We start from the raw sequence: 105,476 nt of genomic DNA on the forward strand, positions 1-105,476 counted from the left end.
AATGTATCCTTATTTGTAAAAGTGTGGTTTTATATTTCGGTTAATTCGGTTTTTTGGATCCGAACAAGGTCAATCCGATCCGATCCGAAAATCCGAATTTTCAAAAAATTTCAATCCGATCCAATCCGATTTAAAGTTTGGATCCGATCCGAATTAATAATTCGGTTTGGATTGGATTGGATTTCGGTTTTTATCCGAATAATGGACACCCCTATAATGAGTGTTGAACACTTGAACTTGCACAATCGAGTCGAGTTTTAGTTTCTTTGATACTCGTAGTAATTGTATTCAGTTGTTTTTTATTTTAAATAACTTATTAATTGTTGAACACTTGAACTTGCACAATCGAGTCGAGTTTTAGTTCTTTGATACTCATATTAATTGTATTCACTTGATTTTTTTTATTTTGAATAACTTATTACAAATATAAATTTTTAGTAATACCCCTAAATATGAAGTTTTTGGCGTTGATTGCCAAATCATTTTTGTTAAAATAGGGATCAGGGTCTAGCAAAATAATAAGTGTGATCTGCTTCAAAAAAAAAAAAAAGTGACCAATAGAAGAACTGTATAGGATCTTATTAGATTTGTCTCATTATGCAACTTAAAAATACTACTTGCTTGTATTATATTATGCAAAGAATTAAAAACATTTTCTCAAAAAAAAAAAAAAAAAAAAAAGTTAAAAACATTATCAATAAAAGATGTGCACATAATGCTATGAAAAGAAAAAAAATAGATTAAACATTATGTCGCAAATCAAGGGAGTAGGACTGTAGGAGTGTGCAAAACTAAATTTTATGCTCTCAATTTATGATTTAAGTCATATTAGGTATCAAAACATCCAAACCTTTTGAAGTATTAGTTGTAGCCTTGTAGGGTGTTGATTTAAATTATACTTTATATGTGATTTGCGTATAGGTTATTTGGTTCGATATAGGAATTGTTTCAAATTTTGGACTGATGCACAACCCTAATTTGATACTTGTAGAATATTAGAGATTTCACTTTAGTCCTTTGCCGGTTAAGTTCCAATTTAAGTTATATTTAGTTCATTTTATTTTTACTTACCTTATTTGATACATTATATATTAACTTTATTTTTTTTCTTATTGATCTGATTTGACCAAATTTGACCTATATACAGTGGTGGATGCAAATGTAACAAAGAACATGAAAAAAAATCTTATATAATTAATTTTTTTCCTTATAAAAATTGCTTATTTTTTTTAATCAAATGACCCCATTAAAATTTAGTAAATGTATTTTTGACCCCGTTGAATATTTTTCTGGATTCGCCACTGCCTATATATAATATGTATATTAATCTATAAGGAAAAAAAATATATCAAGTAGGATCATATTAGATTTGTATTAATGTGTGATCATCATAAAGGATGACACATGTACTTAATAAAAGGTATCAGTGAAGTTGAGTTTAATTTGTCTATGGAGAAATTAAATTTGTCTTCGATAAGCAAACTTGGTCTCCTACGCAGTTTTTCTCAATAAATCATTGTCAATTATACATATACAAGTAGATGATATGTGTGCTTTTGACCATTAGCCAAGTTATACACTTATACTTGTAATACTTATCCTGTCTAGACAATTAATTTTATTTATTTTTTTCATTTTTATACTTGAAAAATTAAAATTAAGTCTTTAATCAAATCTTCAAATTTCAAAGGTGTTGTGACTTGTGAATTTGTGATCGTGTGAGGTAAACATACACATGCACCATTATTCATTTTAAAGAGTGAGACGTAAGCATGCTTTGAAATTCATTGCTTCCAGATGGAATCATGAATCCTAGCTGTTTTGCAAATCATTTACCAAAAAAAAAAAAAAAATAATAATAATAAAAAAAAAAATAGTGGCTACATAATATGTTGTATGGGCAAAATTACGTGGAAATTAAGCTAGGGTGGTATACTATTATTCAATTATGCGTTCTAGGTTTACATATATGACCTACAAATCGATTTATAATATTGACAAATTGATATTGAAAGAGACTTAGATATATAATTAGTAAAGCCCTACTTTTATGAAAAATACTAGTAAGACCACCTCATACCTACGTTAGGCTATATTATTAATTTGACTTGACAATTGACGGTACAGACATTCACATAAAATATTAAATCAATCTTTCATTAAAAAATTTAAAAATCACAAAATGACATAACAACATTTTAAAGCATACAAATAGATAAGAGTCATTAGATAAAGGATAAAAAATAGAGCGAGGACGGTGTCCAATAGTCCAATACATTCTAGATGCAAATAATTTTACACTTGAAATGGACAACTTCAATTATTTTGAATAACCTTTAATAAGTACCATAATGATTCATGTTGGTAAAGGTAACAATGGTGATGATAGATTGATGATACATGCAAGAATATATATAAAAATGATTAATAGTGGGGCATAAATTAATGACTACTATGAATGCATGCATGTAACTTGCCCCTACCTTATATGCTCTCGGACAAAAATAAAGGCGTAGCCGCAGAGGCGATGCTACTCACTCTGTTTCAATATAGTAAAGTTCAATATAGTTATACTTTACGAGTATTTTTTAGATATAATGTTTAATTTATGACTAAATTTTGTTATTCATATAAATATTAAAATTTGATTAAATATTAATATTTGATTAAATATAATATTATTTGATATTTTTGACGAGTTGTTGTTTTTTTTTTTTTTTTTTTGAAACAGAGCGAGTTTTTTTTTCTTCAGAATATTAGTTAAGTATAAATGTATGATCCAATACATAATTAAGAATATTAATGATCAAAAGTGTGTATTAGATATTGTGATCAGAAAACAAATATAAGTGGGTAACGAATTTAGCTAGTGAGATGAAGGGAGTATGTAGTTGTAACTAACTCTAATAAAGTAATAAGCATATGTGATACGGCTGATTCCGTGGAATTAGAATCATACAAATTGATATGGTTTGCACACTAGTTATTATTAATTATTAAATGTAGCAAGTTAACAACCTTCACCAACTTGCTATTGTTCAATGGAAAAGTAAATGGATCAAACCTACAAATTGGTCATCTTATTGCTTGTTTTATAAGAGGTTCGGTTTCAATTAATAGTAACTCACTGTTTCTTATCCTAATTAATTAGTCACATTTCATGTGTTATGATAAGGAGACTTATTTTAAGAAGATGAAAAATACATTTCATGTATTATGATAAGGAGACTCATTCTAAGAAGATGAAAAATTCCATGTCGCATAAATATATGATAATGTAAGGATGGATATTATCAATATAAATTTTTTAAAACTCCTTACGCAATAATGATATATATATTTCTCAATGTTTATTAAACAATTATAATGACTTAAAGTTTCTATAAACTAACAGTTATCGTTGACGAGTATTATTGAGGTTTTATATATGTCGAGAAAGTAATTGAGATTTGAGACATACTTATCTTCACGTAGTACGTACATACATTTGTCATTAACCAATAGTATTACTTAGGGTCTGTTTTCTTCAGATTATTTTCACTTCAGTTCAGTTCTTAATTTCCTTCTCTCATAAAATATTCAATTCAGTTCAGTTCAGTTCAGTTCAGCTCAGTTCAGTCAATCATAACATGCCTTTAATGCCTTTATAGCTTGATTATATAATTTACTCAAACATAAAATCAGTAAATGCTTTACAAAACATTAACTTGTTATTAAAAACTTTAACGCATGGAATCAATTAAATTGAATATCATCATATCAAGATATGTTATCTTCATGAGAAGATATAGAAGACAAGTGTTGTAATAAGTGTCACCCCCTTATAAACCTTTATCATATACGTTATCGGTTATCGGCTATCGGCTAGAATGTCTCAATTATCGGATTGCAAATTTCATCCCAATGAGAAATTGGTCCCAACAAAGATGAGGACTCAAACCTAACCTTCACCAAAATCAAAGCAGTAGTATTCCTAATTCAGCTACACAGCTACACTTACCAGATTATGATGCCCATTGATTTTTTACTACATGAATCCAATCCAAAAAAATTGTTCCTTTATTCGTTTTGTTTTTAATTGGTACAAATCGTACAATGACAAAAATTGTGACCCTTAAAGTCTTAAACCCAAAATACAAATTTGAAACATTTAGTACATAAATTTTGATAAACCCCCGCTCTAGAAACATCACCTGTATATTAATTAATATTTTATATTTCATAAATACAAAGTAGATAGATTTAAATATCTGTGAGAATAATTCTTGCTTAATTATCCAATGAGCAAAATATAATTAAATACATACCCTCGAACCTTTGATTACATTAATCACTCAAGGCGTACTCGGAAACTTTATACTATCTCCGGTTCATATTATATGCAATTTTGGAATTTTTTATATTTCACAAATAATAGACCAAAGTTATATATAATACGAACTGGAGGTAGTAATTTAAATAAAATGTTGGTCCAATATACAGTAGTTAATCTCGCACAACTACTAGTAATTAGAAAAAGACTTTCTAAGAAGGGCACACAAAAAGAAAGTGACCTTCCACTACAACTCTCATCAACATCATCATCTAATCGCCAATCAACCACGTTTGTAGTTGTATATAATTATTATTCCCCAATTCATTTAATTTTTCTCTACTTGGAATCTTTCAATACCCAGTATTAATCAAAGAAAAACCAGATAAGATTGGTGGGTTGTCTCAATTATTATTATTAACCCATATTTTATCCCCTTTTCTCTTCATTATTGTTCCTACTATAATTCCTATATACAGGTATTCAAAGTTTCTCATCTTTCTTGTTTAATTTTTTAGTCATTTGTGAAATTCAAGTTTTTTTTCAGGTTTGATTTCTGGGTTTTTGATCTTTTTGTTAAATTAATTCGTTTGTTAATCCTAGGTTCATTCTGTTTTTGGCTTCAATTATTTAATTTTTGTGGGGTTTTAGGAATATCAATTGGTATGATTAGTGGGTATTTATCCGAATTGCGGATCAAAGATTCAAACTTTGACATAATTTTAGTGGTAAATTATTAAGATTTTTTGTTTAATTAAATTCCGTTACACTTAATTAGTTGTTTATCAGATAATCAGCTGTTTTTACGGCATGATTATCGTGCTTATGAGAGTGATAAGTGGCTTGTTTTAACTTCTAAGGTCACGTTTCTTTCACTTCAAAATTCTGAAGTTTCTCAGGCACTTTATATTGGGTTTAGTTTGAAGCTTTTATTTGAAGCTTAAATTTGATGAGACAAAAAAATTATTAGTTGTGTTTTAGAGTATCTCTTAGGTTTCTACCTTTTAAGTAAGTCAATTTCTTGCAATTTCTAGGTTTTATAGTTCAGGCTGCTTGAGTCATTTTTCCTGAGTTTACTTTGTATAGCTTTTCATGATGATATGACTATGTTCACACTTCGTGTATGTAGAATATTTCCGTTGAATTTTAACTAGATTGGCTTCGTTGTAATTTATTTTAAATTTTAACATCTCTCTTGAGGATGGGAGATGGTGAATCCATCCTCAGACTTTGCACTGCTTATAATTTTTAGAGTGTACAAACATGTTCTTAAGATTTTAATTTAATGTTGTTTTGAAACAGTATTCTTATTCCATATAGTTTGCTAGTTGTTCTCAAGTTGGTCTATTACTGTCTTCTGATGCAGGCTATTGATAATTTAAGTTCATATATTGGTGGCACATAGTATCTGGATTGTTAAATCATGGGTTCAGAAGGTCCTGCACCATCACCAGTAACAGTTCATGTGACTGGTTTTAAGAAGTTCCATGGAGTTGCCGAAAATCCAACTGAAACGATTGTGCGTAATCTGAAAGAGTACATGGAGAAGAAGGGATTGCCAAAAGGGTTGGCTCTAGGAAGCTGCAATATTCTTGAGACTGCAGGACATGGGGCAGTTGTTCCTCTTCATCAGACGCTGCAATCTGCAATTAACGAGAATGATTCAGAATTGCCTAATTCAGGGAAAGTTATTTGGGTCAGTTCCTCTTTACTTACTTCTACATGTTTTTTTTCAAATAACCTTTGATGCAGAATAGTTGTTTCAAGTCCTGTTGTTTCCCTTTCTGAGGTCTGTTGTAATTAAAGCTGAATCATGGCTTTTCTAAAAGCCGTTGAAGGCGTTGATTCTGTCAACGTGGAGTGCTTGACTTGTGCACTTTTGTTCTGCCTATATGATACGTTGACCATCATACTTTGAGTAACCTATTAGCCTTCACTTATTGAAGAAGTTTTATGGTATGATCATGGATTGCTTAGATAGTGATACAGACCCATTAGAATCCAAGAAATGGTGAAAATTTGTCAGTTTTAGGTTCCTATTATGTTTTTAGCAGCAGCAATAAAATGCTATATAAAAAAAGGTTTCTGTACTTGGGATAAGAGGATTAATGTTGTGCTTCTTATGAGAATAATATTACCTGGCTCTGCTCAATTTCTGATTCTGTAATGTGATTTGTGCGTTAGAATGTTAGATTGTCACAAACAGTTATGTTTGGCCTTTGTGGGCAGGAGTGAAAGGAAGTAGCTTTATGTTTGGTTATATAATCTGTTGTTTAAAGTAGATTTTCTGGTTATGAATTGAATCTGAATGTCACTTTTCAATCGTTTATACAAGTGATCTATTCTCTCTAGTATTGGTAAATACTCTCTCCTCATTATAAAACTTGGAAGCTGGATTAATGTTGGAGGTTAGTCTGGTTAGACCATACAATGAGACATTATACAGCCTACAAGAATGAGAACCAAACCATCCTAGGATCAGTGTACAACCCCCTAGCACCCCTCCCCGTTCCCCCCTAAAGAGAAAGGGTCCTTCTAAAAAGTATTTTGTGGTGCGTTATAATGTTTTGATGTATTTTTATTTGTTTACTGCAGTTACATTTAGGAGTTAACAGTGGTGCTACACGATTTGCCATTGAGAATCAGGCTGTCAACGAAGCCACTTTTCGCTGTCCTGATGAAATGGGATGGAAACCTCAGGTTATATGGATTCCCTCTTCTTATCCTCCTCTGTTTAAGCTTTTCACTTTTTACTCCGGTGTCTAATTCTTTCTCTATTCACTTGCAGAAAGTCCAGATTATACCTGCAGATGGAGAGATCACTAGAACAAGAAAGGTAATTTGGCACTTTTCTTATCCTTTCATTACTATGTGCTCAAACACACTCATCTTTTTGTTTAGTGCTAAAAACCACCTTAAGAGGAATACTGGATAATATTAAACCACTTATATTACAGTTTTTTTGAGTGTCAAAGCGATCTTTGTGATGATATGATGAATGTTGTTTAGTTGTTTACCTAGTATCTGAATGATTGGATTTTGTTTCAGGAAGTCTGGATATTTTGTTATGTTGTTTATGTTTTCATGAGTGCAAGCAATTGCTTTTTTCTTTCTTTTTTTTTTGTTTTTTGGGGGGGGGGGGGTTGCATCTATCGCAATTAATAATTACATTATTTAGCATATCATTTTACTGATAATATTATCTAATTGCATTTTCTCCTTTTCATCACCTTGCTGGATGCCCAAAATGCAACCTGGTAGATCAGCATCCTAAAACAGTTTTCATTATTTAACATACTCTGTAGTAAGTATAAATTATACTAGTAATATTAAAATTGCTCATGCAAATATTAGGTGAAAGACTGATAAATATTCAAGGAATTAAAGAACCTGAAGGCATGTTCTGATGCCGAAAACAAAAAAATATCTTCAACGAGAATGAAAAGTGGACATCCGTGTTCAAGTCTCCCAAACAGGTTTTCTTGTTTGGAGAACAGCTCTCCAGCTTGTGTTAATTATCTCTTGAAAAACTATATTCTCTCTGATTTACAAGCTCTCTTTCACAATAGATTATTCACTATATTGAACACTAATTTCTGTAAAAAGTGAGGTTGGAGATGGAGTACTGGAAACTTTTGTCTTTTGGAAGTGCCCAGGGTTTACGTGTACTTAAGAGTACCTGCCCATCATAATATAGGTTTTTTTTTTTTTTTTTTTTTTTTTTTTTTTTTTTTTTTTTGAGGAACATCATAATATAGGTATCAATAACCCAATAAGTAAATTCACTTGGTCCAGCAAAATATTTGCCAAGGACATCATCAATAAATTGCTAAATAATTGTGCTAGACCATTAACCTTCAATGCACCTTGTCAGTGAGTAATGGATTTTCGTTTACTTTTAAGCTTTAACTTGCCGGCAAGGTGTGTAAGTGTGCTCTCTTTTTGCAGTTTGAGAGGCAACAGCTATTTTCTCCTATAATTCTTTCTCTGAGTTCTACTCTAATAGACTAGTAAGGTAACTTGTGAATCAAGTACACTTAATTCACAAGTTTCCCTACCATTCTATTAGAAATTTAGAATAGAACTCAGAGAAAGAATTAGTATGTTGATGTTTCCTTTTAAGTTGTTGTCCGTCTGGGATCACATGTTGCCAGTATTATCGATTACTCCTTCAATTTCGTTTAAGTCATGTATGTAGGGTTGTAGTTGTATCTTTTTCTTTTTCCTTTTTTGTAAAAATATAATGGAATGATTGTAGAAGTCGTTATCATTTCATTGGTATTTCAACTAACTAGTGAATTGCTGTTTATGACGAACATATAATTGTCCAGTGATACAAGAAAAGTTATAGTTAAGTACTAATTTAATGAATAATATAATATGAAGCTCTAAAATCTTGAAACTAAGTCGTTATGCATTTTTTTTCCTTCACGTATTATTGATAGCACTTCAATTTTCCATTGTCTAAAAGTCATTTTTTTTTTATCCAGACTTCACTCCCTGTTGAAGAGATTACATCGGTTTTGACGAAGAAAGGTTACGAGGTGATGACATCCGATGATGCAGGCCGCTTCGTGTGTAACTATGTCTACTACCATTCACTCTGGTTCGCAGAGCAAAACGGGACAAAGTCCCTATTTGTACATGTGCCCCTATTCTCTACTATAAACGAAGAAACCCAGATGCAGTTTGTAGCTTCCCTATTGGAGGTACTTGCATCCTTGCCGTAGCACTCTAGCTAGCAACTCGCGTCTTGTCCAGTGCTTGTGTGAGTTGGTATTGTTGGCTTTGTATTCAGAGTGCAAGAGAATGGAGGCATGTTTGTTACATGCCGGAGGAAACCGTCTTAAGTTACTAATTACATCTTGGGCTCTCTCTTTTCTATCAATCTTATGGCTAGTATTCCAAAATTTTCATTAGTATATATGCAATTTGCTTTGAATTTGACCAAAGATAATCAGGAAAGTCTTAAAATTTCTACTTGATTCCAGGAGTTGAAGACAGCTTTTTTACAAAAACTTTTCAATGGTATTAATGATAAGTATTAAGTTTAACAGTCCCTCACTCAACTTGTTCATCATTGACTTATGGAAAGCAACTTAATAATAATAAACTCAAACTACGGATGTTTTGAGCATTATTATACTAGTTGATATTATTATGAGGCGATAACCGGACTTGACTAAGCTAATTAATTAATTAGCAACAAATATCAAAATCAAGATTATATCTTTGATTATAGGATTAATTGATTAAATGATCTGTTTCATGAAATAGTGTCAATAAGACAATAATGACTACTTATATTCGTACTTGTTGCTAATTAATTAGATTAGCCAACAAGCTAATTAAGTGTCATCTTCCGACTAATAATTCTTATCACAATTTCCATCAATTCTTAACGTTCAATAACATGAACTTGAAAATAATGATAGTAATTACTCCGTTGCTATTAACTATTATCAACCCTTAAACTATTCTACGTGTTATTTTTACATTAAAATTTTTTTCCCTCCAATTCTATGTGCGATGTTATCAATTATTAATGATTTTTTATTTTTATATTTACTTGATATATTTAATTTCAATGCATAAGTGTTTATATAAAATTCAATTAACCAAGTTTCTCTCCTAAATTTTTGCTTCATACCTAATTTGTTTGATGATTGATCGTGTTTTTTTTTTTTTTCACTTTCCATGAATGTAAATTACTTTATATCTAATTTAAAATTTTTAATCTTCAAATACAGTGTAATGCAATAGAACATAAAGTACAAGAAAGATAAATTCTAACCGTACATCACATGGGAATAACCTAGTTATTAATAATAATAATCAACGTTATATGTAATTAATATTACGAATATGAACAAAATGCCAAATAAAAGTCACAAGTATTTTGAAATTGGATACATTAAAGGCGTGTTTAGACAAAATCAGTTCAATTAAATTCAACCGAGGTATCGCACTCGGTATTAGCTATGCTTAGATACAATCAGTTAACACTAGAAGCAGCTGGAGCAAGCCCTCCACAGCCGACCACAGTCCACAACAATGCGTCAAATGAAGAAGCGAGAAAGTAGTTGAAAAAAATTAGGAATGAAGTTTACATGTAATCCTACTCCATTAATCTTTTTGTTTGAAATCCCTTTATTTTCCAGAAATTATTCCCAATCTTCCTCTTCAATTAACGACCGTACTGTATTTCTCAATTCAGTTCAAAAACAATGCAAATTAGGGTTTTCAAATCTCAATTTCCCCCTTTCCCTTTTTCACCAAATGACCTCTGTTCGTCCTCTTCCTTCAATCATACGATTCAATCAGCTTTTCGCCGCCATTATTAAACTGAAGCATCTTCAACCTCATTCCATCATTATCTCCCTCTTCGCCCACCTCCATTGTTGTGGTATTCGACCCGATAGGCATTCATTGGGTATTCTTGCCAATTCTTACTGCCATTTGGGTCGTATCGATTTCGGGTTTTCTCTCCTTGGTAAACAGATTAAACTCGGGTATCCGCCCGATTGTGTTACCTTTACCACCTTAATCAATGGCTATATCAATAATGATAAGCTCCCACTAGCTGCTCAATTGTTGGATAATATTATCCGCTTAGGTTTCGAACCCGATATCGTTACTTATGGTGCTATGTTCAAAGGGCTTTGTAGGATCGGCGACAATGCCGGTGCTCTTGATTTGCTTGAGAAAATGCAGTCACAAGGGCATTGTATGCCTAATCTTGTTATATATAGTACTGTAATTGATAGTCTTTGTAAAGATATGATGTTACAAGAGGCTCTGAACTTGTTTTCTGCTATGAAATGCGAGGGCATTCAACCTGATGTTATCGTTTATAACTCGTTGATTCGAGGTTTGTACCATTGTGGATACCGGGATGAGGGTAAGCTTATGTTGAATGAGATGTTGGAAGACAACATTGCACCGACTGTTGAGACTTATAATATGTTGGTTGATGTGTTTTGTAAATACGGGAGTGTTGATGAAGCACATGCTGTTCTTCGGCTCATGATTGATAGTGGTGAGGCTCCGAATATCATTACTTACAATGCTTTTCTTAATGGTTATTGTTTGCGTGGTCAGATGAATGATGCAAAAAAGCTTTTCATGGCTAAGAATAGTTGTGAGCCTAATGTTGTCAGTTTTAATACTGTGATTAATGGATATATCAAACTTAATTTCATTGACAAGGCTCTAAACATATTCCAGGAAATGTATCGGAAAGGGATGACACCGAATGTTGTTACCTATAATACTCTTATTGATGGAATGTGCAAAGCCGATAAACTCCCACTTGCACTCCAGTTGCTATTGGAAATGCAAGCTCGTAGAGTTGTTCCAGATGTTTTCACGTATGCTTCATTGCTTGGTGGCCTATGCAGAAGTGGCCGGCTTGATGAGGCAGTAGCATTGCTCGAAAATAGGGAGGTTAATGGTGTCAAGCCTAATACTGTTGTGTACAATATCTTAATTGACAGCTTCTGTGAATCTGGACGCGTTAAAGATGCTGAAAATATCTTCTGTCATCTTCTGTCAAAGGGTCTACAGCCTGATTGTATAACATACAATGTAATGATTAAAGGCTTCTGCAAGAAGGGATTAATGAAGGAAGCTGATGATTTATTGAGGAAAATGGAGGAAGACCGTTGTTTCCCTGATGATATTACCTATAATACAATCATCAGAGGCTATATTCTCAATCATGGCTTGTCAAAGGCATTATACTATCGTGATCTTATGGTTAGCAAAGGCTTCCAAGCTGATGCACACACTTCCTCATTATTTGATGATCTCCTGTGTTATGGTAACTCGAGTTATTAGTCCGATTGCCTGCTTCAGGTATTGCAAGTTTGCAACTAGAGGAGATTTTGGAGCTGGGATAATCAAAATTGGTGAAAACATCTTCCATTGGCTTCAGAAGTTTTAACATCTTATTGGCTTTTGTTGGAGATTGGTTTTCAGCTAATTGATTTTTTCAATTTAGGATAGGATTGTATATACACACAATACTTGTATATTTGTATACCTTACATTCATCAATTATACCATACTTTTTTGACTCAGGAAAACTCTGTCTAGCACAGAATAAGAGCTTGACCTTCAGTAAGTTTACAACGCACCAGGACAGTACCTTTCGAGCCTACAGACTAACAGATTTCAATTAGAAGTTTAAGAACACATCATGTGAACAGATATGTTTGTTCTTTGACAGTTTTCTGCTGTGTGACGCCTTCCTCCTAGCGAAATGGGTTATCTTGATCCCAGCAATTATAGTACCAATTTTGTTCTCAGTATTAACTCCTAATCTGAATGTGGCAATTAGAATCACACGGAGTAACATTGACCAAGAGTATACATAGGCCTACAAGTCTTAGAGTTTGGACTGCCGGCTCACCTCTTGAAGTCTTGCCTCATGATCTTTGGTTAAAACAAAAAAATGAAACATCCTTGACTCCTGCCTGAGTCCTGACCATCTCAGATAAATCATAAAATTCTAAGGTCCCTCGCGCCTCTCTCCCAGTGTGCTTATTTACCTCTCGGGCCAAACCGTTCCGTTCTATAAAGATTGCTCATACTGTAATTTATTTTTTACTCCGTATATAACATGTGAGGATATTAAGGAGTTAAATTGAGCATGTTACATTCAAAGAGATGGTGATTCACACTTGCCAAACACTATCTCAGAAAGAAGAAGGAAACAGTCCACACTCCACTGTGCATCATTGAAGAAATTAGGGATGAGGATTACATCTCATATGTGTGCTTCAGCAATGGCGGCATCGTCTTCCTCTGTCTTTTTTCATGGTACTACTCTTCTTTCTCTCTCTCCTACCTTTTCCTCTTTCTTAACTTCCCCTAATTTCCATTTGTTTCCCCCCTTTCTAGTTAATTTTAATTATTTTAGACATTACTCCCGTAATCCCAATCGATTTCATGACGATCGTCACTTATTTATCAATTCTGTTAAAGAACAATGCAAATTAGGGTTTTCGGATCTCAAACTTCCGATGTCTCTCTTCCATGAATTGACTTGTTTGCGTCCTCTTCCTTCTGTCATCGTTTTCAATCAGCTCTTGACTGCCATTTCCAAATTCAAACGCCTTCATCCTCACTCCACCATTATCTCTCTTTCCAGGCACCTTCAATTACTGGGTATTCGACCTGATAGGCATTCTATTGGCATTCTTGCTAATTCTTACTGCCATTTGGGCTGTATCGATTTCGGGTTTTCTCTTATCGACAAAAGGCTTAAGCTTGGTTATCCCCCTGATTGTGTTATCCTTAACACCTTAATTAACGGCTATGTCCACTGTGGTAAGCTCCCCCTAGCTACTCAGCTGTTGAATAAGATTGTCAACTTAGGTTTCCAACCCAATATTGTTACTTATGGTGCTATTTTCAAAGGCCTTTGTAGTATCGGCGACAATGCCAGTGCTCTCACTTTGCTTACCAAAATGCAGTCTGCTTCTCATTGTAAGCTTGACCTTGTCATATATAGTACTATCATCCATAGTCTCTGTAAGGACAAGTTATTAAAACAAGCTATGGACCTGTTCTCTGCTATGAAAACCGATGGCATTCAACCTAATGTTGTCACTTATACCTCCTTAATTCGAGGCCTCTACAATTCTGGATGCAAGGAAGAGGCTAAAGATGTGTTGGCTGAGATGTTAAAGACCAACATAGCACCTGATGTTAAGACCTACAGCATGCTGGTTGACATGTCTTGTAAAGATGGTAATGTTGAGGAAGCACAAGCCGTACTGCAACACATGACTGATAAAGGTGTAGCTCCTAACATTATTACATACAGTGCTTTACTCGATGGTTATTGTTTGCGTGGTCAGATGGAAGATGCAGAAAAACTTCTTGATATCATGGCCCAAAGTGGTTGTGAGCCTGATCTAGTAAGCTTTAGTACTATGATCAATGGATATGTCAAACTCAAAAACATTGACAAGGCTCTTACTATATTACAAACTATGTTTCAGAAAGGGATAGCACCGAATTCTGTAACCTATAACACTCTTATTGATGGCTTGTGTAAAACCAATAGACTTACACTTGCACGCCAGTTCTTCAAAGATATGCAAGCTCGCGGAGTTACTCCTAATGTTGTCACGTATAATTCATTGCTTGATGGCCTATGTAAAAGTAAACAGCTTGATGAGGCAGTGGCATTACTTGAAGATATGGAGGTTAAAAGTACCAGGCCTGATATTGTCACTTACAATATCCTAATGGACAGCTTGTGTGTGGCTGGGCAACTTGAAGATGCAGCAAAATTCTTCTCTGATCTTGTGTTAAAGGGTCTGCAGCCTAATCTTAAGACATACACTATATTGGTTAAAGGCTTTTGCAAGAAGGGGTTAATGAATAAGGCTGATGATGTGTTGAGGAAAATGGAGAAAGATGGTTGTTTACCAGATGATATCACCTATAATATGGTCATCAGAGGATATATTTTTAGTAATAACTTCACAAAAGCTTTATACTATCGTGATCATATGGTAAGCAAGGGGTTTAAAACTGATGCAGACACTTTCACATTATTTGTTGACCTCTTATCTTCTGATAAGTTAAGTGTTTCGTCTAAGGGTCTGCTTCAGAAGTTCCTAGAATGACTTCTTGTTGAAAATAAGATGATTGCGAATAATGAGAGATTTTGGATTTATGATAATTTATATATCTGCTTGATTTAATTATGAATTTGTAATGTTCATAGCAGAGTAATTGTTCCTCCATCCATTGTCTTCAATCACAAGATGGCCCGAGGATTTGGGTAGGGCCTTAGACAACCAGTATGTACTCTGGCTTAACGTTTTTATGTTCTAGTTTTCTTATGTGATTTTATTTTAACTTGCCCTTGATAAGCTAATGTTGGCCTGCTGGCATCTTGCTTTGTAACGTTTCCTGCTGATCCTTGGGATTATTCTCTTTAGGACTTTAGGTCCTATTTTAGTTGGAAAATTCGCTTTTGAAAAATGGCTATAGGATTCTTCTTTGATAATAATCTTTTTAATTTGCTGGGCTTTGAGTTGATTCAGTTTCTAGTTCTGTCACGCAAACAATGCAGGATGTTGGATTTTGGTGAACATTATTCCATTTTTTTTCCCTGTCATATAGGAAATGAGATATGCATCTTGATTAAGGATGCTCTGCAGTTGCAAGTATAAAAAATTATAAGAGATTTTACTCTAAATAGTACATTATAAAGCTTGTGCAATTGTATACTATCGTGATCTTATGGATAGCAAAGGATTTGAAGCTGATTCACATACTTTCTGTTGATCTCTTGTCTACTGACAACTTAAATATTTTGTCAAAGGCTTCAAAAGTTATGTGAATTACAATGTTGTTAAATATGAGATGATTGCAAATCATGGGAAGATTTTAGATTTATGATTACTTGATACTTGCGGTATTTCTCCTAATGGATATTTCACCATGTATGATCTATTCAATAATCATAGTTTTGATGCAGGAATTCATTGTTTGATTCAAATTGTTTTCTATTTATTTAATTTATATGAAGTATTTCTTTTGTAGATGTCATATTCTTTATTAACCGTGTAAAAACATTAAACGTGACCTTTTAGAAACAAAGGGGGTATTATTCGAAGTATTAGATTTCTTTGCAACCATGCCTAACAATCAAGAGTATTTCAAAATGGCTTAGGAATTGTCTAGAAGGCTACTCCATTCGATAAGCTTTGGTGGTTTTGGCATTCTTTTAAATGATTGCCTTGGTTATTGCGTTCATTCTACTGTTCAACCGAACTTAAGTGGAACAACGGTCCTTGTAGAACTTTTTTTTTTTTGAAGGAAAGGGTCCTTGTAGAACTTTAGAGGCGGCTGTTGAATACTTTTTAATGTTGTTTGCTCTTCGTTACATTAAAGTAAATATTACCTCCGATTTTTTTTAGTTACAACTTTGGAATATTTATATCTCTCAACTAATACCCTAAAATTGTAACTAAAAAAAATCGGAGGTAGTATATGAACATAGTTAAGCTTTCATCTTCTTTATCCCTACCCACATTCTTCCTCCTCCCTTTCACTAACACTACCATTTTCACTATTTGACACCATCTTCTTCTTCACCTTCCACTAACATCATGTTCTTCGTCTCCATTGACGATTTGACGACAATCAAATAGAAAACCCTATAAAAAAAGGTGAGATTAAGGACATATTCAACCATAAAGGGTAAGGGTGACCATGTCTTTATTAAAGTTGTCACTGAAATTAATTTCCCACATTAAAGCTATCATTTGAAAGTACACCATTAATAATAGACGAGAACTATAGAAGTTACTCCCTCCGTCCCCAAAACTTCGACCCTTTTGGGTTAATTTCGCGGTTATTAAGAAACTTAAATAAAAATAAATAAAAACATATTGGAAAGATAAATTTACATGGGGTTTGTAAAAAAAGTAGAGAGATAAAGTATTAAAAATAAAAGAAAAAACAAAATTTTATATTGGGAAGTTAATGTTGCACAATTATTGTTGTAAATTGGTGGGTATTTTAATGCAAATGTGTCAATCATTTTGGGACTAAAATTAGGCCAAAAGGGTCGAAGTTTTGGGGACGGAGGGAGTATTTAATTACTTTTACGTTTGTCCGATTGACTTTCAACAACAAATACATGTGAATTTCTACGCCAAACTAAACCTAGGAAAAGACAACCACAACCCTTAATAAACAAAACTTGTTCATCGGCTTTTGAATGCTTGATGAACTTGTATTTCTTTATCATCTAATACGAAGTACACTTGTATGTGAAGTACTTCCATCGTTTCTTATTGTTTGCACCATTTAACTAAAGAAGTTCTTACAAAAAAGTAAGCTCCTGCGTCTTGCGGTCATCCCATGATGCAAACAAAAAAAGACCGAGAAAATATTACTCCCTCCGTCCCTTTTTACATTCCTGATTTCCTTTTTGGGTATTCCAAAATTACATTCCTCATTTTCATTTTTTTAAGTATTCTTTTTCCAAATATCCCAAATTATCCTTTTTTTTTTTTTTCCTGTTTTGTAATTAATGCTCACTCTTAGTTTCCTATTCTCACTCCTAAATTTAGATGAATATGATTGGTTCTTAATTTTCAAATAGGAGCATGTTATTGGTCCTTTATTTTTTGCAAAGGATTGTTGACATGACATCATTAAATATTAATCTATTTTTGCTTTACTCAAAGACATCATTTAATGTTTTGTACTTCCCATTGTGTTTTTTTATTGTTATTTGTTTTATTCTTTCCTCCTTAATTCTCGTGTAATTTTACAAACAGGAATGTAAAAAGGCAAAAGCTAATGAGCGCCCCCGGGGCGTTAGATAAGATAATTAAGGGTTCGTTTGGCATCGCTGTGGTTTTCTGTTTTTTGGTTTTTTGTTTTTTAAAAGTGTATTATATATGTCACATAATGAATAAAAAAATATAGAATTATTAAAATTATGATAATTTTGAAAACTGACAACAGAAAAGTGGAAACACCTTTTTCTTGTTTCCTGTTTTTGGTTTTTGGTTTTCAAAAAAACAGAAAACTAAAAACCAAAAATGATGCCAAACAAGCCCTAAAGTGCAAATATTAGAGTAAAATTAACATTAATTACACCGAACGACGCGTGATTTTGTCATGAATTCCTAATTAAATACCATTTCAACTAATATAACGATCCTTATCTAATGCCCCGAGACGCTCGTTAACAAGATTCATGTAAAAAAGGGATGGAGGGAGTATTTAAAATTAAAACAAAAGTCAGAAAATCAAGAGAAATAGAAGAGCAGGAATAACGATGACGATTAATTGCAAAGCTGCTGCTGCTAAAACACCATATTTACCTTCCTGTCTCCATTAATGGTGTTTTTCTGTTACAAGGCAAATCACTTGGAACTTACAATACTCAACAAATGAAGATTACTCCTAATTTCAGATATTCTGCTTCCATTGGTAAATCTTCAACTCTTCTTCTTCCTTGTATTAATTCCCCTTTCAATTTCATCTCTCAATTTTATTTTTCACGACATTTTTCCAGTAAAACAATTATTGCAATTGAAGACCGTAAACTATTTCTCAATTTTGTTAGAGAACAATGCAAATTAGGGTTTTCCGATCTCAAACTTCCACAATCTCTCTTTAATCAATTGATCTCTTTGCGTCATCTTCCTTCTATTGTCGTTTTCAGTCAGCTATTCACTGCCATTTCCAAATTGAAACACCTTCATCCTCATTCCACCATTGTATCTTTCTTCAGGCAGCTTGAATTACTGGGTATTCGATCTGATAGGCATTCGTTGGGTATGCTTGCTAATTCTTACTCCCATTTGGGTCGCGTTGATTTGGGGTTCTCTCTTCTGGGTAAAAGCCTTAAGCTTGGTTATCCTCCTGATCATATTTTCTTTCACACATTAATCAATGGCTTTATCATTAGTGATAAGCTCCCTCAAGCTGTTCAATTGTTGGATAAGACTGTCAAGTTAGGTTTCCAACCTGACATTGTAACCTGTGGTGTTATGGTGAAAGGGCTTTGTAGGATCGGCGACAATGCTGGTGCTCTCAGTTTGCTTAACAAACTGCAATCTTCTACTCATTGTAAGCCTAACCTTGTCATATACAGTACAATTATTGATAGTCTTTGTAAAGATAGGCTGTTGCGAGAGGCTCTGAACCTGTTTTCTACTATGAAAATGGAGGGCATTAAACCAAATGTTATCACTTATAACTCCTTGATTCGAGGCCTCTACAATTCTGGATGTGGAAAAGAGGCTAAGCATGTGTTGACTGAGATGTTAAAGAGCAACATAGTACCAACTGTTGACACCTACAGCATTCTGGTTGACATGTTTTGTAAAGATGGTAATGTTGAGGAAGCACAAGCCACATTGCAGTGCATGACTGACAAAGGTGTGGCTCCAAACATCATAACTTACAATGCTTTACTCGATGGTAATTGTTTGCGTGGTCAGATGGAAGATGCAGAAAAGCTACTTGACCTTATGAAACAAAACGGCTGTGAGCCTAATCTTATCAGTTTCAGTACTATAATCAATGGTTATGTCAAACTCAAAGACATTGACAAGGCTCTTACTATATTAGAAAATATGTTTGAGAAAGGGATAACACCAGATGTTGTTACCTATTCAACTCTTATTGATGGCTTGTGTAAATCCAATAGACTTAAACCTGCATGCCAGTTGTTCGCAGATATGCAAGCTTACGGAGTTACTCCTAATGTTGTCACGTATAATTCATTGCTTGATGGCTTGTGCAAAAGTGCACAACTTGATGAGGCAGTTGCAATACTTGAAGATATGGACGATAAAGGTATTAAGCCTACTACTGTTACTTACAATATCTTAATGGACAACTTATGTGAGGTTGGGCAACTTGAAGACGCAGTAGTTTTCTTCAGTGATCTTCAATCTAAGGGTCTACAGCCTGATTCTAAGACATACAATATCATGACTAAAGGATTCTGCAAGGAGGGATTAATGAAAGAAGCTGATAAAGTACTGAGAAAAATGGAGGAAGATGGTTGTTTACCCAATGATATCACCTACAATACTCTCATAAGAGGATATATTCTCAATAATGACTTTTCCAAGGCCTTATACTATCGTGATCTTATGGTTAGCAAAGGGTTTCAAGCTGATGCACACACTATCTCATTATTTGTTGATCTCTTGTCTTCTGATAAGCTAAGTTTTTCGTCTAAGGGCCTGCTTCAGAAGTTCCTAGAATGACTTGAAGTTGAAAATAATTAAGATGATTGCGAATCATGAGAGATTTTGGATTTTTGCTGATCAAAGTTTCTGGTAATGTTCTATAACTGAGGTGACCTTCCATTCTTAACTGCAATCACAAGATCACCTGAGGATGGTTGGGTAGAGCCTTAGACAAATGGTAAATACTCTGGCTTACCATTTTCGTGTTTAAGCTTTTCTATAATTACTTGGTTTAATGGTTTTTATATGTGATTCTGTTTTAAGTTTTTAACTTGCCCTTGTTAGGCTAATGTTGGCTTGCTGGCATCTCACTTTGTTACATATCCTGCTGGTCCTTGGATCATTGTTTTTATTCTTCTATTTTAGTCAGTAAAAAATTGGCTTTTGAAAAATGGCTAAATGATTCTGCTTTGACTATTACTTGCTGGGCCTTTAGTTGATCCAGTTTTTGGTTCTATCACACAAAACATGGTGGCTGTTGGATTTGGGGAACATATTTTTTATTCTCTGTCATGTAGGAAATGAGAACTGCATCTTGATTAAGGATGCTCTGCAGTTGTGATTCTTGTAAGTATAAAAATACATATCAGAAGAAGTATATTGCTGGCTAGTGGCTAAGGCTATTAATATAAAACTTACCCAATTGCTCCTTTAGTTCTGAGGCATAATTGTACTCTACATAGAAGCCACGTGTATGTTCATCCTTCCATATTCTTTACATTAAAATTTGTGACAAATTTGATTGGTCTATAGATAATTGTTTGTAATTTGTAATTTGTCTATGACTCCAGGCTTCACTTCCTTGTAATCTAGACTTTGTTGATTGTAAATTTCTGATGATACTTAGGTAATTATAGAATGACCTAGCTACCATTAAGGGTCTTTTACACTATATTTGGATAGCATTAATGAAGGGAAAGGGAAGGGAGGAAAGTAAAGAAGGGGAAGGAATGGAAGGGGAGGGATAGACTATAGAGTGAGCTTCCATTAATTTTCCAATTCTTTCCGTTATTTGGGATTTCCCTTGTATTGGAGTTGGAGAAAACCTTCTTTGAATTACTGATCATTTGATGTGTCTCAATCTTCTTGGCCATCTCAAGTCTATTTCTTACCCCAATTATTCCAATATATATTGACTGTTAACAGATATTAATTTCTAAACAAATTAGCCAGGACTTTATAGGTTGCTTCTACTTTCTACCATTGAAAACAAATTTTCTAGGTGTGTGATGGTATCTCGATCAGGTGATGTGTGCATGACTGTCCTTGTTTGTTGCTTCTGCTTGCATAGAATTCTCAATGAATTAACTCCATGGATGCTATAAGATATTCATATGTGTATCCTACGTTCCTACTTGCCTACATGACTTATTAATGAACATTATTATACCATGAACACAAGTGTAATTACTCGTGTGATTGAGTGGGCTGTGGATAGGGTTGTTAATGAGCCAAATCGACACTGAGTGGTTTGAGCGCGGAGGAAGTATATAGAGATAGTTGCCCTCCAAAAAAAGAAAAAAAGAAAATTCTGTAGAATATATGGATGTGGAAATAGACTTGAGATGGGCAAGAAGTCTTGGTATTGTGCTTAATTTTCTACCCCATTTGGTAGAATATTGAGTGGCGTTGACCCCTTGTGCTTTTTTTTGACAAATGACTCCTTGTGCTTATGTTCTCATAGAATGTTGATTAGTATAAGAAGTCTAGTTCCATAGCATTCACTGCTCACTCAAACAATCTACTTTTTTTTTTGAGTTCACACCATGGCTTCTTGGTGGTCTGCAATATGCTTTTTGATTTTCTTAGTTTCATCATTACTTTCTCTTGATTCTAGTAATATCGCTCTTGCTAACAATTCTGTTCCTGCTTCGTTGCAGTATCCGAAGCAGTTATGCCATCATCAAGAGAGCTTAGCCTTGCTTCAGTTCAAGCAAAGCTTTCTCGTTACTTGTTCTGCATCTAAATCGGCCTTTGCACATCCAAAGGTCAGAACATGGCTGAATGAATCATTTGATGATCAAGTGAAAAACGGAACTAGCTTTCGTACTGGTGATTGTTGTAGGTGGGACGGTGTCAAATGTAACAAGGAGACAGGTCATGTGATTAGTCTCAACCTCAGTAGCAGCTGCCTTTACGGCACATTTCCTCAAAATAGCACTCTCTTTAGCCTTGATCATCTCCAAGTGCTTGATCTGTCTGATAATGACTTCAACTTTTCTCAAATCCCGTCTGCCATTGAGCGCCTTTCCAAACTAACAAAGCTCAATCTTTCTTCATCCGATTTCAGTGGCCATATTCCATTGGGGATTTTGAAATTATCCAGCCTCTCGATTCTTGATATTTCCCTATCGGCTGTAAGTGGCTCCAAATTGGAATTTCAGCATGATTTGAGTTTTCAGAAGTTGGTTAGTAATTTAACTCATTTAACACGACTCTATCTTAATGTTGTTGATATATCATATCCTGTGCCTGTTAGTTTAACCAACCTGACCTCTCTAAAATCTCTCTCCCTTGCTACGTGCAATCTATATGGTAGATTTCCACCAGGTATATTACTGTTGCCAGAGCTTGAACTAGTCGATTTGAGTGGCAACGTCAACCTAGAAGGATTTCTTCCAGAGTTTTCGTCTAATAGCTCTCTTCAAATTTTAGATTTTAGCAGCACATCATTTTCTGGGGAATTACCCCATTCCGTTGGTAATCTTGGCAGCTTGACTGAGTTAACCATCTTGAACACCGGTTTCACCGGACAAGTCCCATCCTCATTAGTTAACTTGACAAAGCTCACAAGCTTGACTCTCTCGGATCTTAGTTTTAAGATTTATCCTCAAATATTTAACTCCTGGTTGATTAAGCTCAGTAAACTGGAGCACCTAGCACTTCTCAATACGGGTTTATGGGGTGAAATCCCACCTGCTCTAGCAAACCTTACTCAACTCAATTGGTTGGATCTTAATTCAAACTCACTAACAGGTCCATTTCCAGTTTGGCTAGCAAATCTAACAAAATTAAACTTCTTAGATCTACTTGGTAATCAGTTTCAAGGTCCGGTGATACCACCGTCGTTTTCTCAGCTGATTAATCTTAAAGCACTCTTCTTGTCTTCCAATGGCTCAGTTGCCATGTTTGACACCTTGCTGAAACTTCCATATCTAGATATTTTATATTTGTCTGATATTAACCTTAGATTCTTACCTAATGCAAGCACCAATTCATCCCTTCCCAAGTTTTCTGTCCTGGAACTTCAATCATGCAACTTAACAGAATTTCCACAGTTCCTGCATCATCAAGATAATCTAATGTTCCTATCCTTCGAACAAAACAACATTGTGGGCACCATACCGCAATGGTTTGTGAACAGAACCTTAGACAGTCTATCAGAACTCGACCTTAGTGACAACTTTTTAACGGGCTTTGAACAGCCACCTCAAGTCTTCCTTCCATGGAATAATTTGGGGGCATTGTATATTCAGGGGAATATGTTCCAAGGCCAACTTCTAATTCCTTCAAAGTCCTTGCTAGCTTACCATGCCTCTGGAAATCAGTTGTCTGGAAACATCCCGAAGCAAATCTGCAATGCTAGTTCTCTTGCATACTTAGATTTGTCCATGAATAACTTCAGCGGTGGGATCCATACCTGTATTGGTCCTCGGCTAGGTAATTCTCTGCAAGTTTTGAATTTGCGTGGCAATCTTCTTCAAGGCACCATTCCTCAAACATTCACAAGGGCTTGTAAGTTGAAGATGATTAACTTAAGCGAAAATCAATTGAAAGGACCGTTACCAAAGTCGTTGTCCAATTGTGGAATGCTTGAAGTACTTGATGTTGGGAAAAATCATCTTAATGACACTTTCCCATCATGGTTAGGAAGTCTTTCCAAGTTGAGTATTCTTGTCTTGAGGCATAACAATTTTCATGGCAGGATACCAACTCCGGAACCTGGTCATCATTTTAGGAGCTTAAGAATAATTGACCTATCTAATAATTTTCATTCTGGTAATTTACCTTACACATACCTTCGAAACTGGCTTTCGATGGAAGTTACAAGCCAAGCTCAGTTAAATTCATCTAGCTCTGAAATTGAGATACACATTAGGAGTGGTTCAAATATATTTGTGACATTGCATCAACTTTACTCCTATATAATCACCATCAGCAATAAAGGCAGTGAAACAGTATACTCGAAGATATTGACAGTGTTTCGGGTGATTGATTTCTCAAGCAATAGCTTCACGGGAGGAATTCCGGTTCTTCTTGTAAACCTAAGAGGGCTTCAGGCACTTAACTTATCCAACAATCAACTTCATGGAGGTGTCCCATCATCTTTTGCAAATATTATAGACCTTGAAGCATTAGATCTTTCTCAAAACATGCTCTCAGGAGAGATCCCACAACAATTAACTGAGTTAACATTTCTTGCGGTCTTCAATGTATCTCACAATCGTCTTGAGGGACGGATACCTCAAGGAGAACAATTCAACACTTTTGATAATAGCTCTTTTGATGGTAACTTAGCACTCTGTGGATTTCCATTGTCGGAGAAGTGTGAAAACACAGACTCTCCTCAACAACCACCGCCAGCAGTGAAAGAAGAAGACTCGGAGTTGATTGACTGGATAATTCGATCTTTGGGATGTGCAAGCGGGTTTATTGTAGGTTTTATCATTGGGAAAATCTACATAACTGATAGGCATCATGACTGGTTTATGGAAACTTTTGGAAGGAAACGACCGAAGCCAAGAGCGAGGAGATCAACACAAAGCCGCAGGAGAAATTGATGAATTTGCAGAGATAATAGGGTCTGAAGTAGGCATCACTATTTACTCCTTGACCTTAAACTATGCACTTTTTAAATTTCCATTACTAGTTTCTGTATGAGTTGTGTTGTGTTTGAACATGTTCCTGCTCTATGTTCCCGCTTTTGTATTTCCAATTATGGACTCTATATGTAATACTTCATGGTTGTTTGGTTGCACTTTGAGAAGTTACACTTTTCTTGTATTTGCAATTTCTAGGTAATATTGTTAGATCATAAAAATTTGTTTTCAAATTTCATGGGAAGTTTAACTTATTTTGTGGGAAGTAGAACTTTGCTAGGAAATTTCTTATGCTCATGTCGACAATCAATCTCTCCAATTCTCACTTCCTAGGAAATTAGACTTCCGATGAATTAGAATGTCAAACCAACAACCAATTCCTTGGCTTTCATTTAATTGCATCATTTTTATTTTCACGTGTTAATGTATGATTTCAATCATTAATACAAGTATGTTTAATTATGAATAGATAAAAGTTGATACTCGTATTTTAAAAATATACTACATACATTAATAAGATTATAACAGAATATCACATTACTATAATTTTTTTTATTCAAAATATAAAAATTCATAATTATACAGAAAGATGAGCTATAGTTTAATCAAGAAGCAAGATTGTCTAACAAGACATAGGGAGTGATTTCATGGGGACAAGTGATTGCAACATTAACAATACATAAACTAAACTGAAAGCGCCAGAGGCCTAACCTACAAAATCTTTACAGACTCATTAAAAAACGGCTGAGCTGGTTCTCCTTAGCTGATACCTTGGTTCATTAGACACTTCAACAGACAAACGGCTCTCCAGTTCCTGCAAAGGAAGTCAAAAGTCAAAACTATCAGAACTCTGAAACGGAAAGAGCACAACCAAAGAGAAGAGGGAAGGAGGAGCATAAAATAGGAAAGATGAAAGTGAATGTCTGAAAGATAAAGAAATGTAAGTCCTAAATACATAAAAAGAAAGCAAAATCAAACCTGTTTCATCAAATAGCCTCATGACGTAACTGAAGACAAAGGCAGACAACATAGTCTCTAAAAATTAAATTCTCTAATCTCTATACACGAAGATTACCAGAATAGAAAAGGTAACATGTTAGCTCCAAAATCAAGTAACCAATACTAGGACATTAACAAAGTTGACGAAAAAAAATCCTATAAAGTCCCATTTTGTTCCTACATACTCACACCCAAACAAATCAATCTGAACAATTGGACTACACTTCGATTATGATTTCATGAATTTAAGGGAAGAATATTATTGCAATTGCTTAAGATTTTAGAAATTATTGCAAGATAGCATCAAAGCGCTCATGCTCAAATCAGAATTCTTATTTAAGCTTCCACTTAAGAAATATTAGCATCCTTAGCCATGGGGAGTCTTTCTGATAAGAGGATTACCCATACACTTAATCATGAAGAGTTCCAAAGCAGGAACAAAATCATCAAAAGATACTATACCAAGGTTTTTAAAGTTCTGTAGATTTGTCACACAAGTTTTTGTTTTGTTTGTTTTTTTTCCCCATTGCACAAACTCATTACTTTTCGTCTTTCAGAAGAAAAAATAGAAAGAATTATCTTTTTTGGGGAGAGAGGGGGGGGGGGGGGTTCTAGTGAAGCATTTTCAAATATACCATCCACTAAGACCATTGGGCTGGACAGAATGTGATAAACTGTCACTTCCTAATAGATTGATACTTGATACAGAGTATCATGCAAAGCAATAATTTAGCGTTCCATGTGAGTATTAAACAATTATCAAAACCAATCCTAGAAAAGCCAACCCTTAACCCCTTTTTTTTCGTTTTTTTATCAACAGCTAAACACAAACTACAAAGAAAAAGAGCTACAAGAATGCCAACACGAACTAGCAATGTCATGTTGTGACTGATGCACACCATCACGGTCCCACCTGTAGGAGCGTACAAGCTAAGCAGATTGACTACCAAAAAAAAAAAAGGAAAAACATAACAATAATATTACATATTATCTATAGTCATCTCAAAATAGCTTTAACTATTGTTAAACTAAAAATAATTTTAAGTTCTCAAGATTAAATTTAGAACCAGATAATAACATTCTCTCCCCTTCTCTCAGTTCCTACTTTGCTACAGCCACATTCACCAACAAATCCACCATCCTCAATTCTCAGTCTTCCCCTTTCCTACCCCTGCCACAACCACATTCCCATATACACCATCAGTCCATGAACTAAACTCATTACGCTTTTGATCAACACACCAAATCCAACTAAAGATGCAATAGCCACAAGCCCACAAGTCTTTAAAAGTGAATTCCCATTTTCTAGAAGACAAGCAATTGCTTAAAGTATCATCCTCAATGCCCACATGTTCCTCGGGATTTAGAACAAAAACAATCTCCAGCAATTGCACTATTCACTCACTAAGCCTTCATTCACTTGCTATTCACTAAGAAAGTCCATCTCCATGCTTCACACTCCTCAAAGATGTCTCACAACTTAATCCACTTCATAATTCTAGTATGTAAGATGAAACAAAGGAGAAGCAAGAGAATAGAAGTATTTTCCTCACAGACATTTCCTTCCAGCAACCCAATTGCCAAACAAGAAAACTCACCTCTACACATCTACACTTGTAGCCTTTACCTAGAAACACAACCTTGATATTTGGCAACAATACACTTCCAACAATGGGATATGACTCAAGATAAAACACTCCCTTGAGTCCTTGACAAGTTCAAAAGCATTCATCACACCCGTGGTCTCTAAGCAGCAGTTAGCCTGACAAGTGAAAACCAACTCCAAATGTAACGTGTTGTTGCTTAGGAAACCCTACTAAAGACCACCCTCATAATAGGTAGTCAACTCCAAAATATCAAAATTTATATTTCACTTCTTTTCTTCAAGCAAATCATCATCACATATCGTGGATTATTCTTTTTCATCTGATAAGTCTAAACCCACATTTTCCCAAAGAGGTTTTTTTCTTGCTTATCAACCTTCATATAACCAAAGAGACACACCACCAAAAAAAACCACTAATTTAGCTAAATATTGCTACCTAAAGGCTGATAAACATTCTTAACACTTATTGAGACTTAAGGTTGTCGAGTGTTGTCACTTGCCAGCAATGACAGAATTTTCTACTGAATCTGACCGGAACAGAACCCCCATGTATAGACTGAACATCTCAACATCTTAATAAATCACTAAAAAAACCCATCAATTATACAGACTGAATCTCTAAGACATGAGTTATCCTAGCTTCTATTAGACTGGGCAATCATCACAATCAAAACACCCATAAAAGGAACGATAATCAGTTTCCTCAGTACAATAGGAACCACAATCATCCATACACTTATCTTAAATGATCTTGCCTGAATCCAATGCAACCTTCACCCCCAAAAAGGAACCACAAGAGATTCATTCAAAGAACAGGATTAGGTATGTCACCATTCACCATCATTCAATGAAGTTGGGTATATTAGCCTTCTATGTCACTATGTGCTTGTGATACATGACCTGGACCAAAATTGCAAGGTTTCTATCATCTAGATCAGAAGAGTTGGGTTTATAGTTAACAAAACTGCCAATTTAGGACAAATTGCTCAAGATGGGGATTCAGCCGAAGTCAAGTATTTGTATGTTGTGCAAAAAACAAGTGATGGACTACAATCATCTTTTTAACTTCAATGAGGGGTCTGTGACCTCTGGATGGTCATACGTGTGATTGTGTATGCCACAAGATCCCTTGTGTAAATTTCTGTAGAGAACACATTATTGACTACTTACACAATCATATAAAGGGAAAGAAGCCTATGGTTCTGACAGTGAAAACAAGCTTCAATGCAGCTGTTTCAGGTGATGCTAAATGAGATGAGCAATCTAGTGTTCTAGAATCCTAGTAACTAGTAAGAGATAGGTAGAGTGGTCATTCTGGATATCTTTTGAAAAGCAAAGAATGAGGTATAGAAACATTGTCAGAGCTAGAGAGGAATTTTGATTTATTCCCAGCTTATGTAAGGGCATGTGTGAGTTGGAACCTGGTAATCTGGCTTTAGTTGCACATAACTCTATTTTGGGAATGAATATTTTTTATTCCAAAAAGAGAAAGCCAGGGCAAAGAATAACAACCACTTGCTGCATGAAGTAAACACCAACAAGAGTGGAGATAGTAATTCAACTAAGACTACATACAATAGGGTATATAATATGAATATAAGAGCTTAGGCTATTACTAAAATAATCATAATAAATCTAAATGGATAGGTTTGTATTAAGCAATGCTAATATGCTATCAGTATCATACTATAAGTTTGGGCGTGAATCCTGTACAACAAAAGCTACTACCTTGACAAACACAAATTGCGGCAATCAAACATTACAAGTTAAAATAACTTATGCAAAAAAGATAAAGAAAGCATGCAAACCACCCATAACCGGACATAAGACAAAGAGGCCAATGGCAATACAAAACTAGAAGAGTTAAAAGTACAAGAACTATAATCACCTTCTCTTTCTTAAGCCTCATGTTTTTCTCCTCAAGCAGTGAAACCTTGCTGACCAACTCATTATGGTAAGCCTGAAGGTACATAAAGATACAAGAAAGTGAAGATTATTTATTTATTTATTTTTTTGAGGAAAAGTGAAGATTAATTAAGATTGGCAGAATAGAATCAAAATACTTTTAAACAGAAAACAATAATTAGATTAACCTGTTTTCTGGCACGAGAACGAGCAGCAGATTCCCTGTTTTTAATTTTCCTCTTCAGCCTCTTTTCAATGCCCCTCTCCATTGGATTTGAGGAAATCCTTCCCGGCCCTTCAATTGGTGTATCAGATATTGTGTCAATTGAAGGAGCCGGGGATAAACCCATTTGTTGTGAGAAACATTGTGTAGTATCATCCATATCTAAAGGCATAGGCATCACAGGACTTAAAGCAGTTACATCCATGGCTTCCGCTTTAGCCAAGAAGGCTTCTAAAGTCATTTCACCCATTGAAGGCTCTCTCTTTACTCCCTGACTACCGCCTTTAATCCTATCCTCTTGTTGTATCTCTCTCCACACCTCATCAACAATCTTCTCACTAACAGTCCTCGACAAACGTAGGCTTCCCTGACCTTGTAACGACCTAATCGATGAACCATTATTTCTTCCCTCTACACCAGCAGCCTGATGGATTTCAGGGTTCCAATCATTTTTAATAAACTCCTCAATATTCATGCTTCCTATTTTCTTACCTAAAACACCCAAATCAGTCTCAACTTCATTAAAATCCCGAATACACCGAGAATTTGTTTGTACATCAGGCAATTGTGTAACCTATCCAACACCTATGTCCAATTCTTCCATCCACTTATCCCCTCACAAACCTATCATCATATATGGTCACAAAATCCCCAAAATCATGAAAATAATTACATAAACAGGACAATAATTGACTGTCAAATATCTGATTGTAGCTCTCCACAACTCTCCAGTTCATCTGCAACATACAATTCACTGTAAAATAAAATTCCCCAAAATTAAAAATAAAAAATTATCACTTTATCACTTTATTGTATGAACTGTATAAGTATAATTTGATTAGAAGTTCAAAACTTTTCAATAAATATTACAGATAGAGAGATAAGATATTAGTAGTAAACAATCAAAGTTTCAAATTCAATAAAAAGAAAACCCAAAATTCTTCAGAAATCAAAAACTTGAAAACCCCAGAATTTATCATCGCAAATTAACACAATCATAGCTACTAAAAACTTGATTTATATTCTGGGTTTTATTCAGGAGGATCAAAATATTAAACCCAGATGAACATGAATACAAAATGATGGAAAACTTCACTAAAACATGAAAACCCAGAAATTAGAACAGAAAATTAACACTCAATCAACTAATTAAACCCAGATGAAAATGAATACAAAATGATTGGGAAAAATAAGGGAAAGAGACAAAAATTGATTACCTAAGGAAAAAAAAAAACGGGAATCAAATCAGTGCAATAAAAATGTTGGGTTATTTTCCAACAGACGAGTTCCACGTAGTAGGAAACAAGACTTGAATGACAATCGTGGCCAATTTCGGTGGAGAGTCGAGAGGAGATGAGAGGAGAGAGACTGGTGATGGTGAGTTGCGAATTGTGTGTAAACTTCTTCTTTCTTTTGTTTCAACCTCTTTTTTTATTTTTATTTATTTATTATTATTATCAAAAACAAAAGTCATACAACCTACAATAAATTAGTGGGAAGCCGAGATACAATCTGGGCCCCCACTCCTCTAGCTATAGCAAATCCTACCCTAGTGAAGATATGAGCTGCAGCACGAGCCCCAATGTCTTGCGTCGTCGAGAACCTCTGAATCCGCTTCAGTAACGCAACAGCCTCCTTCTCTAATTCCCCAAGCGAAGAAAAGGAGAAGGGAATGAAACCATATCCAATCGCCTGACATCGAGCTTCATACTTAACCCGCTTCCGATGAGCAGCATCAGCCACAACTCGCCCAGGAATAAAGTCAGATAGCCCTGACTGTGTCAAAGGAGAAGACCCTGTCAAATCAATACAGACATCGCGACCACGATCCCATGAATAAAGTAACACATCCGCAGGTCTGAGGGCCTCGTCGTTCCCTCCAGCCAACCCAATGTCAACCTTTTTTCTCGCTGAAATCCCAGAACGATAACAAACATCAACAAGGGTATCCCGAACAACATTATGCCGATGTTTAATACCCACAATACCAGCACAAGACACCGCGTGATCACCGAAAATATCTCCAGCAAAAACCCTCGAACAAGCAGAGCACGACGTCGAGATAGAGAACAATGGAACACCCAACCGATAGGACAACACACAGCGATAAGTCTTGGCGTTCATCGTCTGACCCAACCCCGAAATAGGAACCGCCCGGAGCCAAGCAGAGGTGTGATCACCCTGCTGTGATTTCCACAATGCTGATTGTCGAGGAGTTAAAGAATAAGCAGATTCTGCAGAAGCGGTAATCTTTGTGAAATACATATCTGCCAATTTCTTCATGAGTTTAGGGGCAGCGACCTCACTCGGATTACTCAAAATGTCAGACTCCACTGTTCCATTAAACAGACACAACGCATCCTCAAAGGCACGTCCAAGACCAACAATGCCAGTATGCCGAAGAAGTTGTGTCTGCAACCTAGCAGACTGCAACCGAGAAGCAAGAAAAGCATAGTGACGAACATCACCTGCAGAATAAACACCAAGCCCTCCAAACGCAAATGGTAAGGTGGCAAGCCGCCACTGCCAATCACCAAACCCAGGCCCCGAAGCGGTAACAATACGCTCCAAGGAAGATCGAAGAGCTCCATCAAAAGTGCGCTGAGCTACCTCAAAAGTACTAGGAGGACAAGTACGTAATGCAAAGTAGAGTTTTGAAACTCCAGTACATGCCCTAAGTAACAACAGTTCACACTGAGGATCATCTAGCATAGCGACCTTATCCATAAGGGCAATGGTCTTGGTCACCCTTTGCATCACAAGCTCACCACAGAAACCAGAATCGGAACTAGCGGGACCTCCAAGCAACCTAACACCACGCAAAGGTCGAGCAATATTAGGCGGAAAGACACCCACCAGCCTGCTTCGAGGGTCTTCCGTAGGCCAGAAAACTTCAGTTTTTTCCACGTTAAGACATAACCCAGAACGAGGTCCTTCCTCCATAATCAACTGCAGAACTTGCCCCACCACCAAAGTGTCTCCAATAATTGTGCCGTCATCTAAATACCAAGCCTGAAGACATACATCAAAAGTCTCTCTAATTTTACACACCAGAGGTTGTAAAACCAAAGAAAAAAGCAAAGGACCAAGGGGATCACCCTGCTGCACCCCTTGAGATGACCATAAGGTTTGGTCCCCATAGTACAACCTGGCTGGATTAGAATAGCAGAATTCAACCCATCGCGAAATGCCTGGACAACGGCGACGTACCTCACTTAACATGACCGAACGATCAACCAGATTGAAGGCATTTTGAAAATCCACCAACAACATAGATAGACCCACATCAGAACCACGATCCTCAATTAACCGATTCACCGCATGAAGAATTGCCTCACCACCTGAAGAAACCCCAACACCAAATTGAAGGCCATCAAAGTAACTCCCTAAAGACTGACCAACCATAACAGCACCCACCTTCGAAACGAGACGCCGCCAAACCGTACCCACAGCAATAGGACGGATTCCACCACCGGGCTTGACAAGTGGCGTAAGAGGAGCACTAGCAATGTACTCTCCTAATTCCATAGGACATCTTCCAGCTAGAAAGAGATTAACCACCCCGGTAATAGAGTCAACCAACTCATCTGAGACTGCCACAGCTGCACCACTTAAGCAATCCATAAGATGTTGAGCACGCAAACCATCCCTACCACATGATGTGCCACGGGGGAAGCTCTTAATCCGATCCAAAACAACAGCAGAAGTCGTTACGAGATGAAGGTGATCAATAGGTATATCAGGCAAGGATGGAGCTGGAGATGAAGGGTGCTTGGACTGTAAATCCGCAAGAGTGGCGTCATTATAAGGAGCAACGCCTGAAGAAGAAAGAACCCGAACTGCAGCAGTGTAATGGCCATCGCAAATCTTCCTACGACACTGCTTTATATTACGCTCCTCCAAATCAATGTCCTCATCATCAACCACCGACAAAGTAGGAGATTCCTCCGCCAAAATTTCCCTCACAAGCTGCAAATTACCACCCGCTACATTCCAAGAACAAATAGCACGGGAAATACTCTCTTCCTGATGCCGACGTCTTACCGCAGACCGAGGGAGACTCACGACTACTCCGAGGGCGAAAGATTTTAAGGATGCAAAGAGGTAACACCAACAAAGAGACCCAATTAGAAATGTCATCAGGCTTAGAGATCACCTTATCAAGAGCACCTTTCAGAACCCGAGAAAACCCCAAACGACACTTGGGAGGGATAGACTTAACAGTGCGAAACCCCTTAGAGAAAAAACAATCAAGGAGAGCCACATCAAAACCACCGTTATGATCTCGCCCCTCACCATCCACATGACCAATACCATCTCGAGCAGGAGAAGAAGGAGCTTGCGGCTTGGTGAAATTATGAAGCACAAAACGAACAATACCATCTCCTTCATCAGGGGGCGAAACATCCTCATCCCTATCATGACGACACTTAGAACGAAACGTGTGCGTTTTATAGCAAACTCCACATAACCAAATCCCCATACGCCTAAAAGTAACTTCTGCCTCAAAAACAAAAGTCATACAACCTACAATAAATTAGTGGGAAACCGAGATGCAATTTGGGCCCCTACTCCTCTAGCTATAGCAAAGCCTACCCTAGTGAAGATGTGAGCTGCAGCACGAACCCCAATATCTTGCGTCGTCGAGAACCTCTGAATCCGCTTCAGCAACGCAACAGCTTCCTTCTCTAATTCTCCAAGCGAAGAAAAGGAGAAGGGAATGAAACCATAGCCAATCGCCTGACAACGAGCTTCATACTTAACCTGCTTCCGATGAGCCGCATCAGCCACAACCCGTCCAGGAAAAAAGTCAGATAGCCCTATCTGTGTCAAAGGAGAAGACCCAGTGAAATCGATACATACATCACGACCACGATCCCATGAATAAAGTAACACATCGGCAGGTCTGAGGGCCCCGTCATTCCCTCCAGACAATCCTATGTCAACCTCCTTTCATGCTGGAATCCCAGATCTGTAGCAAATATCAACAAGTGTGTCTCGAACAACATTATGCCGAGCATGACGTATCAATAACATAATATCAGTAACATAACTTATTATAATAATTATTATTATTTTTTTTGCGTTAATAATATTTTTAATTATCAGTAAATATCGAGCATGACGTATCAATAACATAATATCAATAACACAACATTAAACAGACACCAGCAATAACATGTGTCACTTTCTACTATTATTTTTTCCCTCCAAAACTCCCTTTTCCTTTTTAGCAAAAAAATTTTATTTTAGGAATATTTATATAATACAACTATAATAATATTCTAATCTTATATATTATCTTTATAATGATTGTATTTCTTAATATTTCGTGTTCTAATTACTTAAAATAGTTACACAAAATTTTGAGACCTTTAATATATATATATATATATATATATATATATATATATATATATATATATATATATATATATATATATATATATATATATATATATATATATATATATATATAATTGAGATAATGTGAGAACCAAGGTGAATAATAGGAACTAGGAACCAATCTCAGCCTTTAATCACGCTACATCCGACGGCTCACATCTCACCAACATTCATTAATGGCATTTTCGTAATTTTGCGAATTTTAAAACTTTTTTTTTTCCAGTTTTTTTAACTTTTAAGGCAATTTTATTTACTTTATGACTGATTTCATTTACTTTTACTAACTTTTCATATATACAGTTGCACAGCGAGGTTCAATGAAAAAAAAAAATTTATATCGGTGTTGATTTGAAATCTTATGAACCAATATAATTGAGTTAATTTTCTTTTAAATATTTCTATTAAAAATAAAGCTATTAATTTTTACTAAAATAGGTCATGCTTACATCGATCGTTTTGGGCATATGTCAAACTATCATTAAAAAATTTCCCACTAATAAAGTATTTGATGTCAGGTTTAAGTTTTTGTAAAAAAAAGATTTATTCTACTCAGCTTATTTTTGGAAGTATATTGTATAGGTTTTTTTTTTTTTTTTTTCTAACGAAATTAATTTATTAATAAAAAGACATACAACATTTACATTGTATAGTTTCATTGTTAATAACATGCATTACTAATGTAACATAATGTATACTATTTTTAAATATATTAATTAAAAAAAAAACTAATCAACAATAATATTTTTTTGGAAAAATGAAAACTATAATCCTACCGTTAGTGTGTCTTTCATAAACAATCTCAACTTTTGAAATTCCAGAAACAATCCCATCTTTGACATGGATATTCCATCATTAATCCCTTTGACCTACAATCTGTTAAAAATCTTTGCCTTACTCTTTAATTTCTCTTATATGCATTGCATTTGTTAATTTCACATGAGTTGCCTCATTTTTATATTATATCACAAATTAATTATATGAAAAAAGATTATCAATACCGTGCATCGCAAGGGCACAAATCTAGTTGAAAGTTATATTTGAGTTCTATACATTGAGATTGAGCATGCTTTCTCATTCTTGGATCTCTAATTTTCTTTTAAATCCGAGCCTAAAGTAAAATTTAATATGAGGTAAAATTGGTAGCAAGGATGGGTGTATCAAAGCTACAAGTTAGAATGAACAATCAAGTTGTGGTGATTGAATAAGAAGGCTCAAAAACATATGGAGGTGAATGTGTACATAATATTACAAGTTGCAAGAAATTAATTGCAAATTCAACTTGGCAAGTAGAGATTAAGCACGAGTTAATTAAAATAACAACTCGAGTTGATTTAAACCCCTCCTTTAAGTCATATTCTACATAATTATGTTGTAAGGGAGGATGTGCCAAATTTTATCTCTTTGGTGTAATCTTTTGTGTCTAATAATTTTCTGAGGCCTAGCCTCTCATTTGCACCAAAAATTAAGACGGTATAACAAGAGTTTACATAATTACTTCATATGTTTTTTTCTTATGTATAAAACACTTGTTCGAAGTGGAATTTATTAAAAGTGTAAACAGGACATTTAATAAAATGAGGGAATAGTATATTATGGTAATTAAGTACTCGTATAAGATTTGTTCAATTAACCTTATAAAAAATAAGTTTAGATAAGTCCATAAATTGAAAAGTAAATGATTATAATTTAAAAATCAGTCGAAAAGAATGTTATGTGCTTAGTAACAAAAGTCACTTTTATTTTACTAGTACTATAATTTCTTCTATAGTTGTATCAATGAACAGAAACGGTGGCTTATCAAACAGAGAAATACAGTTGGTGCGTGCACATCAAAAGAAGCATATATTTTCCCTTCATTTTGCTGATCATATGAACGTTATTGGTACTTAGTGGGGGTATGGAGGGGCAAAAAAATTTACTAATACAGGATTATGGAGTATGTAATCATAACATTTATCATATTTTCATGTATGCATTGGAAATTTGGAATAAAACATAATTATCGATTTACCATTCACGTTGAAAATTGATACATACTTCGTGATAAGGTTATAATATCACCTTAGCAACCGATTAAAAAGCAATACATAGTGAAATTTATATGAAATCTAACAACTGTTAATAATTCCCTCTCCGCCTTATTATTTCCGGCTAGAAAAGAGATATACATACTCAATACATCCTTACTTGTTAAGACGACTTTACTTTCATGTACAATATACGGTATAACCCTCAAGCCTAACATTGTCCAACATCACTACCCACGTCTAAATATGGCAAACCCTCCAACAAGCAATAAATAGGGGGAGTAGTCAAATCTCCTACATTACTCCCATAAGCATTCCAACAAAAGGGTTCCATCTTACGCTTGTGACCCGTTGTCATAGTCGTGGTGGCTGTGGCCGCGGGTAAGAGTTCTAAACCCGACACCGTGATGTTGGTGCAAGGAACCGCATCGCTACAAGCCAAGTGGACCGGAGGGGTCCGTGGGTCATAAGTGCCCTTGATATTGGAATAGGAGATGTCACTTATTGAAATAGCTGCAGTTTGGTTAGAGCAATTGGTTGAGAGGCAATAGTATTGGTCTATTATAATTGGGTTACGGACCGTGTCCATATGGATCGCTTCGAAGGTCACTCCGGTTACTGATCCGAACCCGCCTTGCCATGTCTTGATCCGGACCCCGTTGTCGGAGTGCTTGATCATACAATTGCTAACCGTAATGTTGGATACACACGCCTTGGAATTATGGACTCCTAGGCTACCAATGCTACGTGATAAAACAAAATTGAGACTTATTAGGTCATATTCTCGGATTAAAACTTATTTTGATTGAACATAACATTTTTTTTTTCAAACGAATTATATTGTCAAACTAAAAAAATATATATGTTATAGTACCTTATTCCATGACTAGGACCACACGTAACATTTCTGATATCTAAATTATGAGTGTTAGCTCCAATAGATATACAATCATCACCTGAATTAGCCGAAAAAACCAACATGAATCATAATTAATGAAATGTTAAAGAAATAGATTATCACACAAAAAATAAATACTTGGTGTAAAAAAAATTACCATTAGAGATGACTGAATTGTGAATGGTGACGTCATTTGTATTCTCAACATGGATTCCATCAGTGTTAGGGCTATTGCCTGGAGATTTAATGACAAGAGAATCCACACTCACATTTTGACATGAATCTACACGAATATGGAATTGTGGACTGTTCATGATTCTTAGCCCTCTCAACGTTAGATTTGTGCTCCCAAAGAATCTTATGGCCTGTAAACCAGTTATTTTTATAAGTAATAATTTATCATGCATGGACATTTGACACCCTTAGCTTGTTAGAGATCGGATATATACTCTCTATGTTCGAAATTAATTATAACTTACCACTGGACTATCACAAGGACCAGGCAATGTAGTCCCATTGATACCCTGCATCAATTGAAGTTAAAATATTAATACAATTTGTTAAGCTTAGGATTGGTGTATGTATACAATCAATTTAAGTACTATTACTTAATCAAATAACTAATTAATGAAATGAAAAAGAAAATTCAATAAGATTGTTAGTTAAAGTTAAGCACCTTATGAGGTTTACAAGGGAGATTCCACCACTTATCTCCTCTTCCATCAATAAGACCACCACCTTGAAGTGTTAATCCATGTATTCTATAAAAGATTAGCCATTGTCTTTTGCTGCTATTTTTAGGCCATGATTCTGGTCCATCTGGTGGCATTATTGTTCCTTCGAGCTACACAATAACATAAATAAATTAATAAATACGAATTTACGAGTATATTTAAGTTTTTCTAAAGCAAAAATATTTTTCTTAACCCTCTTTGTTGGTTAATAACTTAGAGGAACCACGTAATCTTAGAGGATAATTTTTTTATATGTAAAGTTAGGACTTAAATTAGGACCTTAACTAGAAGTTTGTCTTATAGTTGTAGCTTTTCTTCCCTTTTTTAGCTTTTTAGAAAGGTTTACTTATAGAAACATTCTATTGGTCGTTTTGCTTTTTTGCCATAATATATGTTGAAGCAATATACTTGTATATATTATATACTTGTAAATTGGGGCACCAAATTAAAACAAAGAACATGTCGAGATAGGGTGTATGACAACATTTTGTCTTTCTGTAACTTTTATCGAGAGGTTGTACTTTGCAAGTTACAACATAGATCATTCTGTAGCCCATGCGCTCATACAAGGTAAGTACAAGCACATGAGCAAAGAAATCATATGCACATGATAGTCAAACAAACTACATACACATCAAAATGACATTAAGTTTCAAATGTTAGTAGTATATGAACAAAATATACATGTTGGTTACTAGACGTTACGTTGGTGTAGATTTAGAAATAGTTAATAAATACCTGAAACACAACAGCGCTTTTGCAAGGTCCGGTGAAAACCAAAGGTTGAAGCATGAAGGAAAATCCTCGAGGTGCAACAACCTTTGCATTGTCGACTTGGCAAGCAGCATCCCAAGCTGATTTGAAGGCTAATGTATCGTCTGTTAAGCCATCACCAATAGCCCCATACGAACGAACATCAAATACATTCGCTTGAACTATAGTACTATTACTACTACTACCACGGTTAACATAACTAGGTGAAGGAGCAGGACTAGCATCTATGTAGCTAGGAGGCTTAGGGCTATTAACATTTGGAGCTTGAGAAGGTGGCATTGAAATTTGGGAGTTTTTATAAGGTTCATTCAAAGGCATCGACGTTAAAATTCTTCCTTGGATTAAGCTAAATATAGAACACAAGGAGAACATAGTTAAAAACATAGACACTTTAATAATATAAGCCATATCAAAACTGTAACGTTAACTTGTGTTTTTTTTTTGGGGATTTAGAAACCGGCTTAGGTTATGATGAATATGTTGTAAATTATTATTGATCTATCGGACTTATTTATAGAAGAAGCAAAGGAGGTTAAAAAAGATGGGTAGTAACTAGTAACCCTTAGACTATAGGGCAAAGTAACAAGTTTGAAGTAGGGTATCCCCCCACAATATGGGAAGTAAAAAGAAAGTTGAAAGTTTGAGAGGGTTTTTTGTGTATGTATGATTTAAACAAGTAGGAGCACGAGTTTGCAATGCAAGTTGGTAGAAATCATGAAATAGATAGAGGATATATATATTGTCAAAAAGTGTTTTATTTTTTTTATTTTTTTTTAGTGGGATTTAATTAGAGTTATAGTGGAACACCAATGTGTTATAGATAGGGCGGTTTAAAGTCTTTATACTAGTATAGTTTATATTAATTATATTGTATAGTTTGTATAAAAAAGAATGAGAAATGAGGATGATTCATGAACCGACCATGACAACTAAAGTTTGCAGGGGTGAGTGTGTTTGGAGAAGGATGATGATCGTATTTCCAAGTTTAAAGTCGTATTTTTTGTATTACTATTCATGTATAGTAGTTCTATCTTAAACGTGCTAGGATAGAAAGGTGTTTCACTGAAAACCAACTGGCTTGGGTTAGTTCTTAGTGATTACTCCATATAAAGATAAGAAAATGAGACTATCCTCACGATATAAGGTGAATTTCTAATGCACTAAAAACAAGAATAGAAATCTATAATATTATTAAAACTCATGGGGACAACATGCTAACGACATGTGTCACTCATATGTCACATATGCACTACATGTCATCCTATGTGTCATCCCTCTTCTCTCATCATATTGAATTGTATTAATGTTTAGTCTTTTTAACAAAAACTCTTCATTGGTCTAAGTTTAATGCTATATAATACAATAGTGTTTAATTTAATTGAAAAACTTTTCATATTGACCTCTTATTACATTTTCATTTAGTTATTAATATTGTTCAACATTAACTCTTCTAAATTAATTTAATCAAACTTATAATTTATGATGATCCGGGGCATCGCTCGGGTCAATAACTAGTTGTTGTTAAAAGGTACTATGCCCATACTATTGAAATAGCCATCCAACATTAGCTATCTAGTCAATTGCCCAATTTGCCTCACCATAGATGTGTTAGCTAATACTTTATCAGTGTCCAATTATGTTGACAAGAAAACAATTTCTGCAAAAATATGTATGATCAATCTGTCACAACGCCACATACATGTAAAGTTGTAAACCTTCAACTGATCGAGTTGATAACCATGAAGTTGTCGCCTTTCATATAGATTAATAGATATAAAAAAATTTAATGTCTTGTTTAATAATTGCTTGGTTAGCTCTTAGTTGGTGTAGTGTATTGTTAGAAAGTAGATCATTTTCTCCCAATGATCTACATTGTGTTGTCATTATATATATATATATATATATTGACAAATTTCTCTCAAAGTCTTAAATAACAAAAAATTGTGTTACGTACATTGAAAATGCCTTTAATTGTCATGCCGGTTTTTTTTTTTAAAATAGAGTTTAACGAATAATTAAATATAGTAGACACTTCGTATATAGATTTTATTTTGAAAAAATATTATACATAGTGTAGATTATTAATTTATTCAAAAGAATAAATACATGTAACTTGTGATTTTTCAATAAATGACTATGGTTATAATATGTAAATTATTCTCCTTGAAAAATAATGTACATTAAGCATTTAAGCATAATCTTTTTGTACATAATGCAAAGTATATAAATTTCACACAATTGAAAAGAACTTGAAATATACTTCAAAAGAAGATCATTTGTGTATGTAGTTTGTAGTAGATGCCTAAACAAACAAAATTAGGTTATTTTGAAAGATTATTACAAATAATGATATCACAGCAGTATATTCTTCCTTTTTAAAACCCTATTGGTTCTATGCATCGAGTTCAAAGCTAGTTATAGAGTATATCCCAAATAAAGTCAGGATTGATTAAGTTCAAACTACAATAATTGAAAGGCAATGACATTGTACTCATAAGCTTTAAAATACACTAACAAAGGAATGATTGACTTCAAACTTTGTCGTGTAGTGTATCTTTTGATTTTTTTGATACTAAGTTCATTGCAAGTAGGGGGAGGGGGGGAGAGGTTTTTCATACTAGACATGTTTATCAAACTTTGTTTAGTTTAGGGTTCTTCTTAATTAGGGATTAAGGAGTACTTAAACTAATCAATTTGTACCTCTCTAGCTAATCAAGAAATATGTTAGAGATTAAAACCAGGGGGTTAGAGATTAAAAGTTTAAAACCTTATGGTAAATTTTAAATTACACGAATGATAGCTCAATCAATCAAAAGAATCATTGATCTACCTAAAAAAGAGTCGCATGCTATTAACAACATATTTGACAACTGCGTTAGAAAAATCGAGTGAGACTGAATTTAGATGTGTAAAATGGCTCCAATAATTAAGGGGGAAAAAAAACAAAGTGTATACTGCCTGAAATTTCAAAGTTGTGTAATGAGCGTTTTGTAAAAATTAGTAGAGCATTAGTAATTTCGGATGTGTAAGATCGAGTTTTGAATAACTACCTAAGCTTATGGTTGTATTTGTGAGCTCTTTAGACTAATTTATGGTTAAGCTAATGTCAAAATATAAAAATACATTAGAAATCCATATTTGAAATAGATGCAAATGTGGTCCACCATATAGTTGGAAGTTGGAACTTGAGTAGCTAGAAGAAATGTTAGTTAAGTAGCTAGAATATACTTCTTGATCCTCTAACCAATAGTATAAGTGATTAATGGGTAAGATAACACAAAATATGAGGTCAATATTCAATACACTTTGGTCAAGGGGCTCTTAACTAGTTCGAAAGTCTTTTTGTCTTAAATCAAACATTAATTAAATGATATTTAAAGACTTTTAACTTAAAAGTGGACACTAAAAGTGGGGAGAAAATAAAATAAGTTAATCTAATAAAAAGAATAATGGATAATTTGCAATTTTGAAGCAAGGTAAGCAAGTATTAACCACAAATTTTGGAAGACAAAAGAAGTGGGATAGAAGTGGGTTGTGGGCGGGGGTGGTGGCATTAGGCATGGCAGACCCAACTTACTTTCACTCTGGCAGTGGCGCCGACTCCAAGGATGATTTGCACTATTCTATCTTTTACCCTTTTTTTTTTTTTTTGGTTTGCTAGAAATGTAGAATAAGCACTTTTCACCTTAAGACTTATGGCAGGAAGATTTAGCTATAATAAAATCTTTGATCGAAAGCATAATGCACATCATAATCGCGAAGAATTTGGAGTTCAAGGTGGGCTTAAGTATATGAGTTGGGTATTTGAATCAATATAGTTATCGAATCAAGCCTCCTATAAGCAATACGAAGTACAACTTAAAATGATACTCGATAATAAAACTGATGGTCACAAAATCCCTTCACTATTTGAGTTATTAAGTAGTAAAGTGATTTGAGAAAATATGGTCAAACCTAATATATATATAGTGAAAAGGGATGGAGGTAGTAGTCAATTACAACGTAACAAAATTACTTCTACGTTTGGCAATCCACAACATACACCTTCAAAAAATTTCATTATTCATTTAATGGAAAAAATAAATTTAATATTCAAAAATATGCAATAAAAATTATCAAACAATATTTTAATAACAATAATTTTATACCTTTCCTCGAAAAAATAAAAATAAAAATCATAATAATAATTTTTATCCTTAAGTAACAATTTGTACTCAAAATATTACCATTATTTTTAAAAAAATACAAAGAAAATTTTGGACAAGCAATAAATATTTAATAATAAATTATGCTTCCTTGTTATTTAATTTTTTTAAATGGTAACGAAATTAACCTTGATTAGAGTCTGTTCTATTCACCTTATTTTCACTTATTTCAGGTGTAATAAGTTCTAATAAGTTCAGATAAGTTTTAATAAGGGTTATCCAAGTACAAATTACAACTAAAATAAATTTTAATAAGGTCTAATAAGTTCAGATAAGTGAAAATCAGGTGAATTGAACACATAGATCTACCTTCACAATATTAAATTCAAACCCAATGGTTATCCAGGTGAATTGAACACAGAGATAAAAGAAAGAAGAAAAAAAAGTGTCAAAGGATATATAGAATAAAGAAAATAGAACTGATAGAAAAATGTATACTGAACTGAATAAAAAAATGTATATACTAGTAAATGAGATCATACATTCATACCCACTACTTATGCTAGAAAATTGAGATCATACCCACTTATGCTAAAACAACTGTACCCACTAATATAAATAAAATGTTGGTTTAATCTTTTGCACATAAACAAAAGTCACACAAGAAAACAAGATTGAACCTTATTCTTCACTTAATAATTATGTTGAATAGTAGGTGATGATAATATTAGCGACTTGAATGAGTTTAAAAGCAAAATTATGTGGTCAAAAAATTTGGCAATTTTCTAGATACAATTGGTTGTATGACATATATCTTGCGCATGGTACAATCAATATTATATCTTTGCCAATGCGCTTGTATACAAATTGGCCAAAAAAAGGGTTGAATGGTGTATCTTGTTACAACTAGCTAGTTGTATTACAGTATGAATTACGATGATTATTCAAATAATTCACAGCAAAACATATATTGACGCTACTAGATAAACAGTAAAATTCAAAAATAGCATGTCATACTTCCTCCCTTCTTTTGCCCCATTCATGCTTTTTAGTTTTTACCCTATTCACTCATTCTTTGACCATATTTTATGATTTTTATATATATTGTCAAATTAACATACTTCGTATTTTGTAAAAAAAAATTCTGAAGTATGATTAGCTTATAATAGAATAAATAAATGTAAAAGTGTACATTTTAAAAGGAAGTGAATGAGAAACCCTGAACGGTAGCATATAACAAGGAACATAATTCTGCCACCAATATACATTATTTCAAGCACTAGATTTTAAAAATAATAGTTCAGCATGAAAACCCACATGGCATACATGAAATTGTTAGATAACAAACACGTATAGGCCATGGTCTACATAACTTATAATACATAACACGAAACCACATCGATATGGCAAAGGGTGTGCAGGGCTGCAGGGGCATGGGATGTACACAAGATATAACCTATTGTACAAGAAGAGATGATAGTATGGGCATGTAAACCACTGATAGAAGGAATGGCAAAAAAAGATGAGCTAGTCTATAGGATAGTCCCCCTAACCTCTTTTCTTCCAAGTCCCTATCTCTGTGGGTTCATTCAGTTGCCATCAATGGAAACAGCTTCTTTCACTAGCATGCTCCACACGGGTTATGCCTCTCCATTTCAACCTCTTCTGAGCAAATGGTTCTTCCCATATTGGATTTGTGCTGAATGTCAAATTAATATAAAGCATATAGTTTCAGCACTCTGGGAATATACTCAATAAGTGGTGTCAAGCAAAAACACTTCACTCAAGCAATAAAAAAGCAAGCTATATGCAATATAAATATCAGAGTAAGCGACCATCAAGCATTTCAACCATAAATCACAGTTACTTGATCTCTAATTGATGATTACCAGTATATTAAGTTCAGAACATATCCATCCAATGAATAGTCATTGGATTGAATACACATGACATTGCTGATGAGATCAAAACATCCATTCCTATGTTATCTTAAGTATGAAGATAAAAACCCAAGACTAGGCTGCCTCTAGCGTTATGGGTCTCATGACTACACAATAACACAGCTCAACCAAGTCTGATAAAGAGAATTATTGATTTTATGGTGCTGACATGTATAAACACCAACAATTTTATATAATTCATGGGATTTTATGTTAAGCGTGAGAAATTATTTCACCAATCAACACCACCAATATAAGGATAATAACATAATCAAATAAAGTTATACAAAGTATATTACTTTGTAACATACACCCAGAAAAATTGAACCATACGGTCCATACCCAATTACCTTACCTGAAACCCAAACGCTACCTAAAATCAAAATTTTGACCAACCGACCAAAACTGACCTGACAATTAATATTGAATATTTAATATAAAAATAGACATTAAAACAATAGAACCGAAAATGAGCCGAATTGACCCAAAATCAACCTGAACGAGTCTTACCCAAAAATGACCTGAATTGACCCAATAAGAACCCTAACCAAACAACCCGACTACACCATCTAAGTGTACTATACTACCTTCATTTCATATTATTTGCAACGATTTGACATAAAGCGTGAGTAGAAAATGTTTAATCATTGCAAATAATACGAAACGGGGGTAGTAATAAACATGAGGGGATTTCCAATGAAAAAAATGCAACAGAACATAGATGTGTCACATACTTCGTATGTTAAAGGTAATGTTCATAATTGAATAGAATTTCCAGTGCAAACTGAGTAAGATACTGAAATCCTTACAATTTGCTGCAGGATAAATGGATTTTAAAGGCATCAGGTTTGATTGTAAACAAGGCTTAAGATGCCACCATTTAAGTATACAGTAGCTTTAAGTACCCAAGGACTAAAGGAGGCTAGTTTCATTTGGAGGATGCTTCGGAGTCTAGATTTAAGATACCTCTTGCTTTGTCAAGAATCCCACTGGTCATATACAGTTCCTAATATCTTTAGCAACATGGACAGGCTGCTTGGGAGTCTATCACTGTAGCTTCATTACATTCAAGATATCCCACAGGAGAATTCCTAAGATTGTGTTTATGTTATTTCCATGGTTAACTAATTTCAGTATTAAGTCATCTATGCCACCAGAGTAGGGTAATTTAATGAGGTTTCCATCCAAGTCTTTGATTCACCCATCATCCACTACAAGAAATATACAACAGACCTGAATTTAAGCTTTCAAAAATACCTACCAAAGGTAAGTATAGTCCTCTGTCATACATATAGAATATCAATTCTGATGTGAATCGAGTCCCCTTTCTTATAACTATCTTTATTGCTTTATTTAGATACTCTCTTGTTTTTACCTTACTCTTAAAGTGGGGGTTTTACAAGTGAGTTTTTAATAATGTTTTTATTATTTTCTTAGTAATAGTTATGGGGCCTCGGGCTTCCAAAGTTGTGTTAATTGGTTAGTGGGCTATTTTGGTTCATTAATTAATTGTTAGGGATTTATTTAGTTTGCTTGCGGAGCAAGTAGGATAGATTTATTTTTCCTATATATATTAGTCCTATGTCAATTATTTTGGGAGGATGTTTTATAATAAAAAGTTGAGTTTATTGAGCTATTGCTTGAAGAGAACTTTGTTAAGGTTCAAACTAGTTGTTAACTAGGGTTTTGGGATCGTTGCTCCTAAGATCAAACTTAGAAGTCGTTGCCTTCTAAGACTATCTTTCGATTTTCCACCATTAAAATCACTCAAATCCTTCCATCAAATTAAAACTGTCAAAAATACGCATCAAATTCAAATCAACCCCAGAAGGTAGCTTAAGAGCCAAAAAAAAAAACCCTTCAGTCCAGATTTTTCCCAAGGCTCCCCACAGGTCCACAATTGTCTCAGTAATCTCCTGGAAAAAAAAAAGGAGGGGGGGGGGGGGGGGGGGGTGGGTGTCTTCATTAGAGTCAGCTTAGGTTGAATAATGCCATCTATGTTCCCAAAAAGCCATTGAAAGATCTAGAAAGACATCCATCCTAATCTATTAAGATCACCAAGAGCCACCAAAAGAGTCTAACAGACACGGGTTATATGTTTCAAAATGGATTCTCTAACTTGAAGGCGATTTTGAGTCTAGATATTCTACCAGCCATTCAAAAAGCTCTCAAAGATGACACAAAGTGCAGCCTCCTTGAAGCGACCAAATTGTAACACTTTCCCTTGCCTAGTCCATGGTACTAATGGCATATCCACTAATCCACGGGACAGCTACCTGGGCTAGCCTTTGGCCTAGTTATGTCCATTTGATTATTCATTAGAAACACACACAATACATTAACTAGGCTGAGAATAGGGCATTTCAATACCAAACTTAAAGGACTACATTTCTTACATTTGTCTTTAAAAATATAGTTATTACAGCCATCTGATTTGACGCTAGGACTTCAAAAAGCTCAATATGTTTATCAGATATCAGCAGACCCCAATTCTTCTCAGAGCTAGGTGGATCGAAGTTCTTACAATTATTGCTCTCCCTCTTTCTCTCCTTTATTCCCTCCAAAACCCTAACATCCATCGTAGCTAACTGTAAGACGGCCATTGTCTTTTGCCTGTGGGTAAGCCCCAATTACCTTGTTTTTAATTAGACCTATCAAATTTGTTTTATTCTGACAACTGTATCAACATCTATGACAGCTCTTCCCCCTCATCTCTTGTTGAGTTTAATGGTGGTAGGATAGATTTGTTGGTTGATATTCTCATTACATAGGTATCAGTTCTTCCACTACTATAACTACTATGCCAAATCTCTATCTAAATAGGATTATGGGAAGTTAATAGACCCCTTCATCAAGAATTAATATAGGGCGTGCAGAAGTGCTAAGAGTTACTGTACTATTCTAAAAGGTAGGATTAGTTTTGTCTTGTTAGAAGTTAGAGATGTAATTGGTTGAATTTAATTCTCTTTCGGAGAGAATTATCACACGTAGCATTCCACACCTATGATTCTCTATTATCATCATAACAACCTCCATGATGCAGAACAGGCTGCACAACATTTAGCAAAAAAAAAAAAAACGGACAATGTAAGAAAAATACCTTACAAAACACTCATGGCTCATCCCCAATCAACAAAAGGTAGCGGTGGATATCCTCCTTCAGGAGGAGGCCTCAATGATGGAGGTAAGTTCCCCAATGACATCCCAAAGCTTTGGCTAGCAACATGACCTGCATGTAACAAAATATAAGCAATGCTAACATATAGTTCATGAGTTCACGAGTATAACTAGAAAGCTTAAAGAGATTGGCTTAGCCACAAGAAGCTAATTGCTGTGCTTTTTATGCTAGACAGATAGTGGTGGACAGTATGCAAAAATATTTTCACACAGTATAGCTTCACTGTACCTTGTAATCCTCCGACATGCGGTTGCAAATTTTCAGCAAAACCTGACACCAATTTGTTGTACAGAGTATTAGGGAGGGAGAGTATTCATACTTGCCGCAAAATAAAGAAAGCAACCATCACCAACTATTTCACAAGAATTTAGCCCCTAGGATTAAAGCTCTATTAATCCGAGTCTCCAATTTATAACGCCATACAAATGCTGTTAATACATCTGCCTTCTCGAATGGTATATATATAGATCTGACCAGAAACAAGTCAGAAAAGCTTCAAGAATCCAATTTAAATACTTCTAGATAGCTCCAATACTTGTAAGAAGTTGCGATAACGATAAAGTTTTTGTAGGACAGCCAAACACAGTACAAGGAAATACAAAAAAAAAGAACCAGAAGAAGGCTGTGGCAAAAGGAACTTACTAGGCGTTCCCTGGCCCTGAGTTATTGGACCTTGCAAGTTATGCTTGGGATGATGGTATTTGCAAGAATCCCCATATGGGCAAAAACCCTTAAAATTTTAAAACAAGAGTTAGAACAATCCAATCAATCTCAAATTGGATACATTTTATTGCAGGAAACATGTTCCAAAATAATAATTTTCGTATCCAATCAAAGCTCAGAAAATTTATGTGGGAAATACCCCCCTAACAAAGAAAGTCCAGGAGTACAGGCTTACAGAACACTGACTCCCCAAGTGAAGCATTGGAATAATTCTTCAAAACTTAGGTATAAATCAACTTGTCAATTTTTACTACTCTAAACAGAATTACAGGCTTCACCAAACAATTACGAAAACATCATCATAACATCAAATGCAGTACATAGAATTCTTCATTCTTTCGAGAACAGAAAACGACATTGCTCGACTAGAAACACATTACAAATTAAAAATACTACACTCGTAAATGCAACAGCATACACTGAGTCTCTCCAACACTAATTAATCAATTAATTAGTCCTGCTGAATTCCCAGGATAAACCAGAATCACAACACTCAAATATTTGACCCAATCAATAACACAACTCAATACAATATCACAATTTTATCAATAATTGCAAAAACTGGATAATTAAGCTAATAAAACATACCTCTAACAATGCAAAAATAATACTAGATGATTTAAAAAGACAATCTATGAAAGAGGGCGTACCGTTCTGAGGAAGCGGTTGCAGACTCCATTACCAAAACTCTGTTGTGTGAAACTAGGGTCTGTAATTCCGAGAAATTAAAACAAAAATGGCGAAAAATTAGACGAAGAAGAAGAATGAGATTGTTTTAGAGAGAGAGGATTAGAGTGAAAAGATTATACCTTGGGGAAGAGAGAGAGAATCGTACCAAAGTTTGCGATTGCGGTGATGCGCAATACCTTGAAGATGACGCCTTCTTGCCGACGCTGTATCTTTGAATTCCTTGTCGCAGTAATCGCAGTAGTATTTCCCTACCGTCATTTTCTCTCTCCTCTCCTCTGCAATGTCCTCAAGGAGTGGCAATATTGGTAATTTCTATAAACTTCTTTTATTTTTATTTTTATTTTTATTTTATAAAAAAAAAAATAACAGTTTTTTTACGTAGTACTTCCTCTTTTTTAGTTGACAACTTTCTATTATCTTGCCAACGTATGTTTTTAATGATTAATATCTTTAATTATTAACATTATAAAATTATAAAAAATGGATATTAATAAAATATACATTAAAACGATTCAAAGAAATCTCACGTGAATATGTTTTACTGTATATATAAACCACAAAAGCGAGTCAAAATATGTTCTACGAATAGTGTATAAGTCAAACGGTGTCAACAAAAAAAAATGAGGAAGTATTTAATAGTGAAATAGGACTTGTAGGATTAAGGCTAGAACACCTTCACTCTACTTCATTGCTGAGACAAACAAAGGGGTGAGATGAAGATTAAAGCTCTGCATTTTAATGGCGGTACTTCTCCTTTTTCCCTATTTTCTTCCTCCTTTCCTTAATATTTTCGTTATTGTTTTTCCAGTAAAACAATTGATGACCGTAAACTATTTCTCAATTCTGTTAGAGAACAATGCAAATTAGGGTTTTCCGATCTTAAACATCCACAATCTCTCTTCAATCAATTGACTTGTTTGGGCACTCTTCCTTCTATCATAGTTTTCAGTCAGTTATTCACTGCCATTTCTAAATTGAAACACCTTCATCCTCATAGCTCCAAATGTTAACACCTATAGCATGCTGGTTGACATGTTTTGTAAAGATGGTAATGTTGAGGAAGCACAATCCACACTGCAGCTCATGACTCACATAGGTGTAGCTCCTCACATCATTACTTACAATGCTTTACTTGATGGTTATTGTTTGCCCGTGGTCAGATGGAAGATGCACAAAAGCTACTTGATATCATGCCCCAAAATGGCTGTGAGCCTGATCTTATAAGTTACAATACTATGATTAATGGATATGTCAAGCTCAAAAATATTGACAAGGCTTTTGCTGTGTTAGAAAATATGTTTCAGAAAGGGATAACATCAGATGTTGTAGCTTATAACACTCTTATTGATGGCTTGTGTATAGCCAACAGACTTACACTTGCACGCCAGTTGTTGACAGATATGCAAGCTCACGGAGTTACTCCTGATGTTGTCACATATAATGCATTGCTTGATGGCTTGTGCAAAAGTGCACATCTTGATGAGGCAGTGGCTGTACTTATAGATATGGAGGACAAAGGTATCAAGCCTACTACTATCACTTACAATATTCTAATGGACAGCTTGTGTGAGGCTGGGCAACCTGAAGATGCAGCAAAATTCTTCTCTGATCTTGTGTCAAAGGGTCTGCAGCCTAGTCTTAAACCATACAATATATTAGTTAAAGGCTTTTGCAAGAAGGGGTTAATGAATGAAGCTGATGGTGTGTTGAGGAAGATGGTTGTTTACCCAATGCTATCACCTACAATACACTCATCAGAGGATATATTCTCAATAATGACTTTTCCTAGGCATTATACTATCGTGATCCTATGGTTAGCAAAGGCTTTGACGCTGATGCACACACTTTCATTCTTTGTTGACCTCTTGTCTACCGGTAACTTAAGTCTCTTATCCAAGGGCTTTCTTCAGAAGTTTATTAAATGAATACTAGTTAAGGTTTTCAAAATTTGAGATTTGCTGCAGATAAATGGTATGTATTTCCCATTTCAAGCTCCAATTTTCAATATCTACTTTGTTGCTTGTCTATGATCCTAGGTTAGTTTGTCCTCAAGCTGATGTTGGCCAGTGGTCAACTTCTTTTGTTACCACTCTTACCAGATATGCTGGTCTTTGGACTATTGCTCTGATCCTTGTATAAAATTCAGCAGACTAGCTTTCGAAAAATGGTTAAATGATTCTGGAATCTTGTTCTGCTTAATTAAATTTTGCTGCACATTGAGCTGATCTAGTTTATGTTTCTATCACACTAAGCATAGGATGTTGTATTTGGAACTCTTTTTTTCCTGTCACCCTAGAACAGATAAAAGCATCTTGATTTCTGATGCTCTACATATGGAATAAAACATGAAGAGATTGGAACTGATTAGCTCTCTGTTTAATACAGATCAGAAAAGTATTGCTGATGCTGGCTATGCTGATATGATTCTAGTATACTAATGGTGAATGTGATGAGCAACAAATTATACAGTAAATCTGATTCTTTTGAGCTAAGTCTAACATTTTCATGAACTTCACAATTTGTTTCTCATTTTTTTTATTTTTGTGGATTAATTGAAGAATGATTATATATATTTCTTCCTCTTCTTCTTATTAGGCCTTTCCCCTTGTTATTGATATATTGAATGTCTTTCATGTTCCTCAGTTTGAGATGACTTCCTATTTGTTAATTTGTTATGTGAAAAATGTTATACTGAGCTATTATGGGCCTTGAGACCATTTGGTTTCAACAATGTCGGTATCAAGGTTTCATTTCAAGTAAAAAGAGGATTATATTAAATCTACACAAGTAGTGTAGATATTCGTCCATCTCCCTATGGTGGAGTGTATTCCTACGGTGGAGTCGTTAGTTTTTGTTAGTTTAGTTGTTTGTTTATGTTTAGGGTTTGTTTGTGTGTTAGGGTTCATCAAAAAAGTAATCATCTTTTGTCTTATTGTTAGTTCTTTGATAAAGGTTTGTTCGGGATCGCAACGATTGTCAAATTTTCAAATGCATTCAGGCGAAACAGATGAGAAATCATCCTTACGGCTACAACAAATCGTTAGACCATCTCTTCGAAAAAGTTGTTTATTTCAGAGATGTCTGCGAGAGATGTACCACAGTGTAAGATCTTTTTAACGATTGTAGCTTTGATGAAGGAAACCCTAATTTGATTTAATTTTATGTATTTGTTAATTTAGATTTCATTTGTAAATTTTGGATGGCCTTTTATTAATGAATTGATTTATTTAAAAAAAAAAAAAATTAATCTTATAGTCATCCATATCCAATAACAATTTGCTACGACTGAAAAAAAAAAGTTTTACAGTAAGTAAAATCAAACTACTTGTATACATGTCCTTTAAAAAAAATAAATAAATAAATAAAAATACTAGTTGTATATGCAATGACTAGCAAAAATGCGAGCCAATGTGACAAGCTCAAATAAGAAAAACAATTAAAATACAAGAAGCACCACCTGTATACTCACTCTTAGAGATGAAGACGACATTTCCAGCTTCCATTTTAAGCTCTTCTCCTTTCTTTCATGGCGTTCAAGGTATTTCCCTTCTTTCTTTCTCCCTTTTTCATTCCAGACATTTCTCCTCCATTCCTATTATTCATCATCGTCTTCAATTTCTTAATTTTGTTAAACAACAATGCAATTTAGGGTTTTCCGATCTTAAACTTCCACAATCTCTCTTCCATCAATTGACTTGTTTGCGTCCTCTTCCTTCTGTTATTGTTTTCAATCAGCTCTTCACTGCCATTTCCAAATTAAAATGGCTTCATCCTCAACCCACCATTATCTCTCTTTCCAGCCACCTTGAATTACTGGGTGTTCGACCTGATATGCATTCTATTGGTATTCTTGCTAATTCTTACTGCCATTTGGGCTGTATCGATTTTGGGTTTTCTCTTCTTGCTAAAAGGCTTAAGCTTGGTTATCCCCTCGATTGTGTTATCTTTACTACCTTAATTAATGGCTATGTCCACTGTCATAAGCTTCCTCAAGCTGCTCAGCTGTTGAATAAGATTATCAACTTAGGTTTCCAACCCAATATTGTTACTTATGGTGCTATTTTCAAAGGCCTTTGTAGTATCGGTGACAATGCCAGTGCTCTCTCTTTGCTTACCAAAATGCAGTCTGCCGCTTATTGTAAGCCTAACCTTGTCATATACAACACTATTATTGATAGTCTCTGTAAGGATAGCTTATTACAACAAGCTATGGTCCTGTTCTCCGCTTTGAAACCCGAGGGCATTCAACCCGATGTTGTCACTTATACCTCCTTGATTCGAGGCTTCTACAATTCTGGATGCAGGGAAGACGCTAAGAGTGTGTTGACTGAGATGTTGAAGAGCAACATAGCACCTAATGTTGCGACCTACAACATGCTGATTGACATGTTTTGTAAAGATGGTAATGTTGAGGAAGCACAAGCCATACTACAGCATATGACTCACAAAGGTGTAGCTCTAAACATCATCACATACAATGCTTTACTTGATGGTTACTGTTTGCGTGGTCAAATGGAAGATGCAGAAAAGCTACTTGATATCATGTAAGTGGTTGTGAGCCGAATCTAGTAAGCTTTAGTACTATGATCAATGGATATGTCAAACTCAAAAACATTGACAAAGCTTTTACTATATTACAAAATATGTTTCGGAAAGGAATAGCACCGGATGTTGTAACCTATAACACTCTTATTGATGGCTTGTGTAAAGCCAATAGACTTGCACTTGCATGCCAGTTGTTCACAGATATGCAAGCTCACGGAGATACTCCTGATGTTTTCTCGTATAATTCATTGCTTGATGGGCTATGTAAAAGTAAAAAGCTTGATGAGGCAGTGGCATTACTTGAAGATATGGAGGATAAAGGTATCAAGCCTACTATTGTCACTTACAATATCCTAATGGACAGCTTGTGTGAGGCTGGGCAACTTGAAGATGCAGCAAAATTCTTCTCTGATCTTGTGTCAAAGGGTCTGCAGCCTAGTTTTAGAACATACAACATATTAGTTAAGGGCTTTTGCAAGAAGGGGTTGATGAATGAAGCTGTTGATGTTTTGAGTAAAATGGAGAAAGATGGTTGTTTACCCGATGCTATTACCTACAACACACTCATCAGAGGATATATTCTCAATAATGACTTTTCCAAGGCATTATACTATCGTGATCTTATGGTTAGCAAAGCCTTTGAAGCTGATGCACACACTTTCATTATTTGTTGACCTCTGTTCTTCCAATAACTCGAGTAATACTTCCTAGGGCTTGCTTCAAAAGTTTATCAAATGAATTGTAATGCAAGCTTTTTAGTATTGTTGATCTTGGACCTTGGATGTCAAACTAATTGCTGATACTATGATATTACAATGCTTTTTCTGTAGTGTGATGTTCATTCAATTATAGTCTTAATCATCTGACTTGGGTATACTTTGATTTCCCGTTTAGCATTCTAATTTTCAATATCTACTTCATTGCATGTCTTGTAAATCTAGGTTAGCTTATCCTTAAGCTGATGTCTACCTGTAGGCAACTTCATAAGTTACTACTCTTAAAAGAAATGCTGGTATTTCCTTATTATAGATATATACGAAGTATTAGATAAATGACAACCTTTGTGGCAATTGATGCAGAAAGGAGCCATAACTAGACATCAAAACCAACTTTGGTAGTTTAGACGAAGCTCACGTGCAGCTCCCCACAAATAAACATATTGATAAGCGATGATCATTCTCAATGATCCAGTAAGGTGTGATTGTCTTGGTATATATAGAGGCTATCAATATTACACAAGTATGTCATTTCTACACAGCTACAACCTGTTCATGAAAGTGGGCTCTCAATTCATCATTTCACCAAAAATGAGTACCACATCTTTCCTTACCAAGTAACCAGGATCATTAACAACTATTAAAAGGGCAGCAAATGTAGATTACAAAAGAGAAAATCTATAAATATTTCCAGGTGAAACTGTTCTCTGCACTTTGCTGCTTGGTGTTAGGTTTGCCAGAAGGAGAAGTTCATCGATTTGTTGGTACTGCCTGGCTCAATTTCATCAGTCTCCTGCCCCCATCATTTCTCCAAACCCCTCTAACTGAAGCAAGAATTGAGTCTTGATCAGGTCTAACCACCATCAGATCAGAGGCCAAGTCAGAACAGTTGCTATCTGGAACTGCTGATGCTGAACTTTCACCTAGGCGAGCCTTGAGGAACTTAGACTTTTTCTTCATCTTCTTTTTGCCTCCAGCTGTAGCTTCTCCTGGAGAATTGTTTGAGCCACCTCCACTCACATGACCCACATCTTCAATAATTGAAGTCTTGGAATTTTTTTCGAATGAACGTTCCACAACCTTTAATGAGGGAAAACCCTCTTCACGAGGCTTAGCATTCAACTTTAGATCCTTCAAATTATTTGCAATGCTATCCAACAAGGACTCCCCTTTAATGCCACCACCAGAATCTCCGCATTTTTCCTTTCCTTTATTGGAAAGTTTACTAGCAGTTGTTTTACAGCTCTCTTTCCTCGGCCTGTTTTCAATACTGTTTCCCAAACTGGTCATATGAATTTTCATGAGTTCCTTTTGCTTCTGTGGATCAGGACAAAGTCCAGCCAAGTCGACAATAAGATGAGCAAGGCCAAACTGATGAACATATGCAAAGTATTCTCCAGCACCAATCTCACCCTCACGATATTCTTTTGAAATTATTTTGAAGGCGGCATATTTGTCCTTGTCATATTCTAAGGAAGCACATATTTTCTCAACCAAGGACTTGTTCGCAGCCTTAATGTCATCTCCAATTAGTGTACCCTCATTAGATGCTTTATTAATGACATTTGGAGCTGATGAAGATGGGCCCACATCTTCAACATTACTAGTTAATGAATTTGCAGAACTAGCAGATGCAATGTCACTTGACATCGAAGTAAGCAGACTATAAGAGCTGATCGAGTTAGAGGATGGGGAGTGACCAACTGCCAAAGCTCCAATCTGACGTGAGATAATTGGGCTAGATTGTAATAAATGTTCTGCATCTGACACCCTAAGTTGCGATGAACTGATTGCTGGTGAGTGATTGATACCAATTTCCTCCGACTTCTTTCTAGATTTGCGCCGTCGTCTTTTTGATGATCTAGGCAGTGAAGGAAATTCCGGACCATTTAGAAGTACACTTCTGAAGTCCAGTGCTGCTCCCTGTCGGTGTCCTGAAGATGGCACAGTAGTTGCAGCAGAGCCAATATCACTAGTCTCCCTGTGAATAGGAATCGCTTGCACAGCTGATGTAGCATCATACAGTAAATTGGTGTTGGTTCTTTCACCATTAGCTGAATTAGCAGAAGGGGGTCGAACATTAGATGTCCCAGGAAGTGAACCATGTGCTCTTACATGGAGATCTTCGTCCCTTTCCCCATGATGAAAGCATGCACGTAGCTGTGTTATTATAATGTTTATTAAGTTAATCACAAGAATGGGATTTTCTACTGAGCATATGCAGCTTCTTAAAATAGAAACAGAGAAAACATAATTTAACAGACCACTAGCTAGTAGAAGTCCAGCCCATCTGGAGTTGATATATAGAGAATCAAAGCCCATCAGCTAGAATTCATAATGGCATATGTATTAATGAATTTGCAGATCAGTAGAGGGACCACAAATACCTGCAAAGCATTTTGGCGTTTTGAACGAGACATCGATCCACCATGTTCCAAAGCACTATGATGCTGAAAATAAGCAAAAGAATCCCATGAACCAACTGCATGAGCCAATTATTTTTAGCATACAAAGCTCAAGAAAATTTAGCCCCACATTCAGTGAGATTTTCATGTCATGAAAGAGTAACATTAGCATTAAGAAACTTAATTTGCAACCTAGGTGCCTAGGTGGTAAACAATCTTTAAAATCCAGGGCTTTCAGCTTTCCTCCATTAGACCAAGTGATCAGCTATGCCACCTAACTTACGCTTTCATCACAAACAAAAGTGAAGGAAGAAAAAAGGAGAAAAAGAGACCTTCATATCAGCTCTTGTCGAGAAAACAACAAACTTCTTCTCAAGGCATGTGTCATCCTCACAAAGAAAATGAGCTTCACGGAAGTGGTTCTGGGAAAGATGCAATATTTTTTACTGTTAATTAAAAAAAAAACAGAAAAAAAAAAAGAAGTGGAATGATATTGACAAGTGATACAAACAGCTAACCTCCAAGTCATTATAATCCTTGTAGTATTCAAATGGAGTAGACTCAGTAGAGTGCAGCCTGCAATGGATGGATTTTGGATGCAAGTAGTTTCACTTAAACTGAGAGAAAAACAAGTAAGCTTCTTACAAATAGAAAGCTCATTCTACCTCACGCATATGTGGCAAGTATAATGTTCAGTAGACATGTGGAAGTAAAGTTCATTATCACCATAAAATGGTCTCTGACAGAACTCGCATAATGGATGTCCAGAAAACCCACATCTTTCGTTTTCACTACCGTCAACATCAGAATCACCATAGCTTATATGCTGTCTTAACTGCACTCGACTATATAACTTCTGCTCAGATATGAAAACCTGCTTCAAAGTAATAATATAAATCTATCACATTAAAAGAAACATATGCATATAGATAAAGTGTAATAAACAGTAATGTCTGCCCACTGGAAGGCAAGAAGTAAAAATCAAAATATCTAATATAAAAAACCATGACGTAGGACCAATTACAAGGGACGAAACCAAACCAAGTTATGCTACCAAGCAACAATGAAACACTTCAATTTCAGCCACAAAGCATAAAAAATCAATAACAATTCTGCTCTCCATATGCTGCCAAAGGATGGAATTAAAAAAAAAAAAAAAGAGCAAAAAGGAACCACAATAAAATCTTAAGACTTGCTTTGCGTTCAATGATGGGATAAATGATCATGTGTTGTATTCAAATCAACATTTCTCACCTTCTTGTATTCTAAACAGAGACTGCAAAACAAAAGTTCATGTTGATGGGATAAATGATCTTTGAGTTGCTCAACACTCTTAATTTTCCCTCTTCTTCTGGAATTTCTTTTCCCTTCCACCCCCAACTTGTCACAAACACTGCATGAGAGCTTACACATAGCTTTGATGATCTTGTACTCATCCAAATCATCAAAGTATGCTTGTGTGTCCTCATGATACCAATATGATCCCACCTTACCATCTTTAGCATCAGCTGGAAGAATTGAAAAGTCATTTATTACCCTCGTGAGAGATCCTAATGCCTGCAGCAAGGAAGATTAATAATTAGATGATGAAACATAAATGGAACTGCTTCACAAAGTCAATAAAGTTGCAATTTTAGTGTCATTGCTCAATCAAGACGCTAAAATAGTAAGGTTCCATTCCGGACGCTAAAATACTCAAAATTACTGACCAGACTCCTAAACCAGTAAATTCACTTCAAATCCCAATCCGGACCTTGAATGATCCACAATTCAGATCGATACATACATTCCATAGTATAATTTATTAGCTGCCCACCAGATTCCAGTAACCTACAAATAAATCCACATATCGTACTTTCACCAATGGGCTAATCTATCCCATTTAAATTGCCTCAGTTCAAGATCTATAACCTCTCAAATTAGGATAAAGGTCCCCTAAGCACCAAATAGACATCTTTTCTCCTCCAATTTTAACAATAACCCTTCTCTCTGCGTCCTCTGGCCTCTGCATATTTACTTAACCTAGGAACCAAGTCCAATAGTAGGGTAATAGCACTCTTTCAAAACCTCTAAATGTCAACTCAAATACTTAGACCGTCATAATTCACATAATCCTGATAAAAATCTCCTTTGCTCGACCACTTTACATATTTTTGAAAACTAAAGCAAAACCAAATAAATTAAGATTCTAGGCCTCAATTCTCAAACAGTATAATTCGCCAATTTAAGTTTACTGTATAGTCCAAATCACATAAATTGAGATTCATTTCAAATTTATGTAGCTATTATTCATGCATCTCACGTTTCACTTCCATATTCAACTACAAAGGTACTTTTCTTATCACAAGTGTATTATTAAAAATATGCTTACTGTTCTGTATCCTTTTCACAATTTCATTGCTTTCTTAAGCATCCAAAATTCCAAACTTTCACTTCAATTCAACTTTTCGTTCCCAACATTTACCCATGACCGTGTTCATTTCCTAGCCCCCAACCTAGCAACAGTCCACATCTTTCATGTTTACTCTATCTCCATGAAAATCAATACACTAATTCTCCAATTGAAGCAATTCATAATCAACTGCCTATCTCAATGTAGCTAATGATTATGATGTCCCAATTACAAAGTACATAATTTTGTTCACTAAATACTCCTGCTATAAAACCTGATACCTAGCACAGTCATGACCGAGAAAGCAACATAACCACAACATAAACATAACAGTCAATTCATTGATATGGGATACTAAGGATTATACAAAGTTGGTTACAGAAACACCGCCTTCTGAAGCATATGCATTTCCAATGGGAGAAACTAGTACTACTATCTAAAGTCAATCAGACAACTTTTACTGTATCCAACAACACAATCATTCAACTCGGAAACCAGTAAACCACACACCCAAAAACAAAAACAGAAAGACAGATTTATACATGACAAAATCCAAAATTGCACCATTTTCCAATAATGTAGATAGCTTAAAATGTTCATTTTTTTTAAACCTTGAAAAATCCAAAAAAAAATTAAAACTTGGTACCCTAAACAAACCCAGAAATAACAATGAACAAGGAGAAAGCATAGATCAAAAGTAAAAATTATCCAAAAGGGGCAAAATTCACAAACCCTGAAAAATTGTCTCACATGGTCCCCCCAATCCCAGCACAAATATAATCAAATAAAAATAAATAAAAACTAATAAATGGGTATTTTAACAAAATTGATATAATTAAATTTTAATAAATCAAAATCGGGGACTTTATTAATTTTTTTTAAGTGGGTAATTAAGAGAAAAAAAAAAGAAGGAAAGAGACCCGGGTGATGAAGACGGAAGGAGAGAGAGACTGGCAAATGCAGCAACGGCGATCATCGCAGACGAATCGGAGACGAGCGATGCAGAGTGCGCAGACATCGCGGTGGCCGCACGGGCCGTACGCAACCCATTCGAGTGTTTCAGCACACACAGCACAGCTTCCGTCGTCCATTGTTGTTGGTGTTTCTCTCTCTTGGATTGATGAATCCCTGGATTTTCTCTCTCTAGGATGGAAAAAGGACAAAGGGAAATGGGAGTTTTAAGAGAGAGAAAGTAGGAGAATGTTGGGGGAACAAGGGAGTCAATTCGTAAGTTATACGACAGGTGGGACTGTGAGTGGGGATTGTGGGTGTGGTAAATATTGTTTTTTTTTACAGTAGATTAAATCCCTACCTTATAAATCCCTATCCCTATCTTATAAAAAGTAGAAACATACTTTTATGAATAGTGTAATGCCAATTATACCCTTCAAAATGTGTATTTACATATATACCCTCATTAATATGTAGATGTTATTTTAATGAATAGTGTTTAGACAACTATACCCTCTAAAATATTTATGTACTTTTATGCTTTCATAAATGTTAGTTGTCTTGAACATTTATACCACCTAAATATAGTTGATTACATATTTTCTCTTATTGTTTTTTTTAGGAAAAATTTCTCTTATTGTTGTGATTTAAAAGTCAAACCAAAAAAACTTTCAAGATATGACTAGTTATGATGCGCGCATCGCGCGCGTTAGCTGCCCTAGTTGAAAATAAGGGTAGAAAGTGGAGAGCTTGTTATATACATTCGGAAGTATAACCCAAAAAAATTAAATACAGTAAATAACTTCCATAAACAATGTTCATTAAGTTCCGTCTTTAAATATAAAGAATTGTCTAAAAAAAGTTATAACCTACTCCCTCCGTACCTAAATTTTTGCCCTATTTGACTTTTTGTGGTTTTCAAGACGCATTTTATTACGGTTTTATTTCCATTTTCATACGTGTAAAAATTATAAAAACTAGATATATAGTATTAATTAAATATATAATAAGATGAATCCAACAAGATCTCACATGACTATGGGTCTGGTCTCTTCAGCTTCAGTTCAGTTTAGCTCGGTTCAATTCAGTTCGATTCCTAATTGTTTTAATACGGAGTATAACCCAAAAAATAAAAAACTTCCATGAACATTTTTCATTAAGTTTCGTTTTAAATAAAAAGGAGCCGATCCCCATTCATATCAGATATCAACAAGGAATGTTAATATTATGGCATACTTGTAAATAACTTTAACTTGAAGTTTTTCTGAAAAGTGTTTGTAAAGTAGTGAAATGGTGACTTGGACTCCGTTGGTGGAATATTTAATTGGAAAAGTGTAACGGATCAAAAATTGACGGAATGTTTGATGCCGTCTACTTCATTTTGTCAAATCTGGGTAAATGTGGATATGAGGAGAGAGAGTCAGAAACTAGGAGAGAGAAACCAAAAGCTTAAGTAGGAGGAAAGGAACATGGTCGACGGTGGGTAATCCGGTACCACCGTCGCCGTCAGACAAACAATCAAGTTCGAGCGTCGTCGTGAATTTAGGAGGAAAGAGATATTGAAAGTTTGCGATTATGAAGTACTCCGTACTTAGTTAGATCATCCTTTAATTGTTAATCCAGATGGAAAGTATAATCACAAATAAATACTTTTCTCCCAGTTATAATCCTCTTCTTCACAACTAATTACAAGAAACCATTAATCATTTTTTTCCAAAATCAATCCACAATCAATTTATTTAATTTTCATTAACAGGCTAAAAAATACACAACATCGACACTAATATGAATCAAAAATCCTCTAACTGATAAACCATTAAAATTGAAGAACAATTCACCATTAAAATTACCTTATTTTTGGGATGAACTCCCATTCAGCAAATAACCTCCTGCGATTGCACGGTCATCAACTGTCAAATTAATCACAAAGTCTTAATTCCTCTCATTCATCGGTCAATCAATATTTATACATCACACATAGAAACCTAACTAACATAGGATCCTAATATATCTAACTTAGGAAAAGATAATACAAAAAAATATTCCCTAAAGATACTTTCTTATCTTAATATCCCCCTCAAGTTGAAGCATGAAAATCCCGAATACCCAACTTGGCAAGTAGTGTCTCGAACTGAGCCTCCCCAAGGCTTTGGTAAAAATGTCCGCGAGCTGCTCCGTCGTAGGAACATACAAAGGTGAAATCAAACCCTCTTTAATTGCATCTCTCACAAAATGCAAATCAATTTCAATGTGTTTCGTTCTCTCATAGAATACCGGATTTTTAGCAATGTACAAAGCTGACTGATTATCACAAAATAAATTCATACCCTGCGAATGTTGTACACCCAAAGCTCTTAGTAGTTGTTTCAACCACTTTAATTCACATGTCACGGCCGCCATTGCCCGATATTCCGCTTCTGCAGACGATGTAGAAAATGTGGGTTGTTTCTTGGTCCTCCAAGACACCGGTGAAAAACCGAGCAACACAAACCAACCTGTCAAAGATCTTCTAGTCAAAGGACAACTAGCCCAATCAAAGTCACACCAACCTTCAAGTCGCAATTTACTATCCGAGCGAAGAAGTATCCCTTGTCCTGGATTCTTCTTCAAGTAACGCACCACTCGAAGCGTGGCCTCCCAATGTCCTTCTTTCGATTCCTGCATAAACTGAGATAAAATATGAACGGGATATGCTAGATCCGGCCTAGTTACAGACAAGTAAATTAGACGCCCAACAAGTCGTCTATATTTTTCCACATCCTCCAATACTCTGCCTTCTGCAAGAGCTAATTTATGATTTTGTTGCATCGGGAAATCTGCAGGATTAGCCCAACAAACCAGTTTCAGAAATAATATCTAATGAATATTTCCGTTGACAAATATAAATTCCCCGCTTACTTCTCGCAACCTCAAGTCCTAGGAAGTACTTTAATACTCCCAGGTCCTTCATCTTGAAACAATATCCCAAGTATGCCTTAAATTTCGATAAGGCTACTTTAAGAAACCCTATTTTTTCTGAAACCCTCATTAGCTCGAGCTTGACATTAGGATTTCAGAAGGAGTGAAGAAGGTAGACAACAAAGTGACATAGCAAACGTTAACGTCGCCCCCATTTCAAAACGGGAAAAAAAGGAAAAACTTACAAAACGGCTTTAAATTTTTTCTTTACCTTTTTGCCCCTTACTAAACCATGTGAAATGACAGCTGTACCCTGATATTAACAACCTTCGTTGATATCAGATATGAACATGGATTTTCTCAATAAAAAGTATTGTCTAAAAAAATTATAACTTAATACGAGTACATTTTCTTACTTTGGCTTCTCATGTAAGGGCTATCAGATTTGTTTAGTTTTTGCCTATTGATATCCAAGATTTTTTTTAATTTTTATTTTTACAGTTCGGGTCTTCTCACCCTATCACGGGAATGGGGGGATGAGGATTGAACCCCCAACCACTTGAGGGGAACCATCCCTCCATCTCCTATATACTCATCAAACATATTTTTATTTTTATTTTTTTTTTGAGATACTTATCGAATATATTGATATTGACATAAACATATATGCCTAAATAATTGTATCAATAAATATGAAACAATTATATATGAAACAAAGGAAACATTTTGTTTTATTCAATTTTGTGCAAGCAAACACCCTCCATTACATCTTACAACAAAACTTGTGTAATGGACCTAATGGTACTAAGTTTGGAGATATATATACAGTAATTGGAGCAGCTGAGTTAATGATAAAGTTTTAGTGTACCTTGCAAATATTCAATACACTTCTACACCTAGCATGATCTCAATCCCTGTCTTTGCAGTACACACTACCAATAATCTCTACAAGAACAAGTTCCTTCCTTGAACCTATGAAATCGAGCTCGATCCCTGACTATGATTTCACGATTATAAACCTTTGACACTAGCTTAATCACAGCATGACAATCCACACATATTCGGAGGTTCTTGATAACTTGAATTGGGGTTTCATGGCTTGTTGTTAGCAACCCAAACGCCACAGCTAACTTCTCACTATGATAACACAACACATACTCTTTATCCTCTTCCCCGATGTCATGCAACACAAATCTCGTCCCTGGAACGTATCCATGCTCCTTAATCCTGTACATGATTTCATCCAGTTTTGCATAGATCGCTCTCCAACTTGGGTGGCTTTGATCGCCATTAATGAATTTGTGCAATACACCACCAACTTCAGTGTAGCTAAATCCAGGAACCTTTTTCGAATCCTTAATGTTCATCACCTCCCTAACTCGTCCTACATCATTCCACCTCTTATATGAAGCATATACATTTGACAGCAGCACAAAATCTCCACAGCTTTCTGATCCCATTTCAACAAGTTTTTGTGATGCAATTTCTGCCAATTCCACATTTCCATAAGTATTGCAAGCACCTAGCAAAGTTTGCCAAAGAACAATATCAGGCAAAATTGGCATCGATTTTATGATTTCATAAGCTTCACTAAGCCTCCCTGCTCTTCCCAACAGATCAACCACAGTGCCAAAATGCTTCACATTACGTACAATCCCTCTCTCCTCCATCGAGTTAAACAATCGATGCCCATCATCAACCAAACCAGCGTGGTTGCAAGCGCACAACACCCCAAGATAGGTTATAGGATCAGGGCAGACTCCAACATACTCCATCTCATCGAGAAGCTCGATTGCTTCAACCCCAAGTCCATGCATTGCAAACCCCATTACCATTGTGTTCCATGTAATAATATTCTTCTCACAACTCATGCTCCTAAACACATCATAAGCTTTATCCACAAATCCGCATTTACAATACATATCAATCACTGCATTACACACTATAACCTTCAAATTCAACCTCTCCTTCTTAACATAACACCACACCTTATCCCCTTCTTTCAGAGCCCCCATTTGAGAGCAAGCCGAAAGAGCACCGAGCACAGTAACATCATTCGCCTTCATCCCCATCCTACACACCCTATGAAACAACTCCAAAGCTTCATTAGGAAAACCCCCTTGAGCCAACCCACAAATCAAAGCATTCCAAGAAGCAACATCTCTCTCAGGCATTTCATCAAACACCTTCCGTGCATCCCCAAATTCCCCAACTTTACAATACAAATCCATTAATGTCGTCTGCAAAAGCAAATCCAACATAAACCCAGATCGAATAACGAGCGAATGCATCATATAACCCTCAAACTTTGCCAGAGCGCGCGCGCAAGCCTTGAGGGCGAAAGAGCAAGTGACAGCATCGGGCTTCTGCGGCGCGCGCAACATAGAGATGAAGAGGGTGAGCGCAATTTGGGGAGTTGAGCTCTGAGCATAGCCCCGAATGACGGGATTCCAGTCATATGTTAATGGGTTGTTGATGTAATTGAAGATGAGGGTTGCGTAAGAGAGACTGCCATAGGAGGAGATTGCGGTGAGCTCGATAAGTTTGAAGCGAGAGGAGAGAGAAAATTGGAAGAAACCAGAGGAAATGAGGTGGGATTGGATTTGTTTGATGTGAGAGAGAGAATTGCATTTTTGGATTGCGGTGTTGATGACGGTGGTGGTGGATTTGGCGATCATGCGGTGGAGCTTGCGGCGGAGCTTTTGAGAGTGTGTGTTGATGTGGTAAGGCGGGTAAGAGGGAAATTTTGAAAGCTTATTCAAATCGTAGGTACCCGCATAGGCACCCAATGATTTCGTTTTTTTCAAGTGTTACAGTTCGTTAACTCAAAGCTTTAGAAAGTTCGAAAGCATAAAATGTTGTTGTTTATACAAAGTAAATGATTTAATTCTACAAGCAAATACAAATACTACTCGTAATACTTTAATATACGAGTATACAATAAAAAGAATTCATTCATTTTCTTAATGTGTATACAACGTAATATAATCCCTTTATAAGGGCAAGTGGGCAACTAAGATACAAAGTAATACAAGTAAGACGGAAGTCTATTGCGGAGTGTTGTATGATCATGAATTAGAGATCAAAATTGTTGATTCATATAGAACTTGATCCAATGGTGGCAATTACACCTCCTTGGGTGCTAAAAAACATCTTCAGAGGAAAATATAGAAATCTTAGTAATTTGAAATGGTATTTAATGAGTATGAAGTATTTTAAGTAGTGTTTATATTTTTGATTTGATTTATTTTGTGTTATTATTGTTCTCTAGCTAGTGACAATTACAACAACAAACAAAATTACTGTCAAGGGAAGTGACTTGCATTGTTGAGAACCTTTTTAGCATAACAATAAATTTCTTTGGAGTACAAAATTATAGAATACCAAATTATGAGTAACATCTATTTTGTTTAACCTTGTTAGTTTAAGTAGTAAAAAAAAGTCACGTAACCAACTATGAAAATCTAAAATTTATTTATTATCATGTTAGGAATTGAAAATAAAAAATTATTCTATGCTCTTTCTCCAATCTAATAGGGGGGACAAAGGAAAGAATATACTTTGTAGAAACACAGAGAAACATACTACTAAAACTATTATAATTAATTAAATAACAGCATCACAATACATAAACAAATAACATCATCACATTACATTTAACACAAACACACTGAATAACTAGGATAGTAACAAACCACACATACAGACGATACATGACATATAATTAAAGCTAACTACCTCAACTAGGATACTAACAACCAAATCTGATCTTAATTAAGACTCAAACAGAACCAAACTTACAACATACTACTTCATCTTACTCTCTAATTAAGGACTTAAAACTAGCTAGCTAATCTAGGCCCCCTCCTTTCAAGGGAAGGGTAAAGGGGTGTTGCTCCCAATTCCACCTCCACTACTACCACCAGTAGAACCCGGGTTCGTGGGTTGGACACGAACACAACCAAGACTCGGGACAGAGCAAAAGTCCACAGACGAGCCTCGACCCAGCCCGGTCCCTGACCCAAACCCAGCTCCTCCAGGGCTTGGAAATATGCCACCAAACCCTCCAAAGAAGTTCTCAGGATGCACCGCCTTTTCACCTTTCTTCGGCTCCTCTTTCAGATCCCTAGCACCCTCAACAGACCATGACATTGCAAGTAGTCCTACAACAACTACAAGGATAGTAAAACCCCACACTATCTTAGAACTCACAACTCTCCCCATCCTCTCAGCTCTCTTTCTTTTACTACTAGGGCAAGTAAAGGGTATGTACATGTCCTAGAAGTGTAAGGAAGGTCCCTTTATATTGGACTTGGAGCTTTAAAGAAAAAACCCTACTTATTTGGTACGTACATTATTATAGTATGGTATGATAATATGACTAGTAAGTAGTAATGAATTTATTGCACAAAGAGTGACCCCAACAACCAAAGTACAAGAATATTAATGCAGTAATTTAATTTCTTTTGTGAAGTAGTATAAGCAGCAGTATAAGTATGCAATATTAGATTTCTCAGGAGAAACGTACTCTCTATTCTAACACATTAACCTACTCGATCGGTCAAATGGTGTGATGATGTGAATGATCGACTAGCTAGAAGCCCAGAACTTTCAACGTACATATACCGTATAATATAATACTCATTAAATTGTACAGCTTTCGACATTTTTTAAGTTCTAAACGTACGTGTATATAGACCTTAAATTAGCTCTTATAGAAGGAAGGTAGATAAACATTAGAGGCTTATTTGATAAGGAGTAATAAATGTCATGGAGATGTTAATAAATTGAATTTGCAAGGTTATAAATTCTATTCCAAAGTTCATATTGATGATGACACTATTCATCTCCAAACATCTGTATTTTTCATGAATCCATTTCTTATAGCTAGGCACTTGGACATGCACGTGGTTAAGTGCTACAGTACTTATTAAGTAATGAAAATTAATAATGAAAAGGTAGATATATAAAGATGAACAATTTTATCATGAATACCGGAGTAAAAATTTTCTCACAATGTTATGGTATTCGTAATTTCACTTTTAACTTCTTGTAATATATCCTAATGTCCATTACTTACTTTGCACCCCCAAATAAAAAACAAAAAAATAAAACATCCATTTCTTAGCTTGGTACATACTTACAAGTTACAAGTCTTACAACTCTTATAAGTACATAATTTATTAACCTTTGTATCTTCAAGAGTCAAGACTTTACCTTAAAAAGTTAAAAGTAGTTCTTTTTTATTTTTTATTTTTGTTAAAAAAAAGGGTTAAAAGTACATATATTCAATAAATATTTATTTCCACAACTAGCTTTGTATCTTATTGCTTAATGTTTATGTAAAATAAATGAAACATTAATTGAAATGTATGTTTACAAACATTGAAACAATAATAACTTCAGTTTTAATAAGACACAACGCTTTAAATTTAATGTTTATAACCTTGTGTTAAATATAGGTAAATGCAGGTGCAGGGTGCACCTTGCAGGAGCTGTAGTTATGAATTTTGGACCCGTTTACCGTATTTGATATCCGTTTATACATTTTGTTTTCTTTCATTACCCGTTATTGTTCAATTAAGGTAATCAATATTCAATACTTTCAATTGAATTTTTAAAAATAAATTCAATATTCAATTCTTCTAACTACCACTTCAAATGTTAAGAAAAGGATTTCGGGGTGGAATGCAATTTGCCTATCACAGTCACAAAAGATAGTTCTTATCAACTCAGTCCTCATGGCAATAGCATCCCATATCCTAAATTGTTTTGAGATGCCGGTTTATATTGCTAATAAAATTGACTCGCTGTTAGCGACCTTTCTATGGGCAAACAAGGAGAACAAAGGAATGCACTGGGTTAGTAAGGATAAAGTGAGTCTCCCAAAGGGTATGGGGGGGGGTTGGGGATTCGAAGTTTGGGGTGTTTCAATAAAGCGTTACTGATGAAGCAAGCATGGAGATTATCTCAGAACCCACAGCTTTTGCTTTCAAAGGTGTGTGCAGCTCATTTTCAGAACCAGATCACTAAGGGAGTGCCGGCCAGGGTCCAGAATAGAAACTACTCTTGGGGAATGCGAGGTTTGGTAAACGCAAGGAATACTCTTATCAAGGGTTGTAGTTGGAAGATAGGAAATGCGAGTTCGGTGCTAGCTGGCAAGGATAGGTGGATGGCATGAAAGGTTCTTGAATTTCACCCTGGAGTCACTTTAGAGCAGGCCAATAACTCGAAGGTGAGTCATTTCATCTCCCCAACTGATAACAGTTGGAATCTTTCTAGACTACATACTGCTTTCGTGCAGGAAGATGCTTCGTTGATTGCTAGTTTGGAATTACCGAACCTAGATGTTGATGACTTTCTGTACTCGGGTTACCACAAGTCTAGCTGTTATACAGTCAAAACGGGGTATGCGTTCCTTAAACAGTCTACTGCACCATAGACACACGACAATATTCTAGATATATATAAAACACTGTGGTCGCTTGATATTCTGCCAAAATGGAAACTGTTTATGTGGAAACTCCTTAGGAATGGAATTGCAACACAGTGTAATCTGGGTAGAAGAGGATTGGGGATTAATATTCAGTGTGACCTCTGTGGGTCTTAGGAGGAGGATTTACAACACTTGTTCAGATTTTGCACTTCTGGTCAAGATGCTTGGAGGGGTGGAATTTTACAAATCCACTCACAAATCTAATGCAGACCAATCCTTTGAAGATTGGATCCTGTACTATATCCGGCTTTTCATATGCCAGGATGGTTACCATGGTCATAGAACCACGTTTTTTATTGCAACTCTGTGGGGGTTGTGGATTTCGAGGAATAATAGGGTCTTTAACGTCCCGGGTACAGTCGGTATTTCTATACCATCCATTATTTGCGAGGGTCTTCGCCAGCAGGGCATTTTTTCTACAGGGACAGATAATATGCTTAGATCCTTACACCCACCGGAACAGATCGCTGACCACCCTCCCGGGTTTCTACGAGCTATTTTACAAGACTCGGGTGAAGGGTTGAGGCCCACGGTCATTCTGGTCTATGGGTCTTGGAATAGGCACACTCATAGATCAGGAATAAGGTGGTGCCTAGAGTTTGGGGAGTACGAGGAACAGGGGTCATTGGGTGGAGCTTCCCATGGGTTGGCACAATCAGCATTACATGTGGAAATGAATGCTTGCTTGGAGGGGCTTCAGTGGGCTATCAAACGAATGCTACATGCTGTTACTATTTATACCGATTCATGTTCTTTGGTTTACTCACTCAGGAATTTAAAGGGTCAGGATATTACTCTTAGATGGATGGTGGATCATATCCGTCAGCTCAGTCGAGAATTTAATTGGTGCAGCGTTCACAAAGTGCAGCGGGACGTGGTCCAAAAGGCCCACAACCTTGCTACGACTGCAAACTCTAGTCTTACTTCTTTTAATTATTTTATGTAGTGTGTCGTTTAAGCTTATGTCAAAAAAAAAAAAAATACCACTTCAAAAATCCTGACTTTGCCAATATTTTATGCACTGGAATTAGTATGCCACAACACAACCTATAAAGGCTATAATTTAAGTAAGATGTAAAAATTTAGACTACACTTCAATAGCTAGATTAATTGTTTGTCCATTATACTTCTTCCGTTTTTTAATAGTTGCAATACACCCTTTTTCACGGTATTTAATAAAATTGGGGTTCACATGTTTTAATATACTTAAAAATGCAGTGAGAGGTTGTTAAAAGTATAATTTACTGGGCTAAACTTTAAATAAGGGAATAGTGCAACTTTTCCTCAAAAGAACTTTCCAATTATAGTGTGTTGCAAGTATTATGCCATTTCGATTTTAGAAAAGTGTTGCAAGTATTAAGAAACGGAAGAAGTATATCTTTTTGCTGAGTTATTATGTACATAAACTATAAAGGGTATTTAGACATTTGATAAATGATTTTCTTGGTGAATTTTTGAGTGATTTTTAGCTTTTTTTATATATATAAAAAAGATAATGAGTAAGGGATGTTCAACCGTCTAAGCCTGGACCAAACCAGAATTTCAAAATTCAAGAATAGGAGATGGGACCGGTTTTGCTCTAATCATACTACTCGAACCGGATTGGTTTGTACCGCTTTTTTGTATTTTCTATATTTTTGAAAATGTTTTTATTATATTATGAGAAAAAAAAAATCTATAAGGAAAATTATTTTGATGCCTATTTTGAACATCTAAAATGAAATAAATCATAATATAAAAATATTTAATTCATAGCATATTGATCATAAAAATTAAACATATTAAAGGTTTTATTTGTAATTATAAACAAAAAAACCGGTCTGGTCCAAGACCGGATTTTAAGGGGTTTTGGACCAATCTGGATCGAAGACTGTTTTTTAAATTTCTAAACCCGGAGACCGAATGGGTTTCTTCGGTTCGAGGCCAGTCCGATCCAAACCTGTTTTTGAACACCCCTAAATATGACTCCATCCTATGTTTTTAATAATTAAAATTCTTATTTTACTATCATATAATTCATATGTATATATATCTTCACACTATTTACACAATCTGCTCTCTTGCTTAATCCACTTTTTTTGGTGTTCATTGTTTTTATTTCTAATGTTCTCTACTTCTTTTGAATTAGCCTTTTATGTCCTTCTAGGGAGATGTTATGCATGCATTTCTTGTTTTAGGGTATGTCATTTTGATATAAGTGCATAGCTAGTAAAGGGTGTTCAAACTAGTCAAGATTAGAAAAATGGATTGGATCAAACCGGATAGACCCTAATCAATTTATACTAAAGAGAGTTGTTCCAGTCTTTAAGTTACGAAAATTAAAATTCCGACCTTCGGTCCATCATGAATATAACCTCTATACTTTGTAATGTTTAATTTTTTTCTTCCAATTTGCTAGATATATATATTTATATTATAAGTGATTATTGTATAAGTTAGATGTTCAAAATAAACATTGAACATTATTTTTCCAAATATATATATATATATTATAATAGTGCTAGAAATTCTAATTTTACTAGTGTTGTTTTGTTAGAAAAACTTTACAAGTGATTAAAAGCATATACGTAATATAAAAAAAATTTAACTGTTTCGGTCCGGTCCGGTCCGAGCCATGTCCTAGCAAAACTATTCCAAGGTTAACATCTATGTGCGCGTGCTTGGGTGCAACGTCTAGCAAAAGTAGCAATTGTAAACTCTCATTCGACCTCCCAAAAGCTCCCGAGTCACACCCTATTTTCGCTGAGAACTGATTACGAAAATTTAAGAATTGAGAAGATGATGATGATGATGATGATGATGATGATGATGGAGACGATGAAGAGTACAGCACTGCGTTTTAATGGCGGTACTGATCTCTCTTTCCTCCTTTTAACCTAATTTCTTCCCCCTTTCATTTTCATTATCAATATTTTTCCCATTTTTCCAATCAAAATAAAGTTCTAATTGATGATCGTCACTTATTTATCAATTCTGTAAAGAACAATGCAAATTAGGGTTTTCGGATCTCAAACTTCCGATGTCTCTCTTCCATGAATTGACTTGTTTGCGTCCTCTTCCTTTTGTCATCGTTTTCAATCAGCTCTTGACTGCCATTTCCAAATTCAAACGCCTTCATCCTCACTCCACCATTATCTCTCTTTCCAGGCACCTTCAATTACTGGGTATTCGACCTGATAGGAGACCAGCACCTTCTAAATTCATGATTGAAAATGGAGACCTAGTTATGGAAATACTGATCTGATTCAGGTATCTTCTACTTGTAATTATTTTGCTCACTCTTGTTTTATCTTGTATTTTATTCAAAAAAGTATGATTAAATGCACAAATTACTTATTAGTTTACTATATACTATTGTGTATTTGTGTTAAATCAATATCTTGAGCGAGGTTGAAAAGTGGACAATAGTGAAGTGTTTATTTATAGACAATTAAGCATGGTCGTGAGTGTGTTAAGTAATAGATTTAATGTGTATATCATTCAGTATAGTATTGGAGATTCAGAGTTAAGAACGCGTAAAATGTACTTAAAGTAGATGATTCTTATATAGATTGTCTTAATTGATTAATGTCTTGGATAGTTCCAATTTTGTTATGCTAAGGAGTTGAGAAGTGGTCACTGCTTTAATTCTTGGTCTCTGAAACTAACTCTGATAATCCTAATATCAAGTCAACAATACTGCTTATTTAAATATGAATCACGTATAAATCCTTAATCAGTTGCAATTTTGTCTTCAAATATGCTGACATGTATGTATTATTGATTGTTTCAATATTACTGTCATTAATACATGCATCTGCTAATTAAGTACTCTGTGTTAAATATTTCAAGCTTGTATGATTCCTTCTCCAAAATAAAATTGTCAATACAGACTATGTATGTACGGAGTATTTACCAATAAACTTGAGGCACTTCAATTTCATAGCAATGTCCACTAGGCCATTATATAACATAAATCCCAAAAAAAAAAAAAAAAAAAAATAGAACTCATTTTGGGGTAGAAAAGGGGGTGGGAATTATGTTGAATCTTTTGGTTTGATTGAACACTGATGTTCTTGGGTTTCTTATGGTTATGATCACTTTAAAAAGCAATGTTGTACCCCGTGTATCGGTGTATGTGAATGATGAAGTACCTGCTTGGTACCAAGCGGATAAAATTTCGTTTAAAATTAGTAAATAACTGAAACTTTACTTTTTGAGCCCTATAAACGTAATTTGACAACTTGATCTTTGTAAAGACTTGGGAGGTCAATGATTCTTATTAATCTCATTTGTCAATATTTGTTCCCAAATGACAGGCAGTTCTTATCTTTTTTCTTTTTCCAATGGTTTTCGAGAATATTTGTTAGTGTAGGGTGCTAAGAATATGTAATTTCTTTTGTATGCTAGTAACATAATTATGTGAATATGATTTAACATACAGCATTGTACTGCTTTTTTTTTTTTTTTCTTTTTTTTTTTTGGTTTTGTCACCCAGTTATGTGTCTCACTCTTTTTAAATAATCTGCAGGTTGTATGCGAAGAGATTTCTCCACCTCGTGAAGAAGTATTGCCTGGAGATTTCTCAACCTGGTCTTGAGCCTAATAATGGTTTGAGTGTTTGAAATGGGAGATGAGTCAGATGACTAAAGAAGTTCGCAAGTATGCCTTCTATTCTGAATTATGTAGTCAATATATGTCATCCTTTTCCTCTCATTGTGACTTAATTCTCTTTGTGTGGACCAGTGATACTATGGAGAAAATGAGGAGAAATTTTTTTAATTAGGTCCTATTTGATAGTTTTTGAAAACTTGTACTTGATAGTAGCATTAAAGGTATGGTTAGTGTTTTAATCAAGTCAAAACACCGCTTGAAAAAAGTAAGAGTATTTGGCAAGTTAGTGTTGGACTGTTGGTATAGGTAGCATTTAGATAGCTTTTCTCAAACGTTTATAATAATACTTCGTTTTAAAATAGCGGGTAGCGTTTAAGATATTTTGGTTACTTTTTAAAACAATTTTTATAGATATTTTAGTTTAATTTTTTTGTTGCAATCCCTACCTCACATTTATACTATCAAATGTAGTTTTAACACCTAACCATCACCCGATACTAATTGATAGCTACTCGTAATACCTGAAAGTTATTTGACCGCTGAAAGTTACCCGATACTGGTACTTTTAACCAAACAGGACCTTGAAGACACAGAAGCAACGCTGGCCAGCAACACCTTGTCACCCTTCAATCTTCGTCTTGAGGAAAATTTACAAGAAAACTGAAAGATGAAGATTCAAGCTCTGCGTTTTCATGCCGGTACTTCTCTTTTTCTTCCTTTTTCCCTTTTTTCTTCCTTCTCCCCTTTTTATTTTCGAAAACTCTCCCATTTTTGCAGTAAAAGAATTGTTGCTATTGATGACCATAATTTAATTCCCAATTCTATTAGAGAACAATGCAAATTAGGGTTTTCCGATCTTAAACTTCCACAATCTCTCTTCAATCAATTGACCTCTTTGCGCCCTCTTCCTTCTATCGTTGTTTTCTGCCAACTCTTTACTGCCATTTCCAAGCTGAAACACCTTCATCCTCATTCCACCATTATTTCTCTCTCCAGACGCCTTGAATTACTCGGCCTTCCTCCTAACCATTATTCGCTCAACATTCTCGCCAATTCTTACTGCCATTTAGGCTGTATTGATTTCGGGTTTTCTCTTCTCGGCAAAAGTCTTAAGCTTGGTTATCCCCCTGATTGTGTTACCTTTACTACCTTAATTAATGGCTATGTCCACTGTGGTAAGCTTCCCCTTGCTACTCAGCTGTTGAATAAGATTATCAACTTAGGTTTCCAACCTAATATTGTTACTTATGGTGCTATTTTCAAAGGCCTTTGTAGAATTGGCGACAATGCTAGTGCTCTAACTTTGCTTACCAAAATGCATTCTGCTACTCATTGTAAGCCTGGTCTTGTCATATACAACACTATTATTGATAGTCTCTGTAAGGACAGGCTATTACAACAAGCTATGGACCTTTTCTCCACTATGAAACACGAGGGCATTCAACCCGATGTTGTCACCTATAATACTTTGATTCGAGGCTTCTACAATTCTGGATGCAGGGTAGAGGCTAAACATGTGTTGACTGAGATGTTAGGAAGCAACGTAGCTCCAAATGTTAACACCTATAGCATGCTGGTTGACATGTTTTGTAAAGATGGTAATGTTGAGGAAGCACAATCCACACTGCAGCTCATGACTCACAAAGGTGTAGCTCCAAACATCATTACTTACAATGCTTTACTTGATGGTTATTGTTTGCGTGGTCAAATGCAAGATGCAGAAAAGCTACTTGATATCATGGCCGAAAGTGGTTGTGAGCCTAATATAGTAAGTTTTAGTACTATGATCAATGGATATGTCAAACTCAAAAACATTGACAAGGCTCATACTATATTAAAAAATATGTTTCAGAAAGGTATAACACCAGATGTTGTAATCTATACCACTCTTATTCATGGCTTGTGTAAAGCCAATAGACTTACACTTGCACGCCAGTTGTTCACAGATATGCAAGCTCATGGAGTTACACCTGATGTTGTCACATATAATTCATTGATTGATGGCCTGTGCAAAAGTGCACATCTTGACGAGGCAGTGGCAGTACTTGAAGATATGGAGGATAAAGGTGTTATGGCTGATATTTTCACTTACAGCATCCTTATGGATAATTTGTGTGAGGCTGGACAATTAGAAGATGCAGCAACTTTCTTTTCTCATCTTGTATCCAAGGGTCTGCAACCTAATTGTAAGACATACAATATACTGGTTAAAGGCTACTGCAAGAAAGGGCTCATGACTGAAGCTGCTCGGTTATTGGGGATAATGGAGGACAACGATTGTTTCCCTGATGGTATCACCTATAATACAATCATCAGAGGATATATTCTCATTAATGACTTCGCAAAAGCATTATACTATCGTGATCTTATGGTCAGCAACGGGTTTGAAGCTGATGCAGCCACTTTCGCATTATTTGTTGACCTCTTGTCTTCTGATAGTACAAGTAACTCAACCAAGGGCCTGCTTCAGAAGTTTATTAAATGAATTGTAGTGCAAGTTTGCTAAGATCGGTTGAACCTCAGATATCAATCAAATTGTTTTTCTCAAGGTATTATAGTTATCTTTCTATTACAGTAATTAACTGCTAATGCTAGGGTCTCTAATCTTTTCCATGACTTTCCAATTGTAAAGTGTCAAGAAGTGAAACTTGTATTATGCTGTGTGCTGTAGTAAAGTTCATTGCTCTGTTTTTTCCCTTCTTCTTCTATACTGTTCAGTGCATTTTCTGAAACACTAGAAATCTCAGTCTGTTTATGTGATAAGGCTTTAAGGTCTGATATTGCAATTACTGTATCTACTATTTTCTGAGCCCGGATCCATAGCTTGTCTCAACCAGAGGACTAGAAGTGGGAAATAACAAGACGCCAGATAACCAAGCTCATGTTAGGAGACCAGCACCTTCTGATTTTCTGAATTTATGATTGGAAATGGAAAATTAGCTATGGAAATACTGATTTGATGCAGGTATCTTTTAATTATTTTGCTCGCTCTTGTTTTATCTTGTGTATTATTCAAAAAAGTACGAATAAATGTACAAATTACTTAAGCTTATTATACTATTGTGTTAAATGACTTAAATCAATATTTTGAGGTTGAAAAGTGGACAATAGCTCGGTGTTATGTATAGACAAGTAAGCATGGTCGTGAGTGTGTGAAGTAATAGATTTAATGTGTATCATTTAGTATAGTATTGGAGATTCAGAGTTAAGAACGCGTAAAATTTACTTAAAAAAGATGATTCTTATATAGAGTATTAGCGTGTCTTAATTAATCTCTATCTTGGATAGTTCCCAATTTACTATGCTTAGGTGAGTTACATTCTGCAGAATTGCAAATGGTCAGTAGCAGCTTAATAGTTTCATCTGTATGTAGTTTTCTTAAGAATTAACATACTGTAATCATATTCTCTTGGAACTTTCTTTGGCAGGTTGGTTTGAATTCGAAGCCTATTGACAGGCAGGGAGCCCCAACGGCAATCCACCAATCCTAGTACGGAGTAATATTTTTAATAAGTAGTCTAAATACCAACTACCAAGTGGTCACTCTAATTCTTTATCTCTGAAACTCTGATGATCCTAATATCAAGTCACATTACTTGTTTTTTTAATATGAATCACACATATCAAGTCTTAATCAAATGTAACTGTCTATGTATATGCTGTCATATATGTATAAGTGATGGGTTCAATATTACTGTCATTAATACATGCATCTGCTAATTAATTACTTCATATTTCTTATTTCAAACTTGTACGATTCATTTTTACCAATAAACTTGAGGCACTTCAATTTCATAGCAATGCCCATTATATAAAAAATTAAAAAAAAAAAAAAAAAAAAAAAAAAAAAAAAAAAAAAAAATCTCATTCATATAAATTGTAATTTATAAACATATGTACACTTGCGTTACAAAATAAAAGAATGAATAAATAATCTTCCACAATTACACTCTAATTCAAAAAATAATCAAGATGAAAACTATCAAATCATCAACTATTATTAATTATCCTACAATTCTTTCTAATTTCACCTTGAATGCCAGTGAGAACCTCAATAGAACCCATATGAACCATTGCTTTACCAAACTTGTTAGCCCAAACACCGCCATGCTGATTGTAGAACCTAACCAAACTTGCAGTCCTAGGACTACTCATAAGACATTGATCTGAGGTTAACAATTCTCTTTTGTTCAGTACATTTTGATAATACTTGTTGTCCAACCTATTTGGTGTGATAAAATCTTGATAAACGGTAGGATCAACATTGCTACTAGCATTACTAGGACACCGGGATTTCAACATACTAGCAAGCCTAGGATCCATTGAAGGGTCTTGTGGGTTTGTAGCGTTAAAGTTGTAAAGTCTTTTAATGAAAGAAGAACAATGTGAAACTCCAATTGAATGTGCCCCTGAAAGGGTGACCATTTCCTCTATAGAAAGGCCTTTTCGTTCAAAGCTTTTTTGTAGCTGTTGTAAGTTGAAAAAGAATGGAGGTAGGTTATGGTTCGGGTCATCCTTAAGTGAGACCCTCCCATCACGTCGACCTGATTGTACAGCGTAATAGATCCCTCCTAACTTGGAGGCACTGTCTCGTGCTGCAAAGGCTATGATATCTGCACAAGAGACGGTTTGTGGGCATCGAGCTTCAAGCTGCTTCTTTGCCTCATCTATCACTTCATAACCTCGCATGCTTGGGTTGTTTGCTATATTGTCTTTCTCAGCTGGGCTGTCAGGGGTTGAATCAAGTAGAATTGAAGCATCACAACCCTGAAATTACATGTAACATAACATTAATGTAAGCTAAGATAAATTAGCCAGATATGTTGCTAAACTATAATACATACATATATAAATTGTTTCTTACCCTGACAAAACAATCATGATAATGCATTCTAATAAGGCCAGCACCTAAACCAGGATTCCTAGTGAGCGCAGTGCTGACTACATTCCTCACAATAGCCTCCGCCGAGGGACAAGTCCGTTGATAGTATCCCACCTTCAAAGAAGACGATGACGGCAATGCCATGGCAAGAAAGAAAATCATACAAAGCACTGAAAGCGACATTTAGACTTAGTAGAAAAAAATCAAGCTGCTAATTCACTCAGTTTGTATATTAATACTGTGTTATAGTGTGTAGTATTAGAGTTGAAAATGAAGGAATAAGAAGTAAGTTGAGAGTAATATGGTGGAGTTTATATAGTTAGGACTTAGGAGTGCGTTGTTTAAATTTGATTGAAGAAAACGTGTAGCCTCCTTAACAAGCATTGAATTGAATAGTTCCATACAATTTTACTATTACCAAAATTGGCAACTGGCAAATATGGGTATTCCTATATGGTAGCCACCACCCAGCAGTTTCCTGTCTTAATTATTCATCTAAATGACTACTGAGATAATTTAATCTAGTTGCTCGTTACTCTTTTTATCCCGCTAAGATAACTTGATAACTTGGATACAATTTTAAAATGATATTTTTGAAAAAGGGACGAATCAACTCTAGCTTAAAATAGACATGACGCAATTTCAATGGGACATAGAGATAATAAAAAGTACTCCGTACATATATATATAGACTATTAGAAACACATGCGTGAAAAAATAATAATTATTTTGAATATCTTCTATTTTTTGTTCTTTTATGATAAAGAGTAAAATGCTACTTGTAGAGCCATAGTAGTATGGTGGCTTAGTGGCTTGTCATCAAATTACCAAGCTAAGTTTGATCTAATGGTAAAGATTGTACCTTCCAACCTTGAGGTTGAAAATTCAATGACACTTTGAGGGTGGGGATCCCTTACCCTTCCCCTTCACTCTCAAAGTGATTAATCCGTAAATACCGGTTCAAAAAATCGTGAGGGTTGAGGTACGGTTAGATTCCATCTCCTTACCTTTAAAAAAAAAAAATAATAAAAAAAAGTCAAATTTTTAAGTATAATACTACGTAAATTGAAGTATCATTTATAGTTTGATAGTTTCTATTAACAATACAAGTTGACATGCATGTAGGATTATAAGGCTTTATTGTTTCACATGAGTTTATATTAACAGTACGTAACTTCGTATTAAATCTTCTGTCCTTTCTTATTATAAAAATGGTAATACTTTTTCTCTTTACAGTCTTTAATGTACTTAAATTAATTAACTAAATTTAGTATGGAGTATTCAGTCTGTATTAGGTAATCACTAAACAATCATCCAGACATATAAACGAACAAAATCATACGGAGTATATGATAATTAATACGGAGTATTATATAATACTACCTATTTGTATGTGTAATGATAAATTTCAGCCAAAAAAATTTGAAAGTTTACAAATTTATTTGCTCAAACCACACGTGCATGTTAATATAATTTGGATTCAGTTTAAATAACTGAAAGTCAAAGTTCAGATAAAGAAGGCTCGACCCAATAGCCAACCTCCACTACAAAGAATCTACGGTAAAATGTTTTAACATACAAGTTCTTCAAACGTAGTAGTTGAAGAAAAACATTGGGAGATAAAGTTTTAGGGTATAACAAGTATATATTATATCTATATTACATTATTGTTGTTATTAACTTATTATTCAATGGCAAATCGCATAGATTTATTGATTAGTTCAAATGTCTCTTTTTCTTGCGTAAAAAAGTTCAAAGGAAGGCGTACAAATAAAAAACAGGTCCATTTCTTCACATTCCTTACATACGTAAACGTAATTAATAAACTTTATACGTAATAATTAATGAAGTATTTTAATGAAGTGTTCTTAAGAATTGTTGTAATCATTGGGAATTTTTATACTTCGGGTATCAACTATATCAAGATTATAATTTATGGGATTTTAAGAGAAGTAAACTAATTACTGTGACATATAATTAGATGTGATCTGCCGAAGTGTAATAGAGGGAGTAATTCATTGGTAGTGAAGATCACAAATCCACATAAATATGGTAGCTACGGTTTGTTACTAGCTTTTTGGAGATTTGCTAACCCTAACCCTAATTATTTTAGAATACGAAGGTAAAAATTTCATATTGTGACAAATACTTTGTTGCTATTGTTACGTGGGGTAAGATTTAATGTTTTTCACGCAAAAAATCTCTTAAAGAGGTCAAGTTATTATATAAAATTAACAATTTATGCTTACCAATTTTCAGAATTCTCGTCCGATCCATCTATGTACTAAGGAACAAAAGCTGAGGATCTAGGAGTTGGAGATATGATTAGTCCCTCCATCTCCCCCTCCAAGTGACAGGGGTTCGATTCCTCATCCCCCCTTTTTGTGATTGAATAGGGTCCTTTCCTGTTTTTTACCGTTTTAAAAAAAAAGGCAACAAAAGCTAATATAAAAAAGGCTTTGAAGGAAAAGGTCAAAGGAGTGAAATAATTTATTTTAACTTGATAAACTTTCAAATTGATCTATTCAAATACAGAGCAAATTTAATTAAGTAGTTGAAGAAAAAGATGAGTGTATAAATAATACATATTACTTAGTAATTGCCAATTGCATGAAATAGTTGATCTATTCAAAGAAAAAAAAGCCCAATATACGGCCCATTTCTCTATATTTCTTTACACATGATGGAGGTTGATCTTGTCAAACGTTTTTGTCCAAATATACTTTGAATAAATCATTTCCCATTTGTCACCAATCATATATATATACACACATCTTAAATTATCTAAATATCATTCATTTCTTTAATTTACTACAAAAACATAAATTTTCCTGTCTTAGCATTTTTTCCTTCCAAAATACTTTGTTTTATTCATTAGCTAACATATTTTAACAAGCAAACATGCAAAAATACATTGGTTTTAGCTTTGTTTTACTTCTTGCTATGTCAACGGCTTGTTTGGGATCCAATCTTCAAGTTGGTTTTTATCAGCAAACTTGTCCTTCAGCTGAATCTACAGTCAGGAATGTTGTAAACAAAGTTGTTTCGCAAAATCCGAGATTAGGAGCAGCCCTTATTCGAATGCATTTCCATGATTGCTTTGTTAGGGTACGTATAATTATTGTATATGTTACATTCATAGTGTACAAAAATTGTTATTATTGAGTAAAACTCATGGTACTTGTTTGATTTTCAGGGATGTGATGCATCGATCCTACTTGACTCAACACCGGGGAACCAAGCAGAGAAGGAGCATCCAGCAAACAACCCAAGTCTACAAGGGTATGAAGTCATCGATGAGGCTAAGGCAGAGCTCGAAGCCAAATGCCCTAACACGGTCTCTTGTGCAGATATCATAGCCTTTGCAGCTCGAGACAGTGCTTTAAAATTAGGAAGAATAAACTACGCTGTACAAGCAGGCCGAAGAGATGGATTAGTCTCAAACATAAATGATCCAACAGGAAACATTCCTCGACCAACTTTCAACCTAGAACAACTACAAGAAAATTTTGTTAGGAAAAGCCTTTCATTAGAAGAAATGGTCACCCTTTCCGGGGCTCACTCTATTGGAGTCTCACACTGTTCCGCGTTTAATGAAACTCACCCACAATACCCATCTTTGGACCCTAGAATAGCCAATGTTTTAAGGGAAAGGTGCCCAAATTCACCTGCTACTACTGATCCAACAGTTCCTCTTGATTTTATTACACCAAATAGGTTAGATAACATTTACTACAAAAACTTGCAGACTAAAAGGGCTTTGTTGACCTCGGACCAAGCTCTTATGACTTCACCAACCACAGTTCAAATGGTGCGCAATTTCGGCTGGCAGGGTGAAGTTTGGGCTAACAAGTTTGCTGATGCCATGGTTCATATGGGTTCAATTGAGGTGCTCACTGGTGCTGAGGGACAAATCAGAAGAAATTGCAGGGTTGTTAATTATTAGAAGTACATGCAGAGTTACATAATAAGTTATTGTTACAGGAATATTTGTTTATTTTTTTTCATTTACATTACAAATTTGATTTGCTATTCATTGTATTTCAATTGTAAAAAAAGGCTAATGTTAATTCAAAGGAAAAGTTGAGTGAATAATAACTTTTGCTGTACTGTACTTAATACAATGCACAGAGATTATATATCCCATGCCAAGTTAGTTTATACGAAGTATTAAATTGCCTTACTTTTTAAATTTAATCTTATCATGTTGAATTATTTGGCTTTTTCTTAGTACCGTCACTAAAGGCTACTTTAAAATATTATAGTACTATGTACTTCATTGCTCTAAAAGTTGAAAGTCATTGTCGAACAGAGTCTACATATTTTATTAATAGACGAAGACTGCATATATTGACGGAATACTTCATTAATGTATTAATACCACTATGACAAAGTCACAAAAGGGCTGCTAGCTAGTATATGTTTCGTGTAGCATAGAAGTAGCCATAATTCTCTTTCCGTTTGAAAGGTTCAACATTCATCATATAAATAAGTTACCATAAAGTTCATTTTTTTCAATGTTTGGTAAATCAGTACAATAGTATCACCAATACTTTGTAACTTGGTTTCTTGTAAAAATGAAGAACAAACGAACCAAACATAACCAACCATTGATATATTATACAAGGAAACTATAATTCTGTCACACTCTAATATAAATATCCATTGTTCTCCGCTTGCTTTCTTCACACTAATTACATGCTTTCATTAGTCCACAATATGACAGGATCAATCTTCTCATTGTTGTTTTTCTCTTTGTTCATTATCAGCACTGCAACACTCGAGGCCGGGTTTTATCAATCAACATGCCCATCAGCCGAGGCTATTGTAAGAAGATCAGTAAACAGGGCTATAACACAAGATCCTGGTTTAGGAGCAGGTCTTATTAGAATGCATTTTCATGACTGCTTTGTCAGGGTAATCAATCCTTTTAGACCGCGTTTTCAACTTAGTAAAGTTCAGTTTTAATCGATAATAAACCATATAACACAAGTACACAACAAATGAATGATAAGTTCTTAAAAAAAATTTCTATGGTAGGGTTGTGATGCATCTATACTACTTGATTCGACATTGAGTAATCCCTCAGAAAAGGAGAACCAAGCAAATGGTCCAAGCCTAAGAGGTTACGAGGTGATTGATGAAGCGAAAGCAGAACTCGAGTTTAACTGCCCTGGGACTGTCTCATGTGCAGACATCCTAGCATTTGCAGCCCGAGATTCTGTGCTAGAGCTCGGGGGGATCAGCTACCAAGTTCCAGCAGGCAGAAAAGACGGCAGAGTATCCATCAAAGACGAACCAACACAAAATCTCCCATCACCAAACTCGACTGTTGAACAACTACAAAAAATGTTTGCTACAAAAGGCCTTACCTTACAAGAAATGGTTGCACTTTCTGGTGCACATTCAATTGGTCGTGTAACGCGATGTTCAGTATTTTCTCACAGACTTCACACCTTCAATGCTACTCATGTACAAGATCCTGCAATGGACTTAAATTTTGCTAGTGAAATGAAAAACAATTGTCCTTCAATTACTAGTGCAGGAGGTGTTAGTGACAATGTTAAAGTCCCACTAGATGGTTTTACGCCGAGTAGGCTGGATAACAGGTACTTCAGGAACCTGGAGACAGGACGAGGTTTGTTGGCTTCTGATCAAGCTCTAATGCATAATCCTCGGACTGCATCGATGGTTAGAATGTTTGCTAAGTATGGGAGGGTTTGGATGACGGAGTTTGTTAATGCTATGACTCGTATGGGTTCGATTGAGGTCTTGACTGGTACACAAGGTGAAATCAGAAGTAACTGTAAATTTGTGAATCTGTTATAATTGTAATACTGAATTAATTGTCAAAATTATGATACTTGATGCTAGGGATAAAGATGAAACTATCAAATGTAAGTCTTCTGTTCTAAGCAATTTATTATAAGTTGCATGATTATTGCAATTGTAAAATACTTCTTCCGTTTTTTTTAATTGCACCATCTAATAATACATGTATCATAGAATGAAACAAGTCTAAGAATATGGCCTAAGAATTGTTCATTGGGCAGCATAAGATAATTATTTCCCACAAGTTTATAGTAAGATTGCTCAAGTGTTGTATAAGAAATATTTTGTTCATAATTTACCAGTCTAATTAAAGATCTTCTTTGACTGGGACTAACTAGGAAGGTCATTCGAATTCAAAGATTTTCTTGCGTCTTCCCTTATTTTTGTGGGCCAATACATAATTGGGCCTAAACGTTGAAAACTCTAAAAATCGGATTTTTTAAGACTAAAATGGGTTAAGTTTTTTGATTCAGACTTAAACGACTTTATATTTTCTTGTACAATTTGATTCAACTTACTAAAACACAATGAATAGCTAAAAATGTTTTTACTACTTATGCAATGAATCACACAACTCCAATACTCCATGCTATTTGATTGTACACAATTTTTTTTTGAAGCAAAAGCTAAAAAAACAAATTAAATAAATTTTAATTAGCTCTTTACCATTTGAGTGATAAACTTTTTTTTTTTTTTTGACAAGAAGTACAAAGATTTCATTAATGAAAGATAGACAAACGGCACTTCCAAACAAATCCTAAGAAATCTAAAATTTCAATACAAGTACAAATCACCTTAGATTTAGTTACATCGTAGATTCGATCAACAATCGCCTTAATAAAAATCTTCATCCGAAGCAATACAATCTGTGAGTTAGCTCTAATTCGGCTTGAGATCCACGGATGAATAGTTGTTTGGGTGAAAAAACTCATATAGCCTTTCTAGATACTCCTGAAAATTGTGAAACCCTAAATCTTCAATTTTTGACAAACGAATAAACGAAGAAATTAAATCTAATAGGATAAACACCATCATTTTAAGATAATAATGGTCATTTAAATAATTTATTATAACCAACAAATTAGAATATATATTTTTCTGTATATATATCAACATAGATAATATTTTCAACGTCACATTCACTTGAATATTCAGAGTACAAAAAGTTAAAGAAATATGCATGGAGTAATAGAAAAACCAAGTGTCAAACATCACAATAAAGTGTGTTATGAACTAGATTAAATTATTACAGAGTATCTAATTACTTTGTTCTTTTCTATTACAGAAATTTCAAGTTTACACATGCATATTTTACTATAAATTTTTTTATCTTTAAGTATATTTATAAATATATATTTTTATATATTACGAATCTAGTAAAACTTTATATAATTAATTTTTTTTTCCTAATATTTTAATTATAAAAGACGATGAAACGAGTGACACTTTATGTGTGAATAATTGAATGAGGAAGTAATTCCTTCCCTATCAATTCAATTTCGTATCTTATACATAATTTAAGAGTCGTTTTGATGAGAGTGCTCCAAAATTCAAATACTTGCCTCACATTCACTCCCTCCAAAAATACATACTACTTTCTAATTTAAAATTTTAAAAACAGTTACACTTTCAACAAAAAAAAAAAAAAAAAAAAAAAATAAAATAAAATAAAATAAAATAAAATTAATTACATAATACAAGTAACTGCCCACTACAAACTACCCATTAGCCATTGTCTACAATAAGCACACTTTGCATGGTTATAATATAAACTACCCACAAAACTCATACTTCTTTATCAATTTTTATTTTTTTTTTTGAGAAAAAACATACTTCATTTTAATCTCTACTACAATAGCACATTTTTTTTTTCCTCTTCTTAAATTTCCATACTCCATAATAACTAGCACAAAATTAATTGATTATGTACTGTTGCTTTTTTTTTTTCAAAACTTATCATAACTTTCTCCACCCTCCATTATCATTATGAAAATAAGGAGTATTTGTTTACAGTTAATTTTTGTTTTTAGTGAGAAATATGGTGGGATATATTTTTTTTTTTTCATTGAGAAATTGGATTATGAGAGACACATGTATTACAGTATTACTTAGAGCTAAGTATGTGTTGGCCTGGTTATCAATATTTCAATACAATATGAATATGAATAATATGTTGTAACATATGGAAGTGCCACCATTAATACGAAATATATAAATTCATGAGAACATTGAATTATTTTGACTTTCAATTTTATTCTTCATTTTAATTTTTAAGCATCTTATGGATTATTCTTATGGTATTCTCATATTCGTGCAAGTACTATTTTTATGTTACGCAGCATAATATTGATTCATATGCTAGACCGAAAATGGAGTTAAATGCATAGGGGTACAACTGCAAGGGATACGAATATTTTATTTGAGATGGTCAAATCAACTTTACCTTTTTTTTTGTCAATTTTTTTTTTTTTTTTATTTCGCTTAGTTTAATATTGTTATAATTTAATTACTTATTTATGTTAACCATTTTTTGTTCAATTTAAGACTATGTACATATAACTTTTTTTAATCCCGTTGTTACTTATGCCCGGTTACATACTAGTTAGGAAATTTCTCAAATTCATCAAATAACAGCTAATTCCCGCCAATAACTTTCACTCCTCCCGCCTTTTACCGCATCCATTTTCATTAAAAAATAAAAATAAAAACAATTAAACAATAACGACGTCGTTTTTCCACCGCCACATTACCCTATTACACAATTGTCTAGAATACCCAAAATAGCCTTCATACACCAGATGTCATTCACTTAGTTAAGGGGTAATTCAGTAAATTCTATTCTCCAAAACGGTGGCAAATCCCGTAATTTTCCTCAATTTTAAACCCTATTTGAGAAACCAATATCTCCATCTATAAATACCCTTTTTTCACCACATTTCTTGTGAAACAAAAAAAGCAAAAACATTTTCATTTCGCATTTTCTCTCTCTTCTTCCTAGTTCCACTCACTCCCTTCAATCTTTTCATCCCTAATTTCTCATCAATTCATCAAATTTGATGAATTTGATCTCTCCCTCATCGTATGAAACCCTAATTTTCCATCAATTACTTCATTTTCTTCGATTATTCTGATGAGCGAAGAAGAAATCAGTTGAATTTTGTTTAATTGAGCATCTCAATCGCCCAAAACTCGAAAGAAAACCCTAACCCTAACCCTAGCAGCATCAATTTTAAGCGATGTCGACGAATCCATACCAAATCAATTTGGAGAACTTCTCGAAGAGATTGAAGGCTCTCTACTCAAACTGGAAAAGTAATCCAGATTTATGGGGAGAAGCTAAGGCGTTAGCAATCGCAACGCCGCCAGCGTCGGAAGATTTGCGATACTTGAAATCTTCGGCGCTTAACATTTGGCTTTTAGGTTATGAGTTTCCTGATACGATTATGGTGTTCACTAGGAAGCAGATTCATTTCCTTTGTAGCCAGAAGAAGGCGTTGTTGCTTGAAGTCGTGAAGAAGGCGGCGAAGGATGCCGAACAAGTTGAAGTGTTGACGTATATAAAGAGGAAAGGCGAAGACGGCTCGTCGCATATGGATACCATTTTGAAGAGTCTGCGTGCATTAGAGGAGAAGCCCGTGGTTGGGTACTTGTCGAAGGAAGCTCCGGAAGGGGGATTATTGGAAATGTGGGTTGATAAGCTGAAGAATTCGGGTATGGAGCTGAGTGATGTTACGAACGGATTGTCGGATTTGTTTGCTGTCAAGGATGCTGGAGAATTGGTGAATGTGAAGAAGGCGGCGTTCTTGACGGCTTCTGTGATGAAGAGCCATGTTGTTCCGAATTTGGAGAAGGTTATTGATGAGGAGAAGAAGCTGGCGCATTCGGCTATGATGGATGAAGCTGAGAAGGTGATTTTGGATCCTAGCAAAATTAAGGTCAAGTTGAAGGCGGAAAATGTGGATATTTGTTATCCTCCGATCATTCAGAGTGGTGGGAAGTTTGATTTGAGGCCGAGTGCCTCGAGTAATGATGAGAATTTGTATTATGAGCCTGCTAGTGTGATTATTTGTGCTGTTGGGTCTAGGTATAATAGCTATTGCTCGAATATAGCAAGGACGATCTTGATTGATGCTAATTCAGATCAGAGTAAAGCATATGAGATTTTGCTTAAGGCGCAAGAAGCAGCCATTGGTGCTTTGAAGCCTGGGAATAAAGCTAATGATGTTTATCTTGCTGCTCTTGCTGTAGTCGAGAAAGAGGACCCGGGATTGGTGGCGAATTTGACTAAATCAGCGGGTACTGGTATTGGCCTTGAATTCAGGGAGTCGGGTTTGAACTTGAACGCTAAAAATGAGAAGGAGTTGAAGCCAGGCATGGTATTTAATGTTGTCTTAGGATTTCAGAACATGAAGACTCAGGCAAGTAACCCAAAAAGCCAGAACTTTGCCTTGCTTCTAGCTGATACTGTCATTGTTGGGGAGAAGGGCCCGGAAATTACGACTGCATTGAGCTCTAAGGCATTGAAGGATGTTGCTTACTCATTCAATGAGGAAGAGGAAGAGGTTGAGCCACCAAAGGTAATGGTTTTTAACAGAATTTTACTGTACGTTTACTTTTAATAGTGTGCTGTTATTCTGGTTTGTGGTTAATTCAGTTACACTTTTACTTTCATATCTTCAAACAATAGCTCCATGCTATTTGTGTTATTGATGATTAACATCTGGTTTTATAGTTAATCTAAGAACATGGTTTAAAGATTTATGTTGTAAAAAGTTGATAATTTAGAAAGTGAAATGTTTATGTATTGGAGTAAGTTGCTTATGGAAATATAACATGTACTGAAAAAGAATAATTTCCATTAGTTTAAAAGAAATTGTTAATGATTTTATGTCTATTTATGTTGAATTTCTCTGTGTGAGGAGATCTGTACGTGATCTTCAAGAGTTCCGATTTTGACTGAGAATGTTATCATATATTTAGAGTTTGAAAATGTGATTGATTGCTCCTCCCCAAGGTGTACCTCAGTGACGTTTATAAGAGATTTTTTTGGCTTCGTTAAATTGTCTAATTAGGTAATGCCTGAACCTTGCTCTGGTTTCTTGTTGACGTGTGCAAAAAACTTGACATGTATAAAAAAAACTCTATTATTATATACATTTGGAATTTGATCTATAGTTAAATTACTTTTTAATCAAATTTTACTTTTCCATTTCACCAACAAACAAACATGATTTCACATTCAACTTATAACCATAAATAGGTTGCAGAATGAAAAACCTGTAGTCTTTCTTTCCATTAATCTATGACCTGCTCATAAGAGGAATTACAATTGCTAGGAAATTGGAGGAGAAAAACTAAAGTGGGAAGATTATCCTCACTAAATCAAAGAGATGGAATAGCCAAGACAAAGAATAGAAGAAACAGTGGGGAAGGGAATAAGAGTCATCAGATAACTTTTTTCTATTATCAGAAAGATGTAGAGTTATAGTGGACATTGGACAGCCAGTCAACCTTTATTTTCATGGGAAATGTGGAAAGGAGCTTTGCAGTTGCCAAATTTTTGTTTTTTAGGTTGGAAACCAAAGCATTAATTAAAGCTGTAAAATGGGAAAAGAAAAAAGTTTATGTGAGTTGGGTCTGGAAATTGGATTAATGTTGGGAGGGAAGCCTGAAACAATGGAGTCCAATACATTTGATATTTGAACTTGCTTTCTATCACACTATATAAGTTTCTGTGTAGTCAGTCATTGCTGCCTTTTATAGTGACTTCATTTAGATGCACTTTCCTTTTTTTTGTTCACTAAATACAGCACTTTTCTGGGAACATAATTTTTTGATGTTGGTCATTGTTTTTGGAAATGATGAGCCATTACAGAGTATAACTTATAGTGATTGTGATAATGGCTAGGCTTTTTTTGGAAAGGTTTCTTGGATGCTGCTCATCATGTTATATGTTTCTATTGCATGTCTTACACACTCAGTTCTGCCATTTGTTGCTCTACTAAAATTTAAATTAAGGTGCGATATACATGACCAATAAGCTGAATATGTGACTACTTTGTACGAACAGTTTATATGTGATCCCTTTATCTGTGATTTCTTCTAACTTTATTGCCTTGTCGATTTTTTGTCTTCCACAGGCGAAGCGCAAGGTCAATGAGGCTGAAGCTGTTCCCACAAAAACTACTCTAAGGTCGGATCATGGGGAGATTAACAGAGAAGAGCTTAGAAGGCAGCATCAAGCTGAACTTGCTCGTCAAAAGAATGAAGAAACTGCTCGGCGACTTGCTGGTGGTGGTGCAGGGGCAGGCGATAATCGTTCTTCGTCAAGATCTTCAACAGAGCTGGTAGCTTACAAGAATGTAAATGATCTCCCACATGCAAGGGGTGAAATGATGATTCAGGTTGACCAGAAGAATGAGGCTATTTTACTGCCCATCTATGGAAGCATGGTCCCTTTCCACATTGCCACTGTGAAGACCATCACCAGTCAGTCAGACACCAATCGCAATTGTTATGTCAGGATAATTTTCAATGTTCCAGGCACACCTTTTAGTCCACACGATGCTAATTCTTTGAAGAATCAGGGGGCAATATTTGTGAAGGAAGTTTCATTCCGCTCAAAAGATCCCAGGCATGTGAATGAGGTGGTTGCGCAGATAAAGACACTTAGGCGGCAGGTTGCTGCTAGGGAGTCTGAGAGGGCTGAGAGGGCAACCTTGGTTACTCAGGAAAAACTTATAATTGCTCAAAACAGATCCAAGCCAATGAGACTGTCTGATCTATGGGTCCGTCCTGCTTTTAGTGGGCGGGGAAGAAAGCTGCCTGGTACTCTAGAAGCGCATGTGAATGGATTTCGGTTTTCTACCTCCAGGTCAGATGAGCGTGTTGATATCATGTTTGCTAATATCAAGCATGCTTTCTTCCAGCCTGCAGAAAATGAGATGATTACTCTTCTTCATTTCCACCTTCACAATCATATAATGGTGGGTAACAAAAAGACCAAGGATGTGCAGTTTTATGTTGAAGTGATGGAAGTGGTCCAGACCCTGGGTGGTGGGAGACGATCTGCCTATGATCCTGATGAGATTGAAGAAGAGCAGCGAGAAAGAGACAGGAAGAACAAAATCAACATGGATTTTCAAAATTTTGTCACCAGGGTAAATGAACTTTGGGGAATGCCACAGTTTAAAGATCTTGACCTGGAGTTTGATATGCCTTTGAGGGAGCTTGGATTCCATGGTGTACCATACAAGGCTTCTGCTTTCATTGTCCCCACTTCCAGCTGTCTTGTTGAGCTGATTGAAACACCCTTCCTTGTGATCACCCTGAGTGAGATTGAGATTGTGAATCTGGAGAGAGTAGGCTTTGGGCAGAAGAATTTCGACATGACAATCATATTCAAGGATTTTAAGAAAGATGTGTTCCGAATTGATTCTATCCCCACCAGTTCTTTGGAAAGTATCAAAGAATGGCTAGATACCACTGATATTAAATATTACGAGAGCAGATTGAATCTGCATTGGCGTGCCATTCTTAAGACTATCACTGATGACCCAAAGAAATTTATAGAAGATGGAGGGTGGGAATTCTTGAACATGGATGCAAGTGATTCTGAAACCGACGAGTCAGAGTCAGATAAAGGCTATGAGCCATCTGATGTGGAGGCTGAGTCAGAGTCAGAAGATGAAGCCTCTGACAGTGAATCTTTGGTGGAGTCTGATGAGGACGAAGAGGAAGAGGATGAAGAAGAAGAGGAGGAAGAGGAAGGCTTGACTTGGGAAGAGCTAGAGAGAGAAGCTAGCAATGCAGACCGTGAGAGAGGAGATGAATCTGACAGTGAGGAAGAGAGACGTAAAAGGAAGATGAAGGCAACTTTTGGGAAATCCCGTCCTGGCCCTAGCAGCAGCAGCTTGCCTAAGCGTCCCAAGGGTAGGAGGTAGATGGGTTTGGCAGACTGATCCATTATCTTGGTAAGTTCAGTTTTGTGGTCAGCTGATATGGGTTCTAGATAGGTTCTTTTGGTTTGTGTTCTTCTAGATATGGGTACTTTTTCATTGTTTTTGTTCTTGTTATGTTTTTTTGCAGTGGGCATTGTATAACGTTCATCCTAGAAATGAAAGAATTTTCACATGTAAAATGGTGATTTTATTTGTTGGAGTCAAGTACCTTTCTTTTCTAGTATAATTCTCTCAATTTGTTGGTATTGTCCCTCTTTTTTGCAAGTTGATATCTGTCATGTATTTTCCTATTGCATCCTGTAGGCTGTATCACCTGTATTACAGGTATCAAAAGCAAATTGGTAAAAATTCTTTCAAAAGTTTATGTGCATATTGCATTGTTTTGTAAACACTTGTTGCAATGAATGTAACAACTGCTGAGATTCTCATATCTTAGTAGTGTGAAACGGAGCTAGTTTGATGATGCCATGCTGATGAAGGAAGAGGCCCGATGAAGGTTTAGAACAAGTTCCTCCTAATTCAGGAGGTCCAAACAATTTTCTCCTCAAGGTTTTTAAGACATGGGTGGTATTGTGCAAAGGGATTTGTGTTGTGATCCATCCGAAGAAGTGAAAATTGGCAAATTTGTAGATTTGAAAATGAGACTGGTTGTGTTTCTTAATTTGATCTACTCCGTAGAATATATAATTGAATGCTGAATTGGCATGTATACCAAAACAAATCGACCATGAATAGAACTAGAGAGAAGCTTGTATAAACAGGTTGAAACTTGAAAGTAATACCTTCTCCTTTAAGATTTAGGTTCAGTGTTTTGACTTAAATATTATTCATATACTAATTTGACAACTTTTGTTTATTACACTTTAGGAAGAAAAACAATGCTAGTGATCATAAATTTGTTTTAAATTTATACTTAGAATAACTATGATAATTTTATTCAAAGTACATACTCTACATAGTATATAATATATCTTATAAATAATAATCTATGTTAATGGTTAAACTTCTGCAATAACAAAAATTAAATTAGAAACAGAAAAATGACAAATGGACAACTCACGAAAAAATATGAGACAATCAATAAAATTGACAAGATTTTCCAATGAATAAAAGCAACTTTTTCAAAAAAAAGATAATGAAAAATTCTAGATAAAAAATTGTCCCTTGATAATTTTTTGTCAAATCCATTAACTAGGACACCCTCTTCAACTCACATTATTTGTTCTATTGTTATTTCTTATGTCAAGCTAATAAGATGTATTTCCATTATTTGTGATGAGGTCACTAAGGGCAAAGGCACAAAAATATAGGTGCCACCAAATCCAAATCCATTTATATCATTATCTATTTATCTTTATGAGAAGTCTATTAGACAAGAAAGGAAAGGGGGCAAAGGGCCACTTACCCATTTCAAACATTTTGGTGCCCTTTGCTAATTGCCCAATTTTGAAGATACTCCTATATGTATTCTAAGATAATTGGTGACAAACTACATGAACAATTGCCCTTTAACTACATCCACTAACACCACTTCCAAAATTATCACAAGCATTGTCTATCCCTTTCCCATTCTAGTTTCCGCAACCCATTTCTCACCCTTTAACACCTCTTTGTCAAGGGATGCATAAATGGAAAAGCTAATATTTAACCATGAGATACATACATGTAAATATGAAATTTGGTTTTGGTCTTGTACTCTTCATTAAAAAAATAAAAAATAAAAAAATAAAAAAAAATATGAAGATTGTAAAGAGGAAAGAAAAGAAGACATGTCAAAAAAAAAACTTTCACTCATTGATACCGTGTATGTGTGTGTATAGTACTCCGTATTATTGATGGCCATTATTGTAAATTTGTAAGCAAATACATTGACAATTACTAAAACTGAATCACAACTTTTTGAAAAGCCGTTGAATTGAAACCAAGTATTGAAAATGGGCTTATATTGATTTTGGTTTATTATTGCATCACATGTAAGTATAGTGTAGGATGGTTGACATGTTCATAACGATTTTAAGTATTGTTTATAATCCAAATTATTTAACTCTAAGCTGAACACACAAGTAAAATTCTTAACCCTCATAACATTTCAATCAATAGAGAAATTCTCTACAAAAATTATCATTTGGTAAAAAAAAAGTGTTTACACCACATATATATAAAATGTTCTCAGAAGATATAAATTATTATAACAGGGGAAATTCCAATTCAAGTTAATCAGCAAGATTTACAAAATTCGTTCTTCTGGTGGCAATTTGGTAAATAACAGGTAAATTTGGTAAATAACAGGTAAATTTGCCAATTGCAGCCATTTAAAGTTTTCATTTAAAAAAAATTGCAAATTGCAGCCCGTTTTAACTAGTGTATCGATTTACGTGTCGAAAAATATTCGGTTAAGGTTTTAGGGGTCATTTTAGGCTTTTAGGAACCGAATTGAGCTCGAAATTAGCAAAAATATAACGTAAGTATCTCACAAATTGTTTCCAAAATTGCTAATAATACGGAGTAATTATAAAACGGAGATAATATACCATCTGCTTTTAGGGCCTGTTCTCACACGTTGAATTTCAGTTCAGTTCAGTTTATTTTCAGTTCAGTTTATGTCTAATGATATTGCTAATGATATAAAGCCAAATTTCATTCTTTTAGGCTCTTATTACAACGACAATAATAATAATAATAAATTAGTCTTTAATAATAATAATAAAAATAATAATAAAAATAATAATCTTTAATAATAATAATAATAATAATAATAATAATAATAATAATAATAATAATAATAATAATAATAATAATAATAACAATAATCAATAAATAATAATAATATTGATACAATTCATTGTTCAAATGGTTATAATTTTTTATACACATTTTTACAGTTACACTCATTGACAAAATGAGAGTACTACACAACTTAACTAATTTTCATAATCGGTTAGTTCTTCGTCTTCTTCTTGTCCACCAAGCTGCTCCATTACCTCGGTATTCCTCTAAACTGACTCCCATATCTGATCAGTTATTTGTTGTCGTACGATATCCATAGCTGCTTTTCTGTTAGGATCGTACATAGTATGATCTTCTCTTCGCTCCATGACTTCAACTTGGTGCGTGAATGGAATCCCTAGTTTATTGTGTTAATTTTTTACAAAGTGTTTTGTGTTCTTTTGTCATAATAATATTTTATTTTTTAATTAAATAGTATATGTTTTTAAAATGTTTTGGGTTTTATGTTTTTAATATATTTTCCATAAATATTATAATTATATAGTATATTTTTCTTAAATATTTTAATATGTATATTTGTATATACACATATGTAAAATAATAAATAATCAAAGATCACTAATTCGTAGTTAAAAATCACTGTTTATTTTCAGTTCAGTTCAGTTCAATTTATTTTCAGTTCAATTCACTTCATTTCAGCTGAATTCAGCATATGAGAACAGACCCTTAGTCCAATAATATCGGAGATAGATTTATCATTGCTGGGGTCGTTCTCCCTTAAAAAGTCACGTTCCAAAAGTCTCCCTATCTTCTTCCTAATCTCTCTCCTCTCTTCTGGGCAAACTCCCTCTTCGAAGTTCAAAGCGGCAGTCTTAACAAACTGACGAAAATTGGTACTCAACCCCTATCTCTATGTGCGATTCCATACCACCGACCCCAGATTTCGCGCTCTTTCTCTCTCCTCTGCACATGAGTTCTTGTTAAGAATCAATCAATCATCCAATTTTACCGGAGATTGAATGAATCATTGCTGATTATTGAAGAACAAGAACAAGATTAAGCAAACAATTTCTCTCTTATTTGCCACTTTAATTCGGTATGAAATCATTCTAATTGCTTAAAACATCATTCATTCATACTTTGTTTTGCTTAATTTATTGTACTCAATTGGGATTTTTTTGAATTTCAGTGATTCAACGCTTGCTTGAACCCTAATTTAGTTGTTTTTGAGGGGTTTTTGGGGTTGATTTGTTTTCTTGTAAATTAAGGTGGGAAAACCCTAGCTGAAACCCTAGAAATTTAAATGGAAAAGGATAGGATAATTACTGTATCAGAAGCAGTGCATAAGCTGCAGCTTGCACTTCTTGATGGTGTTGAAGATGATAGTCAGCTTTTTGCTGCTGGGTCTCTGATGTCTAGGAGTGATTATGGTGATGTAGTGACTGAGCGTACGATTGCTAATCTATGTGGTTACCCTTTGTGCCCAAATTCTTTGCCTGCCGAGCACCCGAAAAAGGGGCAATACCGCATTTCGATTAAGGAGCACCGGGTGTATGATCTTCATGAGACCTATTTGTATTGCTGTTCTAGTTGTTTGATCAATAGTAAGGCGTTTGCTGGGAGTTTGAATGAGGAGAGATGCTCGGTTTTGAACCCGGCTAAGGTTAATGAGATATTGAGTTTGTTTAAGAATGGGGGTTTGGAAAATGAGGAAGAGGAGGGCAAGGGGGAGAATGGGGATTTGGGGTTGTCGAAATTGATGATTAAGGAGAATGTTGAGACAAAAGGAGGGGAAGTTTCGATGGAGGAGTGGGTTGGTCCGTCGAATGCAATTGAAGGGTATGTTCCACACAGAGATCGTCTCTCCAACTCATCAGGGTCAGAAGCTTTTGCAAAAGGTGAGAAGATATCGTCTTAGCTTTTGCACATTGATTATGTTCTTATTTTTGAGGAAATTGGATCATGGTTGTGCATTTCAATTGTTCATTTTGTTGAATGGTTGCACATTTCAGGATCTGAACCAGGTGATGCAAAGTTGAATAAGCGCAGTGATGCCATTTCAAATGGGTCTGACTTCGAGGTTACTGTTATTAAATCCATTGATGGCACAACTGGTTCTACAGAAATTCTGAAAAATGACAAGAATTTTCAGCTCAATCAATCAGAAACAATGGAACCTTTGCTAGGTGATGTAAACTTCACCAGTATGATGATAACCAATGATGAGTTTACTGCTCCTAAGACGTTAGAAGGTGGCTCCAAGTCAGTGCAGTCGGAAGCCAAAAAAGGTATTATTGGCATGTGTGGCTTTAAAATTGAATGCTTTATTCATCAATACCATGGATAATCTATTTAAATTTTTTTTAACTCATCTGTGTAAATTAGTTCCATTTAGTCTGAACCGAGCTTGAGTTTACTACAGGCTCAGTAGCAAAGAAGTCTCTCTCGACAAAGGGCAAAGATTCATTTTTTGGCAGTGTAGACTTTACGAGCACCATCATTACCCAAGATGAATACAGTGTCTCCAAATTGCCTTCCAGTCAAGTCAAATCTGATCTGAATCAAATGTCCCGAGAATTCTCCGAAAAACTGGATCTTGATAATCTAAGTAAGGAGTCCACTTCTCCTGGGGACAATGATCTACGGAGATCTGTGGATTCAGCTTTAATTGGGGCTGGAAATAATTTAGATCAGAATGCAAGCGTAGCCGAAATATATGTTCACCAAGATCAGAATGGTTCCGCCTCATGTAGCACTCATGTAAAAGATGAATTTCATTCTGAGAAAGTTGTTCACTCTAGTTTATCAAAAGGAAAATCTGCTCTTAGAACTTCTGGGGTAAAGAAACTTGCACGCTCTGTAACTTGGGCTGACGAGAAACCCAATGGTCTTTCCATTGGAAATCTCTGTGAGTTTAGGGAATTTAATAACGCAAAAGAAGGTCCAAGTACTTCAAGAAGCGAAGAGGCAGGGGAAGAGGATGATTCCCAGCGATTTGCCTCTGCTGAAGCTTGTGCAATGGCATTGATCCAGGCAGCAGAAGCTGTTGCATCTGGGCAATCTGATGCTGATGATGCTGGTATAATCTGCTTTCTGTGTGGCTGTTAATTTGAGAACATTGTTTGTGTGCAAAAGCCTAGTTGCACTAATTTTCTTATATGTTGGTTGTTTCACTTCAGTTTCTGAGGCTGGAATCGTAGTGTTGCCACAGCCAAAAACAGCAGATGAAGGGCAACATTCTGTAAGAGATGATGCATTAGAGAACTTAGCTACTGAAAAGTTGCCTAAGACACCAGACAACTTGAATCGTGTCTTTGACTCTGATAACTCATGGTTTGATACTTCTCCAGAAGGATTCAGCTTGACAGTAAGTTTTAATAATGTTACAGCTTGTTTGGTAAGTGGTTATTAACGGTGGTAAATGGTAATGAGATTGAACTTGTATATTAGTAATCCAAATGTTCATTGTCATGGTAATGCTACTTCACCCCGATTATATAAATTTCTTCCCAAATTTTCATTACCATCCACTCATTTGGGGTGATATTGGGTGGAATTGAACAATAATGAAGAAAAACGCATGTTTGGGGATAAGCTTGCATATCTATGTACATACTACCTCCGTTTCATATTATTTGCAACGATTTGACATAAAGTGTGAGTAGAAATTGTCTAATTATTGCAAATAATGTGAAACGGAGGTAGTATATTGCTTTGTCAAATTACACTCTATTTCATTTCCACTGCCGCTATTTTTAACTGGCTACCAAAAGTGCTGTTAATACTTACTCCAGTGCACATGTTCACTTTTATGTGCTCCTCTAAGCATTGTTTGGATCTTCAGTTGTCACCGTTTGCCTTGATGTGGGATGCTCTATTTTCTTGGCTGACATCATCCTCACTGGCTTATATATATGGAAGAGATGAGAGTGTTCATGAAGAATATATGTTTACAAATGGAAGAGAATATCCCAGCAAAATAGTGCTTCCTGATGGCCGTTCTCCAGAAATCAAGCAAACATTATCTGGTTGTCTTGCACGTGCTTTACCTGGATTGATTGCTGATCTAAAATTGCCAACACCAGTATCTACTCTGGAACGTGAAGTGGTACTGAGCTCTAATTATCTGTTTTTTTTTTTTTTTTTTGTTGTTGTTGTTGTTGTTGTTGTAGCTTCTTGTAGCCATGCTTTGGTTATAGAAAGAAAATGATATATGCCAATTGCATGACTGTTTACTTTGTTTGGGCATGTCTATTGCTGGATATGGTATTTTGATATTGAACTCTTGGTTGCTTGGGCTACCTCTCTTTCCCTACCAATCAGTGATTAGTTGTGTTAATGCATTGACTCAGATCATGCTATTTTTAAATTCTAATAATAGCTGCATGATTTTTGCTCAGAACTTTTTTTGCTCTCATTTCTTGTATCTACTTTTGTAATTGTGGATTTTACCAGTTCTAGTTTTTTGTTGATTGATTTATCCTGTTCTTTGTACTGTTTTTTCCCCCCTTTTTGGTCATTATCTAATTGTATAAAGTGGCTCTGGCTGTTTTTTAATATGCTCCTTTATCTCATTTTCTTCTTCCTCTTCTCTTTTTGGCAAGATGTTGCTATTTATTCGGTCCTTTGTGCTGTTTGCCTGTTTCCAAATCTTTGAGGCCGGTGTTCACTTGTAAGCTTGTTTGTATGCAGACCTCCTTGCTGGAAACGATGTCTTTTATGGATGCACTTCCTCCGCTTAGAATGAAGCAATGGCAAGTAATTGCTCTTCTATTCATTGATGCTCTTTCTGTCTGTAGGATTCCTGGATTATCTGCATACTTGACTAGCAGGAGGATTCTAATTCCCAAGGTAAGTTTTTTGCTTATTAGTTTCTGATTCTTAGTCCATGTCCTTTTGTTTGCACCCTTTGTTCTTTGTTGAAGCTTAGTTGGTGATATTAAATGATGAAATGTCTCATAAATTGTCATAATGCCCTCTACTTGTGATTATTTGTTTCCCTTTTTTTTACTTTGATAATTTCGTTCCTTTATATATATATATATATATGATTGCTTGATCTAATTATGCGTTCTTTTGCTATGCTTCTTTCTGCATAACTCCCATTTTAGTCTGTTAAATATCTTTCCTTAAATTGTGACTTTTGTGTAAAGTCAAGTTGAACCAAGGACCAAGGCTATAAATTCTAGAATAGAAGGTTGTTGTAGATTATTTGATTGATTTTCAGTAAGGGATCTAACATAATAGCTGCGTTGCCGTCCCAGGGCAAAATGATTTACATTTGACCTACATTAACCTGCTCTAAGGAGGAGGTTGGGAGCTTTGTTATTAGATATTTATATTCTCCAGTGGAGATGACGTGCACTCCATTGGAGATATTTAAGTGCTGTGATTTCATGAATTCTTTTTAGTAGACTCAAAGTCGTCCCAAAACTAAGCTGGTTACTTCTGGTTTTAAACATGCAGTTGCCAATAACTTGCCAAACCCAAACAACTTGCTAAGTGATGTGTTGAATTTGACCTTCTAATGGGTTGAGGCATCCAAAATTGACGTATATTAATCTAGAAATTACTTATCCAATTGTAATAATTTTTTGTCGCGTATTGGTTAGGAAGCAGGATTGGACTTGGTTTGATGGATATAGTTTTAAGAAATGTGTAGAGTAGATTGAAAAATTCTTGAGAGGGCTTGATGGAGGACTGCGTTTTAACATGTGTTCTACGTATTTTGTTTTCTAGCTCTTAAATTTGTAGTTGACTGTAAAAGATAGAATTTGTATGAAAACATTCCAAGTCCAAGATTCCGCCGTGCCAATGTCGACATCAGTGTATGTGGTTTTAGACTTCCAGGTACAAAATACAGTTGGGCTCTCTGTTTGAACCTGGTAAGGGCTGCACATACAAATCACAAGTGCATGGGCTTTTACGAAGGAGAAAAAAAATTAGAAATTACATTGATCTTAGTCTTAGAGGTAGTTTCATTGGCTTTTGATGGCTTGATGGTTGCCAGAAGAGGACATGGGAATTATAGTGTGTAGATATCGTCCTTTGAAGTTGAAGAAGAATCTGAGTAGATAAGGATGGAGAGAGAGAGGACCATGCAAAGCAGTAGGTGGTCTAAAAGGGAAGTGGGTAACATTAACAGTGTGCAGATGAATAATTTTTTCATCTCATTTGTATGGTGGCTATGGTTTGAGAACAATAGACTTCAAGCCTTAAGACTTTAAGAGTATTGTATCCAATAATCCATTCTTATGTATCGAACTAATGTTGGCACTGAACCGTTGTTTAGCCGATAGGTTCTTGCTTTGACTTGTAACCAGTAGCTGATGTTACATCGGGGTTCTCTTAAGTAACTGTTTTGGTATTTTGGTTAGGTGCCACTGATTTGAAGTACATACTGTCGGTTAGATGTGCATTTGGTTGACAAGAACAGTGTTTGAGTTCTTCTATAGTTCTATGAGAGTATGAGCATGACTTTGCTAGTTGGTTGACAATCTAGAACAAGTAATTTGGGGTAATAATGCTAATATTATTGACAGATGAACAAAGCTATTATATACGATATGGAGATCAATTGTATCAGGGACAGGTATGGGTACAGATGCACAGTATACCATCAGTGAAGTGTGCTTGTTGGCCTTTTGAATAGTTTATAGCTAAGGTGTTGCTAAGGAATCGGGACTAGATGTTTAGACTTTTGTGTGGAGTGACAGTAAGAAACCAAGGGTTGGACAAGGAGATACGGTTGATGGATGTACTAGTTATCATGGTCCTTCAATATGTATATGGCTTATGTTGCTAGAAGTACAATTGCATTAAATTACTTGACTATAAAGGAAAGAAATTTGTATGGAAACATCCACTTACCTGAGTGATTTAGTGGAAGTACAGTAGGGAAAAAAAAAGGGTACACAGCGAAAACCTGTGCACGTACTACAGAGTGTTTATGCAAGGTCATTTGAGCGATCCCTAGCATTTGATACTCAATGATTTAGAGAGGGAGAGAGGATTGGGGGGTGGGGGGTTTATGTGTCATCCACAGAGATGGAAGAATGTCTCCTCCCTGGTGCAGCTGCTAACATCTTGTTGCAGGGGGGTTTCCATGTGTCAAACCCACATGCATTGGAGAGTGTCAGGTAGACATGGTGGCATACGAGGTTTAAGTGTAGAATCTGTAGGTTCTTATACTTGCATACAGTTGAGGTAGTTTTGTTGTGTAATAAGCATTGCTATCAGTTTAGGATGTTAGTGCATTGTTCTTCCATGGTGTAGATTTTACTGATTTCAATATAAATTACTTTTTTACTTTGCCATATAATCCATATTATCTGTTTGAAAAACTGAGTCTTCTGCCCAATATGCTTTCTTTACTTTTCTAAGATTGTAACTCCCTGTATGTCATCTGTTCATCTTAAAGAGTTTAATGAAGTGAATGTAGACTCTGAAAGTTGTTAATTTTTTTTTTTCGTCTATTTTGTATGTTGGGATTTCATGGTCTCTGGCCATGTTTGGCCATTGTGGAATATTCGAGTTTGATTGGCCATTATTAATATGGTTACGTCCATATCATTTGCCTTTGAGAAGAATAGCTAACATTCAAAATTTTCTAAAATTTATTTGGAACTTAGTCTCCTAGGACATATGAACATGTATAAAGTTGGCTATGTTTGGATGTTGCCTCTGTAGGTCTTAAGTAGTGCCCAGATAAGTGCTGAAGAGTACGAGATCATGAAAGATTTTGTGATTCCGCTGGGTCGTGTACCTCAATTCTCAATGCAGAGTGGTGGTTGATAAACTTTACTTACACCAGCTTCGACATGTATGTTGCGGCCTCCTACCTGCTCACTAGTGCTGATCGAGTAAATCGTTCCATTTGATTTCTTTTCGTTGCAGCAAATTCTTTATGCCTACAAAATCCTAAAAGGGGGATTCTTTCTTTCTTTTTTCTTTTCTTTTTTTCCAGGATGGTATCAATACTACCTTTTTTTTTTTTTTTTTTTTTTTTTGCTCCTTGGAGCAACCATATCCCTTAGTCATGTTAATTCCATCCCAGAGATGTGCAAAATCATCCATTCTTATGGCTTTTCCACTGAATATTTAAGGAAAAAAAAAACAAACATTTATGTATGTCAAGATTTTAAAGATGTCCAAGATTGGAGTTTTTTTTTTTTTTTGCCCAACTCTGAGATGGAGATGGATTTATCATCCCTTACATTGCCCTGGGACAGTTTTGGCCAAAGCTATAAGATGTATGATGTAAAAGCTACAGAGTGCTCAGTAATTTTTGTCTTATACAATGCCAAAATTATTTGTATCAGTAAATGTCTGTACAGAACAGTTTGTTAAATTTGAACAGGAGCTTTGTTCTTGAAATTGTGATTTGTGATCAATCAGTTGAAGAGTGGAACTTTGTTACTCCTTTTGTCCCACTAAGATTGATGGATATAGGTTAAGCCGGACAATCATAGTAGGACAAATGGAGTAATCATGTACAGATTTGAAGTGTTGATTTTGAATGATAGAATAAGGAAATATAGCAAGTGGGGTCCATCTGAGTGTAAATTAATAGTGTTATTAGTAAGGCAATTATAGATGAATATTTGACTATTCAGTAGCAGAACACAGAAGACATGACAGCACAGCTCTTTCTATTTGTTGCTTTCCTATTTTTAATCTATTAATTAATTTAAAAATAATTTTAGTATGTCATTTTCCTTGATTTCATGATTTTCTCTGGTTTTTTGTTTTCGTCTTATCTACCATTTTTCATCCTCTGAAAAATTTCATCTTCCTTTTTTTCAGATTTTTTTTTTTATGTGGTCTGTATGAAAGATGCATTCTTTTCTTTCGGTAAGAGCAACGTCATGATTGTTACGGAGTAAAGTAAATTTAGAAAATTCCTGTTGAAAAAAAAAAGGTAGAAATTTATTGTATCAGGATTGA

The 105,476-nt window shown here is 35.1% G+C and overlaps 16 protein-coding genes and 1 pseudogene across 21 annotated transcripts; 11 read left to right on the forward strand and 6 right to left on the reverse strand.

The window, feature by feature from the left end:
• Positions 1-4,635: 4,635 nt before the first annotated feature.
• LOC145576047 (uncharacterized) lies at positions 4,636-9,297 on the forward strand. Its single transcript, XM_081633834.1, has 5 exons — positions 4,636-4,791; positions 5,679-6,008; positions 6,908-7,012; positions 7,101-7,148; positions 8,803-9,297. Exons 2-5 carry the CDS (start codon positions 5,736-5,738, stop codon positions 9,040-9,042), a joined length of 666 nt encoding a protein of 221 aa, XP_081489960.1. The 5' UTR covers positions 4,636-4,791; positions 5,679-5,735; the 3' UTR covers positions 9,043-9,297.
• Positions 9,298-12,994: 3,697 nt separating this feature from the next.
• Positions 12,995-15,352, forward strand: LOC145576048 (uncharacterized). Its single transcript, XM_081633835.1, has one exon. The coding sequence runs from the start codon at positions 13,069-13,071 to the stop codon at positions 14,953-14,955; it is 1,887 nt and encodes a 628-aa protein (XP_081489961.1). The 5' UTR covers positions 12,995-13,068; the 3' UTR covers positions 14,956-15,352.
• Positions 15,353-18,115: 2,763 nt separating this feature from the next.
• Positions 18,116-22,804, forward strand: LOC145576049 (uncharacterized). The gene is made up of 2 exons (XM_081633836.1): positions 18,116-20,242; positions 21,945-22,804. Exon 1 carries the CDS (start codon positions 18,250-18,252, stop codon positions 20,080-20,082), a length of 1,833 nt encoding a protein of 610 aa, XP_081489962.1. The 5' UTR covers positions 18,116-18,249; the 3' UTR covers positions 20,083-20,242; positions 21,945-22,804.
• Positions 21,831-24,845, forward strand: LOC145575071 (receptor-like protein 7). The gene has a single exon (XM_081632998.1). The coding sequence runs from the start codon at positions 21,831-21,833 to the stop codon at positions 24,843-24,845; it is 3,015 nt and encodes a 1,004-aa protein (XP_081489124.1).
• Positions 24,846-25,403: 558 nt separating this feature from the next.
• Positions 25,404-31,018, reverse strand: LOC145574335 (ABSCISIC ACID-INSENSITIVE 5-like protein 2). The gene is made up of 4 exons (XM_081632095.1): positions 30,835-31,018; positions 29,583-30,354; positions 29,378-29,449; positions 25,404-25,698 (listed from the first exon to the last, which is right to left on the reverse strand). Exons 2-4 carry the CDS (start codon positions 30,090-30,092, stop codon positions 25,618-25,620), a joined length of 663 nt encoding a protein of 220 aa, XP_081488221.1. The 5' UTR covers positions 30,093-30,354; positions 30,835-31,018; the 3' UTR covers positions 25,404-25,617.
• A 6,243-nt stretch (positions 31,019-37,261) lies between these two features.
• On the reverse strand, positions 37,262-39,864 carry LOC145575072 (polygalacturonase At1g48100-like). The gene is made up of 6 exons (XM_081632999.1): positions 39,421-39,864; positions 38,625-38,792; positions 38,428-38,472; positions 38,106-38,313; positions 37,925-38,006; positions 37,262-37,793 (listed from the first exon to the last, which is right to left on the reverse strand). The coding sequence occupies exons 1-6, from the start codon at positions 39,862-39,864 to the stop codon at positions 37,262-37,264; spliced, it is 1,479 nt and encodes a 492-aa protein (XP_081489125.1).
• A 5,100-nt stretch (positions 39,865-44,964) lies between these two features.
• Positions 44,965-50,412, reverse strand: LOC145576050 (zinc finger CCCH domain-containing protein 3-like). The gene is made up of 6 exons (XM_081633837.1): positions 50,252-50,412; positions 50,093-50,151; positions 49,362-49,449; positions 48,948-48,989; positions 48,642-48,770; positions 44,965-45,300 (listed from the first exon to the last, which is right to left on the reverse strand). Exons 1-5 carry the CDS (start codon positions 50,388-50,390, stop codon positions 48,661-48,663), a joined length of 438 nt encoding a protein of 145 aa, XP_081489963.1. The 5' UTR covers positions 50,391-50,412; the 3' UTR covers positions 44,965-45,300; positions 48,642-48,660.
• A 394-nt stretch (positions 50,413-50,806) lies between these two features.
• LOC145576052 (uncharacterized) lies at positions 50,807-53,474 on the forward strand. Its single transcript, XM_081633838.1, has one exon. It carries the CDS (start codon positions 51,293-51,295, stop codon positions 52,055-52,057), a length of 765 nt encoding a protein of 254 aa, XP_081489964.1. The 5' UTR covers positions 50,807-51,292; the 3' UTR covers positions 52,058-53,474.
• Positions 53,475-54,714: 1,240 nt separating this feature from the next.
• Positions 54,715-55,485, forward strand: LOC145576053 (uncharacterized). Its single transcript, XM_081633839.1, has one exon. The coding sequence runs from the start codon at positions 54,716-54,718 to the stop codon at positions 55,349-55,351; it is 636 nt and encodes a 211-aa protein (XP_081489965.1). The 5' UTR covers position 54,715; the 3' UTR covers positions 55,352-55,485.
• Positions 55,486-55,860: 375 nt separating this feature from the next.
• Positions 55,861-61,371, reverse strand: LOC145576054 (uncharacterized). Its single transcript, XM_081633840.1, has 7 exons — positions 61,111-61,371; positions 59,053-59,355; positions 58,464-58,672; positions 58,317-58,374; positions 58,131-58,220; positions 57,781-57,843; positions 55,861-57,553 (listed from the first exon to the last, which is right to left on the reverse strand). Exons 1-7 carry the CDS (start codon positions 61,279-61,281, stop codon positions 56,144-56,146), a joined length of 2,304 nt encoding a protein of 767 aa, XP_081489966.1. The 5' UTR covers positions 61,282-61,371; the 3' UTR covers positions 55,861-56,143.
• A 3,439-nt stretch (positions 61,372-64,810) lies between these two features.
• Positions 64,811-66,807, reverse strand: LOC145576055 (pentatricopeptide repeat-containing protein At1g34160-like). The gene has a single exon (XM_081633842.1). It carries the CDS (start codon positions 66,715-66,717, stop codon positions 64,972-64,974), a length of 1,746 nt encoding a protein of 581 aa, XP_081489968.1. The 5' UTR covers positions 66,718-66,807; the 3' UTR covers positions 64,811-64,971.
• A 6,424-nt stretch (positions 66,808-73,231) lies between these two features.
• LOC145574337 (uncharacterized) lies at positions 73,232-78,905 on the forward strand. 5 transcript variants are annotated; one of them, XM_081632099.1, is made up of 6 exons: positions 73,232-73,383; positions 73,683-73,784; positions 75,046-75,176; positions 75,706-77,677; positions 77,952-78,093; positions 78,557-78,905. In XM_081632099.1, the coding sequence occupies exon 4, from the start codon at positions 75,796-75,798 to the stop codon at positions 77,611-77,613; it is 1,818 nt and encodes a 605-aa protein (XP_081488225.1). In that variant the 5' UTR covers positions 73,232-73,383; positions 73,683-73,784; positions 75,046-75,176; positions 75,706-75,795; the 3' UTR covers positions 77,614-77,677; positions 77,952-78,093; positions 78,557-78,905. The 5 variants fall into 5 exon arrangements, with proteins under 5 accessions (XP_081488225.1, XP_081488227.1, XP_081488223.1 ...); XM_081632101.1 differs by having other exon boundaries at positions 77,966-78,093; XM_081632097.1 differs by having other exon boundaries at positions 75,706-78,093.
• Positions 78,906-78,917: 12 nt separating this feature from the next.
• LOC145574338 (peroxidase 5-like) lies at positions 78,918-80,172 on the reverse strand. Its single transcript, XM_081632102.1, has 2 exons — positions 79,993-80,172; positions 78,918-79,895 (listed from the first exon to the last, which is right to left on the reverse strand). Exons 1-2 carry the CDS (start codon positions 80,170-80,172, stop codon positions 79,119-79,121), a joined length of 957 nt encoding a protein of 318 aa, XP_081488228.1. The 3' UTR covers positions 78,918-79,118.
• A 2,645-nt stretch (positions 80,173-82,817) lies between these two features.
• LOC145574340 (peroxidase 5-like) lies at positions 82,818-83,957 on the forward strand. Its single transcript, XM_081632103.1, has 2 exons — positions 82,818-83,118; positions 83,207-83,957. The coding sequence occupies exons 1-2, from the start codon at positions 82,912-82,914 to the stop codon at positions 83,954-83,956; spliced, it is 957 nt and encodes a 318-aa protein (XP_081488229.1). The 5' UTR covers positions 82,818-82,911; the 3' UTR covers position 83,957.
• A 772-nt stretch (positions 83,958-84,729) lies between these two features.
• On the forward strand, positions 84,730-85,839 carry LOC145575073 (peroxidase 5 pseudogene; annotated as a pseudogene).
• A 2,957-nt stretch (positions 85,840-88,796) lies between these two features.
• Positions 88,797-94,048, forward strand: LOC145574336 (FACT complex subunit SPT16-like). The gene is made up of 2 exons (XM_081632096.1): positions 88,797-90,419; positions 91,983-94,048. The coding sequence occupies exons 1-2, from the start codon at positions 89,079-89,081 to the stop codon at positions 93,783-93,785; spliced, it is 3,144 nt and encodes a 1,047-aa protein (XP_081488222.1). The 5' UTR covers positions 88,797-89,078; the 3' UTR covers positions 93,786-94,048.
• A 3,282-nt stretch (positions 94,049-97,330) lies between these two features.
• Positions 97,331-105,237, forward strand: LOC145574341 (putative RNA polymerase II subunit B1 CTD phosphatase RPAP2 homolog). Of its 2 annotated transcripts, XM_081632104.1 has the most exons (8): positions 97,331-97,626; positions 97,720-98,428; positions 98,543-98,818; positions 98,953-99,609; positions 99,710-99,897; positions 100,375-100,638; positions 101,223-101,381; positions 104,220-105,237. In XM_081632104.1, the coding sequence occupies exons 2-8, from the start codon at positions 97,834-97,836 to the stop codon at positions 104,322-104,324; spliced, it is 2,244 nt and encodes a 747-aa protein (XP_081488230.1). In that variant the 5' UTR covers positions 97,331-97,626; positions 97,720-97,833; the 3' UTR covers positions 104,325-105,237. The 2 variants fall into 2 exon arrangements, with proteins under 2 accessions (XP_081488230.1, XP_081488231.1); XM_081632105.1 differs by having other exon boundaries at positions 97,331-98,428.
• The last annotated feature ends 239 nt before the right edge of the window (positions 105,238-105,476 follow it).

This window comes from Chenopodium album, chromosome 13, assembly GCF_948465745.1.
Source record: "Chenopodium album chromosome 13, dcCheAlbu1.1, whole genome shotgun sequence".
NCBI lineage: Eukaryota > Viridiplantae > Streptophyta > Magnoliopsida > Caryophyllales > Amaranthaceae > Chenopodium > Chenopodium album.

Excerpts from the sequence above, each read along its gene's own strand:
- LOC145576047 (XM_081633834.1), top strand. The coding sequence starts at position 5,736 with ATGGGTTCAGAAGGTCCTGCACCATCACCAGTAACAGTTCATGTGACT. Across the intron at positions 7,013-7,100 it reads AAATGGGATGGAAACCTCAG|AAAGTCCAGATTATACCTGC; the intron begins GTTATATGGATT and ends ATTCACTTGCAG. Across the intron at positions 7,149-8,802 it reads AGATCACTAGAACAAGAAAG|ACTTCACTCCCTGTTGAAGA; the intron begins GTAATTTGGCAC and ends TTTTTTATCCAG.
- LOC145576048 (XM_081633835.1), top strand. The coding sequence starts at position 13,069 with ATGAGGATTACATCTCATATGTGTGCTTCAGCAATGGCGGCATCGTCT.
- LOC145576049 (XM_081633836.1), top strand. The coding sequence starts at position 18,250 with ATGAAGATTACTCCTAATTTCAGATATTCTGCTTCCATTGGTAAATCT.
- LOC145575071 (XM_081632998.1), top strand. The coding sequence starts at position 21,831 with ATGGCTTCTTGGTGGTCTGCAATATGCTTTTTGATTTTCTTAGTTTCA.
- LOC145574335 (XM_081632095.1), bottom strand. The coding sequence starts at position 30,092 with ATGAATATTGAGGAGTTTATTAAAAATGATTGGAACCCTGAAATCCAT. Across the intron at positions 29,450-29,582 it reads GTTCTCGTGCCAGAAAACAG|GCTTACCATAATGAGTTGGT; the intron begins GTTAATCTAATT and ends ATGTACCTTCAG. Across the intron at positions 25,699-29,377 it reads TGAGGCTTAAGAAAGAGAAG|GAACTGGAGAGCCGTTTGTC; the intron begins GTGATTATAGTT and ends CTTCCTTTGCAG.
- LOC145575072 (XM_081632999.1), bottom strand. The coding sequence starts at position 39,864 with ATGGCTTATATTATTAAAGTGTCTATGTTTTTAACTATGTTCTCCTTG. Across the intron at positions 38,314-38,427 it reads GTCCTTGTGATAGTCCAGTG|GCCATAAGATTCTTTGGGAG; the intron begins GTAAGTTATAAT and ends ACTGGTTTACAG. Across the intron at positions 38,007-38,105 it reads CAATTCAGTCATCTCTAATG|GTGATGATTGTATATCTATT; the intron begins GTAATTTTTTTT and ends CGGCTAATTCAG.
- LOC145576050 (XM_081633837.1), bottom strand. The coding sequence starts at position 50,390 with ATGACGGTAGGGAAATACTACTGCGATTACTGCGACAAGGAATTCAAA. Across the intron at positions 50,152-50,251 it reads TTCTCTCTCTCTTCCCCAAG|ACCCTAGTTTCACACAACAG; the intron begins GTATAATCTTTT and ends TCGGAATTACAG. Across the intron at positions 48,990-49,361 it reads TCAGGGCCAGGGAACGCCTA|GTTTTGCTGAAAATTTGCAA; the intron begins GTAAGTTCCTTT and ends AATTGGTGTCAG.
- LOC145576052 (XM_081633838.1), top strand. The coding sequence starts at position 51,293 with ATGGAAGATGCACAAAAGCTACTTGATATCATGCCCCAAAATGGCTGT.
- LOC145576053 (XM_081633839.1), top strand. The coding sequence starts at position 54,716 with ATGATCAATGGATATGTCAAACTCAAAAACATTGACAAAGCTTTTACT.
- LOC145576054 (XM_081633840.1), bottom strand. The coding sequence starts at position 61,281 with ATGGACGACGGAAGCTGTGCTGTGTGTGCTGAAACACTCGAATGGGTT. Across the intron at positions 58,673-59,052 it reads TCTGTTTAGAATACAAGAAG|GTTTTCATATCTGAGCAGAA; the intron begins GTGAGAAATGTT and ends ACTTTGAAGCAG. Across the intron at positions 58,221-58,316 it reads AGGATTATAATGACTTGGAG|AACCACTTCCGTGAAGCTCA; the intron begins GTTAGCTGTTTG and ends CATCTTTCCCAG.
- LOC145576055 (XM_081633842.1), bottom strand. The coding sequence starts at position 66,717 with ATGATCGCCAAATCCACCACCACCGTCATCAACACCGCAATCCAAAAA.
- LOC145574337 (XM_081632098.1), top strand. The coding sequence starts at position 75,796 with ATGAAGATTCAAGCTCTGCGTTTTCATGCCGGTACTTCTCTTTTTCTT.
- LOC145574338 (XM_081632102.1), bottom strand. The coding sequence starts at position 80,172 with ATGATTTTCTTTCTTGCCATGGCATTGCCGTCATCGTCTTCTTTGAAG. Across the intron at positions 79,896-79,992 it reads ATCATGATTGTTTTGTCAGG|GGTTGTGATGCTTCAATTCT; the intron begins GTAAGAAACAAT and ends ATGTAATTTCAG.
- LOC145574340 (XM_081632103.1), top strand. The coding sequence starts at position 82,912 with ATGCAAAAATACATTGGTTTTAGCTTTGTTTTACTTCTTGCTATGTCA. Across the intron at positions 83,119-83,206 it reads TCCATGATTGCTTTGTTAGG|GGATGTGATGCATCGATCCT; the intron begins GTACGTATAATT and ends TTTGATTTTCAG.
- LOC145574336 (XM_081632096.1), top strand. The coding sequence starts at position 89,079 with ATGTCGACGAATCCATACCAAATCAATTTGGAGAACTTCTCGAAGAGA. Across the intron at positions 90,420-91,982 it reads AAGAGGTTGAGCCACCAAAG|GCGAAGCGCAAGGTCAATGA; the intron begins GTAATGGTTTTT and ends TGTCTTCCACAG.
- LOC145574341 (XM_081632105.1), top strand. The coding sequence starts at position 97,834 with ATGGAAAAGGATAGGATAATTACTGTATCAGAAGCAGTGCATAAGCTG. Across the intron at positions 98,429-98,542 it reads GTCAGAAGCTTTTGCAAAAG|GATCTGAACCAGGTGATGCA; the intron begins GTGAGAAGATAT and ends TGCACATTTCAG. Across the intron at positions 99,610-99,709 it reads ATCTGATGCTGATGATGCTG|TTTCTGAGGCTGGAATCGTA; the intron begins GTATAATCTGCT and ends GTTTCACTTCAG.